This window comes from Thunnus maccoyii, chromosome 7, assembly GCF_910596095.1.
Source record: "Thunnus maccoyii chromosome 7, fThuMac1.1, whole genome shotgun sequence".
Lineage (NCBI taxonomy): Eukaryota > Metazoa > Chordata > Actinopteri > Scombriformes > Scombridae > Thunnus > Thunnus maccoyii.
Genome location: NC_056539.1, coordinates 14,430,001 through 14,544,465, shown reverse-complemented (window position 1 = coordinate 14,544,465; position 114,465 = coordinate 14,430,001). Strand labels below are relative to the sequence as shown.

The following is a 114,465-nucleotide window of genomic DNA, read 5'->3' as shown; positions in this document are numbered from 1 at the left end:
GAGGATAGTTAGTAAAAGCAGAAGCTGCAGTGGCTAGAACGGCAGGTGTTTTTGGGGGGGTTTTTTGCCCCACTTTCAATTATGGCTGTTCAAAACAGCTATAGAAACTTTTGCTTTTCAGACGATGTTTGGATAGGTTGTACCAACTGTTTCTTATGAACCATACTGAACCCTTTAGTCAATCAAACAAGCACTTCGTTTGAAGCATACTGCGGCCCTAACAGTCACTCGCACAATAATTGGGTTCCCACAAACAGGAGGCTGACAAAGCAGCTCTGGAGTTGAGAATCCAGGACATATTAGCTGTTAATGATGAGTGTTGCAAGTACAGTTAGCAGCCAGTCAATATCTATGTGCTACACAATATCCATTCTACCCTGAAACTCCACGACAAAGTACAACGAGCAATCAGTCAGCAGATGCAGGCAGAGAGATCAGTAATGCAGCAGTGTGGCTGCTTGTGGTCTGAGCGGGCAAATAGAGAGTTCAATAAGCAAATATTTCCTGAAAACGAACTAAACTCCTGGCATAACAAGTGAGAGATTTGAAAAATATTGCCTTCTAACATAATTCAGTTGAGGGAGCTGAAACCAATTTGATTCAGTGCAGCGTGGGATTCAAAGTTTCTCTGAATGTGTTTATGAATTTGATGGATGGATGGATGGAGCTCAGTGAGTCATTGTGTCGTTGGTGAGTGTATAGCGTTGTGAGTCAATGTCTGGTGACAGCTTGGGAACAGTCAGCCAGCCAGCTCCAGTCCCAGGGGATGTTCAGACTAGGTCATACACACACACACATACACACACACACACACACATATAGAGCCCAGACTGGCTTGATGCTCGCTCAATGTCACTTTGACATTTACTCTCCCAGGGAACGCTGCTGTCACTGAGGACGATGTGTCATAAAATCGAGGCAAATTTTCACAGCACCACTCTGTGTACACATATAATATGATACAAATAGGTAAATATTGTAATGTTTCATCTATATATGAACTGAACCTGATGATTTCTGGTCTATGTCACTGAAAGTCAAATCCAAAGTCTCCTTTAGGATCTGTTGATAATTTGTCTTTTTGAAAATGATGGATGTGGAACAAATTACACAACTGCTTTTTGTCGGATGTCCCATGTCTGCTGCCAGTAACTCATCCGGCCAGAATAAAATAAACACATTTACACAAACACACAAGCGCTCCTCTGTTTCTATCTTACACGCTGTCAATTTTACAAACATGCACACCTCTCCCACACAATTTCTATCATGCTGACACACCCAGAAGCACACACACACACACACACACAGACACTTGACACACACATTCCCTGGCTGACCATGTTGTCCCAGCTTCCTGCCAGATGGTGTCATTTGGCCAGACAAGGTTGCTCGGCTCCACTCGCCTGCAAAAAATGTCTATCCTAACAGGTTATTTAAAGGGTCACTTCACCCAAAGTATTTTTAAAAGATTTCCCATTTACCACTTGTGGTGTCTAGCCATGCAGATATTTTTGGTTTTCTGGACCTGACTTTCAACACTTTGCATTAGGAACTTTGTTTTCTATTGAAGGTAGACAAACTGAAAACTTTTGATGACAACAAAGGAAATTACCCCACTACCTCTGATGGATTCCAGTCATTTTTCAAGATTAAATGCAAAATTAGTTCATTTAGTGAGCTCTGCTCTCACTTTCACCTTCCCTCCTCCCCTCCTACATCCTTTCTTTCCCCCACTAAATCAACCTTGTTTTCCCACCATGTTCATTTTTTTCTTTCAGCTCATATCTGTCATCTCCTAATGATGCCATTTCCTCCTTTCATTTTATCCTGGTCACAGAAACGTTTGCCACGGAGGAAAGTAATGTCTCAGTTGTTTGCATGTGTGTGAGTAAGGGTAGGATGTGGGTGTGTGGGTTGTGGGGGTGGGAGTTGGTTGAGTGGGGTTTTCTGGAAGGAAACTAGGTTAATGTTTGTGGAGGTACGTTGTCTGCGCTTGATGGCTGGTTTGCATGGTGTGGATCTGTCTCAGCTGGTTAGTGTGATTCACTATGTGGGTGCTTTAAAGTGTGTGTGTGTGTGTGTGTGTGTGTGTGTGTGTGTGTGTGTGTTGTGTGTGTGTGTTTCGGTCTCAGTTCAGGACAAGGTTAATATTGTGGGCTGGAGTGTAATTCCCAGATGGAACGCTTTTAGTTTCTGAACTTAATTGGCATGACATGACCCAGGCATTGTGCCAAGTCGTGTGTGTGTGTGTGTGTGTTCATGTGTGTAATATTGTGTGTATGTTTGTACATAGACAGACGTCATAAGTGCACATTTGCCTGCAGTGACACAGGTATGCAGTATGTGTTCATATTTGAGTATGTGTACATGTTTTCCCTGTCATTTATTTATATTAAGTGCATTTATTTGTGTATTCATTCACACATACACACAAGTGTTGTGTGTGTATGCGTAGATCATAGATAGATAGATAGATAGATAGATAGATACGTTATTGATCCTGAGGGAAATTTAGGCATCCAGTGGCTTATACAACACATACAAAACACCAATACACACAAGAATAAAAGAATAAAAGCACAGCAGTGAAGTGATGGTGCAGCTACCAGAACTACTACAGAGAGCTGTCACTATGATAGAGTATGTGCTAATGGAGGTAGCGCAATGCAAGGTGATTAACAGTGGAGATAAATATATAAACAAATAAAAATTGTGCGTAAGGCTCACATAGCCAGTAACCGACAGTCCAGCAGCCTGACGACAGAATGCAGGTGAGCATGGGTAGCAACGGAGAGGCAGCATCACGCCTAATAGTCAATTTCACCTCGCCGACGCTGGGAGGAGTTGAATAGCTGTATGGCCTGAGGGACAAAAGACTTCCTCAGTCTGTCTGTTGAGCAGGACCGAGATGGCAGTCTGCTACTGAACATACTCCTCTGCCTAGTAAATGTGCTTGTGCAGAGGGTGGTGGGCATTTAGGGTCCTTCTTTCTCCGTGCCAACCACAGAGCCAGCTCTCCTCACCAGCCTGTCTAGCCGCATTGCGTCCCTCTACGTAACGCTGCCTCCCCAGCACACCACAGTATAGAAGAGAATGCTGGCGACATGCAACTGGTAAAACATCAGCAAGAGTTTCCTACAGATGTTGAAGGACCCCAGCCTCCTCAGGAAATAGAGCCGGCTCTGCCCCTTCCTGTAAAATGTGTATGTAATATATTTATGTGAGCCTATTTGTGTGTGCAGACGTATATGACAAAGTACTATACATCTAAGGCAGGCAGGTAGGCGCCACAAAATAGAAATAATATCTGATGTCTTTATCTCTGCCTCCATTCAGTTCAAAGTCGAGCCATAGCCGGAGAGCATGGAAGTTTCTGCATGTAAAGCAAATGCAAAGCAAAGCTGATAAAAAATGTACAAGGGCTTCAGAACTGGCTAAAGGATGAATCATGCTTTCCCAGGTTGTATAGGCAATGTTCATGGAGGCCATTCAGAGATGTTTGCAAGGCCGTTTCTTTTGTACTTGTATGTACAACTTGTATAATGTTTAAAGGAGTTGGATCAACCAATAAACTTGCTGTCGTCTGTGAAGATTCTCAGTCATTGAGGTCATGGTATATGCAGAAGAGCTGAGTCAGGGGAAACAAGACTTGTTTAAGATTCTTGAAGAGCAAATTATAGTAAAGATTAGTGTGTTACGGAATACAGCAGGAGCTTTGTTCCACTTTTTAATGAGATGAGATGATGTGAATGAGATGTGCCGCTCTTCGGCAGACTTTCACCAACTCCAGAGGCAATGTAAGAAAACAATAGAGGTCAGGTCTCACTTCTTTTTCTTGTTCCTCACTCAAAATCTAAAGTTCAAACATATCTGTACATGTTTGAGCCTGAATCTGATCTGAAATATGCAACCCTATCTCCTAGAAATGATGTTCTTATACAACTTCACTGTTTTCCCAATTGCATTGTGTTGCCAAATTTAATCGATGCCAGGATCATGTTCACAGGTAACCTTTTGTCAAATGAATGAAGCCCTACATTTATATATTGCTGTCATATTGCAGGGAGGAGGTCGGGGTGGATGGGGAACGTACAAGATGCAGGACTCTGACACCGCAGAACTAGGTTCACATCCTGAGACCCGTGTGTGGTTAGGTTTAGGCAACAAAAGCACTTTGGTCAAGGTTAGTGAAAGATTGTGATGTGATTTAAATGTTAATAAGCATGTTATGCTTCAAGTCACTGCACTTTCTTCTGTATTAAACCAAGACCATGATCTTTCCCCAACCTTAACTGTGCTGCCAAGTGCATAAACATAACCATAAAAAGTTTAATAATGCTGTAGTTTCTTCTGGCGGGTATTGCACTGCAAAATCAGATATTTCGGTGGAAAAAAAGAACTAAGTATGTTGTCTCTGAACATTTCACTCATATGTTCAGTATCAACATTTTTGCAACTTGCCAAATATGTTAATTAACAACATTTTCTCATTATGTTGAAAGAAAACATAATTCAGCCAGCATTACATTTCTTGCAAAACCTTTTTGTTGTTGCGTATGTTGCACATGTTGTATATGTGCTTAATTTCTAGGAGACACGGTTGAAATTGAACAACTTTAGCAACAAACACAACAGAGCAGACAGACAGCCGTTTGTGGGCATGTACGAATGATCTGACCATCAGTTCGATGAGGAAGTAGAGATAACTTTGCAAATGGAGCATTCAGACCAGGCTTAAGACTTTGACTTAATCCCAGACATCCAACATTATAACTATATAGAAATGAGAGAAAATCACAAAAAGCATGACATGTCCCCTTTAAACTTACTGTCATCCAGTGACAACAAAGAAAAGATAGACTTTTATATTCCAGAGCGGCAACAAACTTCACAAAAATAAATAAATAAATGGCGTTGAGTCACTGCTGTGTGAGACAGCACATTATCATGAAAACGCCTTCATACAGATTCACGGGAGAAACAAAACATTCTGTCAAACCTCTGATATATATTTTGAGAAACATAGACTTTGCTGACAAAACCCAAATCTGTGCACCAACATACAGAAGTCACAAAGACAGACAAAGATCAAAAGCAAAACAAAGGTTTTCAAGTAACATTTCACTGACTTCTAAAAGGTACTACTGAGCCATCTTGTTGTAAGCAACTCTGTCTAAATACACAAAGCCGCAGTGGCAGGCCAGAAAAAGTAGAAATAAAGTAGTAAATGGGGCTGTAATGAGAACTGGGACTCATATTCAGCTCTGTGTGAGGCTCTGGGTTTGTCACGCCAGTCGCTGCCAGTTTCCATTACCTAGCGCTGAGTCCGAACCCGCTCCACTTGGGCTTGGAGGGCTCTGTTTGCTCAAATGGTCTTGGCACACTAATGTGTATTACACCTCACTCAGCAAACACTGTGTCAAGGGAGCAGCCATGGAGTAACGTGTGTAATGGGGAGTTAGGATCACTTTGTTCATATGCGGGGAACGCTTGTATAGCTTTCTCCTAGCTTCTCTCACTCTTCTCTCTCTCTCTCTCACTGGTTATCTCTCCTCCCTTTACATACATATGAATACAAACTTCACATACGACATAAAAAAAAAAAAAAAAAGAGCGCTGTGGTTACAAACAATGAAATGTCATGAGGCATCACTTGCTCAAAGTCTCAGAGCTTTTACATAATGCAAGAAAAACATCTCTGTCTTCCTTCTATTTCTGTCTCTTCCTCTCCACAACCTTTGTTTGTTTGCAGGCATTCATTTCTCTGTTTTTTTTTGAAATTGGGTTATATCAACTTACAAAACATGATCGGAAAGTTTAGTAAACATTTTAATACTTCTCCCATTTAAAGTGATTACATATAACATGATTCTCCACAGGAATATGTGGTGCTCTAGATGTCATGAAATGTTGAAATATGTCATATATCATATACTCTCTGTTACATGTACAAGGCGAAATATTGATAAACTCCTGACGTATTGATGATTCCTCTTTTTTAAAAGGTTTTTCTTCTCCATGCTTGGATTTATTTTCAAGTTAAACGAGTCAATGTATTGGTTGTTGTTGGTACATAACTCACATGATATTCTTGTGCATATTTGTGTGTGATATTCACCCAACGGTTAGATGGATCTGGAAACTTTGTGAGACAAAGAAATCCTCCAGAGGCTGACAGAACCATTTCAACCCAAACAGAAAACAGAGAGAAAATAACAAAAACTTGTTTCATTTCTGTGTCTGTATCGGTGTTCCTCCAACAGCGTCTCCAACATCTAACTCTTTCTTTGATTCCATATCTTTTAACACACACACACAGACACACACACACCGACACACACACACACAGACACACACACACACACACACACACACACACGACTCACTGGTCCGGCGTGTGTGTGTGTGTGTGTACAGTGCAAGCTCACTCGCTCTCTAAGGCCAGTTGAACAACAAGATATCCCCCAGGAATCTCCAAACATGGCATCATGAATTTTTCAACACTGACATCCGCCATCTGCACCTAGGCCAGCACACACACACACACACACACACACACATACACATACACCAATCCAGCATTCCTCACACGCATACATGCATCTGCTCTCTTTCAGTCTGTCTCACCTCTCTCTCTTCCTCTCTGTGTTTTTGAACACTCTGCATCTGGCCGCAAGAACCCCTGCCAGTACATTTTACACTTACATAATGCATTCTACTGTCAAAATGTTTAAAACGAGAGAAATAAAGTAGTCCTGGAATCACTCAAAGCAAAAGCCTCATATTAAACTTATAGGAAACTCCAAAGGCCACAATGTATCCCTCTGGAAACAATTTAACCAACAGATCATACAGTCAAAAAGGAATTAAGGAATTGAAAATAAATAACACGACCATCACAGATAATGCCACCATGGCGAATTTAACATGTACTTTATACAACCAGTAGAAGAATTGGCTCAAAAATGTGATTCTCCAGCGACAACTAATAATACAGTGGCTATAAAATCACCAGATTCCTTTCATATACAAGACGTCAATGAAGCGAAAATTGCAGAAGTTAATAAGAAATGATCAAATTCTAAAGCAAAAGACATTTATAATCTGGATACTTGTTTCATGAAGAAATACAGCTCTATATTGATAAGACCTGTGACGCATCTCATCAATTGATCGATGCGGATCAGCAAATTCCCAAATAACTGGAAAAAGGCATTACACCAGTCTTCAAAGCATCGGATCATGATCTGATATGCAGTTATTGCCCTATTTCTATTTTTCCTGTCCTGTCAAAGGTACTTAAGAAGGTTGCAGCAGTACAGATAGTTGACCACCTAGAGACCAATCAGCTCCCTCATCCTCAACAATTTAGTTTTAGACCAAAATATTCCACAGAAACTGCAAATTGTTATTTCATTGAAAATGTAAAGCGTTCCTTGGATGGGGGTAATGTCACCAAATGTAACCATGACATTCTCCTGTCCAAGTTGTCTATATTCAATGTTTCTAAACAAGCAGATGATTAGTTTGAGTCACATCTTTAAACTAGAGAGTAGTATGTGGAAGAAAAGTCCCATTTTAAACAACAGAATGGCTATTCCTCCTCTTGGGTCCGCTGCTTTTCGGTCTGTTTATCAATGACATCAGTGGCTGCATAATAATCATCTTATAATGAATTTGAAAAAAAAAAGTTTCTATGTGTTTCTCCATTAGAAAACAGAGCTCACTTGAAAATTTTAAAATCAAGATATGGCGTGAAGAAATAGAGGAGGTCAGTGATTTCAAGTTCTTAGGAATACTCTTAGATCCACAACTCAGATTTGATAAACACGTAAAGAACCTTAATTGTTTCAAATTAATCAGGTACTACATACCCACTCAGGCAGCCAAGTTATTTATGCACTCTATGATTTTGTATGACAGCAGGGACTCACCATCTACAATCAGACACCTCACATCCATATGATCAGACACTGAACATAATGGACAAAAATACACATACTGAAAAGATACAATACACTTATCTTTGAGAGCTTTACTCATTTTTGTTTCCTCAAATTAATTTTCAAATGCATCAACAGTTTAACCCCCAAGCCTCTTTCCAGATATATCTAAAGACAAGACAGTAACAGAGTAACTAGGAGCATGGTGAACAGCAACTGTAAAATACCACATCACAGATCTAAATTTTGACAATCAGCTTTCTCCATAAAGGGCTGTCAACTCTGGGACACATTACCAACTGAAATCAAATTCCAGATGTAAAATGTTTTACAACAAAGTGCTGGCTAAAAGCAAACCAGAGCTGTACTTATTTCTAGCCAATTGTACTCTATATTACAAAGTTTTTTTTCAAACTGTACATCACAACCAATGTATTTTGGCATGTGTATTTCACTTCCATATCTGTAATGTATTGTGATTTTATGATAATGAAAGCTGTATATTGTAATTGCACTGTACAGTTTCATTCTCTGTTTTGGAACTATGTTAAATTGCATCGTCCCTATCAAATAAAATTCAAAAAATAAATAAATAAATGAAGTAGCACATGAGGTCTTTCACACACACACACACACACACAATGTGCTTGTTCCACTGGAAGTATGAACTCAGTGGGGCTCAGTGTCATGCTGTTGACTTTGAAAACGCAGCACTGTTGTTGCCTCTATTGATCAGTGAAAAAAAAGATAATGTATCTTTATGTGTTTAGGGGATTCATGAATATGTATGTACGTATAAGTGTGTGTGAGAGAGATGAGGATGAGGATGGTGATGGAAGAGAAGGAGGTTTTTTTATTCACTGCAGTCTCCCTCAGTCCCAATTAGTCACACAATTGGCTCGTGCCAAGTAGGCTGATCACAGCTCAGTCTACCACAGCCTGGAGGAACTGCACACACACACATGTAAATTATGCATGAAAATGAACACACATATTGTACAGTGTATAGCCTACACATAGTTACATATGCAACCGCTCTCAGAATATTTTTTTTTGATGCACACAGACCTACAAGCATATGTTAAACTGTGCACACACATGCAAAGACAGAAGAGCATGCTCAGACCATCCTCATACGGCATATGCACACACATGATTCACACACACTCACACAGTATACCATATACTACTGCACACTCATACTTACTCATGATACACACATACACATGTGTGTGTGTGTGTTAATGTGTATGTATATGTATATGTATGTGTGTATGTGTGTGTGTGTATGTGTATGTGTATATGTGTGTGTGTGTGTGTGTATGTGTATGTGTATGTGAATGTATCCATCCTTATCTATGTTGTGTGTGTGTGTGGCTGAACAGAAAAAAATTTGAGTGAAGCAAAGAAAGTGTTTCTATGCAAGATCATGCCCTCGTACATAGAGACACACACATAGAGTATATTCTGCACAGGGCAGGCATACACACATACATGAAAATGCCATCGGGCTAACTTGATTTATAGAACGGTCTACTGGGACACATATGCACCAAACATGCAGTCATCTTGCTCTCTTTCTCCTCTTCTCTCTCTCTCTCTCTCTTTACATCCATGTATGTCGGAACAAGACAGTGACTGATGCGGACTTCATTATGCTCTGTTGGACACTTCTCCTCATTTCCTGGCTATCTGATCTTGATGAGTTACAGTTCATTAATAGTAGGATGAGAAGATGTTTTTGGTTCTTTTGGCTCTGGACTCTAACACATGGAAAATTAAGTACACAATGTAACTCTGAGGTTTAAGTGCTGACTTTTGGCTTTAATTTGAGGGTGTTAACATCAGTTGAGCACTTTTTTTGGACAGGTTCCCAATTTAAAGGATAGGTTCACAATTTTGAAAACAATAGTCAGATGCCCAAATGAACACTGAAAGAGGTTTTCCTCGCTGTAAGCATTCCTCCTGTTCATACTGGCTGTTAAAATATTCCCTTCAAATGTGCTTCCAATGTAAGTGATGGAGGCCAAAATCCACAGTATGTCCACACAGTCATTTAGTGAAAAAATGCATTTAAAAGGGTATCTTAAGCTTATATGAGGCTTCAGCAGTCTGAGTTAGTCATATCAAGTGGATATCTGCCACATTTACAGTATTTTTAGCATCAAATTCCCTCTTTGTGTTTCCTCAGACAATGTTTCCCTGTTGAACTGCAGTGGAAGTAAAGTAACAAAAAGAGGAGCTTTGGCACTAAAAAGACTCTAATGTTGAAAGATATCTACTTGATTTGACTATTTTGGATGGCTGAAGCTTCAGATAAACTTTAAAATACACTTTTGCACAGAAGGAAGACTGTGGACTTTGGCCCCCATCACTTACATTGTAGTTGCATTATGAGGGGATCTTGTAATGGTCAGTATGAACAGGAGGGATAATTACAGCAATAAAAACATGCGTCAGTGTTCATTTGGGCGCCTGACTGTTGTTTTGAGACAGTCTTGAGAAATTGTGAACCCGTCCTTTAAGGGCGTTAACTAAAAGAGTAACTCACATCTGATCTTGTTTAGAGGAAACACACTGCTGCAGTAACCTCTATGGGTTGAAAAGTAAGTGTGATGGACCTCTGATCACGCCCATTTTCACAGCTAGGTACAGTAAGGTGTGATCCGTTGTACTTGTGCACTATAGTGGTGTGGCAGGAGCTTGTAGTCACCACTAGTTGGCAACATGAGGAAGATTATTTGCTTGGGTGCAGTTACTCAGATATAATATTTAGTTGTAAATCTTTTGCAGCTACTTATTGTTTGAAGTCTGTGACACATACACATCAGCAGACCTTTACCTTCCCTTGTGAAGCCAGGTCTGTACTGCAGTCATCTTCACCTGTTGGTTTCTGGGGCATTTTCCCTTCAGTCTGGTTTTCAGCAAGTGCAGCGAGCACAGTATCCCTAAATAGATCCATATTAGAAGATGCAGCACCTCCCCCATATCCAATGCTGATGTTCAGTGTCAATGCAGGAAGTCCCCTTTTATGTGGTGTGGTGAAGGATGAGGAGTGCGGAGTGGTGGATGGGCATGTGGCGCATATTTATTCCTTTTATAACCCTGAAGTTTAGCTACAAACCAAATGTTAGCATTAGATGTAATCATCCAATATCAACGTTCTTGTCTTTTCAACACATGATCAATCGGACTGAGTCAGGATCATTGTCCTGTGATTTTATCTTAAAACTGGTACAGTATGTATTAAAATATATTGCGGTATAAAAGCTACACATTCTATGCTGTTTACCAAATACGGATGTGAAGACCCTTAAACACCCCTAAAGCTGAAAGTCGACACGTTAACCTCATAGCCGTTTCATTACAAATCCAATATGTCCGCATACAGAGCCAATACGACAAAAATGTGTCACTGTCTACACACACATGCACACAAATGACACACTTCTTTCCTGTAGCCAGGAGCAGGAAATAAGTTGGATGAAGCTAATTATGGCACGGAGTGTTACTGCACATGTCCCACACGTACAGACCCACTAGACGTACAGCCAGGAAGTCACACTGATCTTGCAAAAACATACACAATCACACCCAGACACGCCAAAGCACGCACACACACAAAAAAGCTAACACACACACACACACTCACACACACGTATCCATACACACTATAGCTAAATGTTTGCACTACAAGGTCAGGAGATCACATGTGTTTGCAGGCGCTCAGGGATCTGTAACACACCGCAGGTACATACACATGGCAGTTTTATTCACCCCATGTGTGTGCGTATGGTGGTGTTCTTCTGTTTGTGTGTGTGTGTGTGTGTGTGTGTGTTTGCCCATGTGTGAATAGGTGTCTATTTACCCAGCGTCAAACCAACGCAGAGTTTATCCAGAGTCCCACATCACAGGGATAGGGTTTCTCTCTCTGCCGCTTCCTATTACTGCATGGATTAGTCAGTGCAGATCTGCAGATCATTTCCCTGACTGACAACTGAGTGTGTGCGTGTGTGTGTGTGTGTGCGTGTGTGTGAGGGGGTCCTTTGATGATGGTTTTGCGTCAATGTCTTTCTATTCATATCTCATTTTATGAAAAAAACAGAACAAATCAAAGTACATGACAACACAACTGGTAGGAATAGATACAATAGAGCAAACCATTGAAATATATATATATTTCTAAAGATTATTGCAATCCAGCCAATCCGGGTTTCAGACTTACTAACATGCGACCCACCAGCTCCTCCATCACAAACAGGATCATCAGGATGTCCATGAGATTCAACAGAAAGGGTCCATCCTCCACCTGCTGGCTCTACTCCACCACCACCTGTGTCCAGACTCCAGGGGTGCCTGTTCTCTCCTCCATCTTCAAGGACTTCATGTGGAGGAGTCTTATCATCAAAGGTCTCTGTTGCTAACCTTGATACATTTTGTTATACACTTCCAATTAATCTCTCTATATTGAACTTCACTCCACACAATCAAGACATAAAAATCGCAATACATATATTTTTAAGGTTTCTGAATGAGTATCCTGTTTGATTTGGCCGTTAAGTTTTGTTTTAATGCCCTTTTCTGTTTAAATAAATTTGTGGATAGGAGTCAGTGCTTTACTCTTTTATCAAGTTAACGTAACTAAAAACCTGTGAAGACGCCCACCAGCAAAAATAACTACATGAGATACTTAAGTGCAATGTTTTTTTGCACAGCAACTGTTTTTATATTGACAACATTGTTGTGGACCAGCTGATAGAGGGTGCAGTATCATTGAAATACACATTAGGCTCATTTACAATATTAAGTCAAGTCAGTCTTTTTAGCCCAATAAGGGGCTTTACAATCTGTACAGCATACAACATCCTCTATCCTTAGACCCTCGATAAGGATAAGGAAACATTATTTAATGGGGAAAATATGGAAGAAACCTCAGGAAATATAGGATATTATAAGACACGCACAAAACTTTATATCTCCTCTGAGGAAACTTTCAAACACCCTCCAATTCTCTCTCAAAGTTTTTTTTAAACTCTTGTTATCATGCTCTTTGTTCAAGATAATTACTGACTGCACAAACAGCCTATAATAGCCTGTAAATATCTTATATAATTAGTATTTTACTTTTGTTGTGGCCTAGTAGCAAACACCCTTGAGACTGTGATGATATCACTGTGCCCCAGCATGGATGTGTCCTTTAATAAGTAGATACAGTCAGGACCTCCTTTCTTCACCATACATATTGCATTCTGCAGCCATACATTCATTAATATGACAGTATCCTCTTAGGAGGAAAATACATGTACCCTGTCCATGAAGCTTCGCTTCAGCCCTCCACACAAGTAAAGACAAGACGGCGAGTAAAATGGGAGTCAGCAGGGTTTTATTTTTACTCTGCGGCAGCAGTGTTATAAAATGTGGTCTGCGAGGAGAGCTAACACACCAAATATCACAATATCACCCTGAAATGAGATGCGTGCAGCAAGGAAAGATCTCAGAGCAAGAGGGGAGAGAGTATGTGTATCATACAGAAAGAAAAAAGAAGGAAAATTAAAGATCTAAACAAACCAACACAAAAGGAGTAAACTGACTGCAGTATTTCAACACTGTAGGTCGTATGTCACATGTTGTTCCATATGCCTCATTATTTTAATTTTGGCACGTGAAGACGACCTATTTCTGTTTATCCAGTGTTTGAAGTACAATTAAGAAAATCTTAAATTTCGAACTGGACTACAAATATAAACTGGACTTTGAACTGGACTTCACTGAAAAGTAAGGTGTTTACCCACAGTGAGTGTGTGCGTGTGTGTGTGTGTGTGTGTGCAATAGAAATAGCGGGATTGAAATTAACAGCGGAATTTACTGAGCATTTATGTAGCGTGACTGACAGCGTGTGTGTTTGTGTGTTTATGTGTGTGTGTGTGTGTGTGTGTGTGTGTGTGTGTGTGTGTGTGTGTGTGTGTGTGTGTGTGCAGAATAATTGGAACTTCAATGCCCACAATCCCCACAGACTCCTCAACTTCCCTCCGCCGCCCCCCACCCCGCCCACACCCATTCAACGGCCGGGTCGCGCTGCAATTGGCCTGATTGCCCCGTGACATCAGGACCCAACGTGGGGTTCTAAGAAGCCGACTGGTTAGAACACATCTTCCATTCGTCCAATCAGCGCGTGGATAGAGCCTTCAGACGAGGAAGAGCTTTTAAGGTGGAACCAAAGAATTGCGGTTAGCCTTCTTTACTGCCTAAATTGAGACGTGTTAGCATGGAACGTGACTTTCCCTCGCCTATAGAGCTTGTTGTTGATGTAAGAAAAAGTACAAGGCACGTACAGTTACCTAACTGACAGGTGTCCTGGTCTGAATGTAAGTTGCATCGTCTCTAACGACCGTTATTTCTGGCTGTAAGGTCCAAGTTCATGTAAAAAATGCTGCTGCTTTGGGTGTCTGTATCTGTTTGTGTTTTTGTTATTCTTTCGTCTGTCATTCAGTTTAAAGCCCACTGTCTCCTGTTGGTAGGCTAAGCTCAAGTAGCTAGGAAAGAAGATTGTTTTCACAACACAGTCGGTTTGGTTTACATAAAATGACAGAATTGCTTGCTAGGATGCTTAAGTTAGTCAACTCTTGAACAGGGGCTGGCCAACTTTTTCATTTAAGGACCCTCCAGACACAAGACCTAGAACCCCAATTGGTAAAGCTTTAATGTATAAGCCTCAAACAGGAGGAAATTACTCATTTAGTACAGTAAGAATAGCCATTTGTATGCATTCTCTGTCAAATGAATTAAAGATTAGCCAAACGAAACTGCCCATTAGTATTCCTCAGTTTGATAGCCACTTAGGCAGTGTAAGCTTAAAATGTTGCTCAAATATAATCCTGTTTTTTGTCCTTTACAGACAGTAACCTAATGAAGACCATTTGGGATTATTTAGCCCACATATTCCTTAACCAGACAGAAATGAGTTCTGTTATCCTGCCAATATTGTAGAAATGTTTACTGTTATTATCTATTGTTTATATATTTTTTGTAGTCAGCCATTATTATATGGTAGTGCTGTTTAAGGCTTTCTAAGCAGAGATCATGTCTTCACTGTGCCTGTGCTAACAGCTGATTCTGCTCCTCTGTGTTTTTAGATGCTGACCATGACTCTGAAGCTGCTGACTGTAGATCCTCTCAGCTTGTATGTTTCTTCCTGGTGTAGTATCAGAGCCAAGGTCAGTCAAAACACACTGCACTCCACTTTCCATATGGCCAAATTACAGTTTATTTGTCAGTTTTAAGTATTTACAGATAAAAGTAACTTAAGTTGCCAAATAAATATTATCGTATTGTTTTCCAACTACTTATCTTTTCACAGTTTGGAAAACTTCCACAATAAATGAGTAATCCTTTCTTCATGGGGCTGATGAAAGGAAGGAAGACTTACCCTTACAATATGTATTAGTTACTGCATCATTGCAGGAACCATACAGCCCTCTGTGTTTTTAAGTTTTTAATGTGTCCTAAATATTGTATGCCTTAAACTCTACAGCTGAAATCTGTGTTGTTCCCCACCAACAAACTACACCAGCACTGATGGAGCATTGTGTTGATTCACCTTGTTGCTATTGATGGAAATGAAATTAGTTGACCAGGTAATGCGATTGTAAACACATTGTTTCCTGAAGTGATGAAATTAGCCGCCATTCACATTGTTAATTTGGGCAGGTGCGACCTGACAAAACTGCTCACCATACATACGGTGTTGCTGTGGCAACACATGCTATAGATGAAGGCTGTATTATACGGTGCTGGTGGTAAGTACGACTTAGATTTTGACTGTTTTGATGTCTGTCTGCCTGCATGTCTGTGTGTTTGTATGCCTGCCCATCTGTCTCTCTGAAACCCAGTGTGAGGAGTCAGGGGAATAATTACCTGCATAATACTTTCTAGACAATTAGATAATGTTGATTAGTACAAGGGCTACATGGGGAAAGGTGGTGTTGGTGGTGGTGGGGGGCACAATTGAATGACGGTGTGTGTCTGTGTATGTGTGAGAGAGAAAGGTGAAAGAGAGACTTTGAATGAAGCCAGATGGGAATAGCAGGAAAGAGTCACAGAAACCAGAGAAAGGTGTGTTCTGAAAGTTCACAGGGACCTGGTTGCAGTCTAACTCTCGACCATTGTGTGTTGCAGCAGGCTCCAGTCTCCTACGACCCTGAACAGGATAAATGGTTTAGATTCTGGATTAATGGATGTTTACATGTGAGAATTTTGGCCTGATGGTGTCACTATTTTTGCACAAGGGCAGCTGTTGGCTACTGACCCTACACATGATTCCCACTATGAAAATATGGAAACATACATTCATTTTCCTTCATTTTCCAATATTCTCTTGAGTCAGTTGCTTTAAAGGCATCATCTGGTGACTTGACTGAGTGAATCTATACCACATGCAGAAAACTACACACATATGTGAGGCATAGTGTGTTTACCCTTCTATAAATTAATATCTGTGACATGCTGAAAAATACTATCATAGTAGCACAAGTAGAGAAGAGTCATAAAATCAGTGAACATTTTGACATATCACAGTAGAAAAAGCAATAAAATTAATGACGGCTGAATTCCATTTAGCTGCTGCTATTTCAGTTTTCTGGTATTGTGCATGCTGGCTCACTGGGACACTTGAATAGAAAAGGCATGTTATTAGTTACTCCTGTGCTTTTCCTGCTATGACAAGTTAAAATGTCCATTGAAAAAGGCCTTTACCAGACCAAGTAAAGCCCCAATGACATCACACAGTAGTATAAATGCAGACTGTATTCACAGTATACACAAAAACCCAATGTCACAACGTCCACACCCTACATCGATTGAGCAAGGTTGTGGTTTTCTTTTGCTCATGAATTCAACTTTCTTTCAGATGAGGGTTAGGATTAAGTTACATAATCTTACTCCAAAATAAACAAAGGTGTGAATGAAACTGAATCTAAAAACAGCAAAGTGCAAACAAATGAACTGTGAGATAGAATAAGATAGAAGAAAGAAGAAGAAAGACACATTAGTAAACAGAATTTTAAAAAAAGTCAAATGTATTAACCGTTTTGCAAATCAGTTTAATTTATTAATCATGTAAAGTTTTAATGATGAAGTAGAACTATTAATTGACAAATATAAGTTTTATTACCTGTGTCATTTTTATTCATTTAAAATAAATTACCTTACAAATTACAAAATGTTATCAATAGATTATAATAAATCATTGAACAGTTACTCAGAAATGAACGTGTTAAAAGGCCTTCATCACTGTTGTCACTACAAACACAAGACGATACAGTGTGAAGATTCTTTTCCTCTACATCCTCTTATACCAGATGAACCACAACTACTCACCTACACCCTAATATTCAGACAGTCCTTTTACTTAGTTCAAAATAGCACAAATTCAAAGAAGTTCGACACATCAAACATTGAAACAAACTTAGCAATGAATTTTAACGGGGATTAATATAAGGTAGCGTGAGGTTTCCCCGAAAAGATCTACATATAGTGTTTGGTAATAGACTGCACTGGATAATAGGATGTCTGTATGTGACCTTAATTGAGGCTTTGGGGCTGCCCTCTGGCTAACCCGCTTGTTATCAAATGCAGTGTCTGTCTTACTGGAAACCCTCCACGCATGCCAAGACTGACTGTGTCTGATTCAACAGTGTTGGATTAATGGCTGTTTGATCAAGTTCAAAGGCAGAGCTGCCCCGGATAAACTCATTATAAACAGCGCCAAAAGACGGCTGGGCCAGACTGGTGCACTGTACATGGAAAGGCTTTAAATACCAGGTCTTAGTTGGTCCAGGTCCATTCTGGGCAGTCCTGTAAATAACATGTGCAACGGAGCCAACAGTCAAAAGTAGGCAGGCAGACATTTTTATCTTTGTGTAGCAGGATATTTGTGGGGTGTTGGAGTGGTAATCCTCTAGATACTCGACTTATTGATTTTGATGACATCTTTGGTGGTAAGTGGTTGTCGCTGTGATGTTTCTGCACGGCTATCACTTCACAATGTGTGGCCCCTGCTGTAATATCAATTTCCTTTGAATTAATGTTGATAAAGTTTCTGTAGGTGGGACACTGTTGATATTTTGGTTTCGACACAGTTCTTCAGTTTAATCCAAACAAACCACTTTTGCTGCTAAGAGGGAAGTAAAATAAGCTACTTCCTGTGTGTCAAAGGTTTTTTTCCCCCCACAATAGACCACCCAGCAACAGATAGAACAGCAAATATGAAACCCTTTATGAACAGGATACAAGATTAATTAATACTGAATCATATCAGATCAGTACTCTAAAAGGTATCTCATTTTGGATATGTGTGTGTGTGTTGAATGACAGTGTGTCTGCTGTGTTAAATGGTTTGATACACATGTGTTTGTGTTCTTGGGCAAGAGTCTAAATACCCGACTACCTGCTAAGTCATTATAAATCTATATAGCAATTATGTGTGTGTGCAGGTTTGTTTTGCTGGCTCATGTGACTTGTATTCAAATATGGTATGGATCCACTGTGACCACATTTCACATACTTGTATATCTGAGAATGCGTAACGTGTCTTATGATGATATCTTTAGGCATAGAAAATCAAGCAGCATGCATGCTGACTTCTTGATTATAACCAGATTAAGGCAGCAGCCTGATTATTGCAAACTTTACTGGTTTATATGAGTCGAATTCAGGTCATATCTGAGCAAGCATTACTTGATCAGCAGATCTGGATAATTTGTCAATAGTTGAGCCATGTGTATCTAATTTGTTTTGTGTAATTTTCCGGGATGGTCGCACAGTGAAGCTGCAGTTTAAAATAGAATTAGTTTAATGTCATGAATGCAAAGCACATAAAGATTTTGTCCTTCTATTTTGTAGTATTAATGTGTCCTGTAGGCTTCTAGGCATTAAACTGATTAATCCGAAGCGATCATACTTTTCTGTTGCTCTTCAGATGATGTTACTCTGTTTTTGAGGAGTTAGGACTTGGCATATGTAGTTTGGCATGATGAAGCATTTATACTTGACAAACATCTGGATGCAGTGCATCTGAGACCACTTCCTGGGGAGGTCTGAGCAGTTGGATCAGTAGCATTCTTCAGTGCATCCTGGCTGTGTTTACACCTGGATTTATATGTGATTAAGCATGATTGGATTGCTATCCAGTCATCCAAGAAGACACATTTTAATACAAGGTGTAAAATGGGTAATAAACGTATCACTTTGAGTAACTATAATGTGCATGTGCTACTGTGTGTGTGTGTGTGTGTGTGTTGCATAACAAGTGTGTTCAGATAGCTGTCATGAATTTGTGTATGAGTGTCGGAGCGTTTGTGTGTGTGTGTGTGTGTGTGTGAATCTCGATTCATATCAGTTTGAGCTTGAGTCTTTGTGCATGACTGATTGCTTTGTCTGTCTGACCACAATTGAAAAGGCATCCATCTCTCTCGTTGCCTCTCTCTCCTCCCTCTGCCTCTCTCTCTCTCCGTGTGACTGGGTGTCTCTATCTACTCAGTTCCACCTTAAGAGGAGCTTTAGCAGCCTGTCGTGTTTGTGTTGAAGCCAACAGGCACAATATATTACAGTCTAGGACTTGCTGCTGAAAAGCCCGCTGGATCCTCCACTGACCTGCTGTTCTTTCCTGCTTTCCTCTCGCGTTTTTTCCACATTTAGATTAAAAACAAAGCTCTCACTCTCTCTCTCTCTCTCTCTCTCTCTCTCTCTCTCTCTCTCTCTCTCTCTCTCTCTCTCTCTCTCTCTCTCTCTCTCTATTCTCCCCTCCCTCCTTCTACTTCTTCTCCTCCTTCTTATCCCTCTTCTTCTTTTCTGCGGCAGCAGTCAAGGCAGAGGCTTCAGTGTGTCAGAGAGAGGGTGAAGAGGAGGAAAAAGCACAGAAGAAGACTATCTGAACGGAGCTGAGTGTGTGTGTGTATGTTTCGCCATTGGACAGCCGGGTTGAAGGGGCACGAGGAGAAGAGGGGAGAAGAGTAGGAGGAGGAGGAGAGGAAGAAGAGGGGAGCCTGCCTGGATGCAATTCTCTGTGTCATGTCACTACGTGTGGACCTTGACTGATCACAAGGTGAGGAAAAGGGAGAGGGACACTGAGAGGAAAACGTGGAGGAGAGAAAGAGAGAGAGAGAGGAGAAACAGAAAAGACTTTGGTTTTACTGAGAAAAGAAGAAGAAGAAGAGAAAGTCTGGTGCTCGTTTTATCATGACATTGGATAAATGAAGCGAGGGATTGAGCGCTCTTCAGTTGTGTGTCAACAGGAATTTGCCTTAGAAGAAGGAGAGACAGAAAGCGAGAGAGAGCTTGGAAGAAAAGAAGGAGAGAGACTCTGGAAGAGTAAAGACTGCTTTCTTCAACCCCAGCTAAGGAGCAGGGACTGGACTTTCTGAGTGTGAGAGAGTGAGTGAGTGTGTGAGTGTGAGTGTGTGGGTTTGTGTGTGTGTGTGGCTGTGTAACCGGTGGAGGGCAGAGGAGTGGAGGGCCAGGGGACTAACCTGGCCATCAAACGGACTGGCAGCCTCTCCTCTCCTGGGATCATGTACCCTCAGGGCAGGCATCCGGTAAGTACCTCCTTATGTCTCCTCCTCTTGTCTGTCTGTCTCTCCATCTTTCCATCCAATCTCTTTCATGTCAATTTTTATGTCTCTACTACTCCTCCTCTGTCCTCTTTTGGCTGTCTGTCTCTCTGTGTCTCTTCTTCATCTTACTTCCTCCTGTCTCTCTGCTTCTTTGCTTCTCCTTGGTTTTGTGTCTCTTTGCTTCTGTCCGTCTTTTTCAGCCTCTCTCTGTTGTCCCTCTCTTGTTTAGTTATAGAGACTGTACTGTAACATGAGGAGTGAGACGTGAGGGGAGGAGGGTGTTTGGGCTAAGAGATTCCCTGTTATATGTACACACACATACACACACCGCCCTCTCTGTCAGCTGCAACCAGGTGCCTTTGAGATCTTGTTGATGGTTAGCTGTGTAGGTGGCTTAACTGACTCTGCACTTCTCAGCTTGTGTGTGTGTGTGTGTCTATATATATATAAATGTGCACATCCATTAGTATTTAGTTGTCTCTGTTTGTATGTTTGTGTGCATGGCAGCATGTGCTTGAGAATATATATGTCTGTCAACGTGCGCGTGCATGTGTGTAAATTGGTCTGTCTGACTGTCAGCTGCCCATTTGCTCGTTTCGGTTGCTAAGCAAACACTTGTGCGTGCACACACACACACACACATACACACACAGACCATTTAATTGATAGTTAAATTCCACTTAATTCATTTCCATTACCACCAAGAAAGGTCGTGAGTGCTTCCCCTTTAATACCTCCTTAAAGTCCCTTCCCTCCTTCAGTTTCACCCTTCATCAGCAGTGAGAATTTGCTGTTAATTTACCTGCCAGGGTAAAATAAAGGTTAAATACATAGACTAAAAAGCACAGAAGGATGAATGACAGCTTAGGCTCAGTCTGGCTTAGGCCATTCGTTTCACAGGGGCCCCCGGTCCGGTTACTATAATCAGATTTGGTTGTCAGTCTCTTTGTATCTGCTACAAATGGGTCAGTGGCCACTTTGCTTTGCAGTCAGCCAGCCAGCCAACCACTCAGTCAGCCAGCCAGCCAACTAGCCAGCCAGCCAGCCAGCCAGCCAGCCAGCCAGCCAGCTAGCTATCACACAGAATTATGAATGACATTTTCACAAGAGGAAGGCATGAGGAATCAATTATATGTACAGAGAGAATGCTAATAAGCCAGCCGCTGGAATAGACGGGAGAGAGAAAACGCTGAGAGAAACAGAGACAAGTGAAAAACAAAGGGAGAAAATGAAAGATGTAAGAGCCAAGAAAGGGAAAAAAAGGAGAGAGAAAGAATTCTTTAAAAAGGCACGGCCGGGGGTGGAAAGAGAAATGAAAATGAATGAGAGATGCGAAAGAAGAATAGAGTGTGAACATTCTTCTGTTCTCTCCTTTAGAGGCGTATCAGAGAGTTTCCTGCTGCGCTGCTCTGCGTTTGTGATAAAGTTCAATCCAAGATTGAGCCAACTCCAACCGATCGATAGCCTCTATCTCTCTCCTTCTGTTTCTCCTCTGTTTTTCTCCTTCTGTCTTTTTTTCTGTTTCTCTTCCCTCTTCCTCTGCAGCCCCCCCACCCCCCCTCCGCCAGTGGAACTTTATTTCTGGTGTTGCTATGAAATGTGATCTGTGGAGAGGTGTGAGGGTGCAAAGAACAGTTGTGTGTATGCGTCTGTGCGCATGCATGTGTGTGTCTGCCTGCTTTTTTTATGCTTTTGTGTTTGTGGTTACAGACTCTGTGTGTTTGTGTGTGGGCTTGTGTATGTACATACACTTGCAAGTGTGTGTTTGTCCCCATAAATTCAGAACAAGGTTACTTGTAAAATATGTAATTTATCCTGATTTTTCTCCCTCTCTGCTTTTCCAAACAGAGCTGGAAGCTTTGATTATTTACTTTGATTGACATGCTGGGTTTAAATTTAGTTCCTGGGAATAAATAATAATTAAAGGACCACACCGGTTTTGCATGCTTTGCTACTAACGACGTATACTTAACATTATTGCCAATTTTCTTAAGCACACTAAACCATTTGTTGCCTTAAATCTGGGGTAGGTAATGTTCTGGAAAAGGAAAAAACAAACAAACAAAAAAACGCCCTCCTCCTGTAGCTCTCCCCCCTCCGCTCTCTGTCCTAAGCCCCTCCTACCAGACGAGCACGGGCATATGCATATGCTTCATACGCACGCAACACAACTGTTTAACAGCTTATTATTGCACTCACTCACACCCACAACTTCCTCTCAAGGCACAACAACCTTTAGTAAACAGTGAACTGTACACAGGTCCGACACTCAACTGTTTGAAGTCCACCACGAAAGTAATTAGTGTCCGATCTCCCTGCTTGAAATCGAGTGATATCGCCTCTCTTTCATTGTCCGCCTCCAAAACCTCCTCAGTCACCAGTCTGTGAGAGAGCCGGACCTTCAGCTCCTAACTGAGTCCCAGAGCCATGAGTAGCACCAGGGCACAGAGACGGCTCAGTATCTAACCTGAAGCTGCAGTGATGCATAAGAATTTATCACTGCTTTTCAATTCTGGGAGCCAAGTTCACTTCCACTGAAAGTCTCCACGATTATGCGCTGTTCAGTTTCCCCCGCGCTACAGGCAATAGTCTGATCATCGCATGTTACTTTTCATTCTGCTTTCTGTTGATATTCCCGTCTTTTTCTTCTCTTCTGCAATTCATGCAGTCCCGTCACTTCCTATCCGTCGGTATCCTGCTGCTCGCCTGGGGCCTGCGTGCACAGGCTGAGTACGCGCAGATAAGCAGGTAGGTAGGTTGACAGGCAGGTCGCCTGTCCAATTATTTCATTCGGGCTGAATGAAATGATTGGACGGACTTATTACAGGCCTGCACCAGCCACAGATACTGGGTTTTTTTTTTTTTTATTGTCTGAGCATTTGATTAATTGATTGCTGTCGGCATGTACAGCGAATTTCAACAAATATAACAAATAATGCTTCTAAAATGCATTACCTACCCTAACTTTAATTTTCATGACATAATTGTCACGTGGTATTATTGATGTTGCAAGCAGGGACCCCTGTCCTCATGCTGGTGCATTCAAGGAAGCGTCAACCTTCCAGAAAGTTGGCTGCCAAAAAGAATTGATGAGTGGCTGTATGTTGCCAGAAAATAAATCCAGAAGACAAAGAAGAAGCACGCATGGACATTGTGTAAAAGACAAGAGAAACATTATTGTTTTCTTGCAATGCATGAAATAAGTCAAACATGGATGACGAAAAGGCGGCAAACACCATAGACTTTTGAACTTAACATGTTACTGATCTGAATACATCATTATACTTGGGCAAAGGATCCATTTTTGCATGTGTTGCACCCAAAAAGCTAATGTTTGGCTGCTTAATTTCAGATCTCATGTCTCAGATCATTCATTGATCGCACCAGAGTGAGATTTTTCTGAAATACAGCAGTTTCCCCTGACAACTGCATTACTACATGGCGATAAAACTTTGATGAAAAAGTAACAGTAACAAGTTTCTTACTGTAATATGTTAATAAGCAAATTTGAAGATTCCGCGAAGTTGATCTTCTAATCATCATGAAATCTAGTGAAACCAGTGACTATACTAAAGATGGGAAATCAACATAAAAATGTATAATTTGTGTGAAAATGGTCAGCAGTCATGTAAAATCTCGGAGATCTGCAATGATTCTCTTGCAAGTATGGAACTGTGTAAACACACAACTACACATCTGTTACTGCAGTGACTTCTCAGTAAACACGCTCGACTCCGTTCAGTCAGTAAGCTTGATGTATGCTTGCTGGTGTCAGTCAAACATCATGGTTTACTTCCTGTCAGCGACAGACAGTCAGAGAGGACAGAGCTTTTGCCTTCAACCCCCTTGATGTCCCTTTGAAAGTGATAAGGAAGGTGTCTTCATTATAAACAGATTAAATGTACGTCTGACGCTCAAGCAGCATTATTTTTTATCCTAGAAGTCAGACTTTGTTCTCTTCCACTGACTGGAAGGAAAGGGTTAAAAACCGAGGGCTGATTTGTCAGGCGAGTGGAGCTGTAATTGGTTCCACTGGATTTTTGTGGCAAGCGTTATCAGAACTGTGTGAATGTGTGTGTGTGTGTGTGCGTGGGGATATGCGTGAGGTGTGTTCATTTGTGTTTTTGTTTAATGTGTGTGTATTTGCCATGCGTGTGATTTCTTCTTATTATTATTATTAGTGTCTCTCTGGTGCATTGTGAGTGTATACATTTTTGTATTAACAGTGTGTGTTACCTTTTGTTTGTTTGTTGACTAATTTATACGTAAGTGTGTGTGTGCGTGCATGTACATCCTCTGTGTGAGGTGTTCATGCAGTTTTGTTCTTTGTGTGTATTTGCTCTTAAGTGTTAAGTGACTTTATGTTGAAGTCCATGTATGTCTTGGTGTGTGTGTGTGTGTACCTTGTACATGTTTATATTTCTCCTTGTGTTCCTGTAAATGTGCTTGTGTATGTGTGTGTGCAGTTGTTTAAGTGTGTGTGTATTTGGCTGTAGGAGAGGAAGGAGAAAGGAGAACGGTGGTGGTTTAGGTGTGTGTGTATGCACTTTGTGCCAACAACAATAACAATAAATAATGTCCTGGTCCGACCTCGACTGTTGCTGTGAATGTACAAGCCTTTGATTGGCTGCCACACCCCAGAGAGAAAGAGAGAGAGAGAGAAAGAGAGAGAGAGAGAGAAGATTTACTGTGTATTTTCATGCTTGAGAAAGATGTCTATAATTTCTAGCTTGCGCACAGGACTCACACGCACATGTATATTACATCATTTTTACATATATATTCATGTCAGTGCAAACGCTCACAAACAAGCACATATCTCACACGTGCAAGTTTCTATTCTACTCTCCATCTATTTACTTAAAGCTCCAGAGTCAAGAAAGGTTTGGCTGTGTGTGAGTACAGTTAAAGTTGTCGCCCTCTGTATGCTGTGTGTGTGTGTTCTGTGTGTACAGTATGTGTGTATATTACACATTTTCTGCAGCCCTGGGAGTTGTGGTGGCTGTAGTCTAGAGGATGGAGATCAAGGAGAGTTTATTCTGCCAGTGTACGATAAAGACAAGAAAGAGGCAGCCAGCAGAGGGGATCCTGAAGAAGAGAAAGAAAGAGGGAAAGTTGGATGTAGTTTTGCTGCTGAAGGTGTCCATTGTTTTCCCTGAATTGAAACATTTGCGAGTTAAAAGTAACAGTGTTGATACCTAATAAAATCTGCTCTGATCATTATTATTACATCATGCATCAACACCATTCAGTCACTTTTCTACTTTGGAAATATATGAAATGACAGTAAAGCAACTGTTGAAGTACAATCAGAAGTTGTAGGAGTGTGTTGGGTGGCAGAGAAATGAAAAAGCAAGTGTGGGGTACAAACTAATAAATTGTTAGTTTCAACCGACATGTATAATCATGTGTATTTGTATGTGTGCGTGCATAGGGAGCGTTTCCTTTTCCTCCAGCCCTGAGTAGGGTAACACTTTATTTTTATGGCCAAGTAAACAAACTAATGCCAAATATGTGGCCGCAGAAATCACATATGCTCCGTTAATGAGGGCAGAGCTTCTATGAGGGTGTTTGTGTGTGTCTAACAGTCGGATTTTGATGTGTTTGCTCGCGTGTGAATGTGTATGAGGTGGAATTTGTGAGTGTTTTAATTTTGTCACCACAGTGGCAGCGCATGCTCAACTACTTATTAGTGCGTGTATGTGCAGATGTATATAGAGTTTTTTTTGGACACGCAACTGTGCACTGTTTGCTTTTGTATGCACTGGACCTGGATCTTTTTTTCTGGCACACAGCTGTGTCAGGCAGTTTGCTTTTCCCCCCAACATTTGGTGCTGTAATGAAAGTCATGTAAAGTAAACAGCACAGCGGATTGCTGTCACCTCCTACAGATGACATTCTCCCTCCTTTCCTTTGTCCTAATCTTATTTACATTTAATTTCATTCAGCATTTCAAAGGCAACCCCACAAAATGGCAAAAAGTCAAGTAACAACAATACAGCTGCAGTTGGACGACCCACAGAACAAGCAAAAAAAGTCATACAACCAACTGACAACTTCTAGTCAGACATCAGCAGCCGCCCAGATTAAGTCTGCTCTCTGATTAGAAAAAACAGGTCATTTTGTATCCTCAAATCCTGTGTTCTGTGTTCTTCTCTTTGTCATTGAAAGAAATCAGAGTGAGACTTGGATGGAGTCCAGAGACTCTTTTGGCTGCCAATCTTTCCCTGATTTGTAATCCACCGCTGGCTTAGTGGCTGACTGGTGAGCTGTAGCATCAACTGACTAGCTCTCTGACTGACTGACTCGTTGACTGGTTAACCAGTGGTCTGGCTGATTGTCTGACTCTTTTGGTTTACTGGCTGCTTTGCTAGCTGAATGACCGGCTGAGTGTTGGCTTGTTAATTGACTGTCAGACTGAATGCCTGAACACTGAATGACTGACTGGCAAGCTGGCAGAGTGACTGAGTGGCAAAGATGTTCAGTGGTTCTCAGCACAATGAGAGGGCCACTAACTCGAAATGAGCTTCTATTATTGGGTAGCTGGCAGTGTGGCTCTCTCTGAGTTAACAAGACCTTTTAGTGGTCTGCGGAGGTGCAAGCAAAACAGAGAGAAAGTGCAAAATATGAGGGCGTCATGAAAAGCTGGCTGATATGTAAGTTACATTACCATTCTTCCCTGCAGCCCTTCAGTCTTTTATTCACACTCAGTCCAAAACAATGAGCTGTTGCTGCTCACATCAGCAGACACAAACACACACACACAGACATGTTCACAAGGGGCACTGACACTCCTCTGCCACACTTGGTACTTCTCATCTATTCGTGTGCCTTTTTCCTAAATATTTCACTGGCTGATTATTATTTCATGTGCTATCTGAATGTGTCCCTGCTTGTCTTAGAGAGATACTTGCAAAAAGGAAGAACAAAAGGGATAAGAAGGAGAAGTAAAGAATGAAAGGAGAGAAAAGGGTGGGGGGGATGAGATGGAGCAGCAGGAGAAAGGGCACAAGAAAGAGAAAATGTTTTGTTTGTGGGTGTTTTGCTCAAATGAATGCATCCATGCATAGGCATGCCTGCGTATACCGTGTGAATACTTATGTGTTGGTAGAGTGTGCCAGGGGCTAAACAGAGAGACAGAGAAGACAAGCAGACAGATAGAATCATTTCTTTCCCAATCACTCCCAGACCTGCATCTGTTTCACAGTTGCTGTCTCTCTCATGCAGCCGCTGCCATGGGTGGAAAAACAGGCAGCTCCTTGAACAGAAAAGTTCCATGTGATGGAGGACAGACAGTCAGTGAGACTGACAGAGAGACAGATAGAGCCAGGCTGGCCTAATATTCAGACGGATTGTGAGGAAAAGTTGAAGCGTGATTTAAAGTAAGTAATGGAAGTCTATATTATGGCAACATCACTTGCAGATGCTAATTGAAGTGAGGAAGAAGGTGCATTTCCAATTTGTGTGTGGGCTACCCTCCTAAACATTGATGATTCAAATAATCAATGAAGGTTAAAAAGCCTCCAAATCCAATCTCATTTTGTCAGTCAAATCAATTTTTTTAGCTGCGTCATTGCAGGACAACGGTATGGCAGGCTATAAACTTCACGAACTTACTCATGTCTCAAATTTCCCTAACTACAAAACAAACTATAACAGAAATAGGGAAGGGTGAGGGAAACAGTGGGCCGAGTGAAGCAGTACAGCTCAACTCTTTCTGTTTTCTGGTCCAACGCTCTCAGCTCTGGTGCTAAATGTTAGCAAAATCGGATAAGCTACTTTTTAACCAAACGCTGGTACAGTCTTCACTACTGCTGTCCAGTGTGATGTACCAGGACGCACACTTTTCTTTGACTGTGTGGAAAATATGATGCTTTCACATCACAGATGATGAACAAAGGAATTTAAAGATTTTAGTGATGCTGGGTTTTTCAGTCAACACAAAATTTAAAAAATGCAAGCATGATGGACTTAAAGGTACTCTGTGGAGTGTTTGACCACTAGTAGTGCTATGGAGCAATGTTTTGTACAAGTTGTACCATGCACGTGCACAAGAATGCACATGCGTAAGCACACGGGCAGCGTGATTCACATCTTGCTGTTGGTTTTGCTCTATTTCGTAGATCAACGGTTGGTGGCAGTAACACACAAAGAAGAGTAGCAATACACCCGCAAATGCAGTGAAGAGAAGAAGACTGTTAGCATGTAAACAATGCAGGTTTTGAAATATTTAGAACATTGACTTTACAAATGTTTTATGAGGACCTGTATGTTAGACCTCGAGGATAAACACAATGTTTACAAGAAAACTCCAAATGGCACCTTTTTAAATAAGATTAAACATCATTTCAAATAATCTCTATACAATAAATTTTCTGTTCTTCACGCTATTGGTCATGATAGTTGTGGTCATCCTCTAACTGATATTCATATCAAACATGCTTGCATGTGATCACATTCACTGTTAATTTATCAAGTCATACAATCAAACTCATGACAGCCTGACAGACAGATGATGGTTACGGCCAGTGGGTCCCACCTCCGCCCTGTTATGTGATATAGTGAAACAGGCTTCACCCACCACTCCTCCCCTTGCCTAACTCTCCTCCTCCCCCTCCATAGATAATCCTTCCTAATTCTCTGCCTGCCCGTGCCAGCTCGTCCAAATTGTGATTGACTGCTGTCCCGCATGGTGTATGTGTGTGTGTGTGTGTGTGTTCGTGTGTTCGTGTGTGTGTGTGATTGCGCACAAGTGACCCTTCCTCCCCCCTCCTACACATCCACCTCCTAGATTAACCGGATCAGTTTTGGGTTTCAGAGTCCCCTCTGCTGGCTGCTAGAGCGCTCACACACACACGTATACAAATATACACACATGAAAACACAGGAGGCGATAGGCTGTTTTTTTGGCCCTTCGTGATGCGCTATTGGACCCCTAACAGTCTGGGCTGCCATCTGTCACAGTACAGGAGAGACCAAACACACACACACTCACACTCCAACCACAAATGTTTATTCTGGTGCACATACGGCATGACTTGCTGATGCCTCCATCTTAGTAAACATTGCAGAAAGATGCACATATATCCCCTTAGATCTCTTTAAGCTCAGTTTTACTCTTACCTCAGTTTTACACTTACCTGAGTCTCCTATTATTACTAATAAGCATGAACTAATTTGATTCCAGCTTTCCATACTGTTCTCTATATCCTGACAGGCATAACTCAGCTCAGCACAGGCAGGGAATACTTCTCCTCTCGCCTGAGGCCCTTATAACTCACATATTTTTTGTATTTTTCATTTCCTCTCTGCTCATAAGAAGTTTTATAGCTCTCTGGTCCATGAAACTCATTCAGAAAGGTGCAACTGGCAAATCAAAAGTAAGACATTTTTGGAGTTTTTTTGTCCAATGGAGTAGATGAAAGAAATTCAAATCTCTCTCATCAGCGCACTACAGAGGACGCCATGTTGACACTAAGAGTTTTCACTCCCAGATCTCTTGTATAATCCTGATCTCTGACTATGGGCTTTGTTATATGATTTAGTGCTGCTGATGTAACCTGCCAGCAGCACTTTGTCTGTGTGCATCCGCATGAGTTTGTGTCTGTGTGTTCATGTGTTCATGGTAGCAGATGGTGGGAGCATTACCACAGACCGATGGACAGTGCACAGGGTAGAGCGACTAGGCTGTGTTGACTACAGCAAAGATGGCATGACTCTCTCTCTCTCTGTCTCTCCCTCCTTCTCTCCAGTCTCCGTCTCTTCGTCTTCTTCCCATCCCCTGGGTGTCAGACGGATGAATGGCTGGCTATCTCTCTCAGTCAGCAGCCACGCCGCTCTTTCATCATCCGTCTCTCTGCTCGTTCTTTCATTCCTCTGTAAGAATGTCAGGACTAGTCTATCACTCCCTCCGTTCCTCAATCCATCCATCCCTCTGTCTGTCAGATGAGTATCTATCTCTCTTCTGCCTTTTTTCCTCACGTCAATCCATCCCTCCATCCCTACTCTCCCTCCCACTCTGGGTTTGTGTGTTGTGTGTATGCTTGTTGTACTCCGAGTGTGATTCTGCAAGTGCAGGCCCTGTGTGTGGTTGCATGCAGTTGTGTGTGTGTGTGTGTGTGTGTGTTTGTTTTTGTGTTTTTCAGTGTGCTCATGGCTACGTGGGCGTTTGTGTGTGTATCTGCGTGTGCCAGATCGCTATCTATTCCCCCCCTCCTCCCTCCCCCACTGAGTGTGTGTGGTGTGAATCAAGGTCAGTGGGGGTCTGTTGGCAGACACCCCCCCCAACCTCCCCCCATCCATCCCGCCCCCCACCCCTCCCACACACACACCCCCAGAGGGTTTGTGTGTGTGTTGTGCCCATCCAGCCATCTAGATGTCCCCACAATGCCTGCCTCAGCTCAGTTTAGCTCAGCTCAGCTCGGCTCTGCGGATTAATTACTGGGGAACCCACCGCGTCTCTGACCTCCACCGTCGGACTAATTGAAATCTAATTGAATTGTGCTTGTCTAGACTAATGAAGCCCCGCCACTGAAACCGCCAATCTTTTAGCCGTAGCTGCGGGCCGATAGCCACCCAGCTGCACAAGCAGCGACTGCATTGTACCGCTCAGTTTGGATGGATGGATGAGTAGATGGATGGATGGAAAAGTGAACAGATGAACAAATGGGCGGATGGGTGGATTCATTGTTGGCTTGGGTAGTTAAATTACTAAGTAAAGAGACATAGTCTATATAATTTGTGATTTAATGTACAAGGATAATGATAGTAAAATCCTTGAGTGCATCAGTTCCAGTCAACACATCCTTCCTTATTTGAACAAATTAGATCCTAGAAGTCATATCAAAGGTGTACTTAGCATTAGAGCTGCAATGATTTGCAACTATTTCAATAATCGATTTATCGTTTGGGTAATTTTTAAAAGAAAAAAAGTCAAAATTCTCTGTTTCAAGCTTCTCAAATGTGAATATTTTCAGGTTTCTTTAGTCCTCTATGACAGTAAACTGAATATTTTTGGGTTGTGGACTGGTGGTCGAGACAAAAGAAGACATTTGAGGATGTCACCTTGGGCTTTAGTAAACAGTGATCAATGTTTTGCACCATTTTCTGACATTTTATAGACCCAAACAACTAATCAATTAATCTAGAAAATAATCGATAATGAAAATAATCAGTAGTTGCAGTCCTACTTTGCATCTTTACTGTTTGTTGGTGCTAAGTTTAAGTAAAAGGGAACTTAATTTAGAGAAGCACAGTAATATTAAGCAAATTTCAAGCAAAAATGCCAAACACAGTTTTACAATAGCGTCTTCAATTTGTGAATTTGCTCTTTTGCTTTTACTTGTATTAACATTACAGTAAATTCAATATCTACAAACCCCTATAGGGGTTTGTGTTCAGTCCCCAGCTGTGGTGGTTCCAGCTGGGCTGGGCACCCCGTCAAACACAGTGGGCAGTGTTTGCAGGCAGGGATGCCGGTGTCCTTGTCTATGTGCCGTCAACTCACAGTCAGGGAGCTTGTGCAGAGGGAAGTGGGATCTAGGCGGGATGGCGTGAACCTCAGTGTTCATGGTGAGACTGCTCACTGGCAGGTGATACGATGTGATTGATAAGGAGTGGTAGAGACACCTGGCAGTCTGCGCCCTCCTCAACAGTGTCCCAATAGGGTCCCACACCGCATCAATACTTACTGTAGCCAATCCGTATTGGGAGAAAGAAAGAGAAAATGCAAAAAAGATGGTATCTTTTTACATGAAAATCTCCTCTGACAATCCACAATGTCAAAAAACCCCACAACCACTTCTGCTTACTCTAGATTTCCCTGACTACAAACTAAACCCCATTCCCAAACATAAACAACTACAGCATCAAAAAGCATCCACAGTGCCCTTGTTTCTCAAACCTCATGACGACTATGGTGGAGGAGGGCGGCTGTCGAAAGCGCTTTAGACAGACATGGAGGGCTGGTGCTGGTGCTGGTTGTGGTGGTGGTGGTGGTGGGGGGTGGACCCCTGGGAGGTGCTTATTTTGTTGGGCCTTCTTTAGCTTTTAGCAGGTGAGAGACGGTGCCGTGATTCCCTATAAGTTATTCATTTGACGTTTCCTCCCTTCTCAGCTCTTTGTAGGCTGGAATACATTAGCAACCTGGCAGAGTGGAGAGGATGCTAATGTGGAAGAGAGGGAGAGGGAGAGGAAGAAAGGATGGGGGCAGTGGTGGGAAGGAGGCAGAGTCATTAGAGGAGGAGGAGAACAGAGACAGAGAGGACAAGGCTTTATGATGTGTGGGAAGGGGAAGTGACCTTCCCTCTCACTTTCATCTTGGCTTTTTTCTCCTCTCGCCTCGCTCTCTGACACACACACACATCCACATGTTCATACCCACACACAAGCACACACTAAAAGGTATAGGGCATGCAGGAGTACATGCACATACACATATACAGTATGCCATAAATGCACACAATCCTTTTCTTGAACTTGCACATACACACACACACACACACAAACATGCACCTCAGACGCTCACACGTTTTTCATCCTTGCTTTCTCTCCCTCACACTCTCTCTCTCTCTCTTTTTCCTGTGAAGGTCCCCTTGCAGCCTGGCCAGTCTTTCAAGTTCACAGTCCTGGAAACTCTGGACCGTATCAAGGAGGAATTCCAGTTCCTCCAGGCGCAGTATCACAGGTACACACACAGTAAACCTTATACTCTGAAGTCATATACGCACACATATGGACATGTATAAGCATTTTGAACGCATACACATATACACATCTCCATCAGGTATAGACACTGTCAGTGATCACCATTCTTTCTAAAAATGAAGACTTGGTATGAATGTTATGAAGAATTATACTTTTACACACTTTTTATGTATTCTCTACGCTAAATGTAATAATTATAGACACAACTCATAATTTAGTTCAGTGGATGTGGGTGTTGAATTGTTGAATACATAAACAAATAAAGATAATATGACAGCTCGCAAGTGCCATCCTTTAAAGTCTGTTACTATACTGAATGTGCAAAATATTAGAGACCGACCATCTCAAAGATTGAAACTTCTGTAAGGCATCAACTTTTCGTAAATCTACTGTATATTTTGCCTCCTTTGTAAGACGTATACATTAAATTAGGGAAATCATTAAGGCATATTGTCTTTTACCTATATGCACCATATAACTTAGAATACATTAGATGTATGTTCAGTGCAGTGTATTTCCAGTTTCTCCTTTTGATGTTAAAAAGTAAAACAAATATATTTTATCTATGCTCTTGTCATCACATTTTTGAACAGTATAACTGGAGTCGTGGATATTATACTTAAAATCAAACTGAATGTAATACTGTAGCATGCAGGTCTTCTTTATGTTTTACAACTGGAGGTCACTAATGGTCACACTATCATATGGCTGATCAGAAGTGACCTTGGCTGAGAGAGATAAACCATCATAGGTTAAAACATACAGTCTGTTGCTCACACCTCAGTGGGCAGGCTGAACAGCCTGCTGTGATACAACAACATTACTGTACTACAAGGCTTTGGACTAATGGATCTCAGCGACATAAACACAAAGATGCAAACAGCTACAAATATCTTTCATGTGCACCATTAATGGTTACATGATTAGTGCCATTACAGTCCACACATTGCAGCCAACCACCAGGATGACACTATATCTTCTCATTATAAAAAAACTATCTGCCATATCTGTTAGTCAATATCAAGCTCAGCATCAGCTTGTCTGAATATTGGTCAGATAAAAATAGTAAAAGCGGAAAGACTTTTCCATCCCAACACCTAAACAGTTCAGACAGTCCAGAACAAAACTATGTGCAGGCAAGATCACACGCCATCATCAGTGACTATGCATTTGAAAATAATCAAACCCAGACCTGACGCAAGATCAACTAAAAATGCTACAGAGAGCCTCCCACCAAAACATCAGATGTACACAACCGGACTCGCTCATACACACTGTACTGTACAGCCAGTGTGATGAATTGCAATAGTGTGAAAGACACACCCTACTGGCTGTTGCTGAAGGTGATATTTTTCTGTGTCCCTTTTAGCAGTAATAGGTAGCCGGACCGTATGGCTAGAAATAGTTTTTTCGTATCCTTACATGGCCTTAAACTGTGTTTGACCTCTGTAATACCTAAGTCCTGTGAATATTATAATTTATTTCAGTGGATGCAAACAAACCATTTAATCTGTGTATGTGTGTGTATGTGTGTGTGTGTGTGTGTGTGTCCTTTTTTCGTCCTTGTGCAGCCTGAAGCTGGAGTGTGAGAAGCTGGCCAGTGAGAAGACTGAGATGCAGAGGCACTACATCATGGTGAGTCCAATCAGACCTTTACCAGAGCTCAACAGTGATTTGTCAGTCTGACTTGGCCACTCAGAAACTCTGAGAAGAGTCTGATGGGTTCCTATATAGGAATTATAATCAGGAGAGTTGTATCTGTGCTTTGATTAGATGGACCGATGTTGTTTAGTGTTTATGTCATTCAGGAGTTAATTCTCTGTTTGTCTGCCTGCTTCACTGTTTTCTTTTTTTTTTCCTTCACACTTTTTCTGTCTTTCAGTCTCCTCTCTGTATCAATTTATATTCTCATTTCATTTACATTAATAGCTTGTTTACGTAGCAAAAATAATAAAGCAATAAACCCATTATACATTTCCAAAACTAATAAACAGTTTACACATTCAAATCATATTGAAATGGTAAAATCTGACCTCTAATGCCTTGACAAGATGCATATTTCTAATATCTGGTAATTAATTACTTTGAAAAACATGTTATATGTTGTGTAATAGTAGAACACAGTTTTAAATTTCCACAATGTAGTTACAGAAACCTTAACTTTAGTTTTTCTTTCTCTGTGTTTCTCGTGCACTATTTCTTTTGCTCTCTCACACCTCTCTCCAAAATGTACTTTTCTCTCTTTTCTCTTTTCCATATCTCTCCCCATTTTTCCTCCAAACCATCACACCCTCTGTCTTGCTCAGTTTCTTTCTTTGTCTCTTCTTCCCCTCTCTGTTTTTTTTTTTTCTCTCTCATGCGCTAACAGCCTGAGCTCCCTCTGTGTCGGTGTGTTTGTGCGACTAAAGGCTCACATGTATCGTAAGCCCTCGTCTGTGGTACAAAACCCACACAGAGCCGACCAGAATACGATATGCACCATCTGCTAAGCTGCTCGCATTTCATAAACCTGGGAGAGCAGGCAGGATCAGGGCCGTAAGCTAGATAGACACAAAGATGGATAGACAGAAAATGAGAGAGAGAGACAGAGAGAGAGAAGCAGACAGGCAGATAGACCGACAAATAGACTGAGTGTGTGAGAAAAGCAAGCAGGCAGACGGGGTAAATGGCAGACAGACAAATAGATATAGAAGTGCACCGACAGACAGGCAGAAGATAAACACACACACACACACACACACACACACACACACACACACACACACAGTGGATACAGCAAAAACACATTCTTTTATTCTACACTTTCACACATATAGATCCTTGTCCTCCTTTCCTTACAAAGACCTTCCATTAAACATATTGATTCCTAAGCACTTAACATTATTTTAATTCCTGCAATAGCTTATAATGTAAATGCCAAACAGTATCAAATCCTGTCAAAATGTCACAACAGTATTTCTCCAAATAGAATACATGTAATGAAACAAATTGTCGGATATTGCTATAGAATATTGTGTATTTAATAATAACTGATGCTAATGATAGCACTGTCTAAGATTGTAGTAGTTATTCTGATGAATAATAGCAGTTAAAGAGAGACTGCATATCTTTTCTCTTACAAATGAAAAGCCGAATTCATAAGCAATAAAACTCAATTCTTGGTCTGGTATGACCAGAGGCTAATGTTAGAAAATGTTTGGTAGATATTGCCAAATGTTTGGTGATATATTAATATAACTGATATCATTAAGCCAGTTTTTTTTTTTGTTTTGATTTTATGTATCTTTTCTAACTGTGCCATTTCCCAGTAATTATCAGTGGCTGCTGTTCATCACAAGTTACATACTCCTGCTTTAAAATTAATAGTTATTCTGTATTCTTATGCTTGAGTTACAACATAATCTCCTTATTCAGTTTGTCATATTTTCTGGATTTGTTTCATTCTCAACTCAATACATGGAGCTTTTTATGACATTTTGAAATTATTACATTTTCTGGCAGTTGCATAAACACGATACAACTTGACATAAATCACATACTGAATAACAACAGATTCATTCAAGTGCACAGCCAAAAACTTGTTGAGGTTTTGTTAAGTATCCTAAACTACCCAAACACAAACCCTCAACTGGTCCTTTAAAAACATAAGAACTTGCCAGACTAACCTCATTTCATAAAAATATCCTCACTGTTCTACAACTCAAACTGTTTCTCAAAGGGAGGGGGAGAAATACAAGAAGATACATGTGCACATAAATATCACACAGTGCAGAACACACACAAAGAAAAACCTCTGAAAACCACACACTTTTCAAAAACACCCACTTCCCTAATCTCAGGCACTCCCCATTTTAGCTGTGGTTTCACAGAATTGCTGTGTCGAACAAACCGCCCAGACAAACATCCACCTTCAACATCGCAAATCCTCACCCCCCTGTTTTATACAATAGGAGTGGTGGCGTGCCAGCATGGATGCAGCTCTCTGTCTCTCCAAAGACAGGGCCATAGGATGGCATTTGATCGAACTTTGCACATATTAAATGTCACGGCCTTTGTGACCGTTGCACCATTGGTGAACTAAGTAGGGGGAGCACAAGAGTATCCTCTGCTATATGTTTAACACTAGGCCTCAACAGGTCCCTACGGCAGTGACGGGGCTGCAGAGCAGGAGGTCAGAGGGCTGCAGATGACATATCTATATAGGTTAGCATGGCACATGGTCAGCACTCCAGGCTATATTATTTGAACCAGGACTCACTGTGGTGTTGTGGATGGCTAACACAGTGCTATGCTACTTCATAGGGATGGTTCAGAAATGAGAGGGAGGGAGAGAAAATGAGAGGGAGGGGAGAGAAAGAGAGGCTCAAAGGGAAAGATAGCTTTAGAGAAAAAGGGCTCAGAGAGTGTCAGACAGAAAAAAAAACAGGGAGCTGCTGAGGGAGGGAGGGAAGATACAAAGGGAGGCAGAGATAAAGAGAATAAAAGAGGAGAGGGAGAGAGTGATAGAGGCAGGAGAGAGATACAGAGAGAAAGGGGAAAGAGAGTGAGAGAGAGAAAAAAAAATGCTGAAAAGGAATGAGAGAGAAGAAATGAGAAAGAGAGATACCAGGGGACAGAATTGCAGAGAGGAGAGATGGCGGGTGAAAAAAAAAAAAAAAGATGCTGTGAAGGGATGAAATGGAGAGAGAGAAAGAGAGAGAAAAGAGAATATGCAACACAGAGCGCAGGAGAAAGAGATAGTGATGTGTGTGTGTGGTGGTGGGGGGGGGGGGGGGGGGGGAGGGCGTGAAATGAAAGAAAGAGAGATAGAAAGAGAGAGAGAGGGAGCACGCACAGACACGTAAATAATGTGAAGCAACAACGGACTCGCTGCGCCCACAGAGGAGATAACCCAGAAGGCTATATTTAGCTCGTTAGGCCTGTCATCCACACTGAGGCCTGTTTCCACAGGCTGGGGCTCTGCTCACTACGCTGCACTGCTCCTGCCTTTACTATTCATCAGTTTTAAGCTCTTTAAATACAAGAGTGAGGGGTTGGAAAGTAGGGAGATGGTTATACAGGGTGATACTAGGGCTGACGTATATGGCATTTTTCATGAACTTAAACATTTTAACACTCAAGACGACATGACAAATGAGAAAACATGCATTTTTCTGTAAGGTGGCAATCTTTGAATTTTTTTACTTTGGTAAACTGCAGTCATCATGCAGGTGTTTTCACACAGTGATCTTTAGTGATCATATCACAATCAAACAGCATCTTCAACACTATGACATCTTCATCTTTGGATTTTCTGTTGAGAAAGTTTGAGTTGTTTTTGTTTGGGTAGCCTTTCTCATGATAATGTGCTTGCCATTAATTATTCTTGTATATATCCTGAATAAACCAGTGTATCTGCAGGAAATGTAAACTGTTTCAAAGTGGAACTGAACCACCAAGACAAGAAATGTCAAGATAGTTGCAGTACAGATGATTCCAGAAATGTAAAAACTTTTTAAAATATCAATTTAAAACAAACTGTTTGTAGTATTTATTTTATTTACATTTTTATACTTTTATTCAGTTTTCTATTAAGTGTCTGGGAAATACAGTTTTCACACTTACATTTTTTTTTCCATATTTATGGTCTCCAGACTGCTGGAAATCATTAAATGAGATAATAGTACTTTTTGAAAATGTATGCAATACATTTTGCCATTTGAGAGGATGCGACTCTAACATGCTAAAAGTGAAAGTATATGCCAATAATTGCAACAAGACTGTATTTGCTGAAAAGCTCTTTTACACCAGCCACCAAGTTTTAAAAGAAGGTGTTAGTTTTACCTCCTTATGGCATGAAACTTTTCAAAGTCGGGAAGTTTGTTTTTCCTCACATTTACTACTTAAATTCTATAGCTGGCAGTGGTTAAGTTTTACACTTCACGCTTGGAGAGATGATGATGCCATAACCCTTTCAAATTGCTTCTGTCTGTGGAGTGTAGCTGCGGTAAAACGGCGCAGCCAGGTTTGGATATACTGTAATGTATTTGTATGTTTGGCAGACCCACTCTCTGTAGCTTTTTGGATGGAGTATATGTTTTATGCTGGCTGCTCTAGCAGACTGGCTCATCTCTTTGTATATGTAGAGAGACACTGGCAACGTGCAACTTCAGTGGTAGCTGCAAACACACACCCACAAACATCAAGTCACACACACTGAGTGTCTGTGGGTGTTTTGCTTTTCTCCGGCTGTTGTATTTATAATTCATGGTTCTCAGATTTCACCGCTCTCCTGGAATTCCACTGTGTATTTTTAAATAAGGTTGCATTGTAGCCCTGGCTAATCAGGGGGCGTAGACGTGTCGGTCACATGCGTACACAAAGTGCAAGCAAGACTCCTGTCTGGAGAGCTGCGTTCACCCTTGCTGGCTTGAGGTTGAATCTCGCAAAGAGCAGACACACAAGCACGAGGCTCGCTGGAATGTGAAAGAAGGGGAGATAAAACAGTTGTCTTGCATCATAAAGCCCTGCAAAGTCACTATTTTAATCCAAACAGACATTCTTATCAATTTCTCTCTTCTTTCCCTTACTGCATACATGTAGTGGCCTAAAATGTAGAAACGTCTAATGACTGACGGGTTTAAAATCAGTGAACTGTATGTTATAGTTCAATTGCTTTTCAGCTTTTTTTCTTTTTTTAGGATCAAATCTCTTCAGAAACCTCTTTTTTTCCAGTGTCTAGACTGTTCTGCAGCCTTCTTCTCATTCCTACTGTCAAACACAAGACAAAACTCTTACAGAGGATTGGACTGCCCAGCCCCCTTTAATATAAAGTATAAAGAAGACACGTCTACTGGAGGGTGACAGCTCGCAGTAGGGAATCACATTAGGTGGCCTCTCCATTGCTTTGTTTGTGTGTGTGTGTGTGTTACAGTGAGATATAGAGGCTCTGCAGGGGTCCGGTGTTAATGAATGGCTATGCTGTTGGCAAGAGACAAAATATTGTTGCATCAAATTTCACAATAGAAAAAAACGGAGAGATGAAAGATGTGATATTAAATTTTTTTTTCTTTTTGTTTTGGTTATGGATGCATTTGTGTGCTGTGAGATGATTTTTATTGAAAATTTAAACTACTGTTCAAACATGGGGAAAAAAATTAAATATCTAATTTTTAAGGATCTGACCAAAATTCAAAATCTAAATGTCGCTGCTGTATAAACTATAAAGCAGTGAATGAAGAATCATAACACCAAACTTGAATAAAGGTAAGGCTGTTTGCAGACAGAAGCATTACCACAGAAATAAACCTTAAGTCACCTGTTAGTAGTCTGATAATCAGATTTAGTTTACCCCTCAAATTGCTGAACAAATCAGAGATGGAGGCTCTGTCGTACATCCGTGGCTGTGATTCAGAGGTGTGACCTGTTTGCTTGTCTTTCAAGTGAGGACACAAAACTGTGCAAATAAAATGAACAAAATCCATTTTATAATGTATTGTAGGATTACGTGAGGTGTGTTTAAATTACTGAATGATACTTGTTACTTATTCGCTCAAACTAGATTTTTTTTGAAAAAGTGACAGCACTAGTGGACAAAAATGCCATTGTAAAAGGCTTGTTTACTCTTATTATTTATATTGGATGTTTGCACAACCTGTAATAAGCACCTGGAGGTATTCACATACCAGTTCGCTGTGTAAATCTGATCAAAAAAAGTGTTAAGACTACCAGACTAACCTTGGTTTGAAGACTAACCCGAGCTAAGCCACCAGACTCTATAACGTTAAGCTTCCTGCTGTTCATAGTAATTGTCTTAATAACTTCCCCTTCCTGAAAGACTTTTTACTTTGAGCCTCGTGCAGAAGGTGTTGTCATTGTACCAACAGCATACAAATCTAAATTGGTAGTCTAACACATTAATATTATGATTTAACATAAAAAAAAAATCTCATTTTCTTCTCTTTCTTAAAGAAATACGTCAATAGTCTAGATAAATTAACTATAGTAGCAAAAATTCTCAAATATAATTGCTTAATATATATATTAATACTGACAAAGGATTGATTTCAATATTACACAACAAGTTCCTTAAAAATGTGGACAATTTTTATGTTTATTTTGTGGGAATGTTGAATCTTGAAGCCCTTATCGGGATTATATCGTGGTCTCAGTGTTTTGTCTCCTGCCTGCCATGTGGTCATTTGTTGGAACATTGTGAGCATGTGTGTATTTTGCGGTGTGTGTGCGTGTGTGTCATTCGTTCAGTACAGCCCCTCAGGCATAGATGGACTCTGTGTGTGTGTGTGTGTGTGTGTGTGTGTGTGTGTGTGTGTGTGTGTGTGTGTGTGTGTGTGTGTGTGTGTGTGTGTGTGTGTGTGGATTAATGCAGTGCTCTCAGCCTCTTACTCCACTCCCAGCTCATCTGTCTGATTCAGGATGACACACTGTGTTCTCTTCAGCAACATTACAGTCACAGACTGCTTGAGAAAGAGGGAAGGGAGAGAGGAGGAGGAGGGGGGGTTAGAGAAAGGAAGAAGAGATAAAAAAAAATGAAGAGAGAGAAAAGAAGTAATAAGGGAAGTGAAGAGAGAGATGGAAAAAGAAAAGGAGTGCGAGCAAAACAGACAGAGATGAAAGAAATATGAGAGAGAGAGAGGGCACAAGGGCATTGGCAAAGAGAGCAGAAAAAAGTAAAAAAAAAAAAAAAAACAGAACGACATTGTCAAAGAGAAAGGAAAGAAAGGGAGGAGAAACATAAAGAGAAAAAAGGTGCATTTTTGTGTATGAGTATTATAGAGCAAAGGAGATGGAGGAGGGGGTGGATAGGCAGAGGAGATGAAGAGAAATACCAAGAAGGGGAGAAAGAAAATAAATAAGACTGATGGAAGATATCAGGAAGGAAGAGGGCAGAATTTGATTTGAGATTGCTTCTCACTAAGCTAAACGTTGCTCTGCCATCCGATAGTAGGAGTTGGCCAGGGGATTTAAGCGGGGCCAGATGTAGGGAAGGATTGAGTCTGTTTTAAGAGTCTTAAACCTGTCTGAACTGTCTGGAGCTGCAGAAAACAAGCAGGACAGGAGTTTCCATAAAGATGGACCCATACATGTGTGTTTATAGATATGAAGCCCCTCAAATTCAAGGTCAGTTGTATCCAGTTGTTGTGTTGGCTTTCCCTCTGATGAAACTGGCTGCAAGAGAAGCTGCAGTGAGGCTGAATGTCTGCCGTGACTGATTTAGTCGTCACCCGCTGACAGGACACAATGGAGAAGTCAGAGCCTGCTAACCTAACCTCTGATGTGGGTTAGCACAGTGTGCTAATAAATGTTTTAACATCGGTGGTGTGTGTGTGTGTGTGTGTGTGTGTGTGTGTGTGTGTGTGTGTGTGTGTGTGTGTGTGTGTGTGTGTGTGTGTGTGTGTGTGTGTGTGTGTGTGTGTGTGTGTGTGTGTGTGTGGGCGGGCAGATGAAAGAGACAAGCTCACCCGAGAGACAGCGATGAACAATGCTTTTGTTAAGGTTTTTACACACATACACACACACACACACACAAAACACACACAAATAATACATGCAGGAGTAAACCCAAGCAGCATTCACACACATGTAAGCAGCACACACACACACAAACATACTGTGTGACTACAAACACGCTGTAAAGCCACACATGCATGATGATAGTGGCACACACACGTACACACACACACACACACACACTGAATGTCCCATTTACATAAATCACCTTGGATTAGACCCACTTCCTAAAGCTCGTTTTAAAGTCTGCCAGTGTTCTTTGCAAAATGCATAGAAGAGAGAGAGTCTGGCATCGTCGTCTGACACTTTCTCAACACCATGGGGGTGGAGGGAAGGAGGGGGGAACGAAAGAGCAAACACTCCCTAAAGAATGGAAGAGTGGAAAGAGGAGGGAAACACGAGAGTGAGAGAAGCAAGAAACAGAAAGAGAGAGAGAGAGAGAGAGCAGCTCGTTGAGAGAAGTGCAGGAATGCTTTTTGTCTGTCTTGCCCTGATGATGACAGTACAGTGTGTATGTTATTAGTGGCAGATAGACGTTAGATATGGGCTATGTTCAGAAGAGTGGAACGTTACAGTGCGATCAGATAAACAAGAATTATACTGCAACCTCATTTATCTAAAGTATCCTGCTGAACTAACATAACAAGCCAAACAGCTGGCAAAAATGGATCAGGCTTAAACTGGAAATTGAAATGAATTTAAAGCTGCAGAGATTTTATTCCCCTCAATTATGAGCTTTTCTCTCTTTCAAATAGAGTTGCAAATATTGTACATATAAGTCTTCCAAAGTTTTAAAAGGTGCACAACTCAACCCACATTTACTATTATAAATATATGGTCATTTTAATATTACATAATGTTTAAAGAGCATAATTATCTCTTCATCATAGACTTTTGGTAGAACGTCATTTATATGGAGAAATTTACTCCAGTGTCTACATCATGATACTTAGATTTATTCTAAACATTGTGGATTACTTATTTGTGCCGATGCTGATATTAGGCTACTGCAAAAAGAAGTATATAAACAACTATAACCCAAGTAAAATTTCTCTTTAAAGTCCTTTCCAGAGCTCTGGAATAGTTTGTAATATCAGTTGTCAAAACTTTGAACACAGTAAACACTTCACACTGTTGCAAATTACTGTCAAGGAGAAAAGGTTTACATCTCAGCATTTTTAAAATGTATCTGGGTATTTACTAAGACTACAGATGTAAATGGGCCCATTTGCAGTTCATCTGATTTATATAAAGTGTCCCTAAATAAGATCTGATGCCAAGCTGTTTTGACACATGTTGTGCATGTCGTGTAAGTAATGGACATTATTACAAGAGAAGACAATTTTAGAACCGCAGGTGTGCATTCTGCACGATGAAGGCTGTTTATGAGAAAATATTAGATAGTCTGTTGTCAGCTTTAACGAAAAGATTAGTGACTGATTTACTTTTGCTAAAACATTTCCTTTCACTAGATGATTTCTGTAAACGGATAAAAAATAATATAACTGCAGGAAACCCAAAGGTAACTTCATAATGGATCGATAGGTTCACAATTTTTCAAGTCTGTCTTAAAAAACAATCAGGTGCCCAAATGAACACTGCTGTAATCATTCCTTCTGTTCATACTGGCCATTAAAAGATTCCCTTTAAATGCATGAATGATGGGGGCCAAAAGCCACAGTCATTTTGTGCAAAAATGCATTTGAAAGTTTATCTAAAACTTACATTGGACTTCAGCAGTCTGAGTTAGTCATATCAAGTGGATATTTTCCACCTTTGGGCCCCCATCACTTACATTGAAAGTGCATTATGAAGGGATCTTTTAATGGCCAGTATGAACAGGACGAATGATTATGGCGAGGAAAACCTATTTCAGTGTTCATTTGGCCACCTGATTATTGTTTTAAGACAGATGTGAAAAACTGTCAACCAGTCTGTGGCTCTCACTCACTGTTTCAATCTGGCTGTAGTATCTCACCCTCCATGTGTGTCTGATGAACAGCGCTGCAGATGCTTTTCCCAGACGCTTAATTTCAGACGCAGTTTCCTCTGCCACAGTGGTCATTCAGCAGTTATAAATCAGGTGCTGCGGCTGTGTATATAAATTTCCATTGCTTCCTCACATATTTTGCGCCTCCAAACAGGAACCACTTTTTTTCCATTTTTTTGCACAAAATCCCATTGTGGTCCTTTAGTAAATAAGGACAAACACAATTTGACTGTTAAGCACCGTAAAAAGGGCTGCAAATCCTTAGTAAATATCCCCCTGGCTGTTGTCATCGATATACATACTGTATATGTACACGTATGGTCATATATGAATGCAAATATATAGTCTGTTCAGGTATCCAAGAACACATTTTTACTTGGCATTGACATCACATTTTAGTTGACAAAAAATGTAGCCAAACACACCGATACAGTATACACACACGTTTTTTTTTCTCTGCTCTCTGGGTGGGCAGTGTTGGGTGTTCTTGGTAAGCAACGTCAGCCAGTTGGCTTCGTGCCCCTCTGCCAGGCTTAGTCTTCAGCACACACACACACACACACACACACACACACACACACACATCACCCACATGCGCCTTTAAATCTGCTGCACACACATACACAAAATCCACATAGACAAGAGATCTTACAGTACATTGCAGAATGAAAACGCAGTGACACAACAGAGGGATTATATAAGGCAGAAGGCAATGGGTGGTGGTGGGGGCGGGGGTGGGGGGGGGGGGCAGTTAAGAAAGGATGAACCTATTAAAAAACTGACTACAACAGAAAAAAACACACATACTGTAGCACTGCAATTTCAGTTGTACACACAGGGCAGTTATTGCTATACTGCAGTCAAGACCACACTCATAGTACAGCTGTCACTACTGGATGACACACACAAGACAATATTACAGTTTAGCCTATTATGTATTCATATTTAGGCCTGTGGACTATATTTGAACATGTTGGTGTCTTTAAGATAAACAAGACAAAAAATTGTGTTTTACAAGCAGGGAACAATATTGCTAACTGTTACAATACTACAGTTACACATTCACAGACTACAAAGCACAGTTGTTTCTGCTCTACAGTCCAGACCAGACTCCCATAGAGCGTTGTCACCAGAGTGCTGTGCAGACTGCACAAATAGTACAATAGTCACTTCACTGCTGTCTAGCCTACACCCACAGGACAACTATTAGTACATTTCAGTCACTTAGTCTTCTCCTTTCTGCCTATTTAAAGGAAACCCTGACTGGTCCTATTAATTGTGGAAATTAAATGTTTGTATGGTTCACATTTCTAGCCACTTATATAACACTGTAACTGAGTGATATTGACACTGACTCGGTCGTTTGTGGCTCTTGTCCAGATTATTCAATCACGTCTCTGCTTCTTGTCACCTTTTGGTTTAACGCTGCTCTCTGTATGAGAACCACCGTTCCTCTTTAGACTGAATGACTCAGCCTTAAGTCCTGGCAAATGAGCAACCTTCTAAATTGTTGTGAGCCCTCCTGAAGGTGACACTGTTCTGTGAAACCTTACTGCAGGGAAGTGAGCACAGAGGAAATGATCCTACAGAGACCAATAAACTATCACAATCTAATATTTATTGTTATCAGCAAAAGGTTCAGCTCTCTGGTGGCAGTACAATGAGGGCCATTACCACATAACAGAGAGAATAACCTTCTGGTAATTGTATGTTTCAAGTGGATGAAATGCATAGCTTTAATTTCGCCACAGATCTTAAGCTTAAAAGGAAAAAGGTAATTCGCACATTCTGTGTTCATGTCTTTTCCAATTCTGACTGGCTGGCAGTGTGGGAAAAAGTATTCAGACCCTTTACTTTACTGAAAGGGGACATATTATGCACATTTCAAGTTCTATATTCTTAATCTGGGGATATACTGGAATATCTTTACATGATTTAAAGCTCAAAAAACTCCATTATTTATTTTATACTGGCTCTTTATGCAGCCCCTCAGTTCAGCCTCTGTCTGAAACAGCCAGTTTTAGCTCCTGTCTCTTAAGGCCCCCCTCCCGAGAAACCCACTCTGTTCTGATTGGCCAGCTGCCCCTTGGCAGACATCGGCCGGCTGTGGAGGCCACATAAACAAACCATGCAGCAAACTGTAGTAGTAGGATTTCACTTCTTTTTCTTGTTCTTTACTCGAAATGTCAACTTCTCAAATACATCTGTGTGTGCACATCATGTTCGAGCTGAAAGTTGATCCGAAATATGAGAGTGGACAGCGCAAACGACGCATGAAAAAACCTTAACACAACTTAAGCAGCAACCTTAGCAACCAAGGATACGGAACAGACGGCCGTTTATGGGCAAGCATTGGTAGAAATTGCAGGGGGCATTTCTACATACATGAATTTCAATGACAAGTTTTGGAACTGTGACCATGTTAAACATAAATATCTGACATCATAACGGTATTAAAATAATAGAAAACCAGAAAAACATAATATATAATATAATATTGTCAGAAAAAATGTACTTAAAGTTTCAAATACTCAATATGCAGAGTGGCTACTTTTAGAGTTATATTATTAAGTATATTTTATCAATGGATTTTAATTATTTTTGTGTTAATGTGTAAGAAGCATTTTATTATTGTTGCTGGTGTTTTCATCTGTAGCTGCCACACACTGAAATTAAGATACTCAAGTTATTTCAATACCTTAATAAATATATAAGTAAATGAATGTAAATAAATATATCTTAAAATATGTTTTGGGGGGGCATTTTTGCCTTTAATCGACAGCTGATAGTGGAGAAGTAGACAGGAAACAAAGGGGAGAGAGAGAGATGACAGAGAGAGGTATGACATGCAACGAGGGTCCCCAGGCGGAGTCAAACCAGGGACATTGCAGTTATGTAGCATGCGCTGTAACCATTCAGCTACCACAGCGCTCCGTATTAATGTATCTTAAGAAGTCAATGTAACATTAATTGTAGCTTTTCACTTGCCTTTTGCCTTGGATTTTTGAGAACCTGAAAGATACTTAGCTGGAGAAAAACTTCCTTCTTTAATGACTGTTGAATGCACTCACATGAATGACATTTTTAATTAAACAGGCTCAATGAAACTTGACAGAACTGAACCGAAACACTTTTCTTTTCAGTCCACTGATTCTCACACGCACTCCTGGATCAAGGCTCCTTAACTTTTACAGCTGCTAACCCAAACCTGCTTGCTTTCCCCTCTGGCATAACAGAGAAGCATTCCCATCATATCTTTTATTACATTCCTTTCCATAATGTCGTGCTTGTTATATACAGTCAGCTGCTTCATTTTAGTCCAGAGTGGAAAGCTCTTCCTGAGGCCGGCAGCTGAAGTGAGCTGTGTTGTTACTTGCAAGGTTGTATTCAAATAGTAGGGCCCTGGTTAGAGCACTCTTAGCTGTTAGTGTAGTGGGGGGAAAAAGTGAGATACTAAATGAAAAGAGGATGCTGGAGAGGAGAGAATGAAAGAGGAGGGAGTGAATGACAGAGGTGGAGAGACTGATGGAAGAGATGGGGGGAGAATTAATAAGGAGAGACAGACAGGAATTGAGTTGAAAAGATGGGGAGGGGTGAGGAGAGGTGTAATGATGGAGAGGTGAAGAGAGAGGCTGATGAGAGATGGAGAGAGAGAAGGAGAGAGAACAAAGAGGGATGTCACATGTCTTTCATGTTGAGAGGGCTGGAGGAGAGGCAGACATGGAAACACAAAGAGCTAGCTCAAGTATGTTTGTGTGTGTGTGTGCTTTAATGTACGTGTGTGTTTTCAGGTGAGTGTGTGCATACTTGTGTGAATTGTGTGTGTGTGTGTGTGTGTGTGAGCATTTTTACATGTGAAAGAGATTCCAAGAATGATTGCGTATGTTTTTGTGTACATGAAAACCCATTTTTGTGCCCGTCTGTCCATGAGAGACATAAAAAAAGAGCTAAATACACAGCAGCTCAACACGGGGGGGGGGGGGGGGGGGGGGGGGGGGAGAATGGAGAAGATATAGATATAGTACTCCACAAGGACGAGAGAGAAAAAAAATATATAAAGCGAGGGAGTGAAGTAGAAAATGGCAATAGATAGGGAGCATGAAATAGAGAGAGAACATAAAGGAGAATGATGATTGATAGAAATGACTAAAAGGAAAAAGAATGAGAGAGCAGAGGAGACTGGGTGTAAAGGACAGAGACGAAAATGAAAAACAAGGGCAGATAAAAGAGAGAGAGAGAGTAATGGGGAGAGGAGAGAAGGAAAGGAGGTTTGAAAAAAAGTGAAAGATAGGATAATTGGCAAGAAAGACAGAAAAGGTGCTGACAGGAGAGTGTGAGAGAGAATTCACCAGGGGAAGAAGGTGACAAAGAAAGAGGATGACAACAGAGGCAAAACAGTGCAAAGATGGCTAGATAGATAGATACAGTAGATAGATATATGCCCTGTCATGTCTGAGACAGCAGCACTTCCTGCTACAGTGCAGTCTGTAAAGACGAAGGCATCCTCCAAAAGAAATAACAAAATGTTTAGTATGTCATTGCTTTCCATAACGACCCATATGAATTTTGTCTGATCTGAAGGTCATATTCACAAGGCGAGTTATTCTGTCACAAAAATGATTTGTTGTATGTCTGTCACCACTATGGTTAAAGGGTATGGTTGCTGATTTTCTGTTTTTTTCTAATTGTCAAAAAATCTCATGTGCAGAGACAAACCAACAAGGAATCGATCCCACTTATAAGCATTGTGCTTGTATCCAAAGCTTTATATATTGTATTCTTCTGTGCCGTAGACCTCCGTTGTTGTCCAAAAACTATTAAAATTAGTGAGCCACACCATTGTCCTGGGTGATTTGTTTCTTTGTCTTGAAGAGTTTAGGCACAGTAGTTTGTTTAGACATGACTCCAAAGAGTAATAACAGTGATGACATTTTCCGTCTCAGGAGAATAGTTCCATGTACGACAGATGTCACTGCACATGCAGGGGAACGCGGTTCTGTTTACAGAGCTTCACTAGCTTGGTGTGCTACATATGACAACCTCTTGACTTTATACTGAAGTTCTTTATCAATGTACAATGTCAAAAGTCAATGTCAAAGTCAAGAGGTTGACACTCAGGGTATCTACCGATACACAGTAGCAATAACTCTTTTTTTCCCCTGATCAATATCTGTATCCCTCATTGTGTGGAAGTCACTGGAATCATTTTCATGTAAGCTAACATGAGGCCAGGGTTAGCTCTGCAGCTAAAAACTGAGTTAGCGTGGTTGAATGGAAGTAACTGATAGCAGAAACACAACGTTTTAAAATTATATTAACAAAGAAACTATTAAATGTGGATTGGTGACGTTATGGTCGATATCCAATCCTTATATATATATATCGTTTCTGATACTGATTCAGGGTATCATATTGGTGCATCCCTATAGACATTTGACCAAATGACCAATTCTGTTTCTTGTCTTGTAGGAAGTTCTCTACCGAATAACACTCCATGTACTAAGAAACACCAAGAATTCCACTCACTTTTGTACCGAAACAAAATTTAACATTTACTTGGGGAAAAACTGACATTTTCATTAGAGCAGAAAAATATGTTAGAGCAGGTCACAACCTGAGGGAAAACCTGCTGAGCTTCCTCAAAATCTGTATCCTCTTTTTGATTTTTATTGTATCTATTTTCTTATACAGTTGTCCCCATTTCATTACATTTCATTACATTACATTACACTACATTGCACTATTAAACTAAATTTCATCTTATCATATGCATTCTTTTGTTTTTTATTAATGATTTGTCTGCAAAATGATTTTTTTCTTTCATTATAGTATACTATTTAGTACAGTCATGTGGTTGCATAGTGTAGTGTTTTTAATGTTGCACAGTCTATATATCATAGTAATGAGCAAACCATTTATTATCTTTTTTACATTCTAAATTATATACTTAGTGTAAAATTGCACAACGTGCCTTTGTCATGCTGTAATAACGTTCATGGCAGTAAAGCGAATTTGAATTTAGATAGGTACAGACAGACAAAGATAGCAAGTGAGTAAAATGAGACAGGGAATAGAGAGATAGACTGAAATGGAGAGTGAAAGAACATCTGACAGCTAGAAAGAGAAGGAGGAGAATAACTAGAGAGAGAAGGAGGAGAGAGAGAAAAGACGGACTGACAGCCTCTGAAAGATAGAGATAGGAGTGAGAGGGAGGGAGGGACTGAATGAGGTAGGGAATAAATGTAGAGAAGGAAGAGAGCAATAGAGTGAAAATGAGCAAGAAAATACAGAGAGGAAGAGAGAGTCGTGTCTCGCTCTCATCAGTCAGAGCGTTGCTCATCCGGCGGCAGAGGCTGCCTTTGTCACCATGACGGATCCTCGCTGTCTGTATGCCACTCGCCACCAACACCATTACAGCACATTACCGATGTACACACACACACACACGCGCGGAAACACACACAGAGGAGTGAGAACGGCACATTTAGCAAGCACACGCACACATGCAGAGATGGTAGCAGAAGGTATTTAGTGAGCACACATACACACAAACACAGGTATGTTTGTTGTGCTGATGGCTCATATAACTTGGCATTCAGAGACTCACAAATACACATGCACATTCAGATAGGAGCATGACATTGCTTATGACCCTTTTACACCTGCTATAAATGTGCAGTCTGTAGTTGGATAAAATGGTGCGTCCAGTTCAAGGGAAGCGTTGTGGTTTTAGGGCCTTTGCAGAGAAAGCAGCTGTCTTTAGGTTTTCAGCTGGTTTGCTTGAGACAGCAGGAAGTGGCAGAGTTACGTGACTTTTCAACTTCTTGGATGAATGTTTTATTAAAGGATAACTTCCAAGTCTATGTTAATAAATACTCACTTGCCTACATGTACAATGAAATAGTTTTTGTTACGGCAAGGCAGTTTTATTTATATAGCATATTTCATTACAGGTAAACTCAGTACGCTTTAATTTACCGTGCATACAGCAACAAGTGATCACAAGTTATGGTAAAGAAAATGCATGCAAGACTGACAACCACCCACCCTCCAAAAGACACTGACAAACCACACAACCATCCCACAAACACACACACACACACACACACGCTTACAAACGAATACACAATAATGAATCATAAGCCTGAGAAAATAGAAGTGAAGTGAAGTTTACTTTGGAAAGTGGACACAGTTGTGACAGATCTATTGGTCACTGTAATTATCACTTTTGTTCATACTGGCTGTTAAGAGATCAATTCTTGGCTCAACTCAGGCTGTAAAAAGACTAACTTTGTAAGAATACTCACTTGATTTTACTCAGGCAGTTAAAGCCTCATATTAGCTTTGGCTGAATTTTGGAATACATTGTTGCACAGGTTGAGGACTGTGAATTTTGTCCAGCATCTCTTACATCGGAGTCATGCTAAGAAGGAATGTGGTCTGACCTATTCAATAGCATTTCGTTTGCAATGTCTTCTGCGTGTATTTATTTTACACCTTGAATCAACATGTGTTTTTCTTTGTCCAGATAACATATTCGGATACAGATCACATGTTAATCCCAGTTGTAAATAGTGTCTTTACGTATCCTTCATTATGGACACACACCAAGCAAAACTCATCACAAAAACACACAGACATGCACTGTTCAGACACATGGTGCACAGTGTTCTTAACAAGCAGTCACAGAGTCAGGCTCATTATTCTGGCCTCTATACATAGGTGTTCGTAGAAACACAAACACAGAGGGCAGCAAAACAACAAGCAGCAAACAAACATCCAAAGTCATGCTTACACACACACACACACACAAGCACAAACACAAACACACATGCTGAGACAGTGATCGCACATTACTCACACCAAGACATAAATACCTCATTATACAGAGACACACACACACACACACACACCCTCACTTGTACTATATACACACATGCTCTTTCCTTCCCATCTTCTCACTCTTTCTTTTCTTTCTTTCATTAAACCAGGCTGACAAACAGCGGCATATGCACCGACGCTGAGCAACAGCTGTTCAATGGGAGATATTGTGTAATAATGAATGTTAATGTGTGCTGTGAATAAAATGCTAACGAAACTCTGTCACTTGTGTTTGTCTCCACAGTACTATGAGATGTCCTATGGTCTTAACATTGAGATGCACAAGCAGGTAAGAGAGACTGTATTTGGTATGTTTTGTTTTTTTTGGTTGGATTGCTGCTGGTGTACTTGGAGGCTGTGCATAGGTGTGTGTGTGTGTGTGTGTCACTTTTTGTGCAGAAGTTGCATTTATTGAGTGGGCGAGAGGAGGTGAATGTGTTATTTTGCACACTCAAAGATTGTATGCCAGTGTGTTTTGTGTAGGTGGGTGTATATTTTAATGTAACTCTTTTATGTACTGTATGTACACTACGTAACCGGTGCTCTTGCATATATGTAAATGAGGTCGATAGATTACTAGAAACACCTTTGAATATATTACAGTCATGCAACATCAACCATATTGAGTCAACACACACAAACAACAAGTAGAATAATAAATAATGTAGTATTTAGTCCAGAGCTGTTGTGTTGCATTACATTACATTCTACAGGTGACTCTATTTTTCTGGTCACTCAGTGTTTTCTGCTTAGTAGGATAAGCAGGATCTGTTGCAGCTTAAATTATTGTGTAACGATGATCAGCAAGGAAAATAAAATATCCTTTTTCCTTTGTACTTAAAAAAGGATAAATGAACAAGGCGGTGGAATTAAAAGCATTTTTGTTAAACAGGTAGACTAATAATGACTGAGCAAGTGCAACAAGTGGTTTCAACACTGAGCAACGGATTTATTAGTTTCAGAAAGGGTCACCGCACAATACTGCAGTTTACCTCTGTATGCCTCTGTATGGAACACAAAGGCAAGTACCTGCACTGTGGCATGAAAAGCACAATTATGATGTCACTATTGACTAAATGTTTATTTATGTCTCCTCTCTGGTTATTAACAAGCAAAACAAGCTGTAGATTGCTGCTCTAGGTGAGAGAAGAAACAATTATGTGAACGAGGAAATAAAACTGTTTAACAGTAGCACAACAGCAATCATCCTGGCTGGTAACCATAGAAATGTTAAATGTATGTTTTACAGGACCGAGTTTAACTGTCACTCGATGTCCACAAAGTTTAGCTGTTATCTGCTGCATATAGGCTAGTTAGTACTGGGATGTAAAATCACCCACTGGTTCTTCTAAACAATGTAAAGATCAAATTCCAGATGAAAGGCAATAAAAGAAGGTCAGGGAAAATTGCACATTATTTCCAGTTATCCTGGCAGGGATCCAGTATTCTTGAATGAAGATGTGTCTGATGAGCAGGGTTTGCTCTCAGGAGCCAGTGACTGCTTGTCTCCACACTTGCTGCTAATTTGCTGTCTGGGTCACATTGCAGAAAAGGAAGACAGTCAAATTGCAGACAGAAAGACAGGCAGAGAGTCAGATAAATGTCCAGACAGACAGACAGACAGGCAGACAGACAGACAGACAGATAGCAGACATGAGGTCTGTTCTGCTGTGCTGACACAGCTCCATGCAGATAGACAGAATCATTATCCAGTAGAATGGCATCTTCCTTTAAGGTGACTGCCCGAGTCTCCCTCACTGTCTCTATCTTCATGTCATGCTAACTCGCTCTCTGCAGTGGAGTTGCGGACTGTCACGGAAGACAAGGGTTTTTTTTTTCTCATTTCACAATGAAGTCCCAGCATGCCCGACATATTGCATTTAGAAAGCAACTCATTGTTTGAAACATTCCCTGAAAACGCCTTCAAATGAAAGCTTCTGCACTCTGCACTTTAACCTCATAATCACTGTGTCATTTCATGATCAAGGTAATTACAGCACAGAGACATCAAACAGTGGGTTTCTGTCCAAATACTTGGAGTGCAGTGTACATACTTTAATACTCCAGACTCCACTACTGGCTGATTTTATGTCCCATGCTTGAAATTATGGCTAATCAGTCTGATGATCGGGGGATATTTTAACTGATTGGCATCAGCTACAGCATATTAAACTCTAATCTAGATCCTTTGTTGATTGTAACATGTGTTCTAGGTGAAGCATCAAAAATGATACTCTATAACACATAGCTTGTGACGCACCTATGCAGATCACTTTGTCAGGAACATGTCATCATACCTGTATGGCTCCAGTCTGCCTGTGTGTTCAGTGGAATTTCTTTTGTGACACAACATAAATTCTCAATTATGTTTGAAGCTGAGATTGTGTGAAAGTGTCCCTTCTGCTCTTTTGGGTTCGTTCAAATCCAAATTTCATCACAGCCTCTGACCCAAGACATGAACCACATTCAAAAGCAAGAAAACTCCAAAGGGACTTTATTTTGGAATTGTTGCACTGGTTAAAAAAGACTTATGTGCACAATAAAACTGACTGATGGGTGGGATGGATTGATTCCCGGACTCTGCAGCAGACACAAGTATTGACAGAGCAATAAGGGGGAGAGAGACAAACAGACAAATTGAGAGAGAGACCAGAGAAGAAATAGTAGAATTTTGGAAAAGCTACTTTAAAAGCTTTAAAAGCTGTCAGTCATTTCATGCTGACAGAAGTTGAACTATAAAGTAAAGATACTGATTTATACAGTTTTCTTACTTTATTTCAAGCTTGTGTGAAAGAGTAGTGTAAGAAATGTCAATACCTGTTACCACTGATGAACTGTCAATTAAGATAAAATGGCACTATATTATTCCCCAACAAGGTCATTCAAAATTTAAAAGATACTTAAAACAAGTGAAGCACCAATTCAGTAAATGAAATTGCTTTCTTCTCCAAAAAAGTAATTAGGATTTGCAGTTTTGGTTCAGAATATCAAAAATTCTTATATGCCACTAAAATACTCTCCATTTTTAAACTTTGTTGAGCTAAACCACCAAGCAAAATGCAGTGAAAGTTGTACTTTAAGTACAAGAAGAGAAACTTTTACTCATAGTGAAAAGGAACAAAGAGGAAGAGAGAACTGAGGAGAGACATACAAAGAAAGAAAAAGAGAGAGATGGCTGCTTGGCAGCAGAGCTGGGCAGAACTGGACTGTCAGCTATTGTCGCCAAAAAGGAGAAATGGACTGGGGTGCTGGCTGCACCTCTGAGAGATGGAGAGACGAGGAGGAGGGAGAGGAAGAGGGGGAGGAGGAGGGGGATAGGTGGGGAAGCTGACAGAGGGAGGCCAAGGAGGGGAGAGTGTGGAAAATAGGAAGAGAGGAAGGAGAGAGGAGAAGAAGAGATACGATGACAGGAGACCAAAGAGCTACAGTCAGGAGAATGAAAGTAAAAGAGAGAGAAATAAATGAAGAAGGAGAAGGGTTGGTGTCAGGAACTATATTGAACAAAGCTTTAAGAAGAGAGAGCCAGGGGAATATGAAGAAAGGAGAGAAAAGGTAGAAAAAGTAAATGTTTGAGCAATGAGGAGAAAAAGAGCATATGTGGGGAAAAAAATGATCCAGAAAGAAAAACAAGAGAGCAGGTAAAAAGGGATAACAGAGGAGTTGGTAGGAGAGCCAGGGAGAAAGAAATGTGAGGTAGATAATGAAAGAGAACTTACAGTATCACAGATAGAAAAGGAAATAGAGAAGCAGAAATTGACAGAAATAGTATAAAAAGAAGAAGGTAGGAGCAGTGAAACAGACAGAGAGAGAGAGAGAGAGAGGGGGGTGACAGGAGAGAGCGTGATAGAATATAAAATGAAGGAACTGGTATAAAAAGGATATCAAAAAGAGTGATTGAAAAAAGAGATAGCATGAGGAATTTGAGAGAAAGAGAGTGGACAAGGATAAAGCACAAAGAGGCAGGTTGTAGAAAAGGAGGACGTTACAAAGGAGGAGTAGAAGATAGAAGAGTGAGTGGGATAGTTTGAAAAAAAAAAAGAGCAAGATAATTTAAAAAGCGGGGACTCTGAAGATATAAAAGACTGCAAGAAAAAGAGAGAGCACGGTAGAGAAAAAGCAGTTAAGAGAGTGAGGGAGATAGAGCAACAGAAAAAAAAAACCTGAAAGATGGCGGGGGAGAGCTAATGTTGGAAAAAGTGTGAGAGCAGGGATGAGAGGAAAAGAGGGATAGAGATTAATTGAACGGATGAAAGAGGAGAGGGTAAACAGGAAGGATGAAGCTTTAGAAGAGACAGATAAAGACCTCAGAGAACAGATGAGAGGGGGGAAAAAAAGAGATGGAGATGAAAATGAGAGCCAAGAAAAGGAAAGCAATGGAGGGAAAAGGAAAGAAAGGGGGAGGGCAGTCGGAGAAAGAGGGAGAGATAGAAGAGACATCAAGGAAGGGAGGGGAGCTTTGAGCCCGCTCTGAGAAATAATGAATCATGAATAGATTTAACAGTATCTGCTCTTATTTCCTCTCCTCCTCTTCTCCCCCCCCCCCCCCCCCCCCCCCCAGCTTCCTCCTAACATCCTGTCGAGATCACTGCTATTGCCTCCCTCTCCCCTCACTGTCTCTTTCTCTAGCTCACCCTCTGTCATTATCAGTGGCAGGGCCATCTCATGTCCCGGCATTAATTGAGCTGTAACAGTCATCTCGTGCCATCCTACCCTTCCTTTTAGTCTCTTCTGCTTTTTCATCTCTCTCTCTCGCTTGCTCTCTCTTTCACTCTTTAAATTTCACACTTGCTCTTTATCTTCCCCCTCTCCTCCCTCGCCTTTTTTTACTATCTTGATCTTTTCTTGTTTCCTCTCTATTTATTCCCTTCTTCTCTTCTTCTCTCTGTCTCTTTCTCAGATGATTGTATCTGAACTATATGAAGGCACAGGAAAGATAGCATCTCCCCCCCTCCGCCTCCTCTAAGCTGTATGGGATACAGTGACACACACGCACATGCATGCACACGCCATCACATTATCTCACTTGGTTCACTTCCATTATCATATCATATCATATATATATATTTATATATATATATATATGTACTAGCTGTATCCCCAGGAGGAGCGAGGGAGGCTATAAGGACTTTACACTGCTCTCTGTGGTTGTTCTATATTCATTGATATAGCACTTCTGGGGCCTGGGTAGTTATTGCCTGTATCACCCCCTATGTGCAGACACACATGTATATTCAGTGACTCTGTAATTCAGACAGATACTGTGGACTCACAGTGGTTGGCAGAGGGCAGCTTATAGGTATGATGATGTGCTGTACATGTTGTACTGTAAGGTGTGTGATGAATGGATTAATGCTGCTGATGTATGGACAGTAGGAGGATAACAGGATGATGGCAGGAGGTGCAAATGAATAGAAGCTTTGTTGGACTTGTGTCCAGCCAGAGGCAGCCTGGGAAAATATGAAAATGTAGAAGGCAGGAAGTGAATAAGATATTCCTTTCCTTCCATCAGCAGTTAACTTCAAAGGCCCATTAAGCAAAATACGCAGCCCACAACTGCTCAGTGATAGTAAGAAGGCAACAACCACAGAAGCACTAATGATCTAACAGCTGAACATCCTTATCTATGATTCACGTGCATTTTTTGGTGCATTTCAGGTTCAAGGTTCATTTTAATTGTCATTATACAATGCAGGATTGCACAATGAAATTCAGTCATAGCCCTCTCCGAATTACACACATTGACAATGTATTCACAAATATTAAAATATTTTAAAATTCAACAAAGTATGTAAAAGTAGCACTGAAGAAGAAATTTCAAAAAGAAAAAAAACGTATTATATTAACAAGGAATATACAGTTATATTTACCTTCCCATTCACTTGAATGAGAAAGTGTATATATACTGGTTGTATATATACTGACAAGTTTTTACATATGTGCAAATTAAATATAATATGCCAGTTACAGTGCAATTAAAAAGTTGGGAGTGGAGTAGTGGGAGTATAGTGCAAAGGTAATGGTATATAAATTAATTTTGAAAAAACAAAAGAGAACTCGATCAAAAGGGACCCAAGGATGTTCAGTCCCTGTCCTAACGGACCCGTAGATAATTAGACCCAATCAAAAGTATGGTCTTTTAACAGACCCAAAGAAACACTGACACTGATGTGCCACCAATTAACAAGCAGCCCCATTAAATAAGAGTAGCAGTGGATGTAATTTTTGTTCACTCTTTCTGTCTATTCTGTGATGGCTTGGACCCACCAGCCTGACAAGTCCTAGATCCAGTTTTGGTTACTTATGAAAATCTCTAATTTAAGAAGTTTGTTGATAAAAATATGAGATGATCTCACTCTAAATATGGTTATGGAAACCAATGTATTTACCTTGACAGTTTTAGGGACAAGGATTTGTATTCCAACTCAAATATTTTATTCTGACTGATTTCAATTACAACAGACCTTCTAGATAAGATAAAAATGCTTTTGCAATCTCTACAGTTAAAGCCCCTAGGCACCAATAGTTCACCCGCACAGCTGTTTTCACTTATGTTGCCTGATTAAACTTCTTCTCAAGACTGTGTCGTGTATAATTGGTATTGATGCATTTAAGTTTTGTAACATCACATAATTCCCAGCATAGCTCCACCCAGCTTCAATGTAACTAGAGGTCTAATCAGAAAGAATAATTGAAAACACCTGTGTAAAACTGAAACTGTAACCGCAAACATACCAAACTACAGTATAATAGCTTTTTGGTTATGATTAAGTGCACACAGGAAGCATATTATTTTCGATCACTAAATACCAATAAATTCATAACTTTAACTTTACATTACCGGTTGACCTTAGCTGGCCAATGAATGAACTGTGTAGTATTTTGATGGTAGCGAGTGCTTTGCTCTCTATGGGACTGCATCTTTTACAGTAACGTTGAATGCTATTAAGCAGTAAACGTGTTTACTTACAGTTTGTATGTGCAGGTATGACACACACTATTTTACACACTGACCTTGCAAACTGAAATTACCTCAGAGTTGTAACATATCTTTTTCCTCTGCCTTGTAGTGAATTTTAACATGTGTGCATATACAGTACTGTACATGTTTCAGAGGTAATAGGTGATATCAGCAACAGGGCCCATTATTTCTTTGCTAGGATAGTGTCCTCCAGTAGACCCTTGGGACCAGCAGGGAAGCCACTATGGCAGCTTTTCAATAACTGCTTAGCTAAGTGTTTCTCAACGACTGGGTTGGGATCTGACAGTGCATCGCAAAAAATGGTTCATCTTTACACTGCCGCTGTTACACTGTGGTGTATGTGCTGTACATCATACCACCCTCCTATCAGAAATGAACACCCTGTATCAGTGTCTTAATTTTACCCGCAAAGGAAACATGAAAACAAAAACACTGTATTAGCTAATGTTGCATTATACAACCACTTTCTTATCACTGGGAACAGGAAAATCTCATCTTTGACTCCAATTTGGACTCTGTTGTAATTTATTATGATTATTCATATACAGCGATAACTGCTTTTAGGTGTGTATAAATGTCTCCCTGATTTATTTAGAAATCGATATCCCGAGAACCCAAGTAGCAGCCTGTCAAGCCTGCACAGTTGGCTGATTGAAATACTGCGGACTCAAAGGTTAAAATCCTTCAAACAAGATGTGCTTTTTACATAAGGTTACACATTGGACCGTGACATCAATTTAGGTTTGCATGGGAAACTCTTGATGTCAGGAGGCTGCAAGGAAGCTGAGAATGTTGCATATTTGGTCACATTTCGTAGCCTGATACAGCAGGATGCTAGGCAACAGGGCTACTGGGCAGCGGCGGTGCTTAATTAGAGATTAGACAGCAGGAACCTGGAGGGGGCTGTGTAGTTTAAAGCTGGGTCACAATTGGATTTTTATAATAGTTCACGCTGTAAGATGCAAAGTAGCAAGCTTCCCTTGGTGGCAAGGAGAACATGTATTTACAAAACAAATAGGCTACCAGAGGATGAAAGTAATGTGTATTCTTTTAAATGCTTTGATTTTTAATCTCACAAAAATAGAGCTCAGAGTGGCCACAAGAACACAATCACAGATATACAGAAGTGCAGCACTACTGAGGTGTACCAGATCATATCCACAGAGATGGTTACACATGTATGCACTCACATTGGTGTGTTGGAAGAGTTAAATCTAAAAGTATCATAAAAGTAAAAAATAACAAATGTAGAAGCGCTCACATTCCTGTTTCAGTTGAAAGTGATGCAATAACCAGTGTTCACAGGGAGAAAGAGGGGAAGAAATAAATAAGACAATTTAAAAAATCACCCAAAACAAAACAATAAAAAAACTAAAGGGCTTAGGGGATCAATTGTCTTTGAGCTGATTTATTAGTAGTCTGTTAACCACAATGTTTGACTTTGACTATTTTCATCTAGAAAGGGTGTCCAAATCCTGTCCAGATGTTTATTTATGGACATAAAATGTCAGTAAGTTGAAAAGTCTTCATTGCCTAAATCCTTAAACAGAAGAACTAGATAGAAGTGATGCACCAATCCAAACTTTTCCTCTCCCAATACCCAATAATTTAAAACCTGTGTACCTCACTACATGGAGCTCATTAGATTCATTTTTATGTTTTACGAAATCAGTCCAGAAATTGCTGTAGCAATAAGAACTGTGTTGGTAGCCCACTATGATAGAATTAATGTAAATTATAGTGGAAACACTGAATTTTGTAATGAATTTGACATTGACAGTCACATCATAGCCGATACCCGATCCACTTCATAAAGTCAGTACTGGCACCAATACCCATCTAATATATGAGATTGGTGAATTCCTACAAGGTAGATCCAGTAAGCACTAAGATTCCAAACTCAAACTGGGTTTTGAAGGTCAAATTAACACTTTTACTCCAGTGTGTGTGCAGGTCCACATACAGTGCCTGTAACTTCTCACCACCACTTGACATTTTCAATATAATTAGGTCTCAGCTAGATCTTGTCTGTGTCTGAGATAGAGTATAATTTGTAAGTAATAATATTTTAAATTGTCTCACTTGCCCTATTAAATATGGAGATCTCTTGTGCAAATTTCCATATTTCTGCCCATGCTGCCATGCTATGTCATATTTTGCAAGATTGACTGTTCCAAAAGTGTTAAGTTTCATTAAGTGTTGCTGGCAATATTCCTATTAGCTGACCTTTTGCATTTACATTGTATTACATTTTTAAACTGTGGACTCTGGACAAATGAGAGACTATTTTGATTATAAATACTGTAAGGCTTCAGACATCATCATTCAGGCCATATAAATGACCAAGACTTTGAAATTCCTCCACCTTACCATGTAAAACCTTTTCAAATATCTCCCAAGACAAATTAACAGTTGTAAAGGTGGCATCGTGATGAGAGAGACCATCCCATTACTGAAAGGTGTCAGCGTGTGCGTCGGTGTGTCCTTGAGCTGGATAGTGAAACTCTAGCTGGTTATTAATTTCAAGCCATTTAGGATCATAACAACATGAGATAAAAGCCTGCTAGGAACTTGTAAAGCCGAACGCAAAACACCAACGTACTACTTTAGAAACATAGATGATAAAGCAGAATGCTTGATAGGTAGGCGTTTGTCCTAACCACTAGGTTGAATCACTGAAATTAACAGTCAGGATATTAATATTACTTATACTTTATTTTAAGGAACACTATTATAGATAGGAGGTTCACACACTATATACAGGATATTATGAGAATCAGTGTTAGCATATATATAGCCTTTTACATACTGTATCAGAATGCTAGATAGAAAGACTGCGTGGTTCACAGACCAGGCAGGATATTATAGGAAGCTGTGTTTGATAGTCAGGATGCTCAGCAGCCAGACTGTTTCCCCTGTGGACTCCTGAGGACAGATGAAGCAGCTGGCTGTCCTTCCTTCCTGCTCCCTCCTTTCATTTCACCACCACACATATGAGGCTGAGTGTGGGAGTGTGTGTGTGTGTGACAGCGGGAGTTAGTAGCCCAATCTTTTTTTGCACTGCTTTTATGTGATAGGACACGTTATATTGCAAACAATGTCTGCATTAATGGAACTTTTTTTAAGCAGATATACAAATAAAAAAACATCTTTGAATTGAGCTAAAAAGAAAGTTTAAAATCTAAGGGAAAAAAAAGACAGGAAAGAGACTGAACAGAGTGAGGAAATAAATAGAGACAATGAATAAAACAGAAACAGGTGCTGAGGAAGATTAGTACAAGCAGGAGAGGGAGATCACATGGGGAAATGTTTATCTGTTTGTGTTGTGTAAAAAAAGTGTGTGTATGTGCTTATCCTCCCGCCTAATTAGCCCGAGCTGTCTAGCCTTTTTATGCATGTGTTTGTGCACGTGTACGTGTGTGTGCGTCTGCATGCATTGGTATATTTGGCTGAAGTTGTGACCTGAATCCTCATCTCATTTGGGAGAGAAGAGAGGGTGAACAAGGATGAGAAAGAGAGAGAGGGGAGAGTGCGAGTGAGAGATGCCTTCATTTTCAACTCACCACTTTGCTTCATAATAGGATTGGGCTTCTCTCTCTTTCCTCTTTTTCTTTCTCAGTCTCACTCTTTCCATCCCCTCTGCCGTGTCTTTTTCTCTCTGTCATACCCACCACCCAGTCAGTTGATAATCCCGCAGTTGTGGTTTGAGTTTTTTTATTTTCTTTAACTGGTTTTATTGAAAGGGCTGGATTAGGACAAGCCTGCATATGTGGGTCAACTAGAACGCGCTTTGGAGAGGTCAAATGACTTTGTATGTGTGTGTGTGTTTATGGTATTTATTTGCACTCTCTGATCAGTGGTGTATGCAGTCCCTCTTTGCACATGTTGTAGCATCTGTGCTCTGTGTGTGTGTGTGTGTGTGTACAGCTTTGATGTCTCTCCCTCTCTTTCGTTCGCTCTCTCTCCCTTCCTTCATACCATGTGTGTATGCCTGTGCATACGTGTGTAACAGAGCTCATTTGTGAATAATGAGGCATAGAGAGAGAGTGGGAAAGAGTGTGATATAACCCTTCACAAATGATAGAAAATAAGTTGAGGGAAGGAAAAACAGTGAGAAAGAGAAAGAGAGAAAGATGAGATGAGAGTGAAAACAAGTGATTAAATTCCCAGGGAGCTAGCCTTTTAACGTAATGGCTTTGTCACCCTGGCAGAGGAGCTCTGAGTAGCTACACAGACTGTATTGGCTTATCTGAGTGTGTGTGTGTGCATGTGTGTACATGTATGTGATAGTGGCTGCATGTGCTACATGTTCTGTGGCCAGTGCTTCAATTGGGACAAAAAAGGTGCCTGTACGCTGAACGAGCAGTTTGTTATCTTAGATGACATATCCAGGTATTTTCACATTCATGAGGTTATCATTTTAAAGATAATGACATTGTAAATTTAATTTACAGTTGGAGCTTTAATGTACAGTATATGGTTTAACACTAATTTCAGTTGTGCGTTAAGGGGTTAGCAGGTGGCCATTGTACTTACGCATTAACTGGGGCTCAGAGGGGGATGGGGGGGGCCTCAGTGTTATCACAAATAGTACCACCTGTATCCTTGGTGCTATTTACACTTCAGCAAATAACTGAGGTTAGTAACAATGAAAGTCGCAGCAGTTGAATTCAAAGATTCTTCTTTCGTCCTTTTGACAGTCTAAATCCATTTCAACAAAAAAAGTATTTGTCGCTGTTTATGTTTTGGCTTAGTTAAGTTTTTAGTTAAAAAGACTAACCACCAGGAGGTAGAGGCATGCAATATGAAATATGGGGACACATGTGTGCCACTACTGAGTACCAGACCACTTCAAGAACTGTCTGTGATTTTAAAGCAAAAATGAGAAACTATCTTACCCTGCTCCGTAGTGTGCGTGTGCATCTTCGCGTGACTTTGCATGCATGCGTACTGTGCAGCCAGCTTTGCTACTCTGGCTACTTTGTGTCTGATTGCATTGCGGACAACATGAGTTTGAAGCCGTATGCAGTCTGTCAATGCAAGCTGGTGAGCTGGCACAGTGTGAATATGACTAATAGCTTAGTGTATAATATAGCCAGAGAGAGAGAGAGATCTAGTTGGTTGTAAAACTACAACCCCGACTGTGAGGCACAGATTTTGTGTCTCACAGTCACATGCCCTAGAAAAAATCTGTGTGTGTTTGTACAGTACGTGTGTATTTTGTAAAAGTGCATGTTAATCTGTGTATTGCAGATACATCTGTATGGACCATGCAGCTGTGTCCTTGCATACATGCTTGTGTGAATTTGTTGTAGGTACATGTTTATAACTGTGTTGGATATCCACCGATGTGTTTGTGTGTGTGTGTGTGTGTGTTTGAGGAGTAGAAGTGAGCTGTCTGTCTGTATTTTTCATTCTAAATGTTTCTCCTGTCTGGTCCGCTGCCTATCTTGTATTGGTTCTGCACTGAAGGTTGAATCGGTGTCTTTATGTGTGTGTATGTGTCTGAGGAAGTGTGTGTGTGTGTGTATGTGTGCTTGTTGGTCTCATGCTGGGAGGCTCTGCTTGCTCTGCACACAGCTCTTCGTATGTGTCCTCTCCTCTGCTCTGTTTGGATTGGTTTTCTGTGTGCCCTTGTTGCTTGTGTGTGTGTGTGTGTGTGTATGTGTGTGTGCATGGCATGCTCTTTGTGTGCGTGATTCTGAATTTGTGTGTGTGTACTTGTGTGTGCAGTTGTATTCGTGTGCACTATTCTGAGGGTGTATGTGTGCACGTGTGTGTGTCTTTTAGTGTGTGTGTGTGTGTGTGTGCGTGTGTGTGTGTGTGTGTTTCATTGCTCGTGTATGCTTTGCTGCTCCCCTTTCTTCTCTTTCTCTCTCTCTTTCTCTGTTTCCCTTCCTCTCCTTCCAGAATAGAGGGGCCATCAATCAGAGGCAAGGGGGATAGAGGAAGGGAGGGAGGGGAGGAGGAGGCGAAAAGGAGGAGAGGAGTTGGCTTGGCGCCAGGGAAGAGGAGCTGGCATGCTGCCCAGAGGAGAGAGAGAGAGAGAGAGAGAGAGAAGGCGGAGAGAGGAAAAAACAAGACTGAGCAAGAAAGAAAAGAGAGGGAGGGTGGAAGGAGATTGTGGGAGAGAAGCAGGGCAGTGAGATAGAGGAAGAAGGAGAAAGAAATGAGAGAGAATGCGAAGGAGGGCAGAGAGAGAGAGAGCAAGGCCAAGTGCACCGAGGGAAAACAGAGTGAGAGGACACAGAGAGAGAGATACTGTGGAAGTGGAAAAATGAGCCAGCAGAATAGAGAAAGTAGGAGGTTGATTGCATGGGGAAAAGGGAGAAAGAGGGGAGGTGGGTGGGAGGGTTGAAAGAGAGGAAACAGGAATAGCTGTTTTTATTGAACAGGTCTGTGCCTGCAACACCAATCAGTGGGTGATTAGCACGTCATTGGCTACAAATATTTACCTTAAACTGTTCACAGAGGGGAGAGCAGTCCAATTAGAAAGCAGGGGACAGAGATAAGCTCCAGGGTTGTGTTTGCGTGTGTGTGTGATATGTGCACACCTTGTGACTCCTGAAAGATAAATGAGTGTATTCTGCAGCCATACACGTGCTTTACATAGGGTCAGTAACATACAGTGTGGCTGTGTCCAAAATGAATTTATTGCACGTACACCACTTTTTGATAAAAATCCCAGAAACTAGTGAGTAACATGACATTACAGCTGTTAGTGATGACGCAAAATGATGACGATTCATACTGCAAGTGTACGAAAGCTCAATTTACTCCTCACTAGTAAACTAGTGTAGAGCTGCAATTAACAATTACTTTAATTGTCAATTAATCTGCGTATTATTTTCACAATTAATCAATAATTGTTTGGTCCATTAAATGTCAGAAAATAATGACAGTTGCTGATCACTATTTTCTAAAGCCAGCAAATACCGATGACAAATATATTCATTTTACGCTTTACTGTCATATATGTCATTTATTTGATTACTAGTTTAGTTTATCCAGGGTAACTTGAACTTGATAAAATAAGCTTTAAGCTTTTCCTGGATCGCCACTGTTAACTGCAACCAGTCACAGATATAAATGTTGGAGCCTCAGCACTCTTCATGTCACCGCAACACCATTTTGTATGACCTTCTTTCTATCAAAGTAAAGTTGACTGGGCACGTATCCTTTTTTTCCATTAACATCATGCATCACATTCTGGCACACCTTCATTTTGAAGTTGACTGTCACTGGAGTCTACTTCAGTTAGAGGTTAAGTGCTTTGCTCAAGTGTTGCTTCTTCTGTTTCATAACCTACAGTATGTTCAAGGATCCAAACCAGCAACTGTTTCAGTTACAAGCCAAAGAGAGGCACTAGGAATAGAAACAGAATAGGAGCGAAGAGAGATGGCAGAGATTTTTGTTGAGTGCAATTAGAGTTAGTAGAGGAGTGGGGTATCTCTCTCTCTCCCTCTCTCTCTCTCTCTCTCTCACACACACACACACACTCACACTCACACATGCACCCGCATAAAGCTGGCTTGCTCAGCGTAGTGGGACTCAGAGGCTGGCACAGCTGGCAGTGCCTGAGCACACTGGGCACCATCTTCCTCCTCCCGTGCCAATCTCAACCCACGCTCATCACATTCAAATTCACCAAGCTTTATTGGCAAGATGAATGCGGTCACTGTTGCTTTGCCGTCATGCTGGAAGGCCAAATACAATGCTGATCTTTCACAGCAAAGTAGTTTCCCGGTTGTTCCAGTTCACTTTAGTGTTATGAGTGAAAGGTGTGCAAGAAAAAACTTGAGCTTGTTTTTCATCCTTACATCTGAGTTTGCCTGCATTTCTGGTCTTGATTAGAAGGCATTACACATGAGCCTCAATATATCACTTTTTAGCTCTTACAAGCCTGCCAATATGCTACAGTTACACAATACAGGGTGGTTTGTCATTCCAAGGAAACAGCTGGGGGGCAGATCTTACTCCAATAAGACCCCCTCCCTCTGAAACAGCTTTGTCTTTGTCAGAACAATCACACGCCGACTGATTATTTAAGTATGTACTGTACACACACTGTTACACCATCAGACTACGATGGCTTATTTTGTGAGTGAGTATTATTATTTTCTTTTCAGTGTACCCACTGCCTCCTCTACCCACCTGTCTCGCCTGTTTCTACTTCAGTTAGTCATTTTCTACATTTCCCAGAATGCCTTTTGACAGCCTTCACAGAACAGGCAGGAACGTGTTGCATTTGCGCTGTGGGTTAAATATGTGGGTGGAGAGAGCAGTAGCAATAGCAATAGCAATCGCTAAGTAAGTGCTTGAGAATAAGTTTTTCCAGTCAAGAAAAAGTGAGAATTACACCTCTTACACAAAAGCACAACTCTTGTCTCTGCATTAATTGTGGTCTACTGGACCTAGTGTTGGCGTAGAAATATTACTGCTACTACTACTACTAATAACAATAATAATAATAATGATGATGATACATTTAATTTTTACTGCACTATTCATTTCTAGTGAAACTCAAAGTGCTACAGTATTAATAACATAGAACACACAGCATAAAGAAAATAGTAATAAGAGTTAAGATGAAAAAGCCTTCCTGAATAGAAAGGTTTTTAGGCCTTTTTAAAAGAGTCTAGGGTCTGTGCTGCCCTCAGATGGTTAGGAACGCTGTTCCACAAGTGTGGTGCAGCAGAGCAGAAGGCTCGATCCCCCGCGGTGCAGAGCTTAGTACTGGGGGTCAGGAGGAGCAAGCTGCTGGCAGATCTGAGGGTGCGGGTGGAGGTCTGTGGTATGATCAGTTCCTGTAGGTAGAGAGGTGCATGTCCGTTGACGGATTCGTATGTGAGTAGCAGGACTTTGTAGTCAGTCCTGAAGGAGACAGAGAGCCAGTACAATGAAAACAGAATTGGTGTTATATGTTTGTGCTTTTGCACTCAGGATCCCGGCAGCGCTGTTCTGAATGTATCACTACCTCTTCTCACAGTAGATGTCTTCCTGTTTGGCAGTCGAATGTTGGTGCAAAATCATTGCTGTCACACCAAACATGACCTTTACTTTGTATGTTTAAATTTTCATGATGATAAAATCTGTTGGATGGTCTCTCAGCATGAATTCATAGTTGCCAGTTATTGCTTTGATGTTACTTGCTTTATGCCAATAGAGGTCAGGCAGACAAAGCAGCTAAAGTCAAAAGAAGTTTTATAATTGAACTACATAAGGTCAACACACCTGTCCTGAAATTGGCTTTCACTGTATGGAATTGCTGCTCATTTGCATTAAGCTGAACTCTGCTCAACTTTCTTTTGTCACCCGATTGCAGAGATTTCTTTATTGATCATAATTGCTGCTCCTTAGCTGTAAGTGATCATTAGATACTGTTCCTGTTCCTTCCTTGTCTACTGCAGTCACTGCTGATGTGAGCAAGTGGTTACTTTGGAGTTTGTCTTATTCTATTTCGTGGTTTTTTTACATCTTTTTTTGTCTCTGTCATTGTGTGAGTTGTTTTCTGTCACTGTTAAATTTAAGTTGACTTGTAAATTTGAGTTATTTGATCAATTTAGAAAATATATAAACATTGTATTTGCATAGATATTAGTATGTACAGGTGCTGTAATGCGGGATTTTGCAACATAGGCTATAACTTATAACTATTGTGTGTGTGTGCGCATGTGTTACCTTTTCACACATCTCAGGTTGTATCATTATTCAGCAACAAGGCACTGTGATCATATAAACATTTTGCTGGTTGTGATTATCATCCTGTCAATGATCCAACGAGATGACAAGTCTGAGTGTGCTGGCATTGTGTGAGTGTGTGTGCATGTGTGTGTGTGTCCCTAATGTGCACCACCGTCTCTGGAACAGGCTGTCCTTGTCCTGTGTTTCATTCCCTCCTTGAGATCCTCAATTTCTCCTCTCTTCTAACTTTACTTCCGATTTCCATTATTTGTCTGTCTGTCTGTGTTTTAGAAAATAATTTTGGGAATTTCTGCGCCTCTAAATGAAAAGCTGTTGTGTACTTCTTTCTCTCTCACCTACATTTTTATCTCTGTTGCGCTTAAAGCCTCTCTCTTTCTCTGTCTCTCCCTGTCTGCATGCCAGTTGGCAGCATATCTGCCCTCAGGTGTTTATTGACCAGCTCTCTCTCTTCCTTTGTATCTACCCATCTATTCATCCCTCCATCCGTTCATCCTTCCATCCGGCCAGTCTCTGCCAGTACTCCCTGGTGGCTGTGCTTTGGCAGGGCTTTGGAACGAGACTATGCCGTGTTGTTTCTGACACCTGGCCCGGCTCGGACTGTTTTTGCCCAGCTCACTTTCATTCTATTGTAAAACCCATCGGCTGATTGGCTGCTTTCACTCACAGCACCATTCAGTGTGTGTCGGCCAGGACATGGAGTTGGCGAGATGCTGCTGTGTTGTTCTCTGGTAGTACTAGTGCAGTGCCTGTTCAAAACATGCCTGTTCAGAACAGGCCAATTGCTTGGTTTCTGGTATTGCTGCTTCAATGCATAGAAAAATTAATACTGTTGATGTGAGGTGTGAATGAGTATATACACCAACAACATGAAAGAAACTAACATTCTGTTATACACAGATGTTAAGTACTGTAATAGTGAATCTTTTCTCATTTCAAGTAGACTATAATGAGGGCTGCATTTAAAAATAAAATACAAAACAGAGAGCTTTTGAAAAAATGTGCATCCCAAAATAAAGTGGATTGATCATATTGGGCTCTTAGATTGTTTATTTTCTGTGGCTTCAGTTCGGATCATTTGAGTGGGCATATTTGCCCAAAAGATTTGTGCTTATATGAGACATACTGGTTTTGAACTGCCTGTGGGAAGTAGCCTAAGAGTCTGTCCATTCTTGATTAAAAGCTGTGTTTTTGCTGTCTACTTTTCTCTTTTTAGAGCATGCCGTGTGCAAAAAACTTTTCTCTAACTCGCTATACAGCTATGATCGCCGGCTGTGCTCGTGCCTATGATTTTATTATTATGGGGTACAAAAAAATCAGAAACATAAATAGTTTTTGGTGAAAATAAAAGGACAGTGTTTCCCCAAGGCTGAGTGCTTTGGACTGGGGGGGCGGAGGCTGAGCAAAACTCAGAAGAGACTCAGCATCCAGACTCTGTTTAAGAGTGGCTGAGATTGACACTTAAATGAAAATAGCTGGTCCACCTCAAAGGTCAGTCCACTTTAAGTGAGCCTGGTCATGTTTGGCCAACCCATTGTTGCTAACTTCAGGGCTAACCCTCTTCATTTTTGCAGCGGTTGGGCAAGCAACACATAAGACTTTTTTTGGTCTTGAGAAGCTGCAGCATTTATTAAATGACACACTGTAGCCTGTGTTGTACATTTACTGCCAGATTGACAACTTACTGCTAACCTTTTCCTCTGCTTTGCTCGCATTCACTGTTGCTTTTCTGCCGCTTGCTCTCTCCACTCGTTCAGTCATACACTCACTACGCACACACAGTACGCACTACCCTATTCCTTAACAGACCTACGCTACTTTTATAACAGTACCTTTCAAGTAGATGTCATTTGAAGAATGAGGAGAGGGAGGATAACTCAAAACAATTCCATTATAACATAGGGTGTTATTGTCCTGATAACATAACCATTGATATTAATGATCGTGTGAGATTTTAACAGCGGTAGGGGAAACACTGCAGGGACTTGAGGGTTTAATGAACACTCACACTCAATATTTTCAGTAGATTTTTCCTTATTTAAGTACGCATATCTTTTAGCTATTTCCAGTTAGGCCCTATGCAATTTCCAAATCATCAAATTTTCCGAGTAAGAATATCCACTCACACTAATCCAAATTAATCTCCACATTCAGAGAAATGCTCCGGACAGTCACAACTTCAACAGCCCGCTCTTTTTACTCCTGGACAGCATACTCCACACTTAGACACAGAGCTGAGCGGCTCACTGTTCACTTGTTTATTCAAGGTTCATTAATATTAAATGTCTTACGTGTTCAAATTGCACCAAATTCAACACTGCATGTCCTTGGGTCCCCAGCAATACAGCCCCCAAGTGTGAAATAGATCGGATGAACAGTTCTCAAGATATGCGAAGGACATACATTCATACATACTATACCATGATTTTAATTTCTATAGTTTAAGGTGTATTCATTTATAGTTTTGTTATTAACATAAAATTAAATGTATCAACCAAATGAAAGGGTTGCTAATAGCACCAAACCCACTGATATTGAACACCACAAATATAGAAATAGAACTTGCTGACATTTCTTAAGCTGTAACCCACAAGTATTTTCTTACCTGATACTAGACAACTGCAATCTTTATCAATTGACAGATTTTCATTCTCAAAACTTTTTATTATTGCAAACATCACTGAGAGCATTATTTGCTCAGACTACAGATAATGTGTCCACAATTTTGAGCTGTCCATGTTTTCCAGTCTGTTTTTTTTCTGTTCTGCCCTCCCGATCTCTGTTATTTTAATATATTCAGTCAAGTTTATTTGATTTTTTCAAAGTTATGGCTAGACTATGAAACAATAAATGAAAGCGGCATTTATCATCCTCATAGATCAATTTATTTCAGTTGAGTTAAGCTCTTGTTTGTTATGTTCAGTTTGGTTTGGTTAAGTTCTTTTTCTGACATGTGGTCCAGCATCTGTCTTGTCAAATTGGCTTGTATCTGGCCAAAACTGAGCTCAGTCATCTGAATTGATCTGTGGCCTGAGGACAACCTGTCCTACAGTTCATGGCAATTGGTGTGTTTTTTTTTTTTTTTTTTTGCAGAGCTGTAACTGAGGAAAGGACAGTTCATTCAGAATAGATGAATACATAAGTGAATTAGAGGAAAAGTGTCTATATTCAGAGTTCACTGTTCATGTTCATGTGAGCTGTCTGCACCATGTCAAAATGGCATAGCCCCAGCCTAGTGTTTGAACCTGCCTCTCTTCCATCTTGCACCATTTCACAAGTTGTTGTTTGTGTACAGTAATTCAGTTGATCGTGAGAACATCTCTCAGGGTTGGGTAATTTGCTGATTAAATTGCTCCCAGTTTGTGATGGTTTTTTGACAGATAAGAGAAGCTTTCCCAACTCCCAGGCTTGAGGCTTAGGTTCATTCAAACACAGCTCAAACAACAGATGTATTTGGGAAAGGAGCCTTTTTAGGCTACCTGTCAACAAAGCCAACATGACCAGCACTTACAGCCATTGTTAGGCTCTGTTAGGATCATCAGATCATCAGTCTCAAGAATGACTGTATCGAGTATATGAAGGCTCCCAACCATGTGACCCCCTAGTGCCTTATTATATTTCCAGCTGAAGTCTAGCAGGATGAAGTCAAGTCAAGCAGACAAACAGGAGGTTTCAATAGAACTGAATTTAGCTGAATATACAGGGAAATGCCTGATAGACAGTAGGTCTGTATGGTGTGTAGTGTAGTCTTATAGATTTCTTTGCAGCTACTATGATGCACATTATAGGTGCATGAATCTATTTCCTCTTTCTCTCTCTCCACATCTGTTGCTCTCTCTCCCCTCACTTCTTCTCTGTCTACACACATACAGCATACATACATATCACTCCCAATACACTAACGAGCTAATGCACACCACCTACACACACACACACACACACACACACACACACATGCATACATTAACACATGATATGATGAGGCTGCGTCTATCCTTGGAGCAGAGCTGTGTGCCTGGTGATAGCTGGTTTATGAAGTCATGATGAGACTGGCTGTAACTGACAGACTGGCTGATCATATGTGTGAGTGTATGTGTGTGTGAGAGCCTTTGTGTGAAGGTGCATACAGCCCTGTCAATCATTGCTTTGCCCTCCATCACCCTTTTGCTGTGTTTTTCTCTTCCTCTTCAGTATCTTCAAGTGGCAGAAACATGTGTTAGTGAGGATAGAGGGATACAGAGAGAGAAAACAAGATAGGCAGAAGGAGGAAAAACCGAAAAAAATTAAAGTAACGAAGAAAAAACACAGAAGAGAAAGACTGTTGTTAGAGAAATAAAAAAGGGCAGCTGAGGAAAAAGAAAGGAGGATAAATTTAAAATGGAGAGAAAGGGAGTAATATAGAAGAATAGAAAGATGAGAGAAAATGAGACAAAGTCAGCAAGGGAGGAGAGAGAGAGGGAGGGGAGGAAGAGGATGAATAGGGTAATAATGGCTCAGTGTGAGAGCTGTTGTAGAAAAATAGAGAACGGCTGAGTGAAGAAGAGAACAAAATGAGGCTGAGGGCACTCAGACAGATAGAATTAGACACACCGCAGAGGTTCAGTGTGTGTGCGTATGTTTGTGTGTAAGAGACACAGTGAGAGAGTGTGTGCTTATTTTTTATGTGTATGTGTGTGCAGGCAGCTGTATTTTGTGGATGGTTACTAGGTTTGCAACGTGTGCATGTTGTGTGAGCGAGTTTGTGTGTGCATGGGGGTAAGGAATGATGTAAGGAAAGATGTTATTCACCATTTCCAGACCAAGAAAGAGCATGTTTATGGATTTTACGAGTTTTAGAAAATGGACAAATGTAATGGCACTGAACAGCCGACTGTGACAGGTGGAGAGGTTTTTGTGAATGTGTGTTTGTTCGCTCATATGTTTGTGTGTGTTTGAGAGTAAGAGAGAGAGAGAGAGAGAGAGAGAGAGAGAGAGAGGAAGACTGAAGTGGGTAAGAGCGCGTGAGGCTGAGCTAAATGAGAGTGTGATGGTGCTAAAAGACCAGATGATGACTGGAGGCCTAATGGTGCCTCCGTCCTTCCTCCACATTTTTCTTAGTGTCGTCATTGACAGAAATTCTCATTCATTAGAAAGGTGTTTTAATGCAGCAAAGGTTCAGTGTGCTGTAAATGTCTATCATATGCTCTATGTTCATTGTGTACTTATTATCTTACTGTATGTGACATGATCGTATATCCCTTTCTCACTCCTTCTGTCTCTCTGTCGCTTCTCTCTTTCTGTCGCAGGCGGAGATTGTCAAGCGTCTCAGTGCCATCTGTGCTCAGATCATCCCTTTCCTCTCTCAAGAGGTAAGTGTCACCACTGCCAGACAAACAACACACACAAAATTTGCACACACGTAATCAGGAGACGACTATTCACGCCCTGGGCCATTATATCATTTTTTTTTTTGCATTCAGAATAATAAATGAATCAGAATATACTGAATATTTTAAAGGAATAGTTCAACATTTTGGGAAATACATTTATTTTATATGAGAAGTTTGATACCACTCTGATGTCTGAAGGGTAAATATGAAGCTACTGCCATCAGCCAGTTAGCTTAGCTTATCACAAAGACTGGAAGGTGTTACTTTAGAGGCGCTGGTTGACAGATTTCATTACCTTTGGACAGAGCAAGACTAGCTGTTTCCCCCTCTATACAGTGCTGTTGAATACGCTAAATGCAGCTGGATTCCATGTGTTGCCTCATATTAATTATTATGTTGGAACAATGAACTTTTGACACATCATAAAAGTAAGGACAAAAATAAATCACAATGAGGATATGATTTGTGTCTTGTGCATTTCTCTCTTGTACAACGCCATCATTTCATGTCCTTGATGCATTTATAGGTTTCAATCATAAGCATTCTTATCATAGTTTACTAGTGTGGAAAATACAATTTACTTTACTGCCTTATGACCAAAGCAGCTTTTCTGCTTTAACAACCATCACATCAGCTGATGATCAGCTGACCTTTATAGCACCAATGATTTCCTGTCCCCAATAATGAATATGCTGTGAGCTCTGTACGCTTTATATTGGGTCATGTGCTTTCTTTTTTTTACCAAATTATCCATTCAAGGTCAAAAGGAGGTATCTGTGCCACTGGAAACAATACAAAAATACTTAGTGTGGCACTGTAACCTTTCATGATCTCAGACTTTAAAAGTAATAAATTAAGTTGTTTTCAGATCATCTATATCCCATTATCTTCCAAGTTAAAACAGCCAATTCTAAAAAATTCAATTTGTGCCTTCTTATCACTCACCAGCATTATCATCATTTCTGCATATGTGCTTGGCCTCCATTAATTTCATCTTAAAGCTAGCTATATTTTAATTTATGTTTAGAACAAAATAAGTAAGAGAAGCAGGATTATTATTGAAGTTCAATATATTGTTGCATTGTTGCTCTGACTGTGAGCGTGACAACAAAACTATTTAAATTGGAATGAACTCTTGGTATATTAGCTTTATTCCACTGTGTATGTGTGTATACTCCATGTGCGTAGTGTGTGTGTACTGTACCTGGTTTTATGTGTGAGTGAGTGTAAGTACAAATCTGTAGACACACTTCTTTTTGTCTGAATGTGAGTGTGCACTGATGAATGTGTATCCCTGGAGACGGGAAGGTCACAACTCAGTTTGATCAATATTGACACTGCTTGTCTGTGTGTGTGTGTGTGTGTGTGTGTGTGTGTGTGTGTGTGTGTGTGTGTGTGTGTGTGTGTGTTTGTCACACTGTCACACACACATGCGTGTTTGCAGTTGTGTGACTGATTACACTGGGATTTTGTGTACACAGAACTGAGATTTTAGTTAGTGTTTCTTTGAGCATGTGTGTGAGTGCGCAAACCTCACGTGTTTGTGGTTGTATGTACAGTGTGTGTGTTTCTGTTTGTGTTACTTTTATGTCAATGTACCCATTGTGTGAGTACCTGGTTTCCTGGTTGCCCAATTCACACATTTATATTTATGCCCTGTACAAACAGTTGTTTATTTTACACCCTTTTTTCTAAAGTTTCCCTGACTGTACATACAATATACATTATGTTTACACTATATACTGTAACAAATAACATGTACTGTAACCTTGCTTTCTGCTTACTTTCTTTCTCTGGCATTGAATGTGTGTGTGTGTGTGTGTGTGTGTGTGTGTGTGTGTGTGTGTGTGTGTGTGTGTGTGTGTAGCACCAGCAACAGGTGGTCCAAGCAGTGGAGAGGGCCAAGCAGGTCACCATGGCTGAACTCAATGCCATTATTGGGGTGAGTCACCTCCATTCGTCATGACAACATACACACACATACGCACACACATGCGCACACACGGGCACACGCATCAACCAAGGATATTCTGACCATTCTTGAACCGATCATAGTTAGCTGATTAAATTATTTTATCACTGCTATATAAATTTGTAGATCAGACAAATTGATCATTGGATGGGTGAAGTATTAACGTAAACATCACTCAAGGTGTTTATGTTGCTCTTTGGGCCACATGTGGACTCCAGATGGCAATGTTGATCGTGCTAAATCGAGATTCAGTCAGGCAGGGATTATTTTACTAGTGAATGCTGGGAAGCTTTGATAGCATGCTATGAATTAACGTGGGTAATGGACAATTTCAAACTGATTTCTAAATGGAAATTGGCCTTTGAGTGATTATTTTTTGATGTATCCTAGTTTTAGGTGTTTTATGTCCATGGAGTGAGCCAGCTTTAGAATCAGATTTTAAGTAGCAGCTCATTCAGTTTTAAAGGTGCAGAGTGTAGTATTTAGTGGAATCTAGTTGAACGGACTTGGCAGAAATGGAATATATTATTCATAAGCATGTTTTAATTAGTGTATAATCACCTGAAACTAAGAACTGTTGTGTTTTCATTACCTTAGAATGAGCCCTTTATATCTGCATAGGGAGCGGTTCCTCTTCCATGAAGCCCGCCGTATTGCACTGTCATGTTTCTGCAGTAGCCCAGAATGGACAAACCAAACACTGGCTCTAGAGAAGGCCTTTCCCATTTTTCGCGAGTTTTGCAGCCACCCTAGGTTCTCCTGCATGCTGGTCCTGTGGTGGGTATTCAGTTTGTGGCATCCTGCAACCTCACCGCTAGATGCCACTAGATCCTACACACTGCACCTTTAACCTTTAAATATAAGGCTATGTGGGACTGTGTTCCCGTTGTATAAATCCAGGTAGATTGGTAGTGGCAGCAGCAACTGTGATGTTGTGCCCTGTTTGACAATTTCATCAGATGTGGTTCACAATTTTAGAAGATGTAACTCAATATAACAAGAGTTGCAGTAGAAAAGCTGAGGATTAGCAATTTATTAGCAATTACTGCTCTTCCCAGGCTGCTTACCACTAATGAAATGAGTAACTAGTAGTAAAGAGGAATTTATAAAAATTTTGGAGATTGGAGAGGATAATGGGGTAGTGACGTAGTAGAATAGGTAGTGCTTTAATGTTAGTTTTTGCTCAGTCACTCATGAGGGAGACAGAAATCAGTAATCGATAGCAGATTGATCAATTCTACTGAGATTAAATCTTCTCAGATCACTGGTCACATTACTGTCCAACAACAGTACAGTGTACACTGCGTTACCATGTTTGTTCATCAACTGTCTGGACAGCTCTTAAAATGAAACTGCATCTAACATATACAGACTGAAACAACTGATCTAAGCCATAATGTAAAAAAAAAAACATACTTTAACCATAGAGCTTCATTGCTAAACATTGAACACACTCAGACTATCCCTGCACATGCATTCAATATTGCACAGACACCATCACTAATACATAATACACATGCTTATCTACACATATGGGCAATGTCCGTACACACAGATACACATGATGCACCTAAGTGCCACACTAGATGGGGCTTTCCAAGGCTTGTCAGAGCACTGATCACATTACGGTCTACTTAAAGCCCTTTGTTCCTCCCAGCACTACAAACACTGTTGTCTCTAAGGTGTGCGCTTGTGTGTGTGTATGTGAGTCTAACACACCGCCTTGACAAAACAGCACATGAAAACACATCATAATGCTCCCCTCAGGATAATAGCCTTTCTTTATCTGTAGCTGTTCCTTTGCTCTCCACTCTCTCTATCCTCATTGTTTTCTTTTTCCTATTTCTCTTTGTCTTTCTGTTCATTTTCTTTCGGGATTTTCTCATCCGTCCTCTTATAATCTTTTATCATTCTCTTCCTCCTACTTTGCCCCTGTCCTCATTTCTCCTCTTCCATTGTTTTTGCCGTGTCTTATCTTTTCTCTCTCCGCTGCACTTTCCTTCCCTCCTGCGCTCATTTACTCTCTCTCCCTATCTTCTCCCTTAACATTTATCTCTCCTTCACTTTCCATTGCTTCAACCATGATTTCCCTCCGTTTCTCCCCATCATTTACTCTGTAACTTAAACATTTTCTTCCCCTCTCTTTCACCCTATCTATGTTTTCTCTTGGCTTTTGTCTCTTTTCTTTCTCCTATCTTTACTCTTTTATAAAACCCATTCATTTCTTCAATATCTCACTCTTTCTCTGCTTCTTGCTTTCGCTTCCTCCTTGTGAATGCTGATCATTCAATTTCCTTCTGCCCCCCCCCTCCCCCTTTACTTTCCTGCATTCTCGTCCTTGGTGTCTATCTCTCTCACCTCTTAATCCACTAATCTCTTTAACATCCTATCTTCCTTCATCTTATTTTCCTCTCTCACTGTTGAGCTCTCTGTGTGGATTTAGTTTCATTTACCTTTTCCCTTTGTCCCATCTCTCTTGGCCCACTGTTTTTCCAAGCACAACTCCCACTCCCTTTAACTTTTTCCTTCTCTCTCCTCTGTTTTTTTTTGTAACTTTCACCTGCTTATTTTCTATGACTCTCTTCTTTACCCTGTCTTCTCTAACCACCCACCCCCTTGTATGACGCCCTCCTTCCCCAACCCCTCCCTCCCCGCTCCCTTCTTTCCCTGTGGCCACAGCAGCAGCAGCTCCAGCACCTGTCTCACCACGCCCCTGGCATCCCCCTGACGCCACACCCATCAGGCCTGTCTCTGGGTGCGGGGAGCTCAGGGCTTCTGGCGCTGACTGGGGCCTTGGGGGTCTCTGCTCACCTTGCCTCTAAAGACGACCGTAACCACCTTGACGCTGAACATCTCAGAGGTAAAGAATTGTAGAATTTGAACCTTCAGTTTTGTCTCTAAACACAGATTTGAATGCTCTGGCATGGTGGTCTTTAGTCAGGATGAACAACAGGACACTCTGACATTTAGTCACTATAGTCTACAAATAAAATCAGATCAATGATAACAAGTAATATATCAAAAACTTTGAAAACTGCGCCTCTGAAAATAAGCTAGATCATCTTTTCTGGTGCTTTGACTTATAGTTGATGCTGTCATTCACTAGAAGACAATAGAGCCACAGTTCAAACACAATCCAAAGTTCATAGGAAAACAACGCTGGTTTATACTGGAGAAACAGTATGGCAATTTTAATTGAAGGTATTGTGGGAGTTGTGTTGCAGAATTGCATTACAGGCCCTGCAGCCCTGACAGTATACGATAGTAGTTGTGTAGTGAAAATCGGTGTACTTGATTTTGTCTCAGGTCAGTGTACACAAAATGTTTCATTGCTGAAAATCAATTCTGCTATTGAACATTTTGAGAAGATGTTTAGCGAGTTCAATACAAGTGGGTCAGAGTATCAGACTCTGGGAAATCATGCAGAATGAAACCATCAGATTTCCCACATGCAAGAATTCTGTTATTATTGATAAAATGTTTGTATCTCGGCATGTCTGTGTGTACATTTTGTGTTTACTTCAACTACATTTTTTCCATACTAGATATAGCTGTAGAGAGAAACCCTGAACAGCTGCAGACAGTTAATTTTTCTTAATTTAGACAAAATAAAATGCAAAGCAACACTTTATGTCATTTGTGGCATGCAGAATTTCTGTAATTTGTTCAGCAGCTCACCTTTTGGACGGAAATTGAACTTCCTTGTTTAGATTGCTGTCATAATATGGACAGACGCATTCATGGGGCTTGTGTAAATGCAGGAGGAACGCTTTCTCCCGATGAACTTTCATTCACCCCGATAGAATATCTTATCTTTGCGCTCTGTTTCAGGCACAGAGCCAAGAGACTTTCTCATGAATAAACCGAGAGCTAAAAAGAAAGAAAAAAAGAAGGAATGAGTGAGGGTAGAAAAGGAAGGAGATAAAGAGATCAATGTGTTCATATTGGCGTGTTAAGCATCTGTGCGAGAGCTTATGCATGTCTGCAGCTGTGTGCGTTTCTGTTCTTACATACAAGAGAAAAAAATGAGTGAAAAGAGGCAGCAGGGGAAGACAGCGAGCTTTGTCTGGTTGGAGAACAGAGAGAGGGAAGATAGAGAGGGAGAGGAGACTGGAATCACACACAATAGCGGGTCTGTATCTTTATTAGAGAGGAGCAGTCATAGTTCAGCCTAACCTTGGCTGACTGGGGGACTGTTGTTACTATTATCAGGACTGACGTCAAACTTTTTTTTCCCCCCCTTTCTCCTTTCCTCTCTATCTAACTTTTTTCTCTACTCTGTTCTCTTTCCTCCCCTTTCTCCGCCCCGTCCCAGAGGGAGCACCCAGCAGGGTGAGTAGTTGTGTGTGTGTACATTGATATAAGTGTTGTGTACACCCACATTTCACTGTGTGTGTGTGTGTGTGTGTTTGTTTGCGGGCGTGTGCGTGTGACAGTGATAAACTGAGGGAAATGGAGACGCACTGTAAAGTGGCCTCTAAAAAAGGCTGTGTATTGCTGGAGCTCAGCCAGGAGTAGAACAGCTCAACAGCAGCACAATAGCTGCTCAGCGCTATCAACCTTGAGCTTCTCAAGGTTTTCTACATCACACTAACATCTGAGCTCACAGCATTTTGCTGTTATCTGGAAGAAAGTACAAATTTAGTGAATGGATGAACAAGCAACTGTTTGTTTATCAGCACCACAAATGTTCTAGTAATCTAGAGGACTTACAGAACAAGTGAAAAGATTAAAACCCAGTTATTTGCAAATACTTCCCAAACCACTCCAGTTAGCGTCCATAAAAATGAGCGACGCTCGCTCGGAAATGTTTACTTGTATTATGCATTCAGACATGCAACTAGAGCTGAGGTTGCTAAATGTCTGATGTCAAAGAACCATCAAACATTACTTAACCACTAAGACCTATTTGATAAGATGTTTCCCAACAGATTCTTATCTGCAATATTGTTTCTTAATACTATGTGTAGAATTACACCACTGCCATCACTGCAGGAAAGGTGAGCACCTCAGAGCAAGGAGTGAAAGTTATTCAAATTAGTCCTTGGTGTGTATTCTGCATCATGAATGGATAAATGTTCTGAGCACTCCATGACTGACCGACCTTGTCGCCTGTATATAGTATGATGTTTGTTCATATCAGAAAGAGCTTCAGGTTGCTGTAGTCCTACCACTTCAACAGACTGATGAACTTAGCCTGACCTCTAGAAAAAACATGCATTCACAGTCTATTTCAGTGTGTTTCCAACTTTATTTCCTAATGAAACTGTGTATTAGTAGCTACAGTAAACAGTGCAAGAAGATGAAACAGGAATCACTGATGACGTTTCCTTTTGTCTTTCTTGATCTAAAAAGATGGCATGTAGTTATTATACTGATACGTATACATTAATATGACTCATTAGATTTGGAGAGACTGACAGACTGTCAAATAATACAGATATTCAGGGCTCCTTTAATTAAGTGTAAAGGTGAGATGTGAGAGGATGATGTGTCAGGTTAATTGACGGGTTTAAAAAAAATATACAAATTCATCCTGCAGTGAAATATGAAATGTATAAAAGTGTTCATCAGGTTTGTAGTCCCCATTAATCGCCTGGAGAATTAATGCAGTGCAAATGGGCTGATTGAAATTCAGTGGACGTCTATGGCTTGTCCTATTCTCTCTGGATGCAGATTGCTCTGCTTTATGGAAGCCGTGTGAACACTTTCTTACTGTACTAGCTGCAATGGACAGCTGGCCTTCATCAGTGTAACTGTTGATAACAGAGAGAGAGAGAGAGAGAGAGAGGAGGGGGTTAGAGGGAGATGGAGAGTGAAATTGGAAAAGGAAAAAGAGAGGCAGACTAAAGAGGAAGAAAAGAAACAAGAAAAATGGGGAGTGTAAGGTTGTTAAAAAAATACCAGCAGGTCTTTGTTGTGGTTTTTATTGCGAAATGAAAATGATTTAAGAGCGCTACTGACTTAACTTTCCCTCCCTCACTCTCTATCTGCAATGAAACCCTTAGCATAATTTAATTGCTAAACACAATGCTGATTGTTAAGCACCAGGAAAATATTTCTCTCATGAGTTGAGGTTTGTGCTGAACTTAGCCAAGCATTACGGCGTTTGAGAAGGGAGGGGAGAATGCAGGGGGAGAGATGCATATCAATTGCCATTTGTCGAAGAGAGAGAGCCCCGCACCAGTAAAACATCTTGGAATTTTAAATGGAGGGGAAAAAAGGGACAGCAAGAGGAAGTCAGGAGAAGAGTGGAGAAGGCGGAGGAGGAGAAGAAGGAGAAGAAAGAAGAGAGGGAAGTTTGTTGAGCTGCACTGAGGTCCATTGTGTGGTTTCTCCTCTCCTCTTTCCAGCACTCCTTCCTGTCAGCCCCGTGGGCTCCTTCCTGTGTGACTCACTGGTGTGTTAAACCTCACTGTTCTTGTCCTCCCCACAGGGGGACAGAGAATGACAAGTGGCCCTCACCGAACCTCTGGCCCCTGCCCTCACGCAAAAACAACACAATGCTTTGATCGGCTTTTCTGAGCGCTGAGCACCAGGCCAGGCTGTATTGTAAACATGCCTGCACAGCTTTATTGCTCAATAATGAGAGTCATATTTTACATGAGGACTGGTGTGTCGAGGGGAGAGCGCTAATTAGCTTTGTAGGCTGTCCTGTGTGCTTCTAAGGCAACGTCTTAACCTGCTCTGCTTACGTCTGCTGTTCCTGCTGTTTGCTTGTGTGTGTTTGTGTTATCATATGTGTTCGTGTATTTCTGTTCAGTCTTTCAAGTGTGTTTTTGAGCTTATGTCTTTAGAGCGACTGTATATGTGTGTGTATGCGTGTGTGTGTGCATTTGACTGTCCAGTATTTTCTTCACATTATGACCTGTACACTGGCAGGTGTGTTTATCTATTTGCTAGTTTCTATGTCAAATGTGCATCTGGATGTCTTCACCCAAGCTTTTATCACCTCTCTTTACTGTGGTAGTGTAATCCAGTCTGTGAGTGTTCATCTCTTTTATTTGTGCTTATGTCTCTTTCCGCAGAGTAAGTCAGTGTCGTCAACAGACAGTCAGCCCACTGAGGAGCGTCAAGGCCCGTCAGGAGGCTACTCCTCCTCGCAGGGAGGAGCAGAGGCTAAGAGGAGGCGCTGCGATGACAAAGAGCCCCTCCCGCCACACTCATATGTACGTGTTTGTGTTAGTATGTGTCCTTGTCCTTGTAAGACGAGATAAGATGAGCCCTAAATGATGCCAGACATGGCACATAGAGGATACAAGGAAAAATAAACATAAAAATTACATGTAAATAACAATAAACGTATAAACATGCAGCCAACAATTTTAATTAAATGCCATTAGTTCACATGTATGCATCATGTTTAGAGAATAGTTTACAGAAAGCCACATATATACACATATAGTATATGCTGAGGACATCATAGCGTGTGTGTGTATTATGACATTGCCTATGACATTATAGTCCACACCGGGGTCGGAGGCTCACGGCCAATTAGAGTTGTGTTTGATTTGGATGGGTCCAACGGGGAAGAGTAGGGAGCCAGAGGCGATGTAATGCCAGAAGAGAGACGGCCAAGGCAGATAGCTATAATGAATTAGATGGCTGTGTGTTTGCAGTCTGGAGGATTGATTGACACTGGGAGTCTGTCTGTGCAAGACGGCCTCCAGCTAAATCAGTTTGGCATCAACAGCAACAGTCCAAATCTTCCCATTAGTTCAGAGCAAGAACAAGCACAGATAGTTTCCACTTTCTAAATGTTTTTCCTCTCTTTCTCTCTGTCGAGCCACATTACAACTCCCATTTTTCTCTGTTTGCCTTTTGCTCTTCTATATCGCTCTCTGTCTCTTTATCAGCGTCTCTCAATTTCTCTTCTTTTCCCTCTCACTATCTGTCGTCTTTTCATTTTTATTCCATCCCTCATTTCTCCTTTTACTTTTTTCTCTTTTACCGTTTCTGTTTCTCTCTGTCTGTTTCTGTATTTTTGTTCGAGGAATAGGCTGTAGACATAGCCCTGTTTTGGCTCTGTATAATTAGGTACTGATGTCACTCCACACTGATGTCAATAGGAATATCAGGCCATGATCACATCAAAGCGCTGTTGCCATGGTGACTAAGTGCCATCGTTCTCACCCCAGAAAAAGGGAGAGAGAGAGAAAGATGGCTTGGAGAGCGAAAATTTGCCGTGGATGGAGAAAGAGCAACAGTGTGTGTGTGTGTGTGTGTGTGTGTGTGTGTGTGCGCTCGCGCACGTGTGTGTGTGTGTGTGTGTGTGTGTGTGTGTGTGTGTGTGTGTGTGTGTGTGTGTGTGTGTGTCCGTGTCCGTGTGTGTGTGTATGAGAAAGAGATTGAAATAGTGTTTGTATGAGGGAGATTTTTGGTGAAAATATACTGTATATGGTATACAGTATCTCTGTGTTAAATGTTGCATGTTGGACAGGCAGTGGAAGGATGCAAAGAGCAGCCAGAGATATTGATATATCGATCTGTGTGTGCACTTGTGTGTTTGTGCATGTGTCCACCTTTATTATTTAAGTTGTGTATGAACACATACAGTATACAGTATGTCTCTGTAGATGATAGAGAGAAAAATAGCTACCTTAACTAACTAAACAGATATTAAGAAGCCATATATTTCTACTCTGCTTCTGTCTTCTCTGCCCTGCAGGACAGTGATGGAGACAAGAGCGAAGACAATCTGGTTGTGGACGTCTCCAATGAGGTAAGTTCCCTGTCTGTATTTTTTTAAGATTTTTTTTTTTTTTTTTGGCATTTTTGCCTTAATTGGATAGTGGGCAGTGAAGAGGCAGACAGGAAGCAAGGGGAGAGAGAGATGGGTATGACATGCAACAAAGGTCCCTGGCTGGAATCAAACCAAGGATGTTGCGGTTATGTGACCACCAGGGGAACTCCACTTATCTGTATAATTTAAATGATCTTTGACATCCTCATATTTTATTTGCTGTAATCCATTTTTTAAAATAATTACAGTGTATCCAATGACTGTGTGCAAGGTATCAATTGTAGTGATGAAAAGAGAGAATTATCACAAATTCTGTGGTTCACCTCAACTCTACTCAGCTTTTTAGCGTCTTTTGGGTAATTGTTAGTTTTATGGCCCACGGCTTTATTTTTTTGGATCCCTCCCACTGTCAGCATCTTTTTTGGCCTCAGCAGAAAGCTTTTTTCAGATACAAAAAGCTCTACCACACACTACCAGACAGACAAAGTTGTCCTCTGGTTGGTGAACATAGTGGAAAATCAACAGCTAAATATCCAGATATTTTACTCAGACCAAAAGCGCTAAATGATAAGTAATGTTAAATAATTTGTGGCTCTGTCTCTCATTTCTGTTACAGGAGCTTAGCAAATTTTTCCTAAAAGATGAAAATTAAACGTACTGTACATATTTTTTAACTAAAAAAAGTTGTTTTCTTCAATTCCCTAGCAAGCGAAGCTGGAAGAAAATACAGTGCTGTGTGTGCATATGTTGTTGTTCACCTGAAATACTTCCAAAAACAAACCTGAGAAATTATACTTGATTATTGATAATCTATGAATCTACATGACATTAAATGAAAAAGACCAGGGGTTTCATATTACTAAAAGGCCAGTCTTATTTTTGGAGTAATGGTGCTCGTCCACTACCACATGTGATTTACTTTCTGTTTACTGATCGTTTAATGGCCACTTTGCTAAAAAATCATACACTGGTATCCACTAGTCACTGCTTTGTCCTCATCCAGAAGTCATACATTCCACAGAGGGAATAGCTAATATTTAAATCACAGAAGACTTAAGGTCTCTACTTTCTTCTGAGCTATTCAAAATATTCCACTTTTCACTACCAATGTTTACTCACAGTTTTCCATCTCCACTATGGAAACTCCACACATCTCCTCACAGCTACGTCTTTGTGCAAGAGCTGTACATCTCTCTTACAAAAAATATCTTTGATTTCCCTACGAAGCCACAAGTTACAAGGAGCCTTTATCCGACAGAAGCTCTCTGACACTGTGCTGCAGACCACACATGAATAAAGCATGTTACCAACGTCAGGAGGACCAGTGTAGCTTGCGGGAATAACTATAGATGTGCTTGGCACAGCTTGGAAACACCCTCCGTACTCTGCATAACCTCATCTGTCTGGCTGTCGATAGATCAATTACATAGCCACAAAAAAAACACAACACAATTATCGTGTGTGCTAGTTTGTGTGTGTGTGTAAAATTGTTCTGTTTTTAATTCATCTTGATTTAGATTTTACGCCACAAATTAGCCTTTTGTTTATTTTATTTAGTTTTGTTTTTGGCCTCATTTAGATAGTCCTGAGTCACGAGTCACACGGCAGAGTTTTAGAGAAAGCCACAAGTATGTGTGTGCTGTGTGTGTGGAACTGTGAAATGTGAAACGAGTCAGCAGGTACGTAGCGAATTCAGCTTTCCACTGCAGTTTCCTTGTAAATAGGAAGAGCTCCTATGTAAGCTCATTATCAGCCGCCACTGTTTGTGTTCTACTATGTCTGTCCACACACACACACACACATGCACACACATTCACTAATACTTGGTTCCTAACTATCTCGTTTTATCTTTCTCTTCTGTGTATATTTTTGTTCTCCTTCCAACCTCCTTGAAGCCTCTCTCAATTCTTCCATCTCTCTGCTCTCTTTTTCCTTTCACTCCTTCCTTCCCACTCCTCTCACCCCGCTCCACCTCCTCCTTTTCTCCCTCCCTTCTCTCATTAGATAACCACAGTCTGGTTCATTTAATATATGCAAAGCCGTTTATGCCCCTGGAATATTTTAGTTCTTTAAATACTTCACGCAGTGTACCAAAATATGTTTTATCTAAGCCCTCTGTATTTTGATATTGCACACAAAAGCGGAACCGGTCTCTTGTGTGATTTGGAAACTGGTACAAAAGCAGAAAGAAAAAAAAAGTGACAAATGTGGGAAATGGCAGAAAAAGGGAGGGATGTTCTCTGGTGAATGGTTTGTGTGTGTGTGTGTGTGTGTTAGTGTGTCTTAAGTCCTTTTCAGGGACACACAGCAGATTTGAGACCAGTTGATTGGGAACGGCTTGTGCAATTGGGGACAAAAGTCATGTCCCCAATTGGTAGAACTGATTTTTGGGTGAATGGTTAAGGTTAGGGTAAGGGTTAGGTTTAGGCAAGTAGTGGTATTTAAGTAAACCTGTGTGTGTGTGTGTGTGTGTGTGTGTGTGTGTGTGTGTGAGAGAGAGACTGAGAGGAAGAGAGAGAGAGAATGTACATGCATTCGTTTAAACATACATGCGAGCCTGCAAGTATGAATGTTCGTGCGTTCCTAAGTGCAGATGAGTATGTATGTATACGGCATGTAAATGGCTGTGAGTGTGTTAGTAGACGAGCTTGTATGTGTGTGCGCATGCGTGCGTACGTGTATGTGTGTGTGTGTGTGTGTGTGTGTGTGTGTGTGTGTGTGTGTGTGTGTATAAGCACTAAAATGTCTGTGCTGATCACTGTGACCCAGTGAGAAATGCTTACTCCAGCACTCTGTTCTGGGGGAGGCAGCGCTGGTTCAACAGTGGCTCCAGTGATGAAAGCAGCCTGTAACAGCAACATTATCTCCAGGCCCATTCACTACTGTACCAGCGACAGTGACAATCTCTACTGTTTCATGTAATGTTCCCTGAGCTCCGAGTCCCTTTACAGATCACAATACATACTGTGACACCAGAGGTTATATTGTATCCATTAAGTAAGAATCTGCAGCATTTTCCTATAAGAAAGTGTGAAAGCCTTTATATCTGCAGCCACACCAGAAGAGACGTGTTTGCAGGTCTTGCAAGAGAAACTGAATTTTTTGGCTTAAATAGAAGACGCACCATAAAATTTAACACTGTTAGATATATAAAAGTGGATATTATTTTGATACTTAATTCACATTGGACATTTCAGCCATTTTTTAATTGCTTTGAATCTATTTTGCCTTTCCCTGGTTGGGAATCACTAATCTGAAGAAAAAGACATTACATACTGGTGCACTTGTTATATAGTAGTGCAGTGGTATAATAAGTGCAGTGAAAAAATACTACTAAACTTGTTATCATCAGAAATGTCACATCATAGTGATGACATGCAGTGAAATGGACTAGGAGAATAGTTCAGCACAACAACAAAAGAGTTTTTGCGTTTTGAGGGAGCATCCTAGACTGAGAAGAAATATTTTATATTCTGGGTGGACGTTTGAATCCCTTTTTTCATCTCTCTTTGCCATTCAGGAGCCCAACTCTCCTGCGGGCAGCCCTCCTCACTCCCCCCATGGGAATGGGTTAGACCGGGCTCCTACCCTAAGGAAAGAGCTTCCAGGCTCCTCAGGCACAGGAGAGGCCCCCTCCACCCCAAACCCCTGCAGCCCCACCCCAGGAAAGGGCAAGGATCCTGCACAGGTACAGTAAGATAATACATCTTAGTAGCAAAACCTGTCAGCCTTCCCACCATTCGTAGGGAGTTGCTGCTCTCTGCTGACTGGGAAGGAAGGCTCGGACTGCTTTTCTTTTATGCTAATATATTACAGCCTTTTTTCTATGATAATAAAATGATATTCTTTTTCACTTTGTACCCGTAGGTTGTCCATTCTTGTTACATGTAATGCCATAATTTATGGTGTTTCACTTTGGGAACAAAAACACTTAAATTCATACAAGGCTGAACTATTGCATATTAACCAATTCTTGTCCCATTAAATTACATTGAGCAGCAACATCAATGTCTAGTACAGATACTTTAGTTTTTGTAATTGATATGCCAGTGCCACTGAGACAATTTCTTCTCTTTTCATTGAGATTGGTCTAATAGTGACTAACTGTCCTTCTGTAGGGTAGTCTAATAAGGCGGTCTTGAGCGTCTTAAGCATTATTTGTGTTAAGTCATATTACAGATTAGCCATGTAATATTTTTGTCATATTTATTGCTTGACTTTTCCGCAGATGGATAAGTCCCAGTCTCCGTTGTCCAAGTCTGGCACCCCATCCCCATCCCACCGTGAGGCCCTTACCCCTGGAGCACCAGGAGCCCCTGGAGCTCCCGGTCCCAGCACCTCCTGCCTTCGCCTGGTCAGCAAAGCAGCGTCGGCTGCAGACCCCCTTGGTAAGACTCTCCTGGCTGTTAACACAAGCTTGATGATATTTAAAATCTAAAAACTATTTTTTATATTGTAGCTGTCAGGAGCTTGGTAATAACTGGCTATGACTACAATAATGTAGTACACACATTCCTAACTTTGCTTACTGTATTTGTTACCAGTTACAGAGAAAAAAGTAGTCCAATACAAATTATCTTTTCCTTACCTAAAACTGTAATGTGATTATTTTACCCATCACCCAGTAGAGAAAGCAATTACATTACTCATTACTTACCTTCTAATTTTGCTGCTTGACTAGTTGGGACAAACTTAGACTATTATGACTTTGATGGGATTTGCACCTAGTTTACCTCTGCCCTTCATGCCAAATATCCTCTTGTTCCTCAGTTTTTCCATTTCATCATTTGTTTATGCTGTGATATTACTGTTGTCTTGAAATATGATGAAAGTTTATGGTTTTGTGCCAAAAGTAAGAAATAAAATGTACCTAAGGATTGACTTTTTGAATATTAATAATAAAAAATATGAGTTCATCCTGACTCAAACTATCACCCTTGTTCTCTGGAGCAATGTTCTCAACCCCTTTCTGCTGTATTTGAACTCCTCTGAGGCCAGCAGTGAAGACCATGGTCATACTGGACTGCTCTCTGTTCTCAACCTGTGTAGCTGTATGCCTCTCTGTGACTGTGTTTGTGCTTGTGTATTATGTATTATGTATTGTTCCCCCTCTTTATTTCCATCCTTCAATCCCTCCTTCCTCTTTCCCTCCCTCCCCAGCTCTCCGCAGTCCCATGTCTGTGCCCCCCGGTTCATACCCGGCTCATTTTGGCGTGGTGTCCCACGCAGGACTGAATGGGGAGCTGGCCAGCCCAGGAGGTTTTGGTGGGGCTCTTACTCTTTCCCCACAAATCAGCGCAGCAGCTAGCGCCTACTCCCGAAGCCCCATGGTGAGTAAAGGCCAAATCATTTTTCTTTGTCAAGGTTTGATTTATAGTTCAGAATCAGATGCAACCCTCTGACTGTCACCACCTCAAAAATAGATGAACTTGTTGTACGTTATCTGGTAGTGTTGTGCATTCATTATATACTCAAAAGTTATCCTGTTTACATTCTTTAATTCATTGCGATAAGGAGTGACAGTCATAGAGAGAAGTTTTGCAATTGTAATGTCTTATCTGGATCACAAAATGTTAATCGGTGTAGTGTCACTGAATAAAAGATTAGTCTTTCCTCGACCTCCTCCATGTTGTCTTCAGTATCAGTACACACATCTGCTGTCAGAAACATGTACACGTAAAGTAGCCCAAGCAGCTCTGTAGTTACATTTTTGAGGATGTGCATGTCAGCAGCGTCGGGATCGTTCATGTATCTATGGAGCCTCTGCACGTTGCTCCCACAGGACTTCAACATAACTCAGCCTTAATGCAGGATGTTCTCTGCAGTGCCCCGTTCACCACCCTGTCACCAGTCTGGGGAAAGGCAGTATGCTCACAACATCACATATTAGTGTCAGCACGCTCACACACTTCAGCACAGTTTTTAGAGTACAGACTCTATTTGCTATTTTCTGGTCAGCCTCCTTGTTTCAATTCTGCTTTGGAGTAGAATGATTTTATTTACTTTCAGCTATTGTTTCATTGCTGTCATTATATGAAATAATTGCACCTTTATCTTTTAGAAAATGGATTAGGTTAAATTAGGGATGTCCATGATTAATTGATTATCTATTAATTGCTGTTAATAATTTTATTGATTAAAAATATATTAACCGATAATGCAGAAGACGAGGGACTTGCAGTGTAACTGTCAGAAAACGTTCTGTAGATTTACTGTAACTTAGTACCTGGTTGGAGCCTCTTACTCTTTAATAAGGTGGGGTTACAGGTTTGGTGACCGCCCATAAAGACTGCACTAATAAAACAAATACACCTCTCTACCATCCAAGGAAGAAAAAAGTCACAGTGTGCCTCGATCTGCTCACTGTGTCATGTTGAGGAACTCAAAGTTGTTGTTTGGCAGATGTCCAGTTTAGCTATCTAATGCTAAACTAGCATCTTGAACAGAAGCAGCTGCTCAGATAATGAAGGCTGAGAGCTGAGTGTCAGACAGCAGAGAGCAGCGCTATGATGCTAACGTCCAGGACAAGCAGGACTTTAATTAGACGTTTCCAACAAAATCAGCACAAAAGAGATGAACTGTATAAGCGACACTCCCTTCCTCTCAGTATGAATGCATGCTAGCAGTGGCAGTAAATGTTAAAAGATAAAGCTAGATAAAGATAAATTTGGAGTGACAGTATTTGTGCGTCTGTTCAGCTGAGCAGCTGTTTCCAGCAGCTGGACTAACGTTTGCTACAGTGAACACACACATTACTCCATCATGGAGATCTGGCATGCAGATTCTTTTATATAAAACCAGTCAGACTGAAGTCTGTCTTGGAGTAACCTGTTTTACATTTATACGATATTTACTATTGAAGTTTGCAGCAATTTTGATTAAATGTTAATCAATTGTTAGATATGTCCAACACATCTACTCTGATCTAATTATGTCCTCTAGTGAAGCTGGAAGTTGTACAACCGTTTGTTGTGTTTAATACTTTGGATTTTATTGTGCCAGTTGTTGAATAGATGGCAACAGACCAGAGTGGGAGCTCAGTAATTTTAAATTAAGTCATTATTTTGTGTTATTTAATTTGTCATAAAAGTAACTTGGTGTTTACTTTATCTGGTCTTTGAACTAATTACTAATGTAGCCTACTCTGATTTTGTGTCAAACATAGGTCATGTCAGTGGTTAACATGGTTTTATAATGGAAAAACGTCCAGCCTATTTCATAAGTTGTTAATGATTAACTGATAATCGATTGTTAACACAGTCGACTATTGATTTAAGAAATTGCTTAAAATTTGTATCCCTAAGTTAAATGAATGTATATAAATTTTGTCTTTACTTGTACTTTACAGCTTTTAATGCAAGTTATCTGGAAATAAGCTGGTATTTTTTTAAAGTCAGTCATTTTCAAGATTTTAATAGTGTGTCCACTCTTTTGTTCCCACCAGGTCGCATATGACTCTCGGTCTCACCTGAGGGCCCCAGGGCTGTCCTCCTCTCTGCCTGGATCATCTGGTGGCAAGCCGTGAGTTTGTATTTCTTAAGCTTTTCTGCTCCTGCATGTATGCAACATGAACAAATGTATAGAGCTTACTGAGACTTGTGTTTATTACTTTCCTTCAAATAGAAAGTATTTATTGTCTGTTTACATCTGCTCACTGTTGATATTCAATTTTGCTATAAAAATTTGATAGGTACTGTATTTGGTAGAAGCATTACTTCCACCAGTGTGTACATGTTTAACACAAGTACTTGCATTATATTCATCAGTTAAATTTCTTCACTATTGGCAGTGATTATAAAAAATGGAGAAAAAAGTCATGTCAGGCTAAAAATTTTAAGATAGAGATGATTACACATACGGTGGTTTAAACTAGCTCAGTGATAATCCATTTGGAACAGATAGGAATCAGTAGTAGTTTCAGAGCACCTCCTCCAACACACTTGCACATATTCCCTGTGCTTTACTGAAGGAGGAATTGTGTTGTTTTTGTCATTCGTTGCAGAGTAGCAATTCATTCTTGCAGTGCTAATTTGAAATCATAAAACAACCTTGGCTCCAAACTGCTACAGTATTGATCAGGCATTAGCAATGCCACACTGACTCTGCCCTGTAATACAATCCACCATTATGCGTTCCCGCTTACAGTTACAGTGGGTCAAGTAATTGCCAGAATCCAGGCAAATATAACTGGTGTTCCAAGGCCATAACAGTGTTTACAGTCCTCACAACGTCCACACTGACGTACGCGGTTGTTAGTGTGCTGTGTATCCACCTGTCACTTTTCTGGGTTCACCCACTCACTTGTTTATTCATTGATTGATTAATTCATTCCCTCTCGTTCCTCCCGTCTTTGGCCCATTTCTCCAGCCCTTCAATCTTCCTTGCAGTACTTACTTTCCATATCTACGTTTATTTTTAGCTGCAGCTCTTTAGTTCTGAAGTATTGATTTATTTATGTTCCCCTCGTTTCTATCTTCTCTCCAGCGCCTACTCATTCCACGTGAGCGCGGACGGCCAGATGCAGCCAGTGCCCTTTCCCCCCGACGCCCTGCTGGGCCCGGGAATCCCTCGCCACGCCAGGCAGATCCACACCCTGAACCACGGAGAGGTGGTGTGTGCCGTCACCATCAGCACCTCCACACGCCACGTCTACACGGGAGGCAAGGGCTGCGTCAAGGTGTGGGACATCAGCCAGCCAGGAAGCAAGAGCCCCATGGCCCAGCTGGACTGTCTGGTGAGACACGAGGGAGGAAGGAAAGCAGGAACACAAAAGTATTAAAAATAGAGATGGGTACACACGCAAACATTCACGTATCAGTCCGTGAAAGAAATGTGTGTATGTACAGTGTGTTTACTGAGCTGATTTTATTTTATTTAACATGTCATATTTAATCAAAATGTCCACATTAATTTCCTGAATTTCATGTTACTATCTGTCTCATAATGACTTATATAGTTTTTTTCCTTGATCCAGTTACAACAAGCCTAATCAAACTGGTTTCCTTATCTCGTCCAATCAGAACAGGGATAACTACATTCGTTCCTGCAAAATACTCCCCGACGGACGGACCTTGATTGTCGGCGGGGAAGCCAGCACACTGTCAATCTGGGATTTGGTCACGCCCACCCCACGCATCAAGGCGGAGCTGACGTCGTCCGCTCCCGCCTGCTACGCTCTGGCCATCTCCCCTGACAACAAGGTCTGTTTCTCCTGCTGCAGCGACGGCAACATCGTCGTCTGGGACCTTCACAACCAGACCCTGGTCAGGTAAGAGGAGGAGAGGGAGGAGAGGACGGGAAAAAAAACATTAAAAATATGATGTCTCGCCACCACAAATAGAGTCTAGTCAGGCGAGAGCACACAGGGGAGAGAGAGGAAGGGCGGGGAGAGAAAAGGCTGGAGGACGTGGAAACATTTCAGGAACTTCTGGAGGATAGAGGAGGAGAGGAAAGGAGATGAAATATGGAAGAAGAAAGAGGGAGGGAGGAAATATCTTTGCAGTCTGGGGCCTCCTCAACCAACCCCATCGTCAGCTAAGGAGAGGATGGATGAATTAGCCATAGGCGATGTGGATGGGATGAAACAGCCAGATTCTGGCAAGGTAGGACAAAAAGGAAGAGGAATTGAGAGGCAGATGTGGAGGGAAGATTGTGGTTAGGATGAAGAGGGAGGAGGAACAGGAGAGAAAAGCAAATCAAGAGTGGGTGGGGTGAGGGCAGTGGGCTCCACGGGGAGGGAAGGATTAAAATATATTCAGTCTGACACCTTCAAGAGAAAAGAGGCAAAGGAACACACAGGAGGCAGAGTCTGTGTGTGTGTGTGTGTGTTTTCAGATGTGTGTGAAGCTCTTGTGTGTTTCCTCCCTGCAGGCAGTTCCAGGGCCACACAGACGGAGCGAGCTGCATCGACATCTCCAACGACGGCACCAAGCTGTGGACGGGAGGGCTGGACAACACGGTCCGCTGCTGGGACCTCCGAGAGGGACGCCAACTCCAGCAACATGACTTCACCTCGCAGGTAAACACACACACACACACACACACATATAAAGAAATTTCCGTAAAGACATGTACACACTTGCATCACATGGTCATATACACACACAGTGACATGAACACACACACTCTGTGTGCCTTTCTCAGTCACTCCTCACTGTCACAACAGAGCTATATAGAGTTCACCACTGTTGTCAGATGAGTTTCGATCCGCTGTGTAATGACTTTCTCTCTCGCTTGCTGTCTCTCTACATCTCCCACTTTCGCTCTCTCACTGTTTTTCTATTTCTTAATTCGCTCTATATTTACCTCTCTTACGTCATTCTGCTCTCTGTTTTTGTTCCTTTTTTTTGCTTTCCACCATCTTTAATCAACATCTTTCTTTTCCTTAATATCCAACTAACCCCCTCAATACTTTTCTGTCCTCACTTCCTCCTTCTCCCTGTTGCTCTTCTTTCATCAACCTTATCGTCTTTCTTCCCTCTTCACCCATTCCACCTTTTGTTTTTATATCTACACCCTTCATCTTCTGTCCTCCTTCCTCATATTCCTCTCTCTGAATTTCACTTTCTACCATCATTCACCTTCCTTTGACTCCCTCCTTTCTTCCCCTTTCCGTCTCCAGATCTTCTCTCTGGGTTACTGTCCGACAGGCGAGTGGCTGGCTGTGGGAATGGAGAGCAGCAACGTGGAAGTCCTGCACGTTTCCAAACCTGACAAGTACCAGCTGCACCTCCACGAGAGCTGCGTCCTCTCCCTCAAGTTCGCCTACTGCGGTACGTACTCATACACACACACACACACACACACACACACACACAACTTGGCTTGGTTCCTAAATGTTTTTAGCATACTTGCAGCCACTGACGCACACTTATCGCTCCTCTCCAGTGTATTGCAGTTTATGCACGCAGTATATTATGCCTCCATCACCCCTTTCCCTTTGTTTGACCTGAAACACTGTGTGTGTGTCTGTGTTATTTCAGGCAAGTGGTTCGTGAGCACAGGAAAAGACAATCTGTTGAATGCATGGAGGACACCATATGGAGCTAGTATTTTCCAGGTGAGAGATGAGTTGCAGTGCTCTGTTTGGGGCTGCAGAGTGATCTTTTTGTCAGTGTGGATTGTGTTACCAAATGCAAGTTATCTCTGCTTCCTGTTCCTAAACTCTCTCTCCCTGTAACTCACACACACACACACACACACACACACACACACACACACACACACACACACACACCCCTACAGGCAAAAGAGAGAAAATGATGAGGGGGTTTGCAGGGAGAAAGGGAATGATAAACATTTTTTTTACATTCCAGATTTGTTGATCCAAGGTGACTTGCAGGGGTTTATGAGAGGGTGCAGACTTCCAAACGTGCGCACACACACTCGCACACACACAGACACACACACACACACAACACAGAACAAATGCAATAATTCCATCCTGTCCAATTGCTCCATTTGAGGAAACATTGAAAAATGAATATGCAGGGATGCAATATTTTTAGCTGAGCCAGTTCATCTGAGTGTGAATGAAACTAGCCAAGGGAGATGAAGGTACTTTTAAGCTGAGAATTGTTTGTGTGCATGTGTGCGTGCACGAGCGTGATATGTGTGTGTGTGTGTGTGTGTGTGTGAGGAGTGTGGCTGTCATATTTCTGTAAGCTACAGTGGGCAGCAGGGTTGGCGGCTCCTGTCTCCCTGTGGACTGAAAGGAGAATGCTGGCTATCTACTTTGTTATCCAAATGCCAAACGTTTCTCCTGCCAAACAGTTCCCTCCTGTCACCGTGTTACACAGAGCTGCTCTCTCTCTCTCCTCCTCCTCCTCCTCTCTGCTTTATCGCTGTCCTTTCCAGCTTCTGTCTTCTGTCCTTGCTTCTCTTTAACCTCCCTCTTGCTCCTCTCTTGCTCTGTCTACACCCATTTTTCCTCTTTCTGTCTCTTCTCACCTCTGTGTTTATTGTTGTCCTCTCCTTCTGTGCGCTTACTCATTTTTATCTGTCTTTCCTAATCTGTCTGTGCCTCTATCCTCACTTTTTTCTCTGTCCTTGTCTTTCTGTTTATCCCTGTCTTTTATATCTTCCTCATCCATATTGTTTTAACCTTTTTCTCTTAGACTATGTCTTCACTTTTATCCTCTCTTGTTCTCATTCATTCCTACCATGTTTCTGTTCTTTTTCTGTTCTGTCTCATTTTTATCAAGTAAGCTTTATAAATGTTAGTATTACATTACAGCCAAAACTAAATTACAATAACACAACATTATAATCACACATTTTCATTAAGAAATAGATCACAAGAAAACATAACTAAACAGTACAATCCCACAGACATACACAGTTGAGCACAAAACGCTAGAACAAAGAAGAACAAACGAGTGATCTCATGGGTTTTCTCTTTGGTTGTAGCACGCTGATACATATTTTTCAACCCATTTAGCTAAACTCTCTCCCAAAATGTAGCAGTGTTAGTTACCCTCTAGTGTCGAAACGATCGATTAGAAGTCGAATTAATCAATTATTTGATTGTAATCTAGTATTAGCTTGTCAAATGTGAGGATCTGTTTTGCTTTTTATCACTGTAAATGGAATATCTTTGGGTTTTGAACCGTTGATTAGACAAATCTGTCAACTTGTGCTCTAGAAAACTGTGATGTGAATTTTTCAATAATTTATAGACCAAAGATCTGTCAATGAATTGTGAAAATATTATACAGATTATTATTCGATAATGAAAATAATCATTAGTTGCAGCTCAAATCTGTTGTTGAGTCTGTTCATCATTAAGGTTTTCTCAGCTTTTTGTCAGCTTAAGGTGAGAAAGGTGCTTTTAGGCCAACTCACAATTTTTTGTCCGCTAGGTCTGCTTCTTTTCTTTTTCATTGTGTATAATTTTGATTATTTTTGCTAATTTGATGTTGTCTTAATGTTTCTCTGTTTTACTACATTTTATCTCTCTCTCTCTTTCCATCTCTGCTCTAACCCCTCTCTTTCCTCTCTCCCAAACTCATCCGTTGGCTTGTCATTGCCTCCCTCCCTCCTGAACGCTCCCCCCCGCTATCTTGGTGTAGTATGAGGGATCCTGTGTGAAATGGCCTCTCACCGGTGGCTTGAAGATTGACAGCCCTGCTGTGCCTGTAGCTGGGAGGGAGGGAGGGAGGGAGGGAGTGAGGAAGGGGAGAGGTTCTCAGAGACGAGGAGGAGGAGCCGTCATGAGAGAGGGGGGCGGAGCAAAAGGGGAGTCTAAGAGGATGGAGAGGGAAGAGGAGGAGGAGGAGGAGGAGAGTCAAGGAAGAAAGGAAGGAAGATAAATGATGATAGAGCAGTGGGAGGAGGAGGAGGAGGGGGGGAGCTTTATATCATCTAAAGCCAGGTGCCCAGGTCTGGCTTTTCAGACATAGAGGAGAAAGAGGAAAAAAAAAAGAAAGGATTGTGCATTTTGCCAGTTCACGCAGACCATCAGACTTGTGATGCTTAAACCTGCAGTTGGTGAGCAGTGAGTCTCACATTGAAACAGACATATGAGTCAGCATCCTGGAGCTGTAGAGTTGTCTGTTTGGAAATAATTGCCGACTGTTTTGAAATGCAAATATGTCTTGTATGATTGAGTATTAAGTGATGAGTCATATCTTTTCTAACATCTCGCTCTCTTTGTGTTTGTGTCTCTCCGTCTGTCTCCATCCATCTATCATCACATACCTCTCTCTCTCTCTCTCTCTCTCTCTCTCTCTCTCTCTCTCTCTCTCTCTCTCTCTGTGTCTCGTCCGCTCCCAGTCCAAGGAGTCCTCGTCTGTGCTGAGCTGTGACGTCTCCCCGGACGACAAGTACATAGTGACGGGCTCCGGGGACAAGAAGGCCACGGTGTATGAGGTGGTGTACTGAGGGCCGGGACGAGATGGGAAGGGACAGGACGGAGACTTTTGGGGTGGTTTTTTGGGGGGACATGGGTTGGGGGAGGGGGGCAAGCAGTTGCCCTGCCAACCGCTCCAGATTACCATTACATCAGCAACAGCAGCACTTCCGTCTCAGCTCTTGCTTTCTTTCCAAAGGACTGAGTCCTCCTGACCCTCACCCCTAATACATCACCCCCTCTCACCCTTTTGCTGTGATATAAGCTACTGTGGAAGCTCCCAATGCCCCCTCCCTCCTCCTCCTTTCCACTTTTAGCCCAAGGATGAGGCATGATAGGAGAGAGAGAGGTAGAAGGGGAAGCAGCGAGATAAGAAGGACAAAGGAAGAGGGCGGTGGTGCATAAAGAGAAAGACAAGAAGGAGGAGAGAAAGTTAGAGTGCGGAAGGAAAATAAATGAAAAGGAGGAAGAGGAGGAGGAGGAGAAGGAGGGAGGCAGGGTAATTAGGGCTGTTTCCTGATTAAGAGCTCAGTGGAAGGGAGGCCCCCAGAGGAGGCGCAGAGCGGCACTGTGGGAGCGCCAGCCAGGAGCACTGATACCACACAATCGATTCATTAGCCAGACAGTGGAAGCCTTAATGAGGCTGACGCCGCAGCTCGCTCTCCCCAGCGAGAGGTGTCAGGAGCTGGGGAACGATGACGCTCCGAGATGGAGGGGCGGAGGGGGCCGCTTCAGATATCCACATACACTGTCATGAAACATAGACCTGCTCACACACACACATATATACACACACACACACACAAGGCGCACGTCATTGGGCAAGAGTATACGCACGCACACACGCACACACATATATACCCCCTTGAGGTAATCGCAGGAAGAGAGAAACACACACACACAACACACACAGAGCACCCAATTAAACATTCATCGCTGCGCTTCCCGTCTCACTGCTTAATATCTATTTTATTTTGGTCTGACAAAGGCAGCGTCTAATGAGCAGCCGAGTCAATGGGATTCTCCCAGGGCCCAGAGACACAAACAGAGAACATCAGCCGAGCTGTTCCCTCTAATTCCTCTGGATTGTTCTCCTGACACCGGGCGCTGCACTCACTCTCATTAAAGGCACTGTCAGCTAGATGAAGTAGCAGCACGCAAACTTCACTGTAAGGCAGACAAGAGGGCAAATTAACACGACCCGATTACGCTATCATCAGCAGCCAACTAAGCAGCAACTAATCCGATACCTTTCAAATTTTATGCAACTAGTTGCTGTTTTCATTTGCAAACCAGATGAGATTACGTGTTTCTCAGAGTCATCATCTCCATCACTGCCTGCTGATGTGCTAGTGTTCAAAGTGCTCTGGTTAAAATCTTGTTTGATAAGCTATTGATTGCTATTAATTGAGATGCTAAACCACCTTAAACCTGATTCTTTCTTTTCAGTCCTCCTTGTATCATATTCCAAACCGGCAGGCAAACTGTATATCAGAGCTCTCCGCTTCTTTAGAACATGCGTCACCAATGTGTACATCTAAAAAGGCACATTTCAAGCTTTTTTTTTCTTTTTAATACCCATTTATTTCAGTATTTTTTATGAATAGTGATTGCTCGTCTTACGTAATAATATGTTTATTGTATTGGGGTTTGCCTATGACTGCGTTTCTGGGGGGAGCAAACAGAGAGGGATGCGCACACACATGCAGACGTAAAATCAAGTGGAACACAGGTGGGAAAAATTATTTTTGTTCTTTTAATTTTTTTTTTTTTTCTTTTGTATTATTTTTGGTTAAATCAGTGTATCTTTATCCTTGGTGATAGTGACAGGCAGAGAGGGTGTACAACATCAGCAGTCCAGTGTAAAGAAAAAAAAACAAAGACCCTACATTTGGGAGAAAAGTTCCTCCGTCTACCGTTTGCTGTTTTTGTTTTTATCCCCCTTTTCCAAAACTAAGTGGTAGTAAGCGTACTTTAGTCTGTTTTCAGTCCTTATTGTGTAATTATACTACGTTTCTGTTGAGTCTGTGGTCTGTGTACAGCAGGCGATGGCGATACAGATTTAGCCATCGAAGAGGTCCCACTTTTTACTGCATGCTTGTTGCACTACGGCTCCACTTCTGCTGATAGAACGAGATAAATCTGATTTTACTCAATGGTCTCACAGCCACAAGCTTCACAGGAGGATGAATTTTACATTACAGTATGCAATTTAGTTCTGTTGTATAAAATTTTAGCAAGATTTGTCTGTTTCTCACTGCAGCGTTAATGCAGGATTGGAGAATTACAAGGGGACTTCTACAATGGCTCAGAGATAATCTGTACAGTTCAATGCCTTTCCCTGCCTCTTTCCCTTCCTGTCAGCCACAGGCAGACCTAAACAATATTCTCATACACAAGCTTGTATACTACTCAGAATGATGCTGTATAATGGCTATGCATTTGGTGGTATAGCGTGAATATTTGGGACATTGTATTTGATACTCTTCTTTAACTGTCAGTAACGTCTCTCCCCTGCCTGTGCTTTCTCTGTTCCAACAGTAAAAAAAAAAAAAAAAAAACACTTTTTTTTTCTCTCCGTTTCACAAGCTCATGTTTGTTTCTCCTTTAAAAAGCCAAGGAACTTTTTTTTTAATGCACTGTGTCTTCCCTCCTAATGTGTTTCCCAAGTGCTGTACAAGAAATACTATGTGTGAAAAATAAACCAAACTTGTGTTCATCCTTCCAGGCGTCTGCTGTTTTTATCTTTTCCCCCTCTGAGATATTAAATGTTTAAAGAAAAAGCCCAAATAACCAAAGAGGAATACTTTATTCTCTCAACATCGTGAACCAGTTTTGTCCAGTTTCAAATCACAGGTTTTTTCATTGTTAATTCTTCCTGAACACTTCCTCAGTCACTCAGATGAGGAAATAAACTTTCTGCACAGTCCAAAAAAAAAATTTTTTTTTAAAAACTTTTCAGTATCCTGCAAAAAAGAAACTCAATTTACAACAGCTCTCAGTGGTTTGACTTTCTCCACTTGTATTACACAAATATTTGACACAGCGGGGACATTGTCCATCCCATCACAGTAACAAAAAGGCAAATTGGTGATGCAGAGCACTGACAATACACGGCAAAAATCAAACACTGGGTAACATCTGACCAATTCCATTTTGATCCCTGAAGTGTGACCATGCGTCGGGAGGGCTCTTCTGTTAGAGCAGTTACACACATCAAATACAGCAGAGATACTGGAGCTCATTTACACAGATTTCCATATGTGTAGAATTTTAAAAAGATGCTGACATGTTCGGCCTAAATTTAAAATACATAAAACAGGGCTTGCCAAATATCTTGAAAGGCTGTGTTGTTTAATTGGCAGCCGAGATTCCCATTCATTGCATATTTTAAAACTTCCATCGAAATTTTGGAGTATCTTACGTGATAAATAAGTCCCAATGAGACGATCCTGCTGTAACGTCGCTAAGAAAGATTACTCTGCCCTAATCAGGCAACTGAAATTATTTCATAGTGCAGTCGTTTCAGTTGAGTGATCTGACCAGAGTACTGAGAAGAAACTGTTTCTTTAATCAGTCTTTATTGATTCTTTAGTCTAGGTGGCTCACAAAGGTGCCAACAGCACTATTGTAAGTTTTAAATAGGTCAAAAGTAAAAAATCTGTTTTTCAATCTTGCACCAAATGTAATTAAATGAAGCTAAATGATACATTATCCACCTGTATGCAAACAATCCTTTACTCCAGAGAGGAGATAAATGCCTTACTGTTTTTTTTATTCTTCAGGTTCATGTCTCACACAGTGCAAGCTTTGTTTCTTGGCAGGCCAGTCACCACTACACCCATAATCACTGAAGAACTCCCTCTTGGGCATTACTGCTGTAATAATCCCTCCCACAGCCTGGTGAACTGAACATCACCTTTGTCTCACCACACTACGAGCTCCCTCAGCACCAAACACAACGGTACTGCTGCATTATTTACTGAGAGCTCAGTGGAACTGTGAATCCTAACTTGTTCATGCTGTGAGTTTGAATCCTAAGACGCTTTCTCGCATTTCTGAGGATGCAGACATTTACAGTTGTGGTCAAAAGTTTACACACACTTGTAAAGAACATGTACTGTATGTCGTGAGTCTTGATTTTCCAATGATTTCTACAACTCTTATTTTTCTGTGATGGAATGATTGGAACACAAACATCTGTCACAAAAAAACATTCATGCATTTTGGTTCCTTTATACATTTATTACAGGTCTTCTGGAAATATGACAAGATCTGCTGGGTCAAAGATATATATACACAGCAACTTTAATTATCAATTTTGGTAATGTAAAAAGTGTCAAAAAAGTGCTTTTGTGGCATGAACTTTTAACTTCTTGTGAGTGATAATGATTGATTGGTGACTTCTCTGAGCCCATTTAATTAAGGCTCCTTTGATATACTCATTAGACTCAGCCACAGCAATGGGAAGTCTAAGGAGCTCACAATGGATCTGAAAAAGTTGATCACTGACTTGGAACAAGTCAGGAAAGTCACTTGGAGCCATTTCAAAGCAGCTAAAAATTGCAAACAATTGTAAGTATAAAGTGCATGGCACAGTTGTGTCACTACCACGATCAGGAAGAAAACGCAAGCCATCACCTGCCGTTGAGAAAAAATTGGTCAGGATGATCAAGAGTCTACCAAGAACCACCAAAAAGCAGGTCTGTGATGACTTAGAAGCTGCTGGAACACAGGTGTCAGTGTCCACAGTCAAGCGTGTTTTATATCACTATGGGCTGAGAGGCTGCCGTGCGAGAAGGAAACCTTCGCTCCAGAAGCGGCACTTGAAGGCTCGACTGAAGTTTGCTGCTGATCATATGGACAAAGGAAAGACCCTCTGGAGGAAAGTTCTGTGGTCAGATCAAACAAAAAATGAGCACAATGACCAGAAATATGTTTTGAGGGGAGAAGGTGAGTCCTGTAACCCCAACACCATTCCTACTGCCAAGCATGGTGGTGGTAGGATTTTGCTCTGCCAGTGGAACTGGTGCTTTACAGAAAGTAAACGGAATAATGAAGGAGGATGATTACCTCCAAATTCTTCAAGAAAACCTAAAATCATGAGCCAGGACGCTGGGTTGTGGACGCAGTTGGGTGTTCCAACAGGACAAAGGCCCTAAACATGCATCAAAAGTGGTAAAGGAATGGCTAAATCAGGCTAGAATTAAGGTTTGAGAATGGCCTTCCCAAAATCTTTAAACCCCACCAAGAACATATGGACTGTGCTGAAGAAACGAGTGCGTGTCAGAAATCCAACAAATTTAGTTGAACTGCAATGATTGATGTCAAGAGGAGCGATGCTGTATGTTTACTGTTGACCCAGCAGATCTGGTCACATTTTCAGAAGATCCATAATAAATTCATGAAGGAACCTAAATACATGAATGTTTTTTGTGACAAAGACGTATGTGCTCCAATCGTTCCATCACAGAAAAATAAGATTTGTAGAAATTATTTGAAACTTAAGACTGTCATGACATACACTTTCTTTACAAGTCTATGTAAACTTTTGACCACAACTTGCCGTTTCCTCAGAGAGAGAAATGTTTCCATCACAGCAGAGCGGCAGCAGAGTGTGTACTTACCATTCACATCCTTCATTTCTCATCTAAATATTTGAAGATGCTTTTTGGCACCTTGCTGTGAGCTTTCTTGGCTGTAATGTTTTAAACATTCTTCTTTTGATTTTTTTTTTTTTTTTTTTTGTCTCAAACATCCAAGTTGAACCTGGCAAGTCTAACTTAGTTGCGGTTTAGAAAGCCAGAAGTGTGCAACACACACACACGCCGGATCTACCTCATTTCTAAACTTCACACCATTACAGCTGCACTGGTCCTTAAGGAGAAGTTTCAATCTGTTTTTTGTGAACAAAGAGGCTCATGAAAGACAAAAACCACTAATGATACACTGCAGATCACAGACAAAAAAACGCACTGATCTATGAAAGATGCCCCACACTCCCGCCTGATGTCTCAAAACAAATCCAAGTCACAGATAACATCCTCGTTTGCCTTTAGAGAACTTTATTTACATGTCCATATATAGCAAGGTTCACGATGCAGTTGTGAAAATACCTGTCTGCCTATGTGCCCTAACAAATACAATAGAAAAAACACATTTAATGTTGAGCGTTAAGGATGAAGATGATGCAGCAGAGGCCACGTCCCCAAAAACTGGAGAGTAGCTGCTGTTTTTTTGTCCTCGGGGTTATGGTTTTCTGTTCCAGGCTGGTTTCCTTAAAAACATCTCCAGAATCAGTTCATCTTTGTTCCTTTGTAAAGAAAAAAAACAAAAACAAATAAAAAAGGAACAAAGACAAACAGAGTCTCTGGACACTTTAGAGGAAACCGAGCTCTGTCATGTCATCTATGTATTGGAGATGATACAATCATGTTGCTGCTGAAACTTAACCAGGAGGAAAAAAAAAAAGGAACATAGCTGGAACCTCACAGCACACCATCCTGCCATCTGCCACGCATCTGCTGCCCCGAGGAGCAGCCACGTGCTGTGGACTGAGCTGGACCGGACCAGGCCAAGCTGACTTGGGCTTTTTTTTTTTTTTTTTTTCTTTTTTCTTTTCTTTTTTTAAACACAGCACAGAATACGGACCGTATTTTTCCATTAAGAGTTTCCAACCCAACCTGAACCCTTCCCACACTTCCTCTGTCCCACGTCTCCGTCATTTTCCTCTCGTCTATCCACTCGATGTGGTCCGACTGCTCGCGAAAAATTCAAAGGCTAAAAAAATAAGTTTTTTTTGCTAATTTCTTGTTCACTACAGAGGTTTTATTTTGTTTAAAAAAAGGGAAAAAAAGGAACAAAAACAAAAGTTCTTTGGAGGAATCCCACAATTGCGCAGCTATAGACTAACCAGCGTTCTCAGAGCATTAAAAACAAAGTTCAGTTTGTTTCTTTTCCAGAGATGTGACTTTGTGCCCCCTTGTTTCTCTCTCTCTCTCTCTCACTGACTGTCTCTCATTTCTTTCACAAACGTAAACAAAAACAACAAAGTACGAGTTGAGTGTCTCTTGTTTCCATGCCACCGATGCTCTGTACAGTCATTGGTGCAGGAGGGAGCCTCAGCTCCGCCCCCTGATTATTAGTTTGCTTCTTTTTTTTTTTCTTCAGCCAATCAGAGTTCAGTAGATGACTTCGTAGACTGTGGCCTTCTTGTCCCCCGAGCCGGTGACGATGAACTGGTCATCAGGGGAGATATCACAGCTGAGGACTGACGAAGACTCCTTCGACTGAACACACAGAGAGAAAGGAAGCCATATTAGAGACAAACTGTTTTAATAGTGACACAGAAAATCATATGTTGACTTTTGGTTAAAGTCAAAACAGAAGTAATTGTGTCCCAAAATAATCCTGTAATATTTAAAGAAGATTGATGACATAATTTCTCATCATGTCGCCTTATTATTGTGCTGTGCATGAAAGTCAGTGTTTGATGGTCTACCTGGAATATGCTGGATCCGTAAGGCGTCCGCCATGCATTCAGGAGGTTATCTTTGCCTGTGCTCACGAACCATTTACCTACAGGACGAAACACACGCAGCCATCAGCAGATAAAGCCTCAGGGGAGGTGAGATATGGAGGAGCCAGAGAGGAGGCGCCGCTTTTGTATAGAACAGGAAAGGTGAACAGGAAGAAACTGTTTTTGAATAATGGGAGAAGCAGAGAGATTTGTTCTGCTTCCCTGTGATTAAACCCACAGGTTATGTGATGTAACCAAACCATCAATCTATGCGGTGTGTATGTGTGATGTGTGCGTGCAAGTACGTACCGCAGTAGGCGAACTTGAGGGAGAGGACGCAGCTCTCGTGGAGGTGCAGCTGGTACTTGTCAGGTTTGGAAACGTGCAGGACTTCCACGTTGCTGCTTTCCATTCCCACAGCCAGCCACTCGCCTGTCGGACAGTAACCAAGAGAGAAGATCTGGAGAGGGAGGGAGGGGGAGGAGGAGGAGGAGGACAGAGTAAAAAAGGAAGATGGGAGGGAGAGAAAAAGCAATGAGGAGATGAGAGTGGAACAGCTTTAATCATTAGTAACCTTACAGTAGACTACTGCTCATCAGTCTGACTTGTGTATATGTATGTGTGTGTGTGTGTGTGTGTTTACCTGTGAGGTGAAGTCATGTTGCTGGAGTTGGCGTCCCTCTCGGAGGTCCCAGCAGCGGACCGTGTTGTCCAGCCCTCCCGTCCACAGCTTGGTGCCGTCGTTGGAGATGTCGATGCAGCTCGCTCCGTCTGTGTGGCCCTGGAACTGCCTGCAGGGAGGAAACACACAAGAGCTTCAACCTCAACGTGAAAACACATAAAGCACATATATACACACACATATATATAAACCTTAAGTTTGCTTCTCTCTTCTTTCTACTTTATTTGAGGTCTCCACCACAAAAATAGTCCCAGGATGAAAGAAGATGAAAGAAATTAAATCAACAATGACTGGAATGGAGACGTGTATTCGGAAGAATTTTAAGGTGGGTCTGTCATTTGAACAGTTAATTTAGAAAATTAGGGAGTTTGGCAAAATACTCCAAATCTAAAACATGTTTGGCTGCTTTGGGAAATGGCTGGCAGCAACGTAAGCAGGTAGTGGTAAATTGTCTGAATAGTGCAAAAAACGTTCCTTTGAGAAGACTTTGAGAAATACAAGCAGTCTGTTTCTCACTGTTAAACACACAGACACACACGGTTTATGCTCAAAACTTAAGTCCATGTTCTCTGCGCTGCATCTATTCTCTCTGCTTTAGTTGCACATCTACAATGTTTGCTTTCCCATCTCTCCACTTTATGATTGATAGTGCAGATTGTGAACATTTCAGAAATAACACAATTTGCTCCCTCCCAATGTACACACTTCCCTTTCTTCTCGTTTCCCACCTCATAACTTCTTTCGTCATTCTCTCCTCTCCCTGCTTGAACAGAATCTGGTAACTTTTCTTTCCGTCTACTCTCCTCATCTGAGCGCAGGAAGCTTGTTACAGTCTCCTCCCTCTCCTCCTCTTACCTGACCAGGGTCTGGTTGTGAAGGTCCCAGACGACGATGTTGCCGTCGCTGCAGCAGGAGAAACAGACCTTGTTGTCAGGGGAGATGGCCAGAGCGTAGCAGGCGGGAGCAGACGACGTCAGCTCCGCCTTGATGCGGGGAGTGGGCGTGGCCAAATCCCAGATCGACAGCGTGCTGGCTTCCCCGCCGACGATCAAGGTCCGTCCGTCGGAGAGCAGCTTGCAGGAACGGATGTAGTTATCTCTGTTCTGATTGGACATAATAAAACAATAAATGTGTAAAGATACACTTATTTTTGTATAGAGGCATATATTGTAGAACTGTACATTGTTAATGATGACAAGGGGACGACGTTAATCATGCTGTTACAGCAGTATCACAGCAATAAATAAAGATGCTGGAGAATTTGGCTTTAGTACAGCAACATCAAGGTAATTCATCATGTAAAAAGGCTTTTTTTTGTGTGTGAAGAGCACTTTTGGTAGTGAAGCAACATTATGAGACACAAGACGGACACCAGAGTGTAAATAAAAGTCTACAAACATCCGTCTGACTTGTCTCCCTTCCTCCCTCGTGTCTCACCAGACAGTCCAGCTGGGCCATGGGGCTCTTGCTTCCTGGCTGGCTGATGTCCCACACCTTGACGCAGCCCTTGCCTCCCGTGTAGACGTGGCGTGTGGAGGTGCTGATGGTGACGGCACACACCACCTCTCCGTGGTTCAGGGTGTGGATCTGGCGGGCGTGGCGAGGGATTCCCGGGCCCAGCAGGGCGTCGGGGGGAAAGGGCACCGGCTGCATCTGGCCGTCTGCGCTCACGTGGAATGAGTAGGCGCTGGAGAGAAGATAGAGGAAAGAAATGGATAATTAAAGACTGCAGTAAAAACACTTCATCAGATGGATTAAATGAGCACTATTTAATACTGCTGAAAATTCACAGAATGTTTTTGTGTATTTTGGCAGTTTTCCTTATACCTACATCATCTATTTCAACTTAGTGATGTCAGCATTTCCAGCATCACTTTTGAAGGATTGAGACTAAAAGTTGACATTTACCACTGATGTCTGCACAACTGAAAAATACTGTATATATTTTGGTACTGTGCTGTGAAAACATTACTGACGTCATGTCATCCACACTGGCTGCAGAAATAAGAAAAATACTCCAAACAACAAAGTGGAGCCAGAAATGGACTGTCTCGAAACATTTAAGTGTTTTAAGAATGAAAAACAAGTTCAGGATGTACAAACACAACAAAAGGATCGTTGGTGCCGAACATTTTGACCTAACAGAGTTCTGGAGACTCAAAATTATTAAAATATTTTTTTCGTCTTTCATTGTTTGTCTTCTCTGTTCTCCTCTGCTGCTGTAACTGAAATGTGAGGAGCCTGAGCTTTTTTAGTACAGTTGGTAGTGAACAGGTGAAGATTTGGGTGATTAGCATGGAAGGAAGAGGAAACTCACGGTTTCCCGGAGGCGGCTGACTGCAGGCTGGCAGGCAGCCCAGGGACCCTCATGTGCGGGTGTGGAGACTCATAGCCCACCTGGAAGACACAGATACCTAATGTAAGAAAAAAAAACACACCTAAAAAAATATCTGAGAGGAGAGTTCATAAAAATGGATAATACAGAGATCATATAAGAGAGCCAAGGTCAGATTCTTAACGATAAATGACAATGCAGCCTTGCTTCCCACTGTTCTCAGTCTAGAACATTTGCTTCTTTTCCATATCCCTCTGCTGGCCTGTCTGGCAGGTTTATATGCTGAGGTATTACAGATGACAGTGACACTGAAAAGACAAATTATCTGTGGAGCGTCTAGCTCACCACAGGGGACCGTCCGTAGCCTGCGGCAGCTGCTGCCGCTGCTGCTGCTGCAGCTCCATTCATCTGGGGGGAGACCAAGTGGAGGCCGGCTCCGTAGCCTGCCGCCCCGGGCAAGTCCCCGTTCACCCCTGGAGGGGGCAGGCCAAAAGCCCCCGGAGGGTATGCACCCTGCACCGCCAGGGGGTTCCTCAGACCCAGAGCTGGAGGAAGGAAAACAGAAGGAGGAAGAGACCAGAGAGAGTTAATTTGTTGTGAATTATCTAGTTGAGCAAACTATTGATCGAGAGAAAGAAAACTGTATGTCAGTCATCCACAGAGCTTTATCTATCACTTTAGCAAAGGCTAGAATAAGTTTCTCATTTTATTGAGGTGACTCTGCAGAGCCTTTCAGTGTGTGAGACAGCTGTGACTGACAGGCTGTGAACAAGCTGCCGCCTGCAACAAAAGGCAGGACAACGCTGCTGAGTGCAGCACTAGACCACTACTGACCCCTGCTGGCCACCACGCCTTCCTGCAGTGAGACACTGTGTGTATTTGTGTGTGTGTGTGTGTGCGCTCATTAATGTCTCATATATCCAATATCTGTGCATGTAGGTGCATCTATGAGCGCTTTGCACACACAGTGTGTGTGTGTGTGTGTGTGTGTGTGTGTGAGAAAGCGGCACGGGGGTTTACAGGTGATGTGAGGAAATAAAAAAAAGAGAGAAAGAGATACACTGGAATAGATGGACGCTCATTATGAAGCAGCTCACAGTCACAGTCCATCACCTCTCCTAATCTTTCCATTTAAAAAGTGAAGCGCGCTGAATATTTTTGCCCACAGCTGCTTATTAAGTCCAGATGGTGGTCGGTGGTGGGGAGCTGGCTGACACCCATACCAACTACCGCGGCTCGATGTTGATAGAATCACTACATGTAACAAAGCCAGTGCACGCTAAAAAAACCCCATCTCTGCAAATGCTGAATGAGATTTCTAATTGATCCCCTGTGTGTAGTGAAAGCTTGTGTCCCTGAATGGAGGGCTGCAGACATTTATCTTTTCAGTCTCATGAGCAACATGCCAAGAAAAAAAAAAAAAAAAGAAAATTATTTTTCCAACACATTCCAATTCAGACTTCAACTTCAGAGATCAATGTTTCCTTTTAACAATAACATACATGCAAGTTCCTTCAGATGATGTGCACCAGAGGAAAAAAAATGCAAGCTTGTGGTCCGCTCTTACCTAGGGGGTCCACGCCAGGTTTGCCGGAGACGGGTCGGAACTGTGGGGGTCCGCTGGGTCCGGGGGTGTTTGACTCTTGAGACATGGGGGTACCTGGCTTCATACCTGGAGTACTGGACTTCTCCCTCTGGAGGGAAGGTGAAGAAAGAAAGAATTATTACAAAATAAAAAAGGAAAAGGAAATACATTTAGAAGGAAGAGAGAAATAAACAGAAAGTAGATCTAGATAAATCACACAAACAAGAAGAGAATGACAGCGAGGATGACTGAAGGCAGATGGGACTCGAGGAGCGCTGTGGGATGTCAACAGCTCAGACTGAATGTGTGTGGGATGTTGAATATACAGCATAATAACTCCGAGACCAACTATTGACCTTGAACAAAACAGCAGAGTGTGCTGACAGAACAGAAACGCTGATGTCCTATACTCCAACATACCATGTGTGTCTGAACATTTACAGCTAGGTCAAATATTTGTCTTTTGCAGTCTATGTGTGGGGAAAGTGAATTGAATGGGTAAATGCATACTGTGTTAATACAGATGTCTAAGTGTGTATGTGTGTGGTACCTGAGGGGGCTCCTTGCCGCGAGAAGGGGAGGCAGCGCTGCTGGAGGAAGCCAAGGAGGTGGGGCTGGCCTGCGGGGGGCCATCCTTACGGGACGGGGGCATCTTGTCCAAACCGTTCTCCCTGGACGAGTAGGACTGCACACTGCGGGGGGACGACGGGTCCTGGATTCGAAACACAGCTTTATTAACACAGGACAGAAACAAAAGGTAGTGGTGCTTCGTCGCTAAAGAGATCCCTTGGCAATCAACCAGTGTGTCCCGTTTTCTTCTTGTGTTTATTTGTGTTTGATTTTCTGTAGGTGGCACTCTTTTCTTAGTTTGTTCAACCACGGGGCCTCATGCCAACTATACAGCTCTTCCTCTATTGATTCCAAACTAACTGCAATGAACATAAAAGAAATCAATTCCTGGCACCAGAGGAGTTTTCACAACAAAATTCACCAAACACAGCACAAGTAAAGTCACTTTTATTATATGCACACAGGACACTTACATTATTCATGTCAAAGTTTTGCAATTTTTCACGTCTGTTCTAAAACAACAGTCAGGTGCCCAAGTGAAAACTGACATGTTTTTCTTGCTGTAATCATTTCTCCTGTTCATACTGACCATTAAGAGATTCCTTCATAATTCACCTTCAATGTAAGTGATGGGGGACAAAATCCACAGTCCTCCTTCCACACAAAAGTGTATTTAAAAGTTTATTTGAATCTGATATAAAGCTTCAGCTGTCCAAAAGAGTAAAATCAAGCCAATATCTTAAAAAGTTACTGTCTTTTTAGTGCATAATTCCATCTGTTTGTTACTATACATCCAACGCAGCTCCCTCGAGACACAAAGAGGAATTTATTTTACTAAAAAACTACCTGTGGAAGATATCCACTTCATTTGACAAACTCAGACAGCTGAAGCCTCATATTATCTTCAGATAAACTTTTTACATTTTTGTTCAAAACGAGGGCTGTGGATTATGTGCCCTATTCACTTACACTGTAAGCGCATTTGGAGGGAATCTTCTAACAGTCAGTATGAGCAGAACGAATCATTACAGCGAGCAAAACCTGTTTCAATAATCATTTGGGCTCCTGACTGTTGTTTTAAGACAGACTTGAAAGACTGTGAACCTATCCTCTAATATTTTTGGTTGATTGTACTTTCCGACCTCATTGCAGTCAAGTATGCGCACATGTGCTTTATGGTTGTATGTTGGTGAATGGGTTGCAGGCCGAGGTGGGAGGAGGACAGGAGGGTATTGTTATTATTATTCAGATGGTCCTGCTGTGTTTACATGATGTATGCAGATGAAAGCTGTGAAGTGAGGCCAACAGAGGCCGGCGGCCGCCTACTAACCTCATCCACCACCAAATTATCATCACTCTTATCCGCATCGCTGCCCTGTGAGAGAAGAGAAAGTGAGATTAGATATGGTGCACTGCTGTCCGATGTATGTAGATCACATGTAGAAATATACAACAAACACTTGAACCAGAAGTGTGTGTGTGTGCGCGTAAGGCTGCTATTTTGCAAAGGTAGACATCTGAATGAATGAATACACACACACACACACATATATATATAATTTATTAAAATGAAAAAAATAGAGGAAATTAAATATTCTATCTTTATATTTCATTGTCTGCTATGGTTGGAATTTTGGTTAATTTATATATTCTAGATTTTTTTGCATGCATTGCTCTTTTTTTTTTCTTTTTTTTTTTACATTTCAGGTCTTCTTGAACAAAGCGATTATTCTGAACTTGATAATAAAATATGCATAAACCATAATACCCACAACTCATTTATCTCCTTCTAAAAATAATCCCATACAATACTTAATTTATCTGCCCTTCCACAATGACTCCAATAGATAAATGCCACTTTTTAGTACAGTAATGACAGCAGGGAGCGTGAATATTTCAATTTGTGTCTAAAAAGAGAGCAGGTCTCCAAAGTCCGCTTGCCTGCTACTATACAGACACCAGTGGTCTAATCTGATGAGGACTAGCACTGGGGTTGGGGGGAAACTTCCCTTCAGTTACTTAAACATTTAACAGTGTTATGAAAGCATCCTCACATAGTCTGTCATGAACTCCTTCTCGTCAGCTTTCCTCTTCTTGCCATTGCTGAGGTAGTCTGCTGCACGACCCTTATCCCCATTGGACAGAGAGCTCTGCAGAGAGGGAGGAGAGGGGGAGATTGAAAGGGAAAAAAAAAGAGAGAGAGAGAGAGAGAGAGAGAGAGAGAACGAGGCAAAGAGTAAAAGGGGAGGTGGAGGAGGAAGGAAGGAGAGAGGAGTGAAGAAAAGGGAGTGAGGGCAGAGAGGAAGGAAGAGGGTGATAATGAGGTGAGAGGGACTGCATAAATCATGTCAGACTCATAAGCTGCAGAGATGAATGTGAAAGAATATCAGCCTGCATCGATCGTCCAGCTCACTGTAGGAGTGAGAGGAAGAGAGAGAAGGCTTTAAGTTTTCTTTAAAGCAGCAAAAAGGATTGTGGAGCAGTTTCAGCGTGCTTTGGCACTGATGCACTTTTTTTTTA

At 41.3% G+C, this 114,465-nt stretch overlaps 2 protein-coding genes across 10 annotated transcripts in view; one reads left to right on the top strand and one right to left on the bottom strand.

Moving 5' to 3' along the window:
* The first annotated feature begins 14,149 nt into the window (after nt 1–14,149).
* tle2b (TLE family member 2, transcriptional corepressor b) lies at nt 14,150–101,979 on the top strand. Of its 6 annotated transcripts, none has more exons than XM_042416106.1 (22): nt 14,150–14,311; nt 15,080–15,160; nt 19,806–20,536; nt 33,142–33,239; nt 34,831–34,894; nt 52,885–52,929; nt 74,607–74,669; nt 76,558–76,632; nt 79,342–79,522; nt 80,978–80,994; nt 83,691–83,831; nt 85,331–85,384; nt 88,926–89,093; nt 89,634–89,793; nt 90,566–90,735; nt 92,850–92,926; nt 93,890–94,139; nt 94,426–94,673; nt 95,276–95,423; nt 96,027–96,177; nt 96,388–96,464; nt 99,179–101,979. In XM_042416106.1, exons 3-22 carry the CDS (start codon nt 20,513–20,515, stop codon nt 99,284–99,286), a joined length of 2,319 nt encoding a protein of 772 aa, XP_042272040.1. In that variant the 5' UTR covers nt 14,150–14,311; nt 15,080–15,160; nt 19,806–20,512; the 3' UTR covers nt 99,287–101,979. The 6 variants fall into 6 exon arrangements, with proteins under 6 accessions (XP_042272040.1, XP_042272039.1, XP_042272038.1 ...); XM_042416105.1 differs by having other exon boundaries at nt 19,803–20,536; XM_042416104.1 differs by lacking the exon at nt 19,806–20,536 and having other exon boundaries at nt 79,345–79,522.
* Nucleotides 101,980–105,298: 3,319 nt separating this feature from the next.
* tle2a (TLE family member 2, transcriptional corepressor a) overlaps nt 105,299–114,465 on the bottom strand; it is a 46,533-nt gene continuing 37,366 nt past the window's right edge. For all 4 annotated transcript variants that reach the window (XM_042416993.1, XM_042416992.1, XM_042416994.1 and 1 more), the window contains exons 9-20: nt 114,000–114,095; nt 113,276–113,320; nt 111,926–112,087; nt 111,358–111,484; nt 110,136–110,335; nt 109,773–109,852; nt 108,893–109,142; nt 108,311–108,558; nt 107,417–107,564; nt 107,083–107,233; nt 106,756–106,832; nt 105,299–106,543 (exon numbers count right to left, since the gene is read on the bottom strand). In XM_042416993.1, the coding sequence (XP_042272927.1) occupies nt 106,436–106,543; nt 106,756–106,832; nt 107,083–107,233; nt 107,417–107,564; nt 108,311–108,558; nt 108,893–109,142; nt 109,773–109,852; nt 110,136–110,335; nt 111,358–111,484; nt 111,926–112,087; nt 113,276–113,320; nt 114,000–114,095 (1,692 nt within the window). In that variant the 3' untranslated portion in view covers nt 105,299–106,435. The remainder of the gene's footprint in view (nt 106,544–106,755; nt 106,833–107,082; nt 107,234–107,416; nt 107,565–108,310; nt 108,559–108,892; nt 109,143–109,772; nt 109,853–110,135; nt 110,336–111,357; nt 111,485–111,925; nt 112,088–113,275; nt 113,321–113,999; nt 114,096–114,465) is intronic.

Excerpts from the sequence above, each read along its gene's own strand:
- tle2b (XM_042416103.1), top strand. The coding sequence starts at position 15,080 with ATGCTGACCATGACTCTGAAGCTGCTGACTGTAGATCCTCTCAGCTTG. Across the intron at positions 83,832-85,330 it reads CCCTCCCGCCACACTCATAT|GACAGTGATGGAGACAAGAG; the intron begins GTACGTGTTTGT and ends TCTGCCCTGCAG. Across the intron at positions 89,094-89,633 it reads AGGGCAAGGATCCTGCACAG|ATGGATAAGTCCCAGTCTCC; the intron begins GTACAGTAAGAT and ends ACTTTTCCGCAG.